The sequence below is a fragment of the Phyllostomus discolor genome, chromosome 6 (genome assembly GCF_004126475.2).
Source record: "Phyllostomus discolor isolate MPI-MPIP mPhyDis1 chromosome 6, mPhyDis1.pri.v3, whole genome shotgun sequence".
Taxonomy (NCBI): Eukaryota; Metazoa; Chordata; class Mammalia; order Chiroptera; family Phyllostomidae; genus Phyllostomus; species Phyllostomus discolor.
Window position 1 is genome coordinate 71,278,076 of NC_040908.2, and position 144,179 is coordinate 71,422,254.

Sequence of the window (144,179 nt, forward strand, 5' to 3'; positions counted from 1 at the left end):
CAAATGATTTCTGGATGCCATGCCCTCTTCCAACCATGTTTTTTGACAAGGTCTGAATGTGGAAAGAGGGAATTCAAGGAATCCATCTTCCTGGAAGAGAGCGTGGCATACAAAGGGGGAGCGGTAATTTTCCTGGGGATTGCTCTTAATAATTTCCTTGCTAATATTGATCATGGTCTTACTTTGTACCCTGATTCCCATAAGAACAGGCCATGAGAAGAAAGAGGCTTGAAGAGAGTCAATGATTGATTTTGAGGGAAATTCTGAAGGGACAACTAGTTCTCCCTAGACTATTGAATCATTCCCAAATTGTTTTAAACAAGTTGTTTATAAACCTGAGTAAGAAATTATCCCCGATTGTTCCCATAAAAGAATTCATCAATCAGTTACAACAGGCTAAATTATTGGCGGACTTTCCCACGCCTGTTCCTTACCCATAGATACAAAAAGTCTTTCAAGAAAACAAGAAAAAAACTATATAGACCCCTACCCACAGCCCAGAGATACCCCTGGGTAGCATATTAGATTATTGGCAAATTATGGTATCCCCCAAAAGGAGCTAATAGTCTCCAGAGGGTTCCAGATCCCCCATTGCCTTATACAGGAGCATATAATGAGAGTGGCATTAGAATGGTCAATGAGGATGGAGTCCAAGTGCCTTATAATAGTCTAAATTTCATGGAAAGGCTAGCTCGAAGCAGACCTCCCTGGTGTTTATTAACTAAGGAATAAAAAGGGTTTACTGTAGCTGAATTTCCTGTTTATCTCTCCTTACACGTTTGTTTTGGTGATTAAAAGGTGGTGGGATTGTTAGATACCTGTATTTCAGGTTTATTGATTTGCATAATTCCAATGAAGTTGTATAAAATAATTTCTTTATCATAGAATAAAATCCCCTCTAAGGAAATAGCCCCTGAATGTCTAAAAGTTGTTGGAGTAACAGCCCCACCTTTACCTTGAATAGGAATATATATCAAGTAGAATTAGACAGGCAAAGAAATAAGAAAAGCTGGTTAGTTATTACAAATTAAGCATGTAGAAACAGTTACCAGGGAGTCAAATGACAAATTCTGAGAATTTTAATAAACAATAAGACATTCAAATTCTGTATGTCCAGCTATTTCTAATTGTCTAATTTATGGCTCTCCTGGTCAAAATAATCTTTGTTTAATATAATTGAATCTATGGGAATTTTTGTACTTTTCCTGGTTACCTTTGTATTAATTTTTTTCTGCTTTACCTAACCGCAAATGTTAATCACTGCTAAAAATGAAAGTATAAAAACCTGCTTGTACTTGCAATAAACGGAACAGGGCATCACTGTCCTCTGAGGCGTGTTGTTGTCTGTCTCCCATTGCCGATGCCTTACCCACCTTTCAGGAACCCCTGGACCCAGCTGCGGCCAGACCACGGCATCTGGATATATATTTCATATTATGCTATTTTACTCAATTAATTTATCACTTCCAGTACTTTTCTGGAGGAATCTTTAAGTTTCTCTATGTAAAGAATCATGTCATCTGCAAATAATGATAGTTTTACTTCTTTTATTCCAATTTGGATGCATTTTATTTATTTTCCTTGTCTGATTCCTGTGGCTTGGATTTCCAGTACTCTGTCGAATAAAAGTAGTGAAAGCAAACATCCCTGTCTTGTTTCCAGTCTTAAGGAGAAAGCTTGTAGTTCTTACCCATTTAGTGTAATGTTGCCGGTGGATTTGTTATATGTGGCCTTTATTATTTTGAGGTATGTTTCCTCCATTCACACTTTGCTGAGAGTTTCTATCATAAATGGGTGCTGAATTTTATCAATGCTTTTTCTGCATCTATTGATATGATCATGTGGTTTTTATCCTTCATTTTGTTTGTGATGTATCACATTTATTGATTTGTGAATACTGTACCAGCCTTGCATCCTCAGAATAAATCTCACTTGATCATGGTGTATGATTTTTTGATGTATTGTTGTATTCAGTCTGTTAATATTTTGTGGAGGATTTTAGCATCTATGTTCATCATGTGTATTGGTCTATATTTTTTTTGTAATGTCTTTATCTAGTTTTGGAATTAGGATCATGCTGGCCTTGTAAAATAAGTTTGGAGTTTTCCCTCCTCTTGAATTTTTTGATTAGTTGAATGTTTGATAAAATTTCCCCTGTGAAGCCATCTGATCCAGGGCTTTTGTTTGTTGGGAGCTTTTTGATTGCTGCTATAATTTTACTAGTTGTAATGTGTCTATTCAGATACTCTGGTTCTTTCCAACTTAATTTTGGAAGATTGTATGTTTTCAGGAATTTATCTATTTTGTTTGATTGTCCTATTTGTTGGCATATAACTGTTCATAATAGTTTCTTACAATCCTTGGTATTTCTTTGGAGTCAGTTGTTACCTCTTCTCTTTCATTTCTGATTTTATTTATATGGGTCCTCTTATTTCTTGATGAATCTGGTTAAAGATTTGTTAATTTTATCTTTTCAAAGAACAAGCTATTGGATTCATTGAGGTTTTGTATTTTTTAGACTCTATTTCATTTATTTCAGGTCTGATTTTTGTGTCCTTTCTTCTCTCACTTTGGGCTTTGTTTTTCTTCTTTTTCGAGGTCCTTTAAGTGTAAAGTTGGACTGTTTATTTGAGCTTTTCCTTGTTTTTTTGAGATAGGTCTATAATGCTATGAATTATCCTCTTAGGGTTGCTTTCCTTGTGTCCTACAGATTTTGGGTTGTTCTGTTCTCAATTTTCACTTGTTTCAAGGTATTTTTTTTTATAAACAGGCTTAATTCACTTTATTTTTCTTTTATGAAATTATGTAGATGCCACAGCTGGAGCTCCAGTTCTCTGCACAGAAACTCTGGGGAAAGTCTTTATAAGATGGTCAGTGAGTTCCTGATAGGGATGACTGGTGAACATGGTCTCCAGAGGTCAGAGGTGAGATAGTTGTAGGTCTTAGAGGTGGCATCTAAGGTGGCCTTGGTGAAGTGGCCCAGAGTGGCAGCGCAGCCCCTGGCTGAAGTGTAGCAGTTGTCCATCAGCAGCTTCTGGGCCACAGGGGCTGAGACAATGCCAGTGGCCCTGGAGTAGGGATGAGGTACACCAGCATGGAACCACTGTACCCTTTTACCTTGCAAGTCATGATGTTGGGGTTGCTGATCTTGTTCCTCTACTAGCCTCCCTGCACAGGAACAATAGAGGCTTGGCCAGGATGATTGACCCCACAGCCATTTTTCAAGCACTTAGCACCCAGACCAACATATCCATTGTAGTCCCCAATGGTGACAAATGCATTGAACCAGGTCTACTGTCCTGCACATGTCTGCTTTTTCAGAGGCATAATCTTTAAAACCTCATCCTTGAGGGATGCTCCCAAGAAAAAGTCAATGATCTCAGATTCCTTGATGGACAGAGAAAAGAGAGATCTTTTCCAGAAAGGTAATTTTCATGTCCTTGACCAGGTGTCCCAGGCTGGTGATGGGGATCCACTCCTTGTCCTCAGCTTTCCTCAGTAAGCTCTGTAGCCTTGACCCCGACTGTGCCTGTGACCTCAGCCCTTAGGCTGTTGTCAAATCCTCCACCAAAGCCACCACGGCCTCCCATTTCAGGGCTCCCTGGGTCCTCAGGGCCCTCCCACAGCACCAGAGTTATCTGCCATTTTGTGTTTCCTGGTAAAAGAAGCTGTTTCAAGGTATCTTTTGATTTGTTCCTTGATCTCATTGTTAACCCATTCAATGTTTAATAACATATTATTTTGCTTCCATGTCTTTGTGTATTTTTCAGTTTTATTCTTGTGGTTGATTTCTAGTTTCATACCATTATGGTCAGAGAACAACTTGATTCGATTTCAAACTTCTTAAATTTTTTGAGACTTGTTTTGTGTAGAAAATGTTTCATGTGCACTTGAAAAAAATGTATATTGTGCTGCTTTGGGGTGAAATGCTCTAAAGGTATCAATTAAATTCATTTGATCTAGCGTGTGATTTAAGAACACCGTCTCCTTGTTGCTTTTCTGTCTAATGGATCTATACATTGAAGTAAGTGGGGTGTTATAATCCCCTATGATGACTTTATTTTTGTCAGTCTCTTCCTTTATGTCCATCAAGTTTTGCTTTACATATTTAGGTGCTCCTATGCTACATGCATAGATGTTTACTAGGGTAATATTCTCTTGTTAGATTCTTCCCCATATCATTATGTAGGGCCCTTCTTTATCTATTACTATAGTTTTTCTTAAGGTCTGTTTTTTTTTTTTTGGATGTAAATATTGCTACCCCAGCTTTCTTTTCTTTCCATCTGCATCACATATCTGTTTTCATCCCTTTACTTTTTATCTGTATGTATCTTTCATTCTGAGGTGGGTCTCTAGTAGGCAGCATATATGTAGCTCTTGTTTTCTTATCCATTCAACTACTCTCTGTCTTTTGAATGGAACATTTAAGCCATTTAAATGAATGGAACATTAAATGGAACATTTAAAGTGATTGTTGACAGATATATATTTATTGACATTTATTTTACTTTTTAACATTTTCCTTTGGTTTTATTTTTCTTTTTAAAGCAAGCCCTTTAACACTTGTTGCAACAGTGGTTTCATGGTAACAAATTCTTTTTTATTGTCTGGGAAGCTCTTTATTTCTCCTTCAAATTTACATGATAGCCTTGCTGGGTAAAATAGCCTTGGTTGTAGGTCCTTGCTTTTCATCACTTTAAAATTTCATGCCAATCCCTTCTGGCCTGAAATGTTTCTGTTGAGAAATCAGATAACAGTCTTATGGGAGCTTCCTTGTAATTAACTAACAGCTTTTTTTTTTTTTGGTGGCTTTTAATATTCTCTCATTGTAGTTAAGCTTTGCCATGTTAATTAAGATATATCTTGGTGTAGATCTCTTTAGGTTCATCTCATTTGGGACTCTCTGCACTTCCTGGACTCGTGTGTCTTTTTTCTTCACCAGGTTAAGGAAGTTTTCAGTCATTATTTCTTCAAATAGGTTCTCGATCCTCTCTCTTCTCCTTCTGGTATCCTTGTGATGCAGATATTGTTACACTTCATGTTCTCCCCAAAATCCCTGAGTCTATCCTTACTTTTTAAAAAATTCTTTTTCTTTTCACTGCTCTGATTGAATGTTTTTTCTATCTTGTCTTCCCAATCAATGATTCAATCCTCTGCTTCATCTTACCTACTATTTATTCCTTCCCGTGTATTTTTTTTATTTCAAATATTGCATTCTTTATTTCTAACTGGCCCATCTTTATTGCTTCTATGTATTTTTTCATAGAACTCTATATATTTGATAAATGCCTCCATTTCATTTATCTTTTTTCTGGAGAATTCTCTAGTTCTTTCATTTGGGCCTGTTTGTTTGCTCATTTTGACTGCCTCTTTGTTTTGTTTCTATGTACTAGGTGGATCTACAGACTCTAGTTCAGACCTATGTCAGGCCCTGGGCCACCTGTTTGGAGCTATCAGTGACCAACAGCCTGTGGCTCCCTTGACTGGGTCTATGTGCATGCTAAAAAGACTAAGCTACACACCAAGGCAGGATTTTACTAGCAAGGGCCTTGGGGAGGACCAGCTAAAATCTCAAAGCACCCAGAGATCTGTCTCTGGCTGTAAGCTGTCTGTTAGGCTTAGTTACTGAAAATGCCTCCAGCAGTAGTCAGTAGGGTTTAAGCTGTACATGGTAGGGAGAGAGGGATTCATTTGGGTGGGGCTATTGCTTCCCTCCAGGCTGATGCCTCATGGAGGGGACTGCTCTGTCTGGAAAAGATGGCTTCTGCAGTACGGGAAATGAGGGATCCCGGTGACTGACTCTTCAGGTCTCTCCCCAGTGCCACCAGCCTCACACTCTCCTCATGCAACTGTAGTCCACTCTACCTTCTCTCTTCCAGAGCCCAGTGTAAGTGGCTGCAAATGAAATTTTGTGCATTGGCTCTTTCAGAGGATGTCTGTATCTCTAGTTGTCTCTCCCTGGTAGACAGAAACCCTGCTGCTTTTCACAGCCTGTGTTATGTGGATTCCTTTCTCATTTCTGGTGTTCTAGGCTGGGGAACCTGGTTTAGGGTTCAGACCCCACACTTTTCAGGAGGAACCCCCCTTCCGCTAATATACCCCTCCAGAAATTCAGCTGCCACCCATGGGAGCACAGGAGGACCATTTGTGTTTTCACACTTCCTACCAGTCTAAATGTGGTAGTGTGGTTTCTTCTGTAAGTCCTTTGGTGTAAGGCTTCTCTTCAGCTCATCTTCAGTTGGTTATTCAGGATGGTTTTTTTCTATGATTTAGTTGAATTCCAGTTTGGACCTCAGAAAAGTTTAGTGTAGCTTCCATCTACTCTACCACCATTCTGGGTCTCCACTCTATGTGAGTTTTAAGAATTCTTAGTCATTATCTACTTTTTCACATGCATTTTCTATTCTGTTTGTTTTCCTTTCTTCTTCTCGCACTCCTAATATCAGCATGTTGACCTTTTATTACCTCTTGGTGATTCCTTCACCCAATCTTCTTCTCATGAAGGCTTTTTTCAGTGGAATACACTGTGAGATTTATGCCATCACTCTGTTTTTTAATGTCAGCAGTTACAGATTTCAATAATTATTTTCACTTGGTTTTTGTTTTAAAGTAATTACTTGTTATTAAATGACATTTATTATTCCATTTTCTAAAATGAAAGAAATATGAAGGACATCATAGAATGAAAGAATTAAAAATGTTCAAAGGTAAGTAATAAAATCCTACATGTAAGTACAGGACAGTAAAATTAAAGAATCTTAAAGACAAAGAGAAAATTTACATACCAATTCAACTATACATATTTAAATTTTTGTTTTCTATAAATTAATTTGGTAGAATTTTATGTATTTTTGTCTTTTACTCTCAAATGAGAGTATATAGTCTGTAGATAGCAGTCATCTTTAACTTATTTTTTTAATGATGACCTTGTGGGTGATTTGTGAAAGCTTGATGTTGGCTATTGCTTACATATTCTTTATCATGTCCAAGAGATAGCATTCTATCTTTGGTTTTCTAAGAGTTTTTATTTTTTTAATTATAGTTGTGTATTAATTTTTAATCATATACTTTATAAAACACATGAAACCTGCACATAACAGACTATTTGTAAGTACTGCTGGTACTGATTGCTTGCCATGAGCAACTTCTAATTCACACTCTTCAATTTATTAGTGAATAAATAAATATCTTGAATTCTCTTGTAGGAAAGAGCAAAAACTCTTAGTCTGACTTTTTACCTTTAAACCCAATTGAAATTTGATGGTTCTCCCAATTATTTCTTAAAAGCAATGCAAATATTGGGGTGTCCAAAAAGTCCATTTAGTTTTTTCCATAAAATAAAAGACACATTTTATTAGTGAAAAAAGTTATTTTCACTAATAACTTTATTGATTTGGATATGTTGAGTATGTCAGCTATCTCCCACTATTGACTTCTAGTAGTTAGAGGCCAGGAGTGCTACTGAACATCTTCCAATTCATAAGACAGCCCTACAGCAAAAAATCCCTTGGCCAAAATGTCAATAGTACAAAAAAACTTTGCAAACCACTTTTGACACAATTGATCAGTCACAGCACCTTCTCCATATATTGCACAAAACTTTTTTTGCATTTCAGTTGGGTCTTTACCTTTCTTGAAATAATAAAACATAATACACCAAAAATGTTGTATATCTTCTTCCATCTACAATATTAAAATGGCTGCACAAAAATTAAATTTTAATGATTTTTTAAAAATGCATGCTGGAGCCCTGGCAGGCATAGCTCAGTGGATTGAGCATGGGCTGCGAACCAAAGTGTCGCGGGTTCGATTCCCAGCCAGAGTACATTCCTGGGTTGCAGGCTATAACCCGTAGCAACTGCACATTGATATTTCTCTCTCTCTCTATCTCCCTCCCTTCCCACTCTAAAAATAAATAAAATCTTTTTTAAAAATTCTTAAAAAATGCATGCTGGCATGATAGCTGTCACAATACATAACAAAATTGTTTCAAATGAAATTAAAGTCAACTAAGCACTACTAGAGCCATTTTACAGAAAATACTAAATGAACTTTTTTTAAAGATTTTATTTATTTATTTTTAGAGAGAGGAGGGAAGGAGAAAGAGAGAGAGAAACATCAATGTGTGGTTGCTGGGGGCTGTGGCCTGCAACCCAGGCATGTGCCCTAACTGGGAATTGAACCTGCGATGCTTTGGTTCGCAGCCCGTGCTCAATCCACTGAGCTATGCCAGCCAGGGCCTAAATGAGCTTTTTAGCCAACTCTGAAGTAAGATTACTTCAACTCTATTATCCTTAGTCTAATATAATATATAAGCGTTCATTTAGACCATCTGCATGTTTAGTGTGGGCAAAATTCTCTAGTCTTTCTGTGTGTTTATCCCTATTTCTCTCTAGAAATGCTGCCACAGGCTCATCTATCCACCTCTCAAACATTACCCTATACTGTGACTCCCATCCTTTGTTGTATAACAATGGCTTAATGATGAGAGTTCTCCCAGGGCATCTGCAACCTTGTGCTTAGAAAAGAGCCTATTTGACTTTGAACTTCTGCTTGTAGGGTTCAGTGTTCAATCTGTATAAAATAATACAGTTTCATTAATTATACCTGTGGGGGGAGGCTCCACCCACAGGACCCCCTCAGCCACCACAGATGAGAATAAATCTACCAAGACATGATTTGCTTGGGGAGGAAAGGTGGCTGATCTTTCAAAGAAGAAGGAACAGAAGCCTGTTCCTCAATGGGCTTCTATTGGGTTCATTTGCACAGGAATACAGATAAAGCTCATTAATCATTGTCAGACAGTAAGGATCAAACAATAGATAACAAAGAACTCTAAGGGGCTATTTTGAGTCAGGGTCAGATAGCTAAAGATCTGTAAAACTTTGAGGAACAAACTTACTTCTTGCTTGGACCCTTATCATTTAATTGAGAGCATTCTAAACAAAGCAGGTTTCACAGGATTTTACATACTCTTTCTTAGGCCCGATGCCCCAGGAACCCACCCTTTCCAGCACAGGGATGCACCACCCTCTGTAATTGTTTCAGGCTTAAGTCAGGCAGGGGAAGTGAGGCAGCCAAGAGATTAGGAGACATCTTGCAGACAGAATGAGGACTCCGTCTTGTCAAAGCCGAAGGGCGAGGGTCCATTACCTCCTTTTGCTGTACCCTCCAAAGTCCTTCCTTGAAGGCCTTCCATGTGATCCTGCTTGTCTTAGGTCATTACCCCCTTGGGGAATCTTACCCATCATTAGCTAACCGACCAAGCATTGGGGGCCAGTTATGGATGAAGTAAAAGGAGCAGAAGCAGCACTCCTGCCAGGGAGATAAGCTTTGTCTCCTTAGTGGCTTACAGTCCAAAGATCGCTCCTTCAGCGTTAGCCTTGGGGTGTTAAAGCTTCTGAAACCAGGCAGGGCAGTTCCTAACATATATCATTCAAGCATTCACATCTTAGAAACTTTCTTTTATACTTTCTCTTTTTTTCTCTCTGTACTTCATTTTATACCATTTCTTTGGTTCTACTTTCCAGGCAACTCATTCTTTCTTCAGCTATGTTCATCTGGTCTGCTGCTAAATAAATCAATTGGATATAGTTGTTGTATTTTTCATGTTTGAAATTATGCTTGGTTTTATTCTCTCTTAAGAACATCAAATATAATTATACTACATATTGGGTTTTTAATTTAATATTTAAAGCAATGGTTTCTAAACTTGGGTATGCATCAGAATTACCTGAGAACTTGTTAAAACATAGATTGTTGGACCAGACCCCTACAGTTTCAGTAGGTTTGGGGTGGACTTTAGGAATTTAGCATATAAAACATATATATACAGTAAAAAATATATTAGCATATATATGCTAATATATATTTTTGGACTATATTCTGGTGTAATTAACTATTCATCTATTCTTGATATAACATACAACTTTAATTATAATTGTTTTAAGGACATTTTAATCATAACATATATCTACCTCATTATTCTGTTTTCAACCCCTTCTTGACAATTACTTTTTAAAATATATTTTATTAATTATGCTATTACAGTTTTCCATTTTTTCTCCCCTTTATTCCCATACACCCAGTACCCGCCCTTCCCGCCAGAATTTCCCCACCTTAGTTCATCTCCATGGGCTATAAATATAAGTCCTTGGGCTTCCCCATTTCATATATTATTCTTAACCTCCACCTATTTTCTACCTACCACTTATGCTTCTTATTCCTTGTAACTTTTCCCCCATTCTCCTCCCTCCCTCTCCCCACTGATGACCCACCATGTGATCTCTTTCTGTGAATCTGTTCCTATTCTAGTTGTTTGCTTAGTTTGTTTTAGTTTTCATTTTTTTAGGATCAGTTGTTGATAGTTGTGAGTTTGTTGTCATGTTACTGTCCATAGTTTTGATCTTTCTTCTTAGATAAGTCCCTTCAACATTTTATACAACAAGGGCTTGGTGATGATGCACTCCTTTAACTTGACCTTATCTGGGAAGCATTTTATCTGCCCTTCCATTCTAAATGATAGCTTTGCTGGATAGAGTAATCTTGGATGCAAGTTCTTGCTTTTCATGACTTCAAATACTTCTTTTCAGCCCCTTCTTGACTGAAAGTTTCTTTTGAGAAACCAACTGACAGTCTTATGGGAACTCCTTTGTAGGTAACTGTCTCCTTTTCTCTTGCTGCTTTCAAGAATCCCTTCTTATCTTTAATCTTGGGTAATGTAAGTTTGATGTGCCTTGGTTTGTGCTTCCTTGGGTCCAACTTCTTTGGGACTCTCTGAACTTTGTGGACTTCCTGGAAGTCTATTTCCTTTGCCAGATTGGGGAAGTTCTCCTTCATTATTTTTTCAAATAAATTTTCAATTTCTTGCTCTTCCTCTTCTCTTTCTGGCACCCCTAAGATTCAGATATTGGAACATTTAAAGTTGTCCCAGAGGTTCCTAAGCCTCTCTTCATTTTTTTTTTTTTTTTAATTCTGGCTTCTTTATTCTGTTCTGGCTGAGTGTTTATTTCTTCCTTCTGCTCCAAATCATTGATTTGAGTCCCAGTTTTCTTCCCTTCAAGTTGGTTCTCCGCACATTTTCCTTTATTTCACTTTTCATAGCCTTCACTTCTTCCTCAATTTTGTGACCATATTCAACCAATTCTGTGAGCATGCCAATTCCGTGTTTTGAACTCTGCATCTGAGAAGTTGGCTATCTCTTCATTGCTTAGTTATATTTGTCCTGGAGCTTTGATCTGTTCCTTCATTTGGGCCGTTTTTTTTGTTTGTTTTGGCACACCTGTTAACACAGTAAGAGGTGGAGCCTTAGGTATTTGCCAGGGTGGGGCAACACACTTTGCTGTGTTGTGGCACCATATGTGGGGGAGGGGTCCAAGAGGGAACAATGCTACTTGCTCAGCTCTCAGTTGGCTTTCAGTCACTTCCTCTGCTGGGCCCTTCTGGTGCTGATTCCCCAGGTGGTTGGTTTGTGTATATTCTAGGACCCTGTGGGTCTCTCCAATAAACTCTTTTGTGAGACTGGGAGTTTCTCCTTCCACCACAACCCTCACAGGTTTTTCAGTCAGAGGTTTTGATGCCTTATTTCCCCACACTGGAACCCTGGGTTGTGCAATCTATTTCACTACCTAGTTGTTCCTTCTGGTTTTATCCATATAGAAATATGGGACTGTCCACTCACCCAACCACTGCCTTGGAGTCCTCTTCACCCCCGCTTCCTGTCTCTGCCCCTCCTACCAGTCTAGATAAGTATTTCTTTTTTAACTCCTTGGTTGTCGTACTTCCATATGTTACAGAACACACAACAAGGGGGGCCTGGGATGATATACTACTATTGAAAGAAAGGCCCCGGGTCCGTTATGTCCGCCGCCCTAGGAAAGACGTCTCTCAATGCCAGAGATTCGTGAAAAGGAAAGGAAACGTTTATTTAATGCTATACAAACTTAAAGTAGTGACCTAATGTCTTCACCAAAATCCTAAAGTCCCTTAAAACACACACAAACACACAGTCCTTCCTTCCTTCCCCCTTTGCCCAGTCCAGAGTACTGTATCTCAAGAAAGGAAATAGAAGTCCATGGCTTAGGTAGTCCTCTGGTTCTTCCCAGTTAGTACTCGATCTCGGCTGGGAGACCTCTCTGGGTTCCCGGCACCCTCGGCTGAGTCACCGGGATCTCTGCTAAAACCAGGTGGTGGTTACCCCTTCTAAAGCTGTGGGGGGGCCCCACTCTGCCAGGCCGCATGGTTCTCTCCTCAGGGCTGCCGCGTGGCTCTCTTCTCAGGGCTGCAGGAGTCTACACTCCGTCAAGTCCGCGTGCTTCTCCTCCTCTAAGGGCTGCACATGGTTCTTCTCCTCAATGGCCGTCAAGTCCGGGTTTTAAATCCCCGCGGCCAATCTTCCTCTGCAGCCTCATTTCCGACTCTTCCCACACTCGGCTTCACATGCCAGAACTCATATCCTTCCAGCTTTACTGGGCTGCCATCATGAGTCTGGGCAGGTGTGGCCCCATGTCCTGGAGCCAATTGTCTCTGAGCTCCCACGTAGGTGCTGTAACTCAGGGGACCTGCCCCCCCCAGTTACATCTGGGTGGGGAAGTTACTTCTGGGTGGGGAAGTTACTTCCATTCCCCTGGCTTAGAGCTGATCACAGCTACTTAACCTATCTATGCAACCAGCCAAAGGCTATAGATATGTTAAATGACCAACCCAGAGGTTAGCTGCATGGCTGTTGCTATGCTAAACAGCTCTCAATGGCCCTGCTCCATTTGTCCCTTCCCCCAACCCACACCCTGGGGTGGGGGATGGAGATATCTTAAAATCTCCTGGACACCTTAAGTTCTGGACCCCATTTCAAATGCCTGTTTGGGGCCCCCCTCTTGGCTGCACCCTATAACACATACAGTTTGATTTTCTGGAAGTTCTGGTTATTTTTTGTTTTAAAATTTGTTGTTGTCTTTCTTTTGGTTGTATGAGGTTGCACAATGTATCTATTTATGCCTCCATTTTGGCTGGTAGTCTGACAATTATTACATAAATATTGTTCCAGATAAAATTTAGAATCAATTTACTACGTTCTTCAAAATTACTTTGATATTCTGATAGAAAGAGCATTATGTTTATACTGTGTATTTTTTTTGGAAGAGTGACATCTTACACTATCTGAATCCTCCTATTCAGGAATATAGTATGTTTTCCCATTCAATTGTGGCCTCATTTTATGTTTCTCAGTAAATTTGTATTCTTTCTTTTATATGTTTATATGCTTTTCTTGTTGAATTTTTGTTTAGTTGCCATTTTTGTGAAAGATTTTATTTTTTACTTCATTTCTAAGTAGTTATGGCTAATTGGGAGCAAAGATATTAACTTGTAAATATGTATTTTTTAAAAATTGAGGTATAATCGATGTATACCATTATATTAGTTTTTTAAAGGTTATATCTCTTGGATTTTTATATGAAAGAATCATATCTCATGTAAGTATTGCCTCGTCTTCATTTTTGCCTCTTATTTTTTTTCTAGATTATCCCATCAACTAGACTGTCCAAAGTAAAATTGAATAGTACAGATAATGAGAACACTTGTCTTGTTCCTGGCATTAGAATGCCTTTACATTTTCAGAATTGCTTACTATTGATTTCTGATAAATACTGTTTAAAGTAATTAGGACATCTTTCTTATTTTATTAAACATTTAAATAAATAGATACAGAATTTTACTAAATATTTTGTGTCTATTGAAAAAAAATAAAATCACCACTGGTTATTTAGCTTTTATTTTTGGTTTATTAATGTAACAGTTTTAGTGTTATAATACCAAAGCATATAACAATTCAAAAAAGAATCTTAGTTATTTTTATTTTATTTCAAAATATATTGCTTGACTCCATTTGCTAATGTTTTTCTAAGAATTTTGATTTTTTATTCTTATGATATTTTCTCATAAAGGACATAGTATGTGTCTGCATGTATCTTATTTGAATTTCATTTAGCATTGTTGCTCACCATTGAATGAGATGAGCTCTCCCTAGACAAGTTATATTTTAGAAAGGAGGTAGAGTCATGCCTCAGGCTGGCAAGTGTTCCTTTAACAGAGCTTATGTGGGTGTTCTGTTAGTTGTGACTGTTCCCTGGACCATGGACATCAGCACAGCAGTCAGTTCATAAGGCCAAACCTCCTTTATCCCCTACCACTGCACCAATTGTGAGCTATGTGATGGTGTATCCAGCATCACCCTCCCTGCTTCTGGAAGCTTCAAACTGAGGTCAGGGACATTCCATCAACCAGTCCTCAGGAGTTATTAGTTTTGTCCTTCACAGTCTATTACTCAGGGTCCAGTGGGCAAACAGAATTTCCCCAGTTATTTTAACAGAGTGAATTTAATGTAAGAACTTGATTAAACAGATTCTGGAAGATAGAAAATGGAAAAAGGGACCACACACTTAACCTAGAGATAGTAGCTGCAGGAGGCAGCCACAACACCTAGTCAGGAACAGCTTGGGATTGGTTATTCCAAGTTAGAAGCTTGGTGGGGTGGGAGACAGACCTCTGAGGAGAAGTGTCAGCCAGTGGTTACTGATATTCCAGAGGAGATGAGGCTGATGTTCTGCAAATATTAAAAAAAAAAAAAATCCTGGAAACTGGAATCAATTGTTTTGGAGCCAGTTGCCACCACTGGGATGAACTGCGGCCCTTGACATTTTCTTTTTCATTCTGGTTTCTTCTAGCACCCCCTACTGGCAGAATCTATCAGAAGAAATGTGATTTGCAGAGTCCCAGCATCGTAAAGCATAAGAAGAGCATTTGCGCTTGAGGCTGAGAGGGGCTTCATGACCTGCTTGTGCCCCTCTGTGTTCTGCATTGGGGGCTTCCTTCCTCAGCATTTCTGCACTTCTGTTTGACCTCTTTTTTTCCCCAGCCTTTCCTAGTACATTGTGGTTGAAGGTTACAGATGTCTTCTAGTTTCATTGAAAATCAATATGTAACCTGTTTCTTATAGTTTTAATACTCTTATATGTACTTATTCTCTTAGTATTCCAGGATGCTATTTGAGGACAGTAAGGGTAATCATCTTCTTGTACACCATCATTTAAAAACTCAAAGTTATTGATGTGCTATTGGCTCTGTAATATCTTTTAATACTTTCTTGTCTCTCCCAGCTTTCTTTTTTAAAAATATATTTTATTGATTATGCTATTACAGTTGTCCCATTCCCCCCTCCACTCCACTCCACCCTGCGCACCTTCTCCAACTCTCATTTCCCCCTTTAGTTCATGTCCATGTGTCATACATATAAGTTCTTCAGTTTCTACATTTCCCATACTATTCTTAACCTCCCACTCTCTATTTCTACCTACCATCTATGCTACTTATTCTCTGTACCTTTTACCCCTCTCTCCTTCTCCCACTTCCCTGCCCCAATCCTCCATGTGATCTCCATTTCTGTGGTTCTGTTCCTGTTCTAGCTGTTTGCTTAGTTTTTTGTTTTTTTGTTTTTTGTTTTATTTTAGGTGTGGTTGTTAATAGTTGTGAATTTGCTATCATTTTACTGTTCATATTTTTTATCTTCTTTTTCTTAGGTAAGTCCCTTTAACATTTCATATAATAAGGGCTTGGTGACGATGAGCTCCTTTAACTTGACCTTATCTGAGAAGCACTTTATCTGCCCTTCCATTCTAAATGATAGCTTTGCTGGATAGAGCAATCTTGGACGTAGGTCCTTGGCTTTCATGACTTGGAATACTTCTTTCCAGCCCCTTCTTCCCTGGAAGCTCTCTTTTGAGAAATCAGCTGACAGTCTGATGGGAACTCCTTTGTAGGTAACTGTCTCCTTTTCTCTTGCTGCTTCTAGGATTCTCTCCATTTTAATCTTGAGTAATGTACTTATGATGTGCCCTGGTGTGTTCCTCCTTGGGTCCAACTTCTTTGGGACTCTCTGAGCTTCCTGGACTTCCTGAAAGTCTATTTCCTTTGCCAGATTGGGGAAGTTCTCCTTTATTATTTGTTCAAATAACTTTTCCACTTGTTGCCCTTTTTCTTCCCCTTCTGGTACCCCTATAATTCAGATGTTGGAATGTTTAAAGATGTCCTGGAGGTCCCTAAGCCTCTCCTCATTTTTTGAATTCTTCTTTCTTCATTCTTCTCTGTTTGGTTGTTTCTTTCTTCCTTCTGGTCCACACCATTGATTTGAGTCCCAGTTTCCTTCTGATCATTATTGGTTCCCTGTACATTTGCCTTTATTTCACTTAGTGTAGCCTTCATTTTTTTCATCTAATTTGCAACCAAATTCAACCAATTCTGTGAGCATCCTGATCTCCTGTGCTTTGAACTGTGCATCTGATAGGTTGGTGATCTCTTCGTCACCGAGTTGTATTTTTTCTGGAGTTTTGATCTGTTCTCTCATTTGGGCGATTGTTTTTTCTCTTGATGTGCCTGTTACATAGTGAGGGGGAGGAGCCTTAGGTGTTCATGGGAGCAGGGTAACCCATGTCCCTCGGTTGTGATGCTGTATGTGGGGGAGGAGACTGAGAGGGAATAATGGCACTTGCTCCTCTCTCTGCTGGCTTTCAGTCACTTCCCCCACTTCCCCTAAGATAACTGGGCCCTTCTGGTGCTGATTCCCATGTGGGTCAGTTTGTGTCAATTCTAGGACCCTGTGGGTCTCTCTGATGAACTATCCTGTGAGACTGGAAGTCTCTCCCGGCACCTCAACCCCCACAGGTATTTTCAATTGGTGTTTTGAGGCTTCATTTCCCTGCTCTGGAACTCTGCGTTGCGTGGTCTGTCTTGGTTTCCAGTTTCACCTGGTTTATCTGTGCACAAATGTGGGACCACCTGGTTTGCCAGCCGCCTTGTGCACCGCCCCTCTCCACAATCTACCACCTTGCTGGGTCTGCCTGCTGCAGTCTTGCTTGTCCGGGGTCCACCAGCCACTGCTTTTTTTGCCACGACCTCTCTCTGCTTGGCTGCCCAACTCTGCCTCTCCTACCAGTCTGGATGAATGTGTCTACTTTAACTCCTTGGTTGTTGGACTTCCACACAGTTCAATTTTCTGTCAGTACTTGTTGTGTTTTTGTTTCTAAATTTTTGTTGTCCTTATTTTGGTTGTGCCAGGAGGCACAGCGTGTCTACCTATGCCTCCACCTTGGCCAAAAGTCCTCTCCCAGCTTTCTTTTTATCTTGGTATAGCATTTTATTATAGCTTTTTCCCCTGGTATCATTGAGAACATGGTTGTTTTCACCCTAATAAAGATGTCCAACTGTTACTTAAACTTTCTTCTGATTTCTGTACTTAGTCATTTTCAGAAATGGATTCTAAGTTTTCATAATGATGCTCTATAACCCCTGAAGAGCAATAAAAAAGTATGTATGGACATATATACACCCCCTCCTAAAATGAGAAAGAATATGTCTAAGAGTAGGTTTCTGGCAATTAACAAGCCAGAATTCCCCTAGGCCCCAAGCATTAATCCTTTTTATTTCACTAGACCCTCATTCTCATATATATATTTTAGAGTTTAGATAAAAACTTATTGCACAACCCAAATTCCAAATGTTTGGCTGCTACTAGTTAATGTCACTATAAGGTATGAAGATGGTGGAAGGATAGGGTGAACTTCTAGTTGTGTGGCCTTTCCTCTAGCTTCCTCCAGGGATCCAGAGATTTTGACTCTCAATTGAACACCCTTTCCAATACTAACATAAGGGTCTATTAGGAGGAGATCTATAAGAGATTTAAGATACATGAAAATTGAGCCCAGGTCTATGTACAAGGACTAGCATCTGTCCTCATTGTTGAGATTACTGAGTAGTGAGTCACCAGTTCTGATGAAATGAAGCTGCACTGGAGAATAAGAGCCACATGTTGAACAAACGAAAGGCTTCCATGAGTTCATACCCACTCAGCATCATCTCTTGTGATCCATCCTGAATGAATGACAGGTATATGGGAACATATGCCTGGGAATTGTGAGACCTCTTCTTTGCTGTTCCTGTGTGTGCTATTACCCATTTTGTACCCTTTTTTGTTTGCGTTTATTTTAAAATAATTATAGATTCATAGAAAGTTGTAGAAATATTTACTTGGAGGTCCCATATAAACTTTATACAGTTTCTGTCAATGGTAACATCTTGGGTAACTGTAGTACAATGTCACATCAGGAAATCAACAGTCTACAGAGCTAAATGAGATTTTTACCAGGTTGGCATGCACTTGTGTGTGTGTGCACACACATGTGTGGTTGTTAATATCCAAAGTTACCTCCTTTGTAAATACACGTAACCACTGCCACAGTCAAGATACAGAACAATTCTAGAATCACAAACACTGTTTCATGCCATTTCTTTATAACCTCTCCTCCTGCCCTCAAACCTCTGGCAATCACTAAATTATTTTGTCATTATAATTTGGTTATTTTAAGAATATTCTATTACAAATGGTAAAATGACAACAAACTCACAACTATCAACAACTGAACCTAAAAAAATAATAAAAACAAATGAAGTAAACAGTTAGAATAGGAACAGATTCACAGAAATAGAGATTACATGGAGGGTTATCAGTGGAGAGAAGGAGGATGAGAATGGGGGGAAAAGTACAGGGAATAAGAAGTATAAGTGGTAGGTAGAAAATAGACAGAGGGAAGTTAAGAATAGTACATACACAGAATGGAGAAGCCCAAGAACTTATATGTTCGACCCATGGACATGAACTAAGGTGAGGGAATGTGGGTGGGAAGGGGATTACAGGGTGGGGGAATAAAGAGGAGAAAACATGAGACACCTCATGTTTTAGCATAATCAATAGATTATGCTAATCAATAAAACACATTTAAAAAGAATTTAAAAAGAATATTGTGTAAATGGAAAGATGCAATAGGTATCATTGTGATTTTTTTTTATTTTAAAATTTACTCAGCATAATTCTCTGGAGATTTATCTAGGTTGCCCTGTAGACAAGGTATTTGTTCCTTGTAATTGCTGGGTAGTACACCATGATGTGTATATACTAAAGGTTGTTCACCATCTACCCATTTAAGGTCATCTGGGCTTTTTTATTTTTTAGCAAATCAAACTTTATTGTATTTTTTCCATTACCATGTATCCCTCCTATACCTCCTCCACCTCCATCCAGCCCTCTTCCCACCCCCTGCAATAACCATACTGTTGTCCATGTCCTTGAGTTCTTTTTTTTCTTTTTTGCTTAATCCTTCTACCCTCAAACTTCCCATTGTTGCTGTCCTGCTTTATAAATCTGTCTTTATCTTGCTTATTAGTTCAGTTTATTCATTAGATGCCACATATGAGTGAAATCATATAGTGTTGTCTTTCTCAGACTAGCTTGTTTCACTGAACATAATTTTTCCAGGCCCATCCATGCTTTTGTTACCCGTTTTCAGATATTCTGAATAAAATTGCTAGAACATTTCTGTATAAGGTTTTGTGGACACAGTTTTTTTATCTTTTAATTAAAAAATTAAATAAAAATTTATTGATTATGTTATTACAGTTGTGCCATTTCTCCCCTTAGCCCTCCTACTCCTGGTACCCCTATTCCTTCCAGTAATCCCCTCCCACCCACGTCCATGGATCACGTCCATGGACGCGTTAGTTCATGTCCATGGGTCATACATATAAGTTCTTTGACTTCTCTATTTCACATATTATTCTTAACCTCCCCCTGTCTCTTAAGTACCCACCAACTATGATTCTTATTCCCTGTTCCTTTTCCCCAATCTCCTCCGTCCCCCTCTCTGCTGACAACCATCCATGTGATCTTCATCTCTACGACTCTGCTCTTGTTCTAGTTGTTTGCCCAGTTCATTTGCTTTTTTAAATGCCATTGTTGATAGTTGTGAGTTTGTTGTAATTTTACTGTTCATAGTTTTGATCTTTTTCTTAGATAAGTTCCTTCAACTTTTCATACAAGGGCTTGGTGATGATGAACTCCTTTAACTTGACCTTATCTGGGAAGTGCTTTATCTGCCCTTCCATTCTAAATGATAGCTCTGCTGGATAGAGTAATCTTGGACGTAGGTCCTCTCTTTTCATCTCTTTGAATACTTCTTGCCAGTCCTTTCTTACCTGCAAAGTTTCTTTTGAGAAATCAGCTGATAGTCTGAGGGGAACTCCTTTGTAGGTAGCTCTCTTCTTTTCTCTTGCTGCTTTTAAGATTCTCTATCTTTAAACTTTGGCATTTTAATTATGGTGTGTCTTGGTGTGGCCCTCTTTGGGTCCAACTTGTTAGGGACACTCCTAGTTTCCTAGACCTGTGTATCTATTTTCTTCACTAAATTGGGGAAGTTTTCTTTCATTATGATTTCAACTAAGTTTTCAATTTCTTGTTCTTTGTCTTCTCCTTCTGTCATCCATATGATTCAGATATTGGTACATTTAAAATTGTCCCAGAGCTTCCTGAGCCTCTTCTCATTTTTTGGAATTCTTGCTTCTTCATTCTGTTCTGGTTGACTATTTATGTCTTCCTTGTCTTCCAAATCATTGATTTGAATCCTGGCTTCCTTCCCTTCACTGTTGGTTCCCTATATATGTTTCTTTTTTATTCCATTTTGTATAGCCTTCATGTCTTCCTTCATTTTGTGGCTACACTCAATCATTTCTCTGAACATCCTGATAATCAGTGCCTTGAACTTTGCACATGATAAGTTGACTATCTCCATGCCACTTAGTTCTTTTTCTGGAATTTTGATTTGTTCCTTCATTTGGGCCCTATCTCCCTTTCTCTACATTTTGGCAGCCTCTCTGTGTTTCTGTGTGTTAGGAGTAGGGCTGCTCTGATTCCCATGGTTGGCTCAACTCTTACATTATAAGGGGTGGAGCCCTAGGTATTTCCCAGATGGGGCAGCCCACTGCTTTCTGGTGCTATAGGTGGCAGAGAGATCAGAGAGGGAACAATGCTGCTTGCTCAGCTGTTGCACTTGTCTCCAGTCACTTGTCTCGCTTCCCATAATATCTGGCACCATTCTAGTTCCCAGTTGCTGATTCTTTATTTTTTTTTTTTTTTTACTTTTTTAAAAAATATACTTTACTGATTATGCTATTACAGTTGTCCCATTTCTCCCACTTCATTCCCCTCTTCCCTGCACACCCTTTTCCACCTGTATTCCCTCCTCCTTAGGTCATGTCCATGGATTACACGTAGAAGTCCTTTGGCTTCTACATTTCCTATACTATTCTTAACCTCCTCTTGTCTATTTTCTACCTACCATCTATGCTACTTACTCACTGTATCCTTTCCCCCATTCCCCACCCCTGCTGATAACCCTCCAGGTGATCTCCATTTCTGTGATTCTGTTCCTGTTCTAGTTGTTCATTTAGTTCATTTTTTTTAGGTTCATTTGTTGATAGTTGTGAGTTTGTTGTCGTGTTACTGTCCATAGTTTGTGATCTTCAATTTCTTAGATAAGTCCCTTTAACATTTCATATAATAATGGCTGGGTGATGATGAGCTCCTTTAACTTGACCTTATCTGGGAAGTATTTTATCTGCCCTTCCATTCTAAATGATAGCTTTGCTGGATAGAGTAATCTTGGATGCAAGTTCTTGCTTTTCATGACTTCAAATACTTCTTTCCAGCCCCTTCTTGACTGAAAAGTTTCTTTTGAGAAACCAGCTGAGTTTTATGGGAACTCCTTTGTAGGGAACTGTCTCCTTTTCTCTTGCTGCTTTTAAGATTCATTTCTTATATTTAATCTTGGGTAATGTAAATTTGATGTGCCTTGGTTTGTGCTTCCTTGGGTCCAACTTCTTTGGGATTCTCTGAGTTTCCTGGACTTTCTGGAAGCCTATTTCCTTTGCTGGATTAGGGAAGTTCTCCTTCATTATTTTTTCAAATAAATTTTCAATTTCTTGCTCTTCCTCTTCTCTTCCTGGCATCCTTATGATTCAGATGTTGGGACATATCAAGTTTTCCTGGAGGTTCCTAAGCCTCTCTTCTTCTTCTTTTTTTAATTCTGGCTTCTTCATTCTGTTCTGGCTGAATGTTTACTTCTTCCTTATGCTCCAAATCATTGATTTGAGTCTCAGTTTCCTTCCCTTCAAGTTGGTTCTCTGTACATTTTCCTTTATTTCACTTTTCATAGCCTTCACTTCTTCCTCAATTTTGTGACCATATTCAACCAATTCTGTGAGTATGCTGATTCCCAGTGTTTTGAACTCTGCATCTGAGAAGTTGGCTATCTCTTCATTGCTTAGTTGTATTTTTTTCTGGAGATTGATCTGTTCTTTAATTTGGACCAATTTTTCTGGCATTACTGGTTGTTTTTTGCTTTTAAATTTATTGTTGTCCTTCCTTTGGTTGTGTGACTAGGCACAGTGTATCTAGCTATGCCTCCATCTTGGCCAGTCTGATTATCAGAGTGGATAGGTTTGTGGATATTCTAGGACCCCGTGGACCCTTTATACAGACTATCCAGAGACACTGGCATTTTCTTCTGCTGCACCAACCCCCACTGGTTTACAGGCAGAGGTTATGAGGCTTTATTCTCCTGTCACTGGAACCCTGCGGTCTAGCCTGGGACTAGGATTACTCACTCCCCAGTTGTCCCTCCTGGTTTTTATCTGTCACATGTTAATGTGAAACTGCCCATGCCTTACTGTTGCTGCCTGCCACCAGGTCGCTGTGCCACAGTACATTCTCTTCAGCCCTCCTGCCCATCTGGATAAATGTTTCTTCTTAACTCCTTCTAACTTAAAGCCTCTGACTTTCATACAGTTTGATTTTCTGGCAGTTCTTGTTTCTTGATTTTATATTGGCTGTTATCCTTTTTTATGATTGTGCAAGGAGGTGAAGCAAGTCTACCTATACCTCCATCTTAGCTGGAGTTGTGTACACAAATTTTTATTTTTTGGGGATAATACTCAGGTGTGTGATTACTGGTGGTATGGCTGTTGCAAGTTTAATTTCATAAGAAAGTGCCAAATTGGGACTTCCAACTTCTGGGCAAGATGGAGGTGTAGGTAGACACACAGTGCCTCCTCACGCAACCAAAAGAAGGACAACAATAATTTAAAAATAGAAAACAACCAGAACTGACAGAAAATCCAACTGTATGGAAGTCCAACAATCAAGGAGTTAAAGAAGACATACTCATCCAGACAGGTAGGAGGGGCAAAGTCAGGCAGCTGGGGTGGAGAGGACTCCTGGCAAGGTGGTGGCTGGCAGACCAGGGCACGCAAGACCGCTGTTGGCGGACCCCACTGAGGTGGTGGATTGTGGAATAGGGCTCGGAGCACAAGGTGGCTAGTGGACAGGGAAGTCCCAATTCTGCATGCAGATAAACCAGGTGAAACTGAGTAGTAGGACAGACCACACAACCCAGAGGGGGGAAATAAAGCCTCAAAACACCAATTGAAAATACCTGTGGGGGTTGAGGTGCCGGGAGAGACTTCCAGTCTCACAGGATAGTTCATCAGAGAGACCCACAGGGTCCTAGAATTGACACAAACTGACCCACATGGGAATCAGCACCAGAAGGGCCCAGTTATCTTAGGGGAAGTGGGGGAAGTGACTGAAAGCCAGCAGAGAGAGGAGCAAGTGCCATTATTCCCTCTCAGTCTCCTCCCCCACATACAGCATCACAACCGAGGGACATGGGTTACCCTGCTCCCATGAACACCTAAGGCTCCTCCCCCTCACTATGTAACAGGCACATCAAGAGAAAAAACAATCGCCCAAATGAGAGAACAGATCAAAACTCCAGAAAAAATACAACTCGGTGACGAAGAGATCACCAACCTATCAGATGCACAGTTCAAAGCACAGGAGATCAGGATGCTCACAGAATTGGTTGAATTTGGTTGCAAATTAGATGAAAAAAATGAAGGCTACACTAAGTGAAATAAAGGCAAATGTACAGGGAACCAATAATGATCAGAAGGAAACTGGGACTCAAATCAATGGTGTGGACCAGAAGGAAGAAAGAAACAACCAAACAGAGAAGAATGAAGAAAGAAGAATTCAAAAAATGAGGAGAGGCTTAGGGACCTCCAGGACATCTTTAAACATTCCAACATCTGAATTATAGGGGTACCAGAAGGGGAAGAAAAAGGGCAACAAGTGGAAAAGTTATTTGAACAAATAATAAAGGAGAACTTCCCCAATCTGGCAAAGGAAATAGACTTTCAGGAAGTCCAGGAAGCTCAGAGAGTCCCAAAGAAGTTGGACCCAAGGAGGAACACACCAGGGCACATCATAAGTACATTACTCAAGATTAAAATGGAGAGAATCCTAGAAGCAGCAAGAGAAAAGGAGACAGTTACCTACAAAGGAGTTCCCATCAGACTGTCAGCTGATTTCTCAAAAGAGAGCTTCCAGGGAAGAAGGGGCTGGAAAGAAGTATTCCAAGTCATGAAAGCCAAGGACCTACGTCCAAGATTGCTCTATCCAGCAAAGCTATCATTTAGAATGGAAGGGCAGATAAAGTGCTTCTCAGATAAGGTCAAGTTAAAGGAGCTCATCGTCACCAAGCCCTTATTATATGAAATGTTAAAGGGACTTACCTAAGAAAAAGAAGATAAAAAATATGAACAGTAAAATGATAGCAAATTCACAACTATTAACAACCACACCTAAAATAAAACAAAAAACAAAAAAACAAAAAACTAAGCAAACAGCTAGAACAGGAACAGAACCACAGAAATGGAGATCACATGGAGGATTGGGGCAGGGAAGTGGGAGAAGGAGAGAGGGGTAAAAGGTACAGAGAATAAGTAGCATAGATGGTAGGTAGAAATAGAGAGTGGGAGGTTAAGAATAGTATGGGAAATGTAGAAACTGAAGAACTTATATGTATGACACATGGACATGAACTAAAGTGGGGGGGTAAGTGTGGGAGGGGGTGTGCAAGGTAAAGGGGAGTGAGGAGGGAAAAATGGGACAACTGCAATAGCATAAGCAATACAATGTATTAATAAAAAAAGAAAGTGCCAAACTTTCACAGACAGAGCAGTTGTGCCATTTTTCATTCCCACCATCAGTGTGTGAGTGACATAGTTTCCCAGCTTTCTCACTGGAATTTGGCGTTAACACAATATGTTTTTCAATTTTTTTATCCAATAAGATGTGTAATGGTATTTTGTTGTAATTTTAATTTGCATATTTTGATGACTAATGATATTGAATGGTTTTTCACGTGCTTATTTGCCATGTGTATAGACACTTCAGTAAAATGTTTGCTCACGTATTTCACCCATTTTTAATAGGAACCTTTTACTGATGAGCTTTGAGATTCCTTTAAGTATTCCAGATATAAATCTTTTTTGGGGTATGTGGTTTTCCAATATTTTCTCCTATTTTGTAGCTTGTCTTTTCATTTTCTTTTATACAGCAAATGTTTTTAGTTTTCCTGAGCTCTAATGTATTGATATCACATGTTTGTTTTGTAGATCACACTTTTCATGCCAAGTATAAAAACTTGAAGATTTTGTTCTATGTTATTTTTTTCTCACAGTTTTATATTTTATATTTAACTCTGTGATCCATTTGTATCTGTTTTCAAAGGTAAATAAATTTGGTGCTAAGGGAAGCCTATTGTATCTCATAAGTTATATTATCAGTACCAGCACATGACTATTACCAAAGATAGAACATTTTGGTTGTCTTCCATAATATTATCTTCTTTCTCTTACTGCCTAGTTCTCTGACATGTGGGACTGATGGGATAAACATTTTAGAAATTACTGAGCTCAGAAATAATTTGCCATGTCTGAGCCAGGTGATTCTTTGGTTCTTTTTAAATTGCACATTTAGGACACCAAAAGGAAAAGTAAGTCCAAGAAAAACAGTAGTTTTTCTCCCTGCTCTTTTGAATGCAATACCAAAACAGTATCTAGTTATCATCTACACTAATTCTGGTCCTCTACTGGAAAGGAAAGGTGTGGCTTCAAGCTAAGGATTAGGCCATCTGAGGTGTTGCCTTATCTACAATAATTATCTTTAATTAAGTAAAACTTGAATTATTTAAAAACTGCTCCCACACCCAGCTGGTGCTTTCTATAGGGAGGCTAAGGAAATGGAGCAGGATCCTTTCTCTCTCCTCTCAGCTCAGTTTCCCATTTTCTTGTCAATGCAGAGTGGAGGAAAAGCAGCAGAGTGGTAAGTGGGGAGAGCAGTCTTACTGGTACTTTCCTTGGACCGTGTTGTACTCTCTGATTCAGGGAGAGTTGTAAAACTTAGTCTTTATTTAGTGGGGGTTTTCTTTTTTAAAAAAAGATTTTATTTATTTATTTTTAGAAAGAGGGGAAGGAAGGGAGAAAGAGAGGGGAAGAAACATTGGATGCCTTTCATACACCCCCCCTACTGGGGACCTTGCCCGCAACCCAGACATATGCTCTGACCAGGAATCAAATTGTCAGGCTTTCAGTTCCAGGGCTGGCACTCCATCCACTGAGTCACACTAGCTAAAGCTATTTTGTAAGACATTTCTGTTGATTCTTCAGAGAGTCTTTTACCTGGACACCATTAATTTGTAGTCTTATGAACAGAATACTTGATTTGATGTGTGCAGTAGACCAGAGTTAATTTTTTGTTGTTGGCCAGCGTAACATATCTAAAGAAACCTTTTGAATTTCACCAGTAAACTTATCTCCTTACAGCAGATAAAGCAGTTGCTGATATAATGACCTGTGGCAGATAGGGATCTATTAAAAACAGTTTTCCTTCTACAGGGAGGAGAATCTTATAATTTTACTCAAAGTTAATGTCCAAAATATATAAAGAGCTCATAGAACTCAACAACAACAACAACAACAACAACAACAGAAAATCCTATTAGAAATGGACAGAGGACCTGAACACTTTTCCCAAGAAGACATATAGGTAGCCAACAGTTATATGAAAAGATGCTCAACTTCACTAGCTATAGGGGAAATACAAATCAAAACCACAATGAGATACCTTCACACCTGTTAGAATGGCTATTAAAAATAATACAAGAAATAACAAACATTGGAGAGATTGTTGAGAAAAGGAATGCCTTGTCACTGTTGGTGAGAATGTAAATTGTTTCGGCCTCTATGGAAAACAGTATGGACATTACTAAAAAAATTAAGTATGGAGCTACCATATGATCCAGCAATCCCACTTCTGGGTATCTACCCCCCAGATTTGGAGACACTCATTTGTAAAGATCATATATATAAACAGACACACATATATATTGAATTATAATCTATAGAATTATATATATAATCTTTATATATTTATATTCTCTCTATATAGAATACACACACACATACATATATCCTTATGTTCATTGCAGTGTATATTAATCACAATAGCCAAGACACAGAAACAACCTAGGTGTTTTATGGTGAATGATTGCATAGATATGAAGTGGTACATATATAATAGAATACTAGTTAGTCATAAAAAGTGATAAATTATTGCCATTTGAAACAACATGGGTGGATGCTGAGAGTATCATGCTAGGTGAATCAAGACAAAAGAGAACAAGAAGCTTATAATTTCACTCAAAGCAACAAACTAGCAAATAAAACAAATACACTCATAGTCAGTATGCTGGCTATCACAGGGGAAGAAGACCAGACTTTTGAGGGGTGAGCATACAATGCAGTATGCAGATAATGTATTAAATAATTGTATACCTGAAACTTATATGTTATTAACTAATTATACCAGTAAATTTATTTTCCTAAAATGAAAATCTCCCTTCAAAGGAAAGAAAAGATGAGATGGAATCATAAGAGGGCTGGAATGAAGCATAGACAGCACTTGTAACAGTTACCTGTTGCTGTGTAATAAACTATTCCAAACTTAGGCAATTTGGACTGAACTCATTGGGGTGCATTTCCTGTCTATTCCCACCTTGCGTTTTCTTGACTAGGCTTACTCATATGTCTGGGGCCTCAGTTGGGAAGTCTGGGACAGCTGTGATGCTAGGACCTCTCTTCAGGTGATTATATATTGGCTATGTGCCTAAATGCACCTACAATTTAAATACATATCATGTTAAATAGTGTCATTGTGCAAAAGCAGGCTTCAGCAGGCCAGTGTAGCCTTGTCTACATGGTGGTAAAATGGATCCCAGAAGCAAGAAGAGAAGCAGCAGGGCCTCTTGACACCTGGGCTTGAAATGCATACATTTCCACTGCATTCTATTGTTCAAAGCGGTCACAAACATTCCAAACTTAAGAGGTAGAGAATAGACTCTGCTTTTGACAAGTGGAGTTACAAATAATTTGTGGCTACATTTAGTAACCTACCACAATGTCTTCAGGCCTATATGCCTTCTTCTCAACTCCTCAAAGAGAATAAGACAAGTAACAGTAAATAGGAGACCAGTAGTAACCAAGCCAGTGTATAAGAAAGGTCACTGACATCACTTCTTTGACCATTTAAAATGCTCCTAAGAATGCCCAGTTAATGAGACAATATTGCTTTGGGCCAAGGGAGTGTGGATAGAACGATGATGCCACTTATATTAAGGACACTTATATCTCTTTTCTTTTTGGTCCATGTTATCGAATAAATGGACCTTTTGTTATCTTTTAAGTACCATATTCTAAGGCTGCTTAATTGGGGCTCAGGAGAATTGAAATAGGCTTTATGTACACAGTCCGACCTATTACCAAGGCTATTCTGTAATGAAATTCAACTTCAATTACTGTTACTATATGCAGATGCTATGTAATGCTCCATATTTGTCTGACACTCTGTATGGGTAGAGAAGGTATACATAGGATGATTACCAGCCATGTTTTCAGTTATTCTTTTATTGCCATAAATTCACTGTGCTTGAGTTTAAAAAGATATTTAAGTTTTTCCTGACCTTGTATCTATAGCAAATGATTTTTTTGAAAAGACAAGTTCCAAATGTACTAAAATGATCTTAATTTAATTTTTATGTGTACAAGTGATGGTTCAAGACAAAAATGACAAACATTTCAGCCTATTAGCCTAACTATTTAGGGCTATCTATTTTGAAATATTTTCAGGTTTTAATAATAGAAACATATCTCCTGGAAATGGTATATTTCTACTGATTTCCATCCACACACTGAGATGGAAAAGCCAGTATATTTTTATAACTTAAAAAAGTCAGTTAATTTCCCAGACAAATGCATGGGCAGAATTTTCAAGGCATTTTCCAACATTACACCTGTGTACTGGAGAACAGAATAAGCTTCTTTGTGTCTTGAGAAGAGAGAAAACATCAACTACTGCATACCTCTTGGCTTTTGCACAATGACACTATTTAACATGATATGTATTTAAATTGTAGGTGCATTTAGGCACATAGCCAATATATAATCACTGACATTGTTGAAATGGCAATATAATGTGCATATTATATGCACAGTATATATATGTGCAGGAAAGTCGCATTCACCATGGCGACTTTCTAGCTGTTTAGTTAAAAACCTTGAGCCTCTGTCTCTGCTTCTGCATAATAGGACTGTAGTACCAGCTATGCAGATTGTTGCTAATAATTAACAACAAGATATGTACATTTCTTAGAAGAGAGTATGTATGTTATGAATAGTAGATATTATTATCATTGTACTTTGTGTGGCTAGAACATGGCTGTGTTTATGCTTGTAGGTCATCTTTTAGTTATGTACTTTGAATTTGTCTTTTACAATAGAAAATATTTAGCTTATGTGTTGAACTAGCTCTCACAGTGATAATGGCTTAATCAGCAGCACCTACATTTGACACTGAAGTGTGTTCAGTGGGGACTGAGCTCTGCAGCATGGTTGGCTGTGTTGTCTTCTCTTTATTGGGGGTCATGGAAAAGTGCTGCTTTCAGAGGCAGGACACTTGGACTTTTGTTTTTGATGTTATAACTCTAGTTGATAATATTTACCCTGACTAGCCCACAGAACAGTGTATGATAGAATATAACACTTAAAAATATTACTCTAAATGCTCTTAAATTATTTAAAAATGTTTTAAATTTTTTAAAAATTATATTTTAATGTTACTGTTTTAGATACCTCACAAAAGTGGAATTATGTAGTATTTGTCTTTGTAACTGGCTTTTTTCACTTAGTATAATGTCCTCAAGTTTCATCCATATTGTTGCATTTGGTAGGATTTCCTTCTTTTTAGGGCTGAATAGTATTTCACTCTATGTATAGATGACATTTTCTTTATCCATTCATCTGTTGATGCCACTTAGGTTGTTTCTACAGCTTGCTTTTTGTGAATAGTGTTGCAATGAATATAAGAATGCTAATCTCTTTGAGATATGATTTAAAATATTTTTGGGATACATACCCAAGGTCAGATTGTTAGATCATACAGTAGTTCAATTTAATTATTTTAGAAACCTCCATAGTGTTTTTTGTGGTGGCTGCAGCAATTTACATTCTCACCAACAGTGTACGAGGGTTCCAGTTTCTCCACATCCTCACCAACACTTCTTATCTTTTTTTTTTATAGTAGCTACACTCATAGAAACAGAGTGAAATGGTGGTTTCAAGGAGGGACCAAGAGGGAATGGGAAGTTGTGCAACGGATATAAAGTTTCAGTTACACAAAATGATTAAGTTACAGAGTTCTACTGTACAACATTGTGCATATAGTTAACAATATTATATTGTGCATTTAAAAATTCGTTAAGAGGGTAGATCTCATGTTAAGTGTCCTTACACAATAAAAAAGGTATTACCACATCAATTTATTTTAAATTATTTTAAATGTTAGTACATTTGTCAAAAACCCATGGAATGTACAATACCAAGAGTGAACCCTAATGTAAACTATGGACTTTGGTGTCATTGAAGGTTCATAGGTTGTAACAAAGGAGTGTGCCACATGGTGCAACATGGTAATAGTGGAGAGGCTGAGCATGTGTGTGGGTAAGGAGCATGTGGGAAATCCTGTACTTTCTTCTCAATTTTGTTGTGAACCTAAAACTATTCTAAAAAATAAAATATAAATTTAAAAATGTTATTAGTACATCAATTCCTGTTCATAATAACCTGTGCCAGAGTATCATATTGAACTCTAAGTACTCAAGGAGACTTAATGGAGGCAATATTATATGTACAATCCCCTTCCATGGTACCACTTCCCTTTGAGCTACTGTGCCATTTTTCTGTTCTCTTTCATGGTATAATTTGTCTAATGCTGTTCTCCTGTCCTGTCATAAACCCATTCTACTGGCAAGGCCAACAGTGATTTCCACTTGGCTAAATGCATTATTGATTTTTTGTGGTTATCTTCTTTGTTGCAAGTAGTAGCATCTATCACAGCTGATTTATCCATTCTCAACATTCTCTCTTTACTTGGTTTCCAGCTCACTGGAAGTGCCAGATGTCCTCCTCCTTTTACCAATTTTTCCTCATTTCCCTGCTTCTTTATAGTGGAGCACTCCGAGCACAGTCCTGGGACTAACACAATTTTCCTTCTTTCTTTCTTTTTTTGAAATTTTGTATTTTGTTTGTTTGTTTGTTTTATTTTTGTTATGCATGGCTAAAGAAAATACCAACATGATTTTCAACCTGCCCTCTCCTCCCTTGATAATCTCATGCAATTGTATGGCTTTAAATTTCAATCTCCAGTTTTGAACACCCCTCTGAAATATAGACAGGGAAATCCAACTCCACACTTAGTCTCTCCACTTAGATGTCCAGTAGACACCTCTAACTCACTATATCTCCAAGTGAGCTGATGATCTGTGCCCCTCCTCTAGCCCTGTTCCAACTCCACTCTTTTCTGCCTTTCCAGCATTCAGTCCAAAAACCTGGAGTCATCCTTGATTTCTCCTTGACTCATGCCCCACATCCAACCCACCAGGAAATCTTGTTGAATCTGCCTTTAAAATATATCTAGAATTGACTCATTTCTCACCTCCTACACTGTTTCTAACTTGGTCCAAGCCACTCTCTCATTTCATCTAGCTTTTGCAATAACCTCTAAGTGACTTCCTTACTTCTACTCCTATTGTCTTGACATGTCAGCAAGATCACATCATTCCTTTAATCAAAACCTCCCCATGGCTTGTGTCTTACCCAGAGTAAAGGGAAAGTCTTTACAGTGATCTACAAAGGCTCTAAAGGATCTGCCCTGTCTCTACTACACTGCATTTGCTTCTCTAACCTCATCTTCTACTGGGTCCTCCTTGCTCATCCTGCTCCAGCCACACTCTCTTTTTTGCTATTTGTCAAATATGCCAAATATGCTCCCACATAGGGCTTTTCTCCTTGCTCCTCTCTCTTGCTGTAGATTTTCATGCCTTGTCCCAGGTATCCATGTAACCTCATTCCTTCCTCAAGAGTGTTTTCTAATGTCCTTTTCTTAGTGAGACTTTTCTTGACTACATTATTTAAAGTGCAGGCCCCAGCTCTTATCCCCTTCCACTTCATTTTTTCCAAAGCACTTATCACTTTTTTATTATATGCTTATTCTTGCCCCAGCTAGAATGTGTGGTATGAGACTTGTAAATGTACATTTTCCCCCTCACTGTGATATCCTGAATGCCTGGAACACACAGTAGGCCCTCAATTCATATATGAATGAATGGATTGGTGAATGAAAGCATACATTTCCTTTTACTGAAGTGATCCCTTTCATTATGCAAATAAGAGATAAATATGTAATTGTGTTCTTGAAAATGTTTTTAATGCTAAAAAAATTTAAGTCAAAATTTCCAGAATGATTATTGTTATAAATATAACCAACATATTATGCTACACTATGAAATGAAAAGTAAACATTATTTTCATCAGAAAGAAAGGTAGTTATTTGCATTAAATTCTTGCTCAGTTCAGTGCTAAAGGGTAATTAAAAGGGCATGTGCAATGTGTCTATAGAAACTGAAAGGCAAGGTAAGTCTTATTTTTCAGTCTATGGCTTGATTTTACCAATTTGTTAACCTACTTTTATTACTCACTGAATAAAAAAATGAGCTGAAACATTTCCTACAACCATTTCTTGAATTTAAGAACTATTTTAATTTAGTAAGAAATGTGTCAGTGGATTGAGTGCGGGCTGCGAACCAAAGTGTCGCAGGTTCGATTCCCAGTCAGGGTAAATGCCTGGCCTGCAGGCCATGACCCCCAGCAACCGCACATTGATGTTTCTCTCTCTCTCTTTCTCCCTCCCTTCCCTCTCTAAAAATAAATAAATAAAATCTTTTTTTAAAAAAGAAATGTGTCTTAATTTTTCAAAGCTCTCCATAAGTATAGAATTCTTAATTTTATGTTAATTTGAGTTGAAAATGGAATTTCAATGATGCTATTAGGGTTGGAGGATATGTGTTCTGGTGGAAAGGAATTTTTGTTTGTTTGGTTTGATTTTTCTCCCCCTTCTGCCTTTGCCAATAATTTGCTCTGAGATTTCAAGGAATTCCCATCACTTTTCTGTTTTCAGGCTGCAAAATATGAAGAAAAATTACTACTCTTTTATAAGAATGTTGTCATGATATATGAAGTAATGTTGGGAAAGGTAAAAATACTTTAAAATCAGAGGGAGAAATTTACAAGTGCATGTAAAGTGCTATTATGTATCCTACACGTAAATGGAGAGGTAGTCTTTAGGATTAATAGTGTGAGCACAGTGATTAAAGGCTTCTGCAGGGAACAGCACCACAATATACTATCCTTGTCTACAAGGAAGCCTGTTATTGTACCCACTAAGAACTTTGTTATACTAATACAAGGCATTATGTTATTAAATTTAATTAGTTATTCTTTTAAATATAAAACTCTTTTAAAAAAATTTATTTGTTTTGGGATCCAAGCAGGAAGATGGCAATGAGTTAGGTGGGAGTGGAGCCTACTTCCCCCTGCACGCAGGTGGAACACCTAGCCAATTCTCTGAGGAACAGAGTGAATGGCTAATGGTATCCCAGCATATATGAAGGTTGGAGGCCAAAACTGTAGAGGACATTGAAAAACAGATGGTAAGAAGATTGCTTTGGGACAGCAAGGTCCCTGGGACCAGCTTGGGGACCAGGGCTGCTGCAGCCCCCAGCCTGGCACCTGCCACAGGGTTCTTGGGAGAAAGCCAAATCAACAGCTCCCTCCTCTACCAAACCAGGCACCAGAGTGGCACCAGGATGGACCTGGATGCTTGAAGTCCCCAGGGGGAATAAAGATGAAGTGGGAGATGCACAAGTGATTACCCGCCGAGACTGTGGATGCCAGTTGGATCATTTCCAGAGAAATTGGGGAGCTGGGTGATGCCTGGAGAAGGGAGAAGAGTTGTGCTGTGATGGGCCTTGACCCGGATAGTCTCTGGTCTGGTTGAAAAGTTGGGTTGTGTAAAAAGCCAGGAGCTTGTTTGGAGTGGCAGGCTTGAACAGGAAGATTTTGTTCAAAAGTCTCTTGGTGGTTTTTTGAGGAACTCTCCTACAGCAGCCACCCTCACTGTTCCAGCCACACCCCCACAGCCTCAGCCAAAATGTTGGTCACTGCCCTAGCCTCGGCACATACCCCTCATCACCACCAAAGCCACAGTAGTGTTCCCACTCCTGCATGACCAGGCTGGTTTGCTAAGAGGAAGGAGGAGGAGGCGCCCCCCCGCCCCACCCTGCAGAGGAGAGCAGCAGGGCTTAGCAAGTTAGCAGTCCCCAGAAAGACTTAACTCAGCAGGGAACTGAACTACCTTGAAGAGACTTTGAGAGTGCCTAGCACCTAGGAGAGCAAAGAGCAAGAAGGTGGTGTGCTCGTTGTCCCTAATTAAAACACCTCAAGGACAGCACAACTCATGGATTGAAGGTGTTGCCCTGGTGCAGATGGGCAGTGGGGGCCTGGCAGTGAACCAAGGAACTGGGCTGGAGGCTGGCAACTGTAAAGATTGCAGCCCACACGTGGCCTCCATCCTCACAAAACCATAGGAAGGGAGAAAAGAGAAAGTACAACCCCTGTCAGCCTGTGGCAGCCAGGAAAACCAGAAGAACTTGCTTGGCTGGCTTAAAGTCAGCAGGAGGTTTTTCTTTTTTTTTCCTCAAGTGAGACATTAAAACCTAGAGCTGTGGAAGGACCAGAGTCAGACCCAAAGAGGGATCACAAGGCTAATCCCAACAACTGACAAACTAAGACAAATTTCACTCTGCTATTCCAGAGAACTTCCATGTTATTGTTTATTTCTATTATTATTTTTTATTATTTTATTTTTACTTTTTAAATTTTATTAGCATTTTTTAAAATTTCTCTTCATTCTGTTTAGTTTTCTTCATTTTATTTGTTTGTTTAATTGCATTGTTTTACTGGTTTTCCTTGTTCTTTCTTTCATAGTGTATTTTAATTTTCATTCTTTCACTTCACTTGTATTCCCATAGCATACTTCTCTTGGTTGTGTACTTCCTATTCTTGTTATTCAGATCATCTAGTTTCTATCATATGATTGTTGTTTCAATATTATTGTAAATAATTGTCGGTCCATACAATTGAAAATACCACATAGCGCTCCTCCCGGATCTTGGCCCATTTCACTAGCTTCTGGAACTTTATTACTGTTGTGGTTAACTCTGTTCTCTCACACTCTATGCCTGTTTTATGTCCTTTACTCTCACTATATCTCATAATCTGACCTTCCTCTGCTCTCTGTTTTCTGGATTCAACTCACAATCCTTTCCCTCTCTAACAAGAACTATGTCTCTTTTCCACCCTTTCTAAAAAGTGGCTAGTTGGGTGAAATGTCACAGTTAGCATTACACTTATCCAGAGGATCTCCTATCTCTTCTCTATGTGTTGGTACTTTAAATCCCATAGAATATAGTCCTCCTGTCTTAATCGATTTTGTCTTCCCACTCCAACTGATCACATACAAGAGTAGGTGGGAACACCAATATACTTGCTGGAAGAGAGAACCCACCAACCAAGGAACAACCAACAGATAATAAAGGAAGTTGGCAGAGGAGTGAGTGAAAGGCACGTTAACTTCCACCCAGGGCCAATCGGAATTACAACTAAACAGTGGAGAAATTACCCAGAACAAACAATTGAACAACAGCAAGAGAGAAGCCTCATAACCTCACACATACAGAAAAACCAGCTTTATCACAACCTGTCTGCACCTGCACAAGAGAATACAAGACGTGGTGGGAAGAATGAGCCTCAATTAACCAACTGGAGGGAAGGACCCACCAAAGAAAGACCCAACAACAATAAAAATCCAAAGACACATAGAGAGCCAACATAAATGACAGCCTAAGAGTAGCAAGTTCTGGAGAACAAGGAGACTGCACCACTGAATCTAACGGGTATCCTACCTGTTAGAAGAAATCCTACCTGATAGAAGTTCACACCACAAACCCAGAAGGTCAGAACAAATCAATTTAAGAAGCAGAAGCTAACAAGAAGAGTCTCACAAATAATGGGAAAACAAAGAAACAATCCCCAAATGAAAGGAAAAGAGGAAGCTTCAGAAAGAATGCTAAATGAAATAGAGGCAAGTCAACTATCAGATATTGAGTTGAAAGCAATGGATATAAGAAAGCTCAATGAACTCACAATGAATTGCCCAAAACTGCAGGGAAACAATGATGAACTCACTACCAATTACATCAACATGAAACAGGAAATAGAAACTATCAACAAGGGTCAAGAAGAAATGAAGAATACAATTTCTGAACTCAAGAACACAGTAGAAGGAATTAAAAGCAGGCTAGATGAAGCAGAGTATTGAATCAGCAAGCTGGAGGTCAAAGTAAAAAAAAAAAACACCCAGAAAGAGCAAGAAGTTTGGTCTTTCCAAAAGGAAAAAAAAAGACTCAGAAAGAATGAAGAGGTGTTAAGGGAAATGCAGGACAACACGCGATGTAATAATATCCATATAATAGGGATACCAGAAGGAGAAGGAGAGCAAGGGGTAGAAAAAGTGTTTGAAAAAGTAATGATGGAAAACTTCCTTAATTTCATGAGAGAAAAAGTCACACTAATCCAGGAAAAACAGAGTCCCAAACAAGAGGAACCCAAGGAGGCCCACTTCAAGACATACCATAATTAAAATGGTAAAATTCCAACACAAAGAAAGAATCTTAAATGTAGCAAGGGAAAAACAGGAAGTAACATACAAGGGAGCTGAGATAAAACTAGCAGCGGACTTCTCAATTGAAATGCTCCAAGCCAGAAGGGATTGGCAAGGAATATTCTAAGTAATGAAAAACAAAGGCCTGCAACCAGGGCTATTCTATCCAGCAAGGCTCTCGATTAAAATGGATGGTGAAGTAATGAGCTTCCACACAAAAGAAGCCTCCAAGAATACACTCCTCCAAACCAGCACTGCAAGAGATGCTAAAGGGGCTACTTTAAAAAAAGGGAAAAAAGAGTGAGAGAGAAAGAAACACAGGTACAAAGGGGGTAAAATGGCAATGAATAAGTACCTATCAATAATAATCTTAAACATAAATGGAATAAATGCCCCAATCAAAAGACATAAAGTAGCCAAATGGATAAGAAATCATGACCCACATATATGCTGCCTACAAGAGACCCACCTCAGAACAAAAGGCCTATACAGACTGAAAGTCAAGGAATGGAAAAAAAATATTCCAAGTAAATGGACAGTGAAAAAAACCAAGGTAGCAATAATCATATCAGACAAAATAGACTTCAAAAAAAGGGCCATAAAAAGAGATGTAGAAGGTCATTTCATAATACTCAAGGGAAGAATCCACCAAGAAGACATAAACATTGTAAATATATATACATCCAACATAGAAGCACCCAAATACATAAAGAAAATCTTAAAGGACTTCAAGAAAGATATTGACAGCAACACAATTATAATAGGAAATTTCAACATCACACTGTCAAAAATGAATAGGTCTTCCAAACAAAATATCAAAAAGGATATTGCAGCATTGAACAATACCCTAGATCAAATGGACTTAACTGATTTATACACACACATGCATACACACACACACATACACACACAAAACCTTTCATCCCAAAGAAGCAAAATACACATTCTCTTCAAATGCACATGGAACATTTTCAAATATAGACATGATAGGACACAAAACAAACCTCAACAAATTCAAGAAAATTTGAAATCATATCAAACATTTTCTCCAACCACAAGGGACTGAAACTAGGAACCAACCTCAAGGAAAAAACTCAAAAAACATGCAAACTCATGGAGATTGAATAGCATGATATTAAACAATGAATGGGTCAAGAATTAGATCAAGGAGGAAATAAAAAAAATTCTGGAAACAAATTAAAATGAACTCACAACAACCTAAAACTTATAGGACATCGTGAAGGCAGTCCTGAGAGGGAAGTTCATAGTGATACAGGCCTACCTAAAAAAACATAGGAACATTTGAAATAAACAACCTAACCCTACACCTGCAAGAAGTCAAGGAACAACAATGAAGACAGCCCAGAGCAAGTAGAAGGAAGGAAATAACCAAGATCAGAGCAGAATGAAACAACATAGAGACTAAAAGCACAATTTTAAAGATCAATAAATCCAGGAGCCAGTTCTTTGAAAAGATAAACAAAATCAACAAGCCTTTAAGCAGACACACCAAGAAAAAAAGAGAAAGGACCCAAATAAACACAATCAGACATGAAAGAGAAGACATCACAACTGATACCACAGAAATACAAAGGATTGTAAAAAATTACTATTTGAAGGACTATATGCCAAGAAATTTGAAAACCTAGGTGAAATGGACAAATTTCTAGAAAAATATAATCTCCCAAAACTTAATGAAGAAAAATCAGAAAGCCAGAATAGACCAATAACAACTGACAAAATTGAAGCTGTAATAAAAAAAACTCCCAGCATGTAAAAATACTGGACCAAATGGATTCACAGAGGAATTCTACAAAGCATTTAAGGAATAACTAACTTCTATCCTTCAAAGACTGTTAAAAAAAACCCAAGAAGACAGAAGACTCCCAAACTCTTTTTATGAAGCCAGCATTAGCCTAATCCCAATACCAAATAAAGACTCAACAAAGTATGAAAACTACAGGAAAATACCACTGATGAACATAGATGCTAAAATCCTCAACAAAATATTGGCAAAGCACATCTAGTAATACATTAAAAAAGATGATACACCATGATCAAGTGAGATTCATCCTGGGGATGAAAGGATGGTACAAATATTCTCAAATCAGTAAATGTAATACACCACATAAACAAAAGGAAAGGCAAAATTCACTTGATTATATCCATAGATGCAGAAAAAGCATTTGAAAAGGCACACCACCCATTTATGATAAAAACACTCAGCAAAGTGGGAATAAAGGTAGCATACCTCAACATGATAAAGGCCATATATGAGAGACATACAGCCAACATCATACTCAATGGGTGAAAACTAAAAGCTTTCCCGCTAAGATGAAGAACAAGACAAGGATATCAGCTATCACCACTGCTATTCAACATAGTATTGGAAGCTCTAGCCACAGCAATCAGACAAGAAAAAGAAAGTCATCTAAAGCAGAAAGGAGGAACTAAAACTGTCATTGTTTGCTGGTGACATGATAGTGTACATAGAAAATCCTATAGACTCCAGGAAAAATGTCCTTGAACTAATGAGTGAATTTGGCAAAATGGCAGGGTACAAAGTCAATATTCAGAAGTCAAAGGCATTTTTTTATGCTAACAATGAAATATCAGAAACAGAAATGAGGGAAAAAATCCCATTTGATATAGCAACAAGAAAAATAAAATACCTAGGAATAAACCTAACCAAGGAGGTAAAAGATCTGTATTCAGAAAAACTACACAACACTGAAGAGAGAAATCAAGGAAGACACAAAGAAATGGAAACATATACAATGTTCATGGATTGGAAGAATTAACATCATCACAATGGCCATACTACCCAAAGCAATTTATAGATTCAATGCAATTAAAGTACCAATGACATATTTCACAGATATAGAACAAACATTTCAAAAATTTATATGGAACCATAAATGACTTCAAATAGCTGTAGCAATTTTGAGAATGAAGAACAAAAGTAGCAGGATCACAATACCATATATCAAACTATTACAAGGGCACCGTAATCAAAACAGCCTGGTACTGGCATAAGAACAGACATATAGACCAATGGAACAGAATAGAGAGCCCAGAAATAAATTCAAGTCTCTACGGTCAATTAATGTTTGAAAAAGGGGCCATAGCATAAAATGGAGTAAAAACAGCCTCTTCAACAAATGGTGTTGGGAGACCTGGACAGCTACATGCAAAAAATGAAACTTGATCACCAACTTACACCATACACAAACAGACACTTCTCCAAGGAGGACATATGGGGGACCCACAGACATATGAAAAGATGCCCAGCATCACTAGCCATAAGAGAGATGCAAATTAAAACCACAATGAGTTATCACTTCACCTCAGTGAGAATGGCCATCATAACCAAATCAACAAACAAGTGTTGGAGAGGATGTGGAAAAAAGGGAACCCTAGTGTACTGTTGGTGGGAATGCAGACTGGTGCCGCCACTGTGGAAAATGGTATGGAATTTCCTCAAGAAAGTAAAAATGGAACTACTTTTTGACCCAGCAATTCCACTGCTGCGATTAATCTTAGGAACCCTGAAACACCAATCCATAAGAACCTGTGTACTCCAATGTTCACAGCAGCACAATTTATAATAGCCAAGCACTTGAAGTAACTTAAGTGCCCATCTGTAAATGAATGGATCAAAAACCTATTGTACATTTACATGATAGAATATTATGCAGCAGAAAGAAAGAAAGAGCTCCTACCCTTTGTGACAACATGGATAGAGGTGGAGAGCATTATGCTAAGTGAAATAAGCCAAGCAGTGAAAGACAAATACCATGTGATCTCACCCTTAAGTGGAACCTTATCAACAAAACAAACAAGCGAGCAAAATATAACCAGAAACATTGAAATTAAGAACAATCTGACAGAAACCAGAGGGGAGGTGGAAGGGAATATTGGGGGGAAAAGGAGGAGGATTTTCAGAAACAACTATAAAGGACACATGGACAAAACCAAGGGGGTGCTGGAATCAGGGGAGGGAGGTGGAGATGGCAGGGTGGCGGGGAGTGGTGGGGGGAAAATACAGACAACTGTACTTGAACAATAATAAAATAAATTAAATAAATACAATTTAAAAATTAAATAAATTAAAAATAAATTTATTTATTTTTAGAGAGAGGGGAAGGGATAGAGGGAGAGAAAGATCAATGTATGGTTGCTTCTCACCTGCCCCCTACTGGGGACCTGGACCACAACCCAAGTATGTACCCTGACTTGAAATTGAACTGGTGACCCTTTGCTTTGCAGGCCAGCACTCAATCCACTGAGTTACACCAGCCAGGGCTGGACATATTTTAGAAGGTAGAAAATTAAATTGTCAATAGAGGGAGCTTACTGACAAAAGTATTCTCAAGTGACCTTTTTAAATTGAGTAAAATGGCTAAATTAAACTGGTGGTTTCTGAATAATATAGACATGTTTTATATTTACCATCAGTAGGTTTTTTAATATCTCATATTCTTTCTTATTCTCTCTCTTCTCTCTCTCAGTTTTTCTTTTACTTATTCTCCCTTTTTTCTCATTTACAGACTAATCAGAAATAAACTGATATTGATAAAATTTGCTGCTTATTTCTTTTCTTTGATCAGACATGTTCTGTCATGATCACTGAGTCTTGAGTTTGTAGCTCAAAGGCCCTTTTCCCATTCTAAAATTTGTAGAATATTCTAAATGTTTAGTATGTTCTAAATGCTTCACTCTCCCATGTGTAGGCCAAGATGTGGGTATTACTTAAGTTTATATTGGCTGAGAAGTACCTATTATTTCAATTTGAAAGAAAAACAGTTGATTTCTTCTGCAGTACCTCTTTAAATCAAGAAGACCACTTATTAAAAAAATCTTTTAAAAATTATCTTAAGTTGCAGAACATGGAATTAACCAGCCTCTATATACCAGTTGGGATTCTCCTGGGTTCCCTGAAAGCTATGGAATTGGGGAAGGCAGGTGCAGTGAAGAGTAGCCAAGGTGTTTGCTTAAAGGTGGGAAGCCATGGTCCTGCCTCCAACTCCGCTGATAACCAGGTGACCTGGGAAGAATCACTGGCTTTCTCTCTGCTCACACTTCCTACACAGAGCTTAACACAACATACAGAGAGTGAAAAGCTTTGAAAGAAAGGTGCTTATGAAAATTCCAAGTATCTTTTTCTTCTTTGAACTTAAAAAGTCTCCACCAAATTACTTATAGTGGTCACAGTGAAAACTCCCAGGCTTTTTTGATGCTGTACCAAACATTTCCATTTTACAATACTTTTAAAATTTTCTTTAAAAAAGATTTTGTTTATTTATTTTTAGAGAGAGGGGAAGGGAAGGAGAAAGAGTGAGAGAGGAACATCAGTGTGTGGTTGCCTTTTGTGTGCCCCCTACTGAGGACCTGACCTGCATCCCAGGCATGTGTCCTGACTGGGAATTGAATCAGCGATGCTTTGGTTCACAATCTGACACTCAGTCCCCTGAGCCACACCAACAAGGGCTCCATTTTATAGTGCTTTAGAAAGAATGGCATATTGTTTCTTTGTTTTAAGTCTGGTGACTTCTGTCATTGTTCTTGCTGCATTTAGGATCCAGGACACAGCAATTACAGCAGCAAATTTCTCATGGAGGGGCATGATCACAACACTGTGGCATGGGACTGCATTCCACTGGAGATGCTACAATCAGACTGTAGTCAGCAGAGCAAAGTACATCTGATACTGTATGAAGGGAGGGACATGATCCAATCTGAGTTTCTGAAAGCTCACTGTGGCTGCTTCATGGAGAATAATTGAAAGGAGGATGCAATATGTAAGGACAAGGAAACAATAGACTGAGTGGTGGCAATGGAGACAGAGGGAAGCGTTAGAAGTATGCATATGGTCTGCATTACTGACTAGAAGCAAATCAGAAGAGTTGTCCCACAGCTTCTAACTTTCCGCAGCATCTCCACTGAAGATCTGAGGAGGTATGATAACCACTGTGGTGATTAGAGGACAACAGGCATTATTAGACCAGTCATCTGAATGGGAGTGAGTAAGCACAGTTTTCTTCCTTTTTTAATGAACCACTGCCCACAGGGACTCCTACCCTGGTGACCATGTAGTTTTTTGAATAGGTGCACACAGAGATTGCCTTTTCTTTGGTTGGTATTTCCATTTCCATGTGGCACTGTTTGAGCTGCTCTGCTGGTTGACACTTTTTCCCTCAGTACCTCTTCAGGAACCATCCACCTTTGACTATCACTTTCCAGGCTAGCATGTGTTGCAGGGTTTCCCAGCATCTGAGAAGCCGGACCCCTCCCTTCCCATCATGTATCAGGGTTTCCTTACCATGTCAGTCCAGAAAAGTCCCCAAAATCCCAGGTAATAATGTGGAGTTGGAGGCAGAGAGAAGACAGAGTGAGACTGTGAAAACACTGGGCTTGTAGTAGAAGAAATGTAAATGGAAAACACCAAGAGATGCCTTTTATGGCATCTATATTATTATAGTAACAGAAGTAAATTGTATTTTGATTGTGACCAGTTGAAAACCACATCCTACATGTTTGAGGTATATAATCAGCTTAATCAGTTGCTGATCCCAGAACAATTTTGTCCCAGTGTATTAGGAGAGTACAAATAACATAGAGTTTATTCCATTCTTCTTAGTAATTTAAATGTCACTTTGTTAAATGAACTTGAAGACAGATTTGCAGTACTTGAATGTAGGCTTTCCAATAATAATGTAGCACTTTTTTCTTTTTCAGTACCAAGGCAATGGCTTAATATAAAAAAAACAAGTGGTTAAATTCAAAACATTTTCCCAAATGAGTGTCTTTTAATGGTATGATTTGGAGGGGAGGGATTCTGATGTCAACTTTATTTTCAAAGTCTTGTTAAATGTGCCATTATTAAGCTATTATCTCCCAACCCACTCCTCCCAAGCCCACTCGCACATTGTTTTATGATTTTAGGGCTAGGACTCTGCAAACCAGACTTTTGCTTTGCCAACATCTTTACTGATAGACTCTACCAATAGTGGGTGCGAGGAAGGTATTGTGCTTTGAAGGTGGGAGTGGCTGCTGGTTCCTCCCTGTTTGCTTCCTGTTCCTGTAGTGTCATCCCAGCCTCATCTTTTCACTCACACAGCAGCAGTTTACTCAGGTATTAACAGTTGAATCTAGTTTGTAGTTCTCTGAACACCTACAGAACCATCTTTCTCTCACCCTGGCAATGATGGCAGCCCTATGGAAAGGCTCTGAGACTATGTGGAGGAGAGAGGTCAGCCACTCCATTGTCCCAGAGAAGCATTTAGATGACTTCTACCCTAGCTACTTACTGACTCAACTCCATCATGAGACCCCAGTGAGAGCAGCAGAACTTCTTGGCGGAGCTCAGTTAGACTGTAGAAGAAGATGCAAAAGTCTTGACCAAAGCAGCAGAGGACTGGCCAGCATCTCTCTCTCTCTGTTTCTCTCTCTCTCTCTCTTTCTCTCCCTCTCTCATCATAAATTCAGGGCCACATTTATTCTCTCCAGGTGGGCTACTTCAGCCTTCCTTTTTGTATATAGTCAGCTTCCAAAAGCAAGCAACCTAAGGGACAAGAAGTAGAAGCTGCCAGTTCCTTAAGGCTTGAGAACTGGCACAGTGTCACTTCCATGGTTTTCCATATCAGTCAAGCAGTCACAGAGCCCAGGTCCAATGGCAGGAGAATTCTCTCTTAATAGGAAAATTCTCAAAGGATCTAGGGGCCATGTTTACAAACTGTTGTAAAATATAATGTAAATGAAACCACTTTCAAATGGAGCCAGAGCTGCCATCCCAGAGAAACTGCTTTGCACATCCTATGCCTTTGAAATGTTAAAATAGGGAAAAGTAACCTGTGGAGGACTGGGCTGAAAGCAATGTTGTGTCTCGAAGAATTGAAAAAATAATAAAAATGCAGTTATTATGACTACTGGACTGAAAATTGAAGACATTGTTTAGAATTGGCATCACTACGTTATGTTACCTGCACCAATAGAAGTGTCTTCCTTATACTGATGGGATTGTTTCCCTTCCCTTTCTTGCAAATGCCCATTGCCTCTGTCTCCTAATCAGAACACTCTTTGGGCTTGTGCCTCAATCAATGCTTCCCAAATAGTTTATTCTTTTTTATCTCAAATAAATGCTTATTGCCTCTCACTTTGAAAAGTCTATCATTTTTAGGTTAACACTGCCACAGTCTGATTTCTGGCCACAGATTATTTATATTTCTCCCGTGTGCAATACACAGTCCCTGCTCCCACTCTTGCACACACTCCTGCCATTGCAAGAATCACATTGTTTTAATTAATTGTTTACATGTTTGCCTGACCTTTGAACTTCCTTCAAGACAGGTAGGGTAGGTCTAATTCATCTTTGGATCCCTCATAGCTGATATTCTTATTACCCAGAATATAATGTATATCCAGTAAATGTTGAACCACCATAAATCACACTGCACACACATACAGTAAATGGATTATAATCAACATAAATGGAGAAATGAGAATATCAGCTAATGGTTAGGTTAAATATTGTATTTAATTACATGTTTTCCAAACAGATAGCTCAGTCATTTCATTAGGATTATTTTGAAAATAAATAAATTTGAAAAACTTTAGAAGTAGAAATGAAACCAGCAGAGACCTGCTCTTAAGTCTTGTTAGGGGAGCACGTTATTATATTATTATTCAATATCCTGTCTTACCTGATCACATTCATTTTATAAATAATGGCTGAGCTGGAATCAGAAAGTTCCAACCTCTGATGCAACCTTACTTGGTAGGCAGGTAATGCACCAGCTCCTTCAGTCTTCTTTATCTCTCATAGAAAGCACTTCTACCTAACATGTAGGAAATAAAACCAAGGCAGTAGTCAGTCTTGGCTCAGGCCCATGACGAAAGGGAGAGGAATACGCAGAGCATAAAGAGGGGGGGACTTTGACTTAGATTTAAAATGTGAAGAACAAAACAAACCCCAGGAGGCATTCCCATTGGCACTGGGGTTTTTCTAAGTTGGCAGCAAAGGCAAAAAGTTTTGAACTTTGCATGTTGTGATGTTAACCCTACATTTGCAGTCTGGAAGGGAACCTGTTTCTGCCTCAATCATTGAATTCTGGACCTGGTGCAGGATTGAACCTCCAGGAGAATGCTCTTGGAGGGGGGTAAGGGTTCAGTGATGAAAGGCCTATGGAGAGTCAAGAGAAAGAAAGCCTTACTCATTCATCCATTTTCTCATGAGCTAGTATTTATATACAGTCTATTCTGTGTGAAGCACTGAACCAGGCCCTAGGAATTGGATGGAGCACAAGACAGCCAGGGTTTCTATTGCTGGGGACCTGGAGTCCAGTGAACAAGGTACGTGGTAAATGTTAAGTTAAAAATCTATACACTGCTTGTTTTGGTGAGTTCAATAAAGGAGATCAAAATGGGGCTATTGAAAAGAGTAGGTGGAGGGGGCAGTATTTTAGGTAAGGTGGTCAAGGAAAACCCTTGTGAGTAGAAAACATTTTAGTGAATACATGAAGTATAAGAAGATGTCAGCCACATAAAGCTCTGAGAGAAGAAGACACCGTCCAGAGGCCCTCAAGCTAGGAAGAGCCCCAAAGGTTCTAGGAACTGATGAAGGTGGGCAGGGCCAGATACTGCAGCCCTCATACAACAAGTTGAAGAATGTGAGTTTTATTTTAAATGCAATGGGAAATAATTAAATGTTTTTAAGCCAAGGAGTAAAATAATTATGCTTTAAAAATATCAGCCTGACTGTGCAAGTGGGGCTGGCTGAACAGGAAACTGAGACTCAGAGCTGACTGTGGACTATGGCAGGGGTTGCCTCAGTGGGAGAAATTCACAGTCTCACATAAGAGTTTATTGGAAAGTGGGGCTAGAGCCCAGCAAGTCAGCTGCATTGATCCCTTTCTGACCCCTCCCCCACAGATAGTACCAAAATGCAGCAAAGAGGGTTGCCCTGCCCTGGAGAATACCTAAGGCCCCCCCCACCTTACAACTTAACAGGTGCAAAGAAACATGGCCCGAATGAAAGAGCACAGCAAAACTCCAGAGAAAGAGCTAAGCAATGAGGAGGTAGCCAACCTATCTGATGTGAAATTCAAAGCACTGGTAAGCAAGATGCTGACAGAACTGATTGAGCTCAGTCACAAAATGAAAGAACAAATGAAGGCTACCCTAAGTGAAATAAAGCAAAATATACAGGAAAACAGTGACAAGAAGGAAACCAGGACTCAAATCAATGATTTGGAACAAAAGGAAGAAATAAACATTCAACTGGAGCAGAATGAAGAAACAAAATTTAAAAAAAAATGAAGAGAGGCTTAGGAAACTCTGGGATAACTTTAAGTGTTCCAGTATGTAAATTATAGGGGTGCCAGAAGGAGAACAACAGCAAGAAATTGAAAACTAATTTCAATGAATAATGAAGGAAAACTTCCCCAATCTGGCAAAGGAAATAGACTTCCAAAAAGTCCAGGAAGCCCAGAGAGTCCCAAAGAAGTTGGACCCCAAGAGGAACACATCAAGGCACATCATCACTAACTTACCCAAGATTAAAGACAAAGAGAGAATTTTAAAAGTAGCAAAGAGGAAAGGAGAGAGTTACCTACAAAGGAGTGCCCATCAGACTATTTGTGGATTTCTTGAAAGAAATCTTACAGGCAAGAAGGGGCTGAAAATAAGTATTAGAAATCATGAAAGGCAAGAACCTACATCCAAGATTACTCTATCCAGCAAAGCTTTCATTTAGAATGGAAGGGCAGATAAAGTGCTTCCCAGATAAGGTCAAGTTGAAGGAGTTCCTCATCACCAAGCCATTATTATATGAAACATTAAAGGGACTTATCTAAGAAATTGAAGAAGATTAGAAACTATGAACAGTAAAATGACAACAAACTCACAACTATCAACAACTAAAGCTGAAAAAATGAAAAAAAAAAAAAGCTAAGCAAACAACTAGAACACAGAAATGGACATCACATGGAGAGTTTTCAGTGGGAAGAAGGAGGGGAAAAATGGGGGGTGGAAGGTATAGGGAATAAGAAGCATAATTGGTAGGCATAAAATAGATGGGGACAGGTTAAGAATGGTATAAGAAACAGAGAAGTCAAATAACTTATATGTACAATCCATGAACATGAACTAAAGGAAGGAATTCTGGATGGTTGAGGGTGCAGGGCAGAGGAGGGATTAAGGGGGGAGATTGGGAAAACTATAATAGCATAATTTATAAAATATACTTAATAACAAAAATATTTAAAGATTATAAGATAAGCTTAAGATATGATTTTAATAACATTGATATAACACTTTTAACTTAAAAATCACAAAATGGTGAAATTTTGTGGAAAAACTACCAAGAGGATATAAGGGATTACTATGAAATTACTATTATATTACCATTAAAGGAGTTTGAAATAAAACAGAAAAAGGGAAGAACCATTGCTTGGTACGATCTCCACCAAATGCCCCCTGTTTGAATGTCCTTGTTTTACCCTTCCAGGTCTTTTCTTCATGTCTGAAGATCTTTGCTTGCCAATGGATTAACAGCTGCTTCCTGGAGCTAGCTCTCTGGATTCTTAATGCTGAACAGGAAGCCTGTCCTCAGAGGTTCAGGGAAGGATGTAGGATGCACCTGGGACTCTGATGCTCTGCTTGGCGTTTTGGTGAGTATGCTTTGCACCCTGATCAGCCCAAAGGTCAGGAAGGACCATCAGGATGCAAAATAGAATGACTTTCTATGTTGATTAACAGTAACTCCCCAAATGAATCAATATATTTTTCCAAAATGATTAAAGTGACATCAGTGGAAAGACTAGTGAGATGTGAATGAAATTTATAGTTTCATGTGCTCCTTAAAATTTCTAGTTTTGACAAGTGTGCTGAAGTAACATAAGATGTAAACATTAGGGGAAGGTAGGTGAAAGGAATACAGGGGTCTCTGTAGTACCCTTCTATAAATCTAAAATTCTTTTAAAATATGAGATTACAAAGTAAGTTAAGTGCTGAAAATATTGTTTTTACAAGGAGTGCTAGAGGAGTTGGTCTGAGAGATTTTGATGCCACATGGAGAATGTCTGCCCAGCTCAAATATGGTGCCTAGACTGAGAAAATATTTTGTAGAGATGGGCCTTGAACCATGCATATCCGATGCTGAGTGCACACAGTTGATTTTCTGGCAGATCAGTTTGAGATGCCTATTGTAGTCTGTTTGCACCTGGAGTTGGGAGGCAGAGCTCTGCTCTGTCTCTTTTATGTCCTAATAATGCTCCCTTTCCAGCCACCCATTGAATTGGGTCCCTACTGCATTTCACACTTGGATTAACTCAATCATGCAAATTATGTCAAGCCTAAAAGAAATCAGGCTGTGGGCAAATAAGAAATGCTAATAAAAACAAAAATACAGCCAGTTGCTGCTCATGGTCCTTAGGTTCATGGTTCACATGCCCTTGCTGAGTGAGGAAGGGAGGGGTAAACAAGTTTGGGTCATAAACATAAATAAAAACCACAGGGTTAATTAGAATCCCAAATCTTGATTCACCTCTTTTGGTGGAATGAACTGGTTCCAACAAGATTAACAGGACAGAGTTTCCCACACAACGCATTCCTTGAAATATTTTTGTTTGTTCTTACCAAGGAGAGATTTTCATCAGATACTTTATAGGCTTCTTAATCTTCTTCCTCTGTAAACACCATGACTCCTTATCTCCATGCCTCTGCCCTGTTAGTCCTTGCACGTGGCAGGGCCATCTTGTAGGTACCTCTATCACACTTGCTCAAATCTCATTGTTACCTTGCAAGGCACAGTTAAAACAAAATCTTTGAACTCAGAAAGCTTCCTGATGACTTTCAAGATAGGCTTACTCTCTGCCCTGAATTCTGTCATGTTTTCCTGGCTCTTCATGGGTGTCACTAACATTTACAGTTTGATGTCATACTCTTTTGTGTACATGAAGCTTCTTTCTGCCTGGAACATAGGCTCCCTGATGGAGAGGGCATGCCACCTGGGTCTCTCCTTACAGATCTGGCATGGCATCATGGTTTATATTCACTATCTTGGGTATTCAGTGACTATTTTTGGAAGAATTTACTTGGAGTTTAGGCAGTAGATGAAAAAATGACCAAAATGGTAAAGTTTATCAGAATTTCTAACTTCTGTGGTAGTCCCCCCTTATCCCCAGTTTCACTTGCTAAGAGGTTTCAGTTATCTCAGGTTAAGTGCAGTCCTGAAATAGTAAGTGGAAAATTTCAGAAATGAATAGTTCATAAGTTTTACATTGCATGCCATTATCAGTAGTGTGATGAAATCTTAAGTTGTCCCTCTGTCCTGCTTGGGTGTGAATCAAGCTGCCTGCCTGTTAGGCACTTATAGACAACTAGGTTATCAGATCAGTTGTTGCTGTATTACAGTACTTGATGTTCAAGTCACCCTTATTTTATTTACCAATGGCCCTGATGTGCAAGAGTTGTGATGCTGGCAATTTGGATAAGTCACACAGAAGCTGTAAGAGATTCTTTTAAGTAAAAAGGTGTGTATGTGTTTGTAGGTATAAGGTTTGGTATTATCTGCATTTACTGAAAGTCTTGGAACGTATGTTCCATGGATAAGGGGAAACTACTGTATCTCAGACTTGCTCCACGCTCAGACAATTTGGTTTCAATTATCCATGGGTAAAGAACAGTAGGCAAAGAAAGGAACCCACTGTGTATGTATTAAACAAAAACCAAATTATAAAGAACCAGAAATACACAGAAAATGCTGGGCCCTACTGGAAATCCTCGAGGGTGTGATTCCAGCTGATCCTTATCTCCTAAGGGGTGAACCTGAATGTGTAGCAGGCATCAAGTTGGATCCCACTCCCTCTTCAATCCTCACTCTATTCAGCCCTGGTCTCCTTTCAGGAGCTTAGCCTACTTTGCTCTAAAGCTATTGACTTAGGATTCCTATACAGAAAACTTTCTGCATTCACAAACATGGATTAGATTTGAGTTTACTGAATCTGGAAACTACATTTAAAACTTCTCTGTAACATTCACAGCACCTATGACATTCATAGCCTGGAAGAGAATTAGGATTATTAGCTGAACAATCGCACTGACCAGTAGAATAAGTTGACTTCACAGGAACTTTCTCTGACCTCACCCATACTTCAGCTCACATGCTCCTGGAATGCTGCTTGAGAATGCAATGTGGGGAGAGCACAGCTTAGAGCAAACAGTGCTATCCATAATAATTATGATGGCAATGTCACCAATAATAATTTCTAGAATGACTTTCATTGAGTGCTTCCTATGGCCAGGTGCTATTATGCACATTATCTCATTTAATCCTTATGAAATCCTCAGGGGTAGATGCTACCTTATTGTCCTTATTGACCTTTTACACACAAGAAATCTCAGGCTTTTGGAGATTCAGAAATCAGAAGGAAAAACAGCATTTCTCCTGGTCCTGTGGTCTTTCTCAGCTGTAAGGATGAGTCAGGCATAGAGTGGAAGCTTTGAGACATGCATTTGGTTACAGATGATGGTTGTTCCCAACAGAGGGACTAGAGTATCGCTGGTTCTTTCCTCTGGGTTCACTTAAACCATCTGGATTGACCAGAGTCTCATTCTATCTCCAGGGAGGAGATTGATGCCTGAGATTATTCATTATTGGTCTGTACTTCAGTGTGCAGATATAAGGAGTTCCCCTGAGGCTTTACTCCCAGAGCTATGCTTTTCATAAAATAGTCATAATTGTGGACTTTGTTTTACTTTCATCTTTATCTTTCTCCTTCTTATGAAGAAAGCTTTTTGACAAATATTGGCAATAAAATTCTTCACCAAAATCATTTTTATATTTAACCAACTCACTTATATTTAATATCCTCCAAGTAGGTAGGCTAAAAATAACTTCCTACTCTCTCCACTTCTAGGTGATTGCCACCTTTTTTTTCCATTCAAAATGACAGAAAATACCAGAGCTCAGCAGCAATGTTACTTCTAGAGGCTTGTTGGAACTCCACACACATGTACCCCTGACAGATACAATAGGGATTAATGAGCCATGACTAGAAGTTTGATTTTTCTGTCAAGTGTTCCCATCCGTTTTTAATAAACAGAAGAACAACATAAACTCCATTGTCTGCTCTCCTCAGTTTCAACCCAGCCAGTTGCTCCTGGTACCAAGAGTGCTGAGTTGAGTTATGATTCTAAACTGCTAACAAATGCTTTTACGAGCCCCTTTCCTTGGCTACTCTGGTGACTGACTTTGCTTCCCTCAGTTCCATTTCTTTGCCTCTATTCAATATGGGCCACTCGGTGCTTTGCCAGGGAAAACCATCAAGTGTAGTATCACATTTACAACAAAATGGCTTCAATTTATTGTCACTGGTGTAAAAATGCAAAACACCCACTGTTTTCCCGGTAAGTCATGCTGTGTACTCTTTTGCAAAGGGCTGTCTCCTGTGATGACTAGACATTGAGCCAAGGTACAGGGAACTTAACAGTAGCAGATGGTGAGAAGCAGGTATGATCACAGAGCAATGCCTGATATCATGACACTCATCCTCAGTTTTGATAAAGTCATCTTTTGTTTTCATGAAATACTTATTCTTACCCAAAATATTCCTTTTGTCTATATTCACTGAGAAACTGTGTGACTTGGGAAAGGAGATGTTCACACTGTAAAAATGATTAGGATTAAGAATATTTTTCTTTTTTTCTTTGGTTTTGCAAAACACACTAGAATTTATGTGGGACATTTCTTTATTTCCTGAGATAGTTGTTCAAAAAGACCAGCTGCCTAAACCAAACTGACCACAGGATGTCACTAGTGTTCCATGAAAATTCCATGCAAAGGGCATTTACCTGGTAATGCAAAACTTGTTTCTTAAAGAAGAAAGGTCAAAGCACGTATGTAGAGCCACACTTACAATTTCAAATGGAATCTGATTTTGCAGAGACAGCCTCTGCTTCATCACATAAAATCACAACAGATATGAACAGAGGTTGTCCTTGAAGAAGTGCCACATACCAGTATAGCCACTAAACTTAACAGCCCAGAGCTGCTATTTAATTGCCCCTGAAGGGAAGTCACCCTGAGGTGAAGGTAATAACCAATACCAGATCTAGTATTTTTTACTTTAATTTTCTTTGAAAGCTTCATGCTCAAGCAATGGGGTGACCAATATATAACAGAATTATATGCTGCTCAAATACCTTCTTAGGACTAGGTATTCAGTAAATCTCCAAAAATAAGAGTCTAAAAGAGCCCAGGAGAGAAACATTTGAAAGGGACATGAATAGACATTTAACTTTATTAAGCAAAGAATTTAAAAAACAGGGATCAGTTAAATAATGAGCCCAATCCTCTCTTGCACTAAGGCAGGGGTAACACAGAAATGGTGCAAAAAGGTAGTCAGAGGTAAGGTGGTGGGGGGACAGATCACAGAAGACAACATGGTGGGAAGCCCAGTACCCATCAGTCACTGACTATTACAGAGGCAGAGTGTGAGACTCTGTTTGCAATACATTTCTTGTCTCTTCATGAATTCATAGGTCACGAAATTCTCCATGAAACACATAGTGACTGGGTCAAGCCAGCCAAAAACCAATGCAGCCTATCTGTTCTTTTCTGGCCTAGATGCACCTGGTTCCAGAGGATTCCTGTTGGCTTCTGCTATCAAAGCTTTGTGAATTGAGTGAAGAAGTAGATTACTACCCTTATCAGTTCCACTGGTGTTATCATAGTCTTCACCTTTGCCAGATGGTAGTATGGCCACAGTTTGGGAGAGTTTACTCTTTATGAGGAAATAGCCCACGGAGCTTTGTTTTAGGAATGGTGTATCAAGACTTTTCATGGAGACTGTTTTCTTGTTCTTTCCTTTGTCTATCTGTGTGTACAAATTTGAACTTCTGTTATTTTAAAAAACTTAATGTAAGCAATGCTTTTATTGGTATGGAGGCTATGTCCCAAATTATGTCCCCCCACTCTCTGCAAAATTTATGTGTTGAATTTCTAACCCCAAGTACCTCAGAATGTGACTGTATTTAGAGATAAAGTCTTTTAATTAAATTAAAATGAGGTCAAATGGGTGGGCGCTCATCGAATGTGACTTGTGTGTTTATAAAAAGATTAGGACACAGATACACACACAGGGGGAGACTGCTACCTACAACCTAAGAACAGTGGCCTAGGAAGAAACTATCCTGCTGACAGTTTGCTCTCAGACTTCCAGCCTCTACATTTGTGAAGAAATAAATTCCTGTTGTAAAGAAGGTGAAGGATTTAGTCAAAGAACACATATGAAGTATCCATGGACATGGACAATGGTGTGGGGATTGACTATGGAAGTGGGAGAGTGGGCTGGGTCGGGGGGCAAAGGGGGAAAAACTGGGGCAACTGTAATAGCATAAATAATAAAATATTTTTTAAAAACACAAAATAACTAAATAATAAAAAAAGACCCCAGTCTGTGGTAATTTGCTGTAACAGCTCTAACACACTAATATAGAGGCTAAGGTATCTCAGCTTGATAATAACTAGTTATGTAGTACCAAGCACATGTTCTTTAATTAAATGCAGTTCCTATCTTAATAATAGTGGCTGTCACCAACTGAGAACTTGGTCAGTGCTGTGCAGTTTGTGGGAGACTTACATATATCAATTAGCACATGCAGCTGTCGGGGTTGTTATTCCCTCTTTTCAGATGAGAAAACTGAGCTGACAAACCCACCCTGTCAGACTCCATGGTCCAGACTCAATCACGAGAAAGAGTGAGGCATCTTGCAAACCAAGGGGAGGGAGGATCACAAAAAGGGGGGCTTGGTTGAAAAGAGGTTGTGGCACTTTCTTCACAGTCCTGTTTTATCCATGAATTTCAGACAAAATATTTGAAGCTTGTGTTGGTAAATTTTGAACAGGATCTACCTGCCATGAGGAATACATTGGTTACCCAGAATCAAGCTGGAGGTCCACTTTTTTAATCAGAGAATCACCTTTTTCTCTCTTTTTTTGGACACATTCATACCTACAGGTGGAACCTTCTGGATCACCAAACATCACCAATTCCCTGTGGATTGCATTGAAAAAACCAGACTGAACAGGAGTGAACAGGGCAGAGTCAGTATTTGGTGAGTGGAGTCAGTGCCTGGAGCACTCGCCTGGATGCTGGTGAATCCATGATTCACATGAAATCAGAGAACTGTGGTACTGGATGGACCTTATAAATCCTCTGGTCCCCTTAATTTATGGCTCCATTATAGCACTTATTTCAGTCTGGACCAATTTAGCGTGTGCTGTGGTGTGGGTATGAGCTTGCCCCCCCCCCACCCCCAGAAAGGGTTCCCCATTATGCCCTTGGGTCTCACTCTACACAGCAAATACTAGAGTCCCTGAGAAGCCAAGTGTGGTGTTCTCCTCCTCAGGCTGTGGTGGAAACTGGGGCTTTGCCCCCGAGTTTGAAACTTGCCTGAGTTTACATAGTTAGTGGTTGGACCAGCCTACAGGCTGGCTTGTCTCACAGCCCAAATGTTTTTTCTACTACAACACACAGCCTTATACAAATATCTGAATTTATTTATAAAAAAAGATAAGCTCATAGACAATTATTCTAAATACAAAAGATGTTGCTACTCTAAGAATGGATTCACTGTGACAGCTCCTTTAAATAGGAGGCTCCCCTGTGTATTAGAAATATGATTGGCTTTACAGAAATTCAGTTTATAACTCTTTACAGCTCACATATTTTGTAAAGTGATTCAGAACATACCAAGTGGGTTAAATAGTCACACTCCAGAGAGTTGTCTCAGGTCAGCATCAAGGGTCCATGAGGAAGGGCTGGACTTCATTTCTCTCAGATTTGAGGGTGCTTCATTTACAGTAAGCACTGTGCTCAGTGCCCATGGGCATTGTGCCTTATCGCAGTCTGGGGAGGTAAGAACCAAGATCTAGCAGGGTTATGTAATGTGCTCGAGGTCAGGTGCCTCACTGATGCAGGCACTGTGAGCTTCACAAGAAAACAGGGGCATTAGCTTGAATATGAACTTGAAATTAAAAAATAAAAAAAATAGCAGCTAGATATTTATTGACTTACAACAGAGAAAACATATGGACCTATGGAATTGTTTAATAATTGGGAGCTACTTTCATATTTGAGTTTGGCATGGTTTTGAGGGGTCAGTCAATAGGAAAACAGGCTTATTTTCAAGTCAGCTGCTGTGTTTACAAGGCGATGCCATCATTCTGTTGTGAGAAGAAGCAGATAAAATAGGTGCAATTTAAACATTTTAGAACTAATTTATGTATAAAGTGAAATGTTAAAAAGTCCATACAGTTTCGATAATTGTTGGGTACTAAAAACATCCCATTTTAGAGATTAGAAAAATATTCAGGTCATTATTCATTCAACTCAACCATTTAATTACATAAATGTCTTTTTCAAGGTACTCTATATAGTCTCAGAGGAAATGTGTGAGTGCTCTATGCCGTGTCTTCTTTATAATAATAATAAGGAAAAAGTAAATACGATTTGGTGTTTAAATAAGTTTTCCTCTTTTCCTAAACCACCTGGGCCTTCATTTTGCTTAATTAATCTGTTCATTGCCAGTGAGTGTCACCTCTCTGAAATGCTTTGGGATACTTAGATTTCCTGGCGTACAAAAGAATGGTCTGTGTGGTATGATCCTGGATTGTATGAAAGAGATTTGATGAGCTCTTGGGGCGTCTGCCTGTTGTAAGCATCCACAGTGTATTACTTTCTGTGGCTGGATTCACCAGCACACGATTTATAAAATCACAAAGCACAGTGCAATGTTGCCCATTGGATGTGTGGCTCTTTTTTGCGGTGGCCTACTCTTGTGTTGGGTATTAACTTCTGTAACTGAATATTTAAGTCTAGTAACTTGCTTGGTTTTTCATGTTCTTCTTACTGCACAGAGCAGCTTCTACTCAGTAAGTCCTTCCTCTCTTCCTTCGGCTGTGTGTGTGTGTGTGTGTGTGTGTGTGTATCTGCCCATGGTTCCCTCCATAGATGCCATCCCTGGTAGGAGAAGCCTGAAGCCAGGGTGGGTTGGAAGATGAAATCAGGGGCGAAAGGTGTGGGTGAAAGCAGGGGCGACTGCCTTCCTTTGATGCCTTTCCTAGTAAGATGCTCTGACTAATGAAGAGAGGGGCTGGGTGTCTCCTTTTCAGAGACTGAGCCCATTACCCTCGTGGTTCCCACTAGCTTGTGGGCACCCAGCCTGCTTCCCAAATGGATGACTTCTGGCTCACTGAGTCACACCATCCTGGTGCCAGTGGCCAGGAATAACCTTGCTTTTGTGTATATTTATTTTATTTTGAATTTCTCTACCCTGGTTCTTTCCACCTCCAAACCCTAGCCCCTGCTCACCAGCCCCATGTGGTGTTGTTTCTTGAAACGTTAGATTCTTTCTTCCTGTGTACCCCTCCAGTTCTGGAAGCATTTTGTTTCTGTACTGCTTTGTGAAGCTGGTGCTGAGTCCGGATCCTTAGGGCTCTAAAGGAGAATTAATTATTAAACAGGAAGGGAGCAGTACTTTCAGCAGGCGCCAAGTAACTATACTTAAACTGCGACCTGGCACTGTTTTTCCCACCCTTGTGCTGCGGTTTGCTGAAGGCAACTGGAGATTTTTATTCTAGTTTTAATCAAACATTTCTGTAAGTTTTCAGACAGTTTAGATTTGGCAGCAAGGGGCTGAGCAGTCAGTCTTCATCACCTCCTGACCATTTGGGCCAAAAAAAAAAAATTAAAATCAGAAGTTCTTTCCCAGCTCATAAATCAGTGTGAAAGTGCCCACTCCCAAGTGTCTCTTTTCCTGAGAAGAGGTTGGGATTTTTCTCTCAAATATATTTATGTATGTATATGTAATATACTTTATCAATTAGTTCCTATTTGTGGAGGATGGTGCTTTTCAAATAAAATCATAAGAACATTGTCTTTTTTGCCTTATGATTGTTAAAATTGTTGCTTTAATTTAGGGGCTACGCTGAAGATATCAAACCTTGTATTGAAAAATACTAATGAAGACACACTGCAAAAATTCTTAATTTCCTGAGTCTAGGCATTGATTCTTTTCAGGCATTCACAACTCACAGGAATTGCTGGGTCCACTGGGTCTGGACGTACTCTCAGAGCTGCTTGAATGAGACAGTGGCAGTGTTTTCTAGAGAAACCCAAGCCTATATCAAAGGTATCAAAGTAATAGCCTGAAAGAGCCAGCTGCCCCCATGCGGGGCTCCCCATTTGATTTCCATTGGGCCTTTCCCAGTCTCAGCTGACTGGCTTTCCACAGGAAGCTTGATAGGAAGTGTGCTCAGCTCCATTAAGTCTCAGCCTGTGGCTGAACGGCAGTGTAGGCCTTGGGGGTGGGAGGGAGGGAGGTCTATCTGGGTGCAGCTGGGTGCGTAGGCAGAAGCATGAAGCCTCTTCAAGAGGAAAGAGAACAAAGATTTGGTTAAAAATTTAGATTCATGCATATAAATTCAGATCAGGGAAAAAAATAGTGAGCCCAACACATGCAACTGTCTTGCAGTCCTCCCAGTTGGCTTATGAAGCACTGTGCGTATAAGAATGCTTCAGGACTGAGCACATACAGCCCTTTGCAATGTGTTTGCCGTATACATCCTTTCTATTCTCAGAACTTTGTTAAAAAAAAACCAGGGGATGTTCTGTGAGCCTTGCTATACAAATATTATTTCTAAATTCTTTCCCTTTAGAGATTCAAAAAATGTTTTTGAGCTCAAAATTCTTTTTAAAAATATATATAATTTTTACTTTATGTGTATTACCTACATCTTAACTGTATGATTTCATTCAGCCAATTAGTTTAATTACAATAAACAAAAATGTGAGACCCATTGGTTTATTTAAAATGATTAGGTAGAGGAAGCCTGATAAATGTACACTTCTAAGAATTTAACTAAACTCAAAACTTCAACATCTCCCATATTTTCCCTAAATCACCAACTTTTTCAGTGGCTTGTGTTTTCTCACTGTATCACCTCCTCACCTCCGCATGGAGGCTGTTGTGGGTCTCCCATTCTCAGGATGTCATGCTGGTCATATTATTTAAGATTCAATAATGGCCAGTCTGTAATCATTATTCTTCTCACTATAATAAATAACTTAAAACCCAGATTAAAAGTAACATTCATCATCACCAATATTTGGAAAGAGTGTTTATTATTAAATGGATAACTTGTGTACATTTTGATTCATTCTTCATGTCCCATTTTCTTTCCAGAAACTATATTACGAGCTGATTTTAAAATTAAGTGATATGGTTTCTGGTTTTTGACAAAGCAAAGATTCTAGCTCTTTTTTTTGAAAATAGATGAATACTCCTATCTCTCATCCATGGAAAGTTTGTAATACAAACTTCACAAAAATACTTCATTTAAAATAAGTTCTCAGAAGCTGGCTTATGTCTTCTATATTTAGATATTAAAGCACACTGGAAAAGTGCTTTCACTGACTTGGAAAGTATAAGTAGCCAAGAAAAATAACAGCATGTAAACAGAAAAATAAAATGAATACGGAGCATGTCAGATATACATGTATTGCTTTTTCAATACCTTTTATTCCCTCTAGCTTTAAGGATGACTCTAAAAATATTGTGTATATAAACTAACAGTTTCCTGAGTATTTTCTACCTTTGGCCACCAGAAAGAAAGTTAGGAGATATATATTTTGGTATAATTTATGTCAAATATGAGAAATATTTACTTAATATGTCATCACCCGAGCATTTAGTTGTCACCTTTTGTTACTTGATATTCCAAACCACCAGTGCCCGGCAGTGCTTCTCCATCTCAGGAATGGCTCCGATTCTTGGGAGAGCCCAGCCGGCCTGCCAAGCCATCCACCATCTCTGCAGGTGTATGGGCTGCAGCCCTAGGCAAGACTGTTCCTGCCTTCCACAAAGGTCTCAGAGCCCTGGCTCAGCACAGATGGTTCCAATTTGAGGCCTACACTCAGCGCTGGAGTTGTATTGAGTTTCTTCCCTGAAACCAACAAAACCTGCTTCAGCATTTTGCTTGGATTAAAATATTTGTCCCTTTTTTCACAGGGCAGAAGGAGGACTCCTGAAGCCTCCGAAGGAAGGAAATCATTACAGGGCCTACAGAAGTAGGTCATGTGCGACAGCTGCTCATCGTTTAAGAGGAAGAAACACGGGACCTCAAACCTGGAACACAGCTCTTTCAAAATGCTGTGAGCAGCCCAAGAAAAACATCCTCCCGAGGCTTATCTAATAACCATGATCTGTAATCGTCTCAATGTGTGCTCATGTTTCCTTCGCCGTTTGCACCTATTTTCCTGAGCTAACGAGATACTGAAACAGAACACAAAGAAATTTAATGAAGGGGATTTAATAGTTTGTGTTAAAGCTAATATGGTCCATTAGAAGCTGTCATTTTTTATAAACAATATGATATGTTTCCCTCTTTTTTGATGTAAAGTCATTCCGTGCAGGACCTGGAAACACTCAGTAATGATCTGTAGAACATGCATGAAAGACAGTTAAAGTGCCACTTAAAAAGTCTGTTTTCCTCACATATTTGGTTTCTTGTTAAATAAACTTATAAGGATAATACATGTGTAAGCATATGCTATATTATAAAAAATAACACATGTTTGTATTTCATTAAAAAATCAAAGAACAGACATCTTATAAGTGTTTGGGGCTTTTATAAGCTTGGGGAATATCAGAAGTGATTAGTTAAATTAGGACCACACTTTCTGTCCTTTAGTTCATACTATATAGTAATAGGAAAACCACTATTTTGTGGTAGAGAACATAAAATTAATAGTTCACAGTGCCATTAAAGGCACAATGACAAACTTTAAAAGCTGTAAATAGAAAATAGTATGTTCTGCTCTGATTCAGGTATTTTTAGGAATTTATTTTTTTATTGGCAGCAGGCACTAGGCAGAGACAAAGCTTGGGGACTTATATACCTTTTAAAATGAACTGAATATACTTGAGAAAATAAAATCTGCTTGACTCTGACTTTGTAACATTTCCTCTGTGCACTGAGGGAAACGGGTGGGGAGGGATACAGATTAAAATTATTCTAGTTATTCTTGTAGACTTGAAAGCTTCTGTGAGAGTTTTGAGGAGTAGCCTCAGGCAGAACTTGCTATCAATGAAGGCCAGGAACAAAAAACATTTAAAAGCAGATTACAAATCCTTCCTAACAAAGCAAAATCAAATCACAGATCGATAAGTGCAGCTGGGTTTAAATTGTTTCCTTAAAAGGGCTTTAAAAACTTTTTTGAATGATAGGCTGGAGGCTGAACCTTTTATGCTTTGGAGCAAGCTTGTTCTGGAAAAGTCTTTCCCCCCTCATTCAGGGGGTCTCTCTTGGGATGAGTCAGAGTTGCTCTCTTCTTGCTTAACATGGGCTCCATGGCTGGAAAAGGCTGGCAATGTGATATCCAAGAAAGGGAAAGATGTTCTTTGATGTATGTCAAGCGCTCTAAGATATTTTAGCTACTAGTCCCAATAGCATAGCTGAGTTCCTGTGGTCAACTGTGAGCTCTTTGTGAAATGCCCAAGCTAGGGTGGATATTATTGCTCTAAAATCAACTTGGAAATTATAGAAAATCCTCAATAAAGAAATACCCCAGACACTAGGTCATTTAAGCTCAATGACAGAAATGTGCAGGGTAGACTGTGGCTTGCTATCTAGATGAAGGCCATGCCCAGGCTGAGGAGGCATACCTCCCAGCATCATACTGAACTCAGATGCCTAGCTCTTTAGTGACTCAATTCAAATTTGGGTTTTAAAAACAAGGGGAGAAAGAAAAGAAAGAAAACCAATGAGACAGTGGTGTTCAATTTATTCACATATGTTCCAAATGGCACACAGTTAAGCAAAAAGGATTCTGGTACATTTTAAATTATTTCATTATCACCAGACAAAAATTGAAAGATTGTCCAGATGCTATTGGTAAGATAGAAAAATAAGATTAATTTTAGGAAATAATACCACAAATGATTGCCTATGCCTATATACAGCCAAGACTGACCTAGGCGATCTTTTGAAGTTAGGATTATTTTCAAATCAGCTTATAAAAAAGAAAGGTTGAGATTAGGTAGAAAAATTTGATGTTGGCCTGGCTCCCTGCATCTGTCAACATCACTTGACTGGGGTGGATCATAATTTTAGCAGAAGAAGAAGTGGGCAAGAAGGTAAAGGGAGGCTCTGGTAGCCCAAATTTCACCATTCTGAGCAGTGGGGTTGGCTGCCTAGCCAGTGCCACTCTGGCAGACCGCGTCACACACACAAGCGTGTATGGAGAATGGGGAAGCCATCATGCTTGGGTCACAGATCGACTCCCTCCCTTCTCCTGGACTCCTCCTCCCCCACAACATTCACTTTGAAGCCAGGCATCCTGCCCTATTGCAAGTGCCCTGGACATTCTCATCTGAAGAAAGCTTTCTTTTTTCTGAGAGCTCCTCTGTTGCTCTTGTGGAAATGTACCTCTTGCCGAAAAAGCTGCTTTACCATCTGTTTGTGGATGTATGTGTGTCATGCTTCTAAGAAGATGGTAAGCTCCCTGAAGGTCAAGACTATAAAGTCTTTATATTTCTGCTTGAGGCTATAATGTCCCATTGCTCTGTAAAAATCAGTCTATTGTTAGATGGTTAATAAGGAAGCTGAAAATAGATGCCATTAACAAGCTCCAAAAAGGCATAGGACAGGTGAATGCTTACAGAAGAACTCAGCCTGTTTTGTGATATAACTTTTGCAGGTATCACTCAAAGCAGCCTCTACCTATGAAATAATAGAAGCAAAAAGCCTGTTCAGAAAAACCAATGTCCCCTTTACAGCACCACAGATCCCTACACAACTTCCTCCAGAAATCCATGGTAAGGGTGAACTCTCACTCCTCTTTCCAGGAAAAGCTCTCTGTCATGCCATCCCTTTCCTCTAGTAGGTTAAGACCTTCCACTATTTGGCAAAAGAAGTAACTCTCATTTCCCTGTAAGTATTTGAGTTTTATATGCAGGCTGGATAATTTTCATTGACTTTTGGTATGACAGTTACTTTCAGCTCCTCAACATTTATTTGTTCTTCATGATAAATGCTAAAAGACACATTAGTTTCTTGTCCAATGTATTATCTGACCTACCTTGTAACCCTGGGATACAGTGTTTTCAACAACCCCAGCTTCTTTTTGTGCTGCACTTGCTCATTCTGGCCTAGAAACTTTTTCTTGTGTCTCTCTGGAATCTCTCCAACCTGTAACATTTTACCTCTTCCAAAACCAATTTTTTTGTTTCATTTAAGTAAAAACTATAGTAAAATACTGGTACTCATCAGTTAAATAATCCTTCTGAAACAAAAATTGTTTAATCAAATTTAAGACTACTTTATTTGATGACAAGCTATATTATTCATTTCACTGTATTTCTAGAAGCTCTCCAAATAAAGTTGAATATAAATCTGATTTCTCAACTTTCAGAGGTCTTCTTGGTTCTCAAATGTCCAGTTCTTCAGTTTTACCATATTCATCTACTTATCTGGAACCAGAGCTGTGTGTGAGTGTGTGTATGTTCATGGCACATGTGTACACAATTTAATTTGTGGACCGTGAACTCCTGTAGGAGGATAAGAATATGTCCTTTATCATCATCACCTTTGTTATTGTTTTGTTTATCACGGATCCTAGTCTCACTGAATACCTATGTAGATCACAGAAGTCCTTCATTCAATATTGTCAAATTACTGTTAATTTTTTAAATTCCTTTTTGGAAAGATTTTATTTATTTACTTTTAGAGAGAGGGAGAAGGAAAGGGAAAGAGAGGGGTGAAACATGAATGTGAGAGAGATACCCCAATCAGTTGCCTCTTCCATGCCGCCAATCAGAGAACCTGTCTGGCACCCAGGTTTGTGGCCTGAATGGGAATTGAACCAGCAGCCTTTCAGTTTGCAGGCCAGCACTTAATCCACTGAGTCACATCAGTCAGAGCTAATTTCTTCTTTTATTTAAGTGAAATTCTCATAACACCAATAAAAACTTTACCTGGGGAAGGAAGAAAAAATAGAACATGTCCACAAAAGCACTCCAGTTCTGAATAGTTCAACTGCATAGTATGCACATTTAATAAGAAAGCCTATTTTTTTAAAAAAAGAATTAATGAAGAAATGAGTTTTTTAATTTAATTTTAGATTTTATAGGAGCCATATTGAAAAAAAACATATGAACTAATATTAAGAATACATTTTAATTAACGTGAGCAGAAATATTTCAAAATGTAATCAATGTAAAATATTATTAATTAAATATTCTGCATATTGGGGAGTCTTCAAAATCTTGTATGTTTTATACTTAACCAATTCAGACTAACCTCTCAATTCAGACTAACCACACGTGGCTGTACCTAACTGTAATGGATAGTGGAATCCAATAATATATTTTTTTTATTTTAATCATTGTTCAAGTAGTTTTCTCCCCCCTACTCCCATTCCAGCCCACCCACCCAACCCTCTCCCCTTCCCCCCATTACCCCCTACCCCTAGTTTTTGTCCATGTGTCCTCCAAATTTGTTCCTGTAAACCCTACCCATTCCCCCCTGAAATTCCCTCTTCTCTCCCCTCTGGCCACTGTCAGACTATCCCTTATTTCAGTGTCTTTGGTTATATTTTGCTAGTTTTTTTTTGTTTTGTTGTTTAGATTCCTGTTAAAGGTGATATCATGTGGTATTTGTTGTTCACTGCCTGGCTTGTTTCGCTTAGCATAATGCATTCCAGCTCCATCCATGCTGTTGCAAAGGGTATGAGCTCCTTCTTTCTTTCTGCTGCATAGAGTTCCATTGTGTAAATGTACCATAGGTTTTTTTTTTATTTCAATCATTGTTCAAGTACAGTTTTCTCCCCCTACTCCCGTTCCAGCCAACCCACCCAACCCTCCCCCCTTCCCCCCATTACCCCCCACCCCTAGTTTTTGTCCATGTGTCCTCCAAATTTGTTCCTGTAATCCCTACCCATTCCCCCCTGAAATTCCCTCTTCTCTCCCCTCTGGCCACTGTCAGACTGTCCCCTATTTCAGTGTCTTTGGTTATATTTTGCTAGTTTTTTGTTTTGTTTTGTTTTGTTGTTTAGATTCCTGTTAAAGGTGATATCATGTGGTATTTGTCTTTCACTGCCTGGCTTGTTTCACTTAGCATAATGCTTTCCAGCTCCATCCATGCTGTTGCAAAGGGTATGAGCTCCTTCTTTCTTTCTGCTGCATAGAATTCCATTGTGTAAATGTACCATAGTTTTTTGATCCATTCATTTACTGATGGGCATCTAGGTTGCTTCCAGCACTTAGCTATTGTAAATTGTGCTGCTATGAACATTGGGTGCAAAGGTTCTTTTGTATTGGTGTTTCAGTGTTTTTAGGATATAGTCCCAGCAGTGGAATTGCTGGGTCAAAAGGCAGATCCATTTTTACTTTTCTGAGGAAATTCCAAACTGCTTTCCATAGTGGTTGTGCCAGTCTGCAGTCCCACCAACAGTGCACTAGGGACCCCCTTTCTCCACAGCCTCTCCAACACTTGTTGTTTGTTGCTTTGTTTATGATGGCCATTCTGACTGGTGTGAAGTGGTATCTCATTGTGGCTTTAATCTGCAACTCTCTGATGGCTAGCGATATTGAGCATTCTTTCATGTGTCTTTGGATTTTCTGTATGTCCTCCTTAGAGAAGTGTCTGTTCAAGTCCTTTGCCCATTTTTTAATTGGGTTATTTGTCTTCTTAGAGTGGAGTCGTGTAAGTTCTTTATATATTTTGGAGATTAAACCCTTGTCTGAGGTATCATTGGCAAATATGTTTTCCCATACAGTTGGTTCTCTTTTTATTTTGATACTGTTTTCTTTAGCTGTGCAAAAGCTTCTAATTTTGATGAGGTCCCATTTGTTTATTCTTTCCTTTATGTCCCTTGCTCTAGGGGGCATGTCAGTAAAAAAGTTTCTGTGTGAAATATCTGAGATTTTCCTACCTACGTTCTCCTCTAGGACTTTAATGGTGTCACACTTTATATTTAAGGCTTTTATCCACCTTGACTCTATTTTTGTATAAGGTGTAAGTTGGTGCTCGAGTTTCATTTTTTTGCACGTAACTGTCCAGTTCTCCCAACACCATTTGTTGAAGAGGCTATTTTTATTCCATTTTATGTTGCTGCTTCCTTTGTCAAATATTAATTGACCGTAGAGGCCTGGGTTTATTTCTGGGCTCTCTGTTCTGTTCCATTGGTCCATGTGCCTGTTTTTATGCCAGTACCAGGCTGTTTTGATTACAGTGGCCTTGTAGTATAGTTTAGTGTCAAGTATTGTGATCCCTCCTACTTTCTCAAAATTGCAGCAGCTATTCGGGGTCGTTTATGGTTCCATATAAATTGTTGAAGTGTTTGTTCTATGTCTGTGAAATATGCCATTGGTACTTTAATAGGTATTGCATTGAATGTGTAAATTGCTTTTGGTAGTATGGACATTTTGATGATATTAATTCTTCCAATCCATGAACACGGTATATGTTTCCATTTGTTTGTGTCTTCCTTGATTTCTCTCCTCAGTGTTATGTAGTTTTCTGAATACAGGTCTTTTACCTCTTTCATTAGGTTTATTCCTAGGTATTTTATTTTTCTTTTTGCTATTTCAAATGGGATTTTTTTTCTTGATTTCTGCTTCTGCTGTTTCATTGTTGGTGTACAGAAATGCCTTTGATTTCTGGATATTGACTTTGTATCCTGCTGTTTTGCCAAATTTACTTATTAGGTCAAGCAGTTTTTTGGTATCCTGCTGTTTTGCCAGATTTATTTATTAGGCGAAGCAGTTTTTTGGTGGAGTCTATAGGATTTTCTATGTACACTATCATGTCATCTGCAAACAGTGACAGTTTTGTTTCCTCCTTTCCAATTTGGATTCCTTTTAATTCTTTTTCTTGTCTGATTGCTAGAACTTCCAGTACTATATTGAATAGAAGTGGTGAAAGTGGACATCCTTGTCTTGTTCCTGTTCTTAGTGGAAAGGATTTTAATTTTTGCCCATTGAGTATAATGTTGGCTGTAGGTTTCTCATATATGGACTTTATTATGTTGAAGAATGCTCCCTCTATTCCCACTTTACTGATTGTTTTTATCATAATTGGGTGCTGTACCTTATCAAATGCTTTTTCTGCATCTATTGATATGATCATGTGGTTTTTGTCTTTGCTTTTGTTTATATGATGTATTACATTTACTGATTTGCAAATATTGTACCATCCTTGCATACCTGGAATGAATCCCACTTGGTCATGTTGTATGATCTTCTTAATGTACCGTTGGATGCGGTTTGCCAGTATCTTTTTGAGGATTTTAGTGTCAATGTTCATCAGCAATATTGGCCTGTAGTTTTCTTTCTTTGTGGTGTGTTTATCTGTTTTTGGAATTAAGATGATGTTGGCCTCATAAAAAGAGTTTGAGAGTCTTCCATCTTTTTGGATTTTTTGAAATAGTCTGTGAAGGATAGGTGTTAGTTCTTCCTTAAATGCTTTGCAGAATTCTCCTGTGAAACCATCTGGTCCAGGGGTTTTGTGTGTTGGGAGTTTTTTGATTACTGCTTCAATTTCTTATGCTGTTATTGGTTTGTTCAGGCTTTCTCCTTCTTTTTCATTGAGTCTGGAAGATTATATTTTTCTAGAAATTTGTCCATTTCATCTAGGTTTTCAAATTTCTTGGGATACAGTTCTTCATAGTAATTTCTTACAATCCTTTGTATTTCTATGGTATCTGTTGTAATCTCTCCTCTTTCGTTTCTGACTGTTTATTTGGATCTTGTCTCTTTTTTTCTTGATGAATCTGCTTAAAGGCTTGTCAATTTTGTTTATCTTTTCAAAGAACCAGCTGTTGGATTCATTGATCCTTAGTATTGTGCTTTTAGTCTCTATGTCATTTAATTCTGCTCTGATCTTGGTTATTTCCTTCCTTCTACATGCTCTGGACTGTCTTTGTTGTTGTTCCTCAAGTTCTTGTAGATGTAGGGTTAGGTTGTTTGTTTGAAACGTTTCTAACTTTTTTAGGTGGGCCTGTATCGCTGTAAACTTCCCTCTCAGGACTGCCTTGGCTGTGTCCCATAAGTTTTGGGTTGTTGTGAGTTCATTTTCATTTGTTTCCAAAAACCGTTTGATTTCTTCCCTAATATCATTCTTGACCCATTCATTGTTTAATAGCATGCTGTTTAATCTCCATGAATTTGAGTGTTTTGGGTTTTTTTCCTTGGGGCTGGTTTCTAGTTTCAGTCCCTTGTGATCTGAGAAATTGCTTGGTATGATTTCAATTTTTTTGAACTTGTTGAGGCTCCTTTTGTGTCCTATCATGTGGTCAATCTTTGAAAATGTTCCATGTACATTTGAAAAAATGTGTATTTAGCTACTTTGGGGTGGAGGGTTCTGTATATATCAGTAAAGCCCATTTCATCTAGGGTATTGTTCGATGCCACAATATCTTTGTTGATATTTTGTTTGGAAGATCTGTCCAGTTTTGACAGTGGGGTGTTAAAATCCCCCACAATAATTGTGTTGCTGTCAATATCTTTCTTGAAGTCCTCTAAGATTTTCCTTATGTATTTGGGTGCTCCTATGTTAGGTGCATATATATTTACAATATTTATGTCTTCTTGGTGGATTCTTCCCTTGAGTATTAAGAAATGACCTTCTGGGTCTCTCTTTATGGTCCTTTTTTGGAAGTCTATTTTGTGTGATATGAGTGTTGCTACACGGGCTTTTTTTTCCTGTCCATTTGCTTGGAAAATTTGTTTCCAGCCCTTCACTTTCATCCTGTGCAGATCTTTTATCCTGAGGTGGGTCTCTTGTAGGCAGCATATGTGTGAGTCATGTTTTCTTACCCATTCAGGTATTCTATGTCTTTTCATTGGAGCATTTAATCTATTTACATTTAAGGTTATTATTGGTAGGTACCTATTCATTGCCTTTTATGTACGTGTGTTTGTCTCTCACTCTCTCTTTTCCTTTCTTTCCTTAAAGCAGTCCCTTTAGCATCTCTTGCAGAGCTGGTTAAGTGGAGGTGTATTCTTTTACACTTCTTTTGTCTGAGAAGCATCTTATTTGGCCTTCTATCTTAATTGAGAGCCTTGCTGGGTAAAGTAGTCGTGGTTGCTGGCCTCTGGTTCTCATTACTTGGAATATTTCTTGCCATTCTCTTCTGGCTTGGAGTGTTTCCATTGAGAAGTCAGTTGTTAGCCTTATTGGGGCCCCCTTGTATGTTACTTCCTGTTTCTCCCTTGCTGCCTTTAAGATTCTCTCTTTGTCTTGAAATGTTGCCATTTTAATTATGATGTGTCTTGAGGTGGGCCTCTTTGGATTCCTCTTGATTGGGACTCTCTGTGTTTCCTGGATTTGTGTGACTTTTTGTCTCATCAAATTAGGGAAGTTTTCCATCATCACTTGTTCAACTAGGTTTTCTATCCCTTGTTCTTCTTCTTCTCCTTCTGGTATCCCTATTATACGGATATTATTACATTTCATATTGTCTTGCATTTCTCTTAATCCCTCTTCATTTTTTCTGAGCCTCTTTTCCTTTTCTTGCTCTTTCTGGGTGTTTTCTTCTACTTTGTCCTCTAGCTCGCTGATCCGATCTTCTGCTTCATCGATCCTGCTTTTCATTCCTTCTACTGTGTTCTTCAGTTCAGAAATTGTATTCTTCATTTCCTCTTGGCCCTTGTTGAGAGTTTCTATTTCCTTTTTTATGCTGATGTAGTTTTCATTGAGTTCATTGTAGCTTCCCTGTAGTTTCTCGTAGCTCATTGTGAGCTCATTGAGCTTCCTGACAATCACTGCTTTGAATTCAATATCTGATAGTTGAATTCCCTCTATTTCATTTAGCATTCTTTTTGAGGCTTCCTCCTTTCCTTTCATTTGGGGATTATTTCTTTGTCTTCCCATTGTTTGTGAGACTCTTCTTGTTCGCCTCAGCTTCTTATATTGATCTGTTCTGGCTCCCTGGGTTTATGTTGTGAACTTCTTTAGTAGAATAGCAGTGAGTTTCAGTGGTGCTGTTTCCTTGATCTCCCAAGCTCACTGGTCTTGGGCTGTCATTTAAGTTGGCTTTGTTTTTGCCTTTGGGTTTTGATTGTTGTTGAGTCTTTCTTTGGTGGTTCCTTCCTGACAGCTGGTTAAATGTGGGTCACTCTGTCCACCACCTTCTGTATTTTGTTGTGCTGGTGAGGGCAGGTTGTGTTGAAGCTGGTTCTTCTGTGTGTACAAGGTTTAAAGAAATCTTGTTCAGTTGTTTGTATTGGGTACTGTCTCTACTGTTTAGTTGTATTTCCAGGTAAGTCCTGGATTGAGGTTTGTGTGGTTACTATTCCCTCCTTCACCTTCTTCTGCTGTTATCTGTTAGTGGTTCCTTTGTTGTTGGGTTTCCTCTTCCAGTGGGTATCCTGGTGTTCACCTCCTCCACCTATTCTTTTTTGTCATCAGTTGGAGGGGGAAGGCAAAATGGTTTAAGACAGCAACAGAGAATTCTATGCTATTTACAGTAGTAGCAAGTAGGGAAGATATAGGAGATCCTTTCACTATGTATAGTGTTAACCGTGGTCTTCCACCCAGCTAGCTGATTTTTAGAAAGGATGGAAAGAAGATAAGACTCTTGTTGGGGGAGGAAGGATTGTGAGTTGGATCTATAAAGCAGGGAGGTTGTGGGTGGTCAGATTCTGGGGTAAGGTGAGAGTAAAGGATAGTAAATAGGTGTAGTGTGTGAGAGAATAGAGTTAACCACTACAGTAATAGAGTTCAGGAAACTTTGAAATGGGCTAAGATCTGGGGCGGGGGGTGTTGTGAAGTAATTACAATTGCATGGAACAGCAGTTATTTACAATAATATTATGGCAACATTCATATGGCAGAGTCTATGAGATCTAGGTAACAAGAATAGGGAGTACAGAACATCGAGTAGTGTGCTGATGGGACACAGGTGAGTTAAAGGACAGTAGATTAGTAATACAGTATAGAAAGAGATATCAGGGGAAAGCTGTCAGGTCATACAATAAAACCAGCCTAGCAAAGCAGGCTATACAAAAAGAAGAGGGATGTAAAAATACTGTTAAAAAAAGATGTAGGAACACTGGAAAAATAATAATAATACAAATATGCAATAACTTGCAGGTTCTCTGTAATAGCAGAGTGACATTTATCTCACTGTCCCAGCTGTTGTGATGCCCCTTCTTTGGGTTCAACTTTGGTCTTTTCACAGATCCAGGATTTTGTCTCACTTGTAGGTATTTAGGAAAAAATTTAAAAAAGTAAAAAATAGAAAAGGCAGATGAACGAAGGAAGAAGAGATAAAATTGGAGGACAGGAAGGAGGAAGGAATAAAACAAGAAATCAGGTAAGAGAGGAAAAAGAAATCAAAAGAGAATAAAAACAATAAAACTTAAAAAATTAAAAATTGTTAAAAAAAATAGAATCAAGTTAAAAACTCTCTTGATTTCAAAGTGGCCAAACCGGTTTTTCTGCTCTTGCTTGTTGAGGCAGGCTGAAGGATGATTTGTTTGGCTTTTCTTCCTTGGCCAGAGGAGTTCGCACTGGCTCCTGAGCTTTGGGCCCTGGGTGTGGGAATCAGGTCTTTCCCCAGGGTTTCTGCTGTGGGTTGGTATGCGGGGATGCTCTCCTTGCAGGCGCGCCCCGGCACCCGTGCTCCCGTGCGCGGCTGCGGCCTGTCCGCTGGTGGGCTGGTGTGCAGGTGTGCCGGTGCCTGCGAGCTCACAGCTGGGGAGAAGACAGGCTGGCGCCACTGATCACTTTAGGAGAATTCCCCAAACAGTGTCTGTGTATATTCAGTCCTTCCTCTTGAGAAATTCTTCCCGTTCAAGCCCGCCGCTCCCCACAGTGGCCTGGCTTCTCTCACCGCCAAAGCTCCAGCCAGACCGGTGACCTTGGGAGTCCGCGTCCGCTGCTCCACTCGGCTCCTCCGGTGTCCACCGCCTCCAAAGCTGCTCACCACCCCCCGTGTGTTTGCCAGCACCTGGATTCCTCCCAGAGCCGCTCAGACCTTGCCCGGCTGGGGAGGGAGCAGTTGACCTGGCTCTCTCCCAAGAACCCTATGGTAAACCCAGCAGTGGCCCCGGGCCTGGGGCTGCAGCCCCGGGACCACACGCTTGTCCTGGGACCCTACCTTGTTGCAGCACTCCCGTTAGGATCTGTTCTTTGTTCTTTCAGTTCTGCCACAATCCTTGGTCCTCTGTTTTCAAAAATGCTGCAATATGTTGGTTGCTTGCCTTTCTACTCCATAGATCGGTCAGGATTTTCTCCCCTGAGCAGAGGAAAGCCGAATCTGCTCCTTCCTACTCAGACGCCATCTTAAATCCCCATGAGTAGTTTTAAATGTTAATTTTGTTCAATGTTTTGAGTTCTGGGCCAAGATGGAAGCATAGGTAGAAACCATTCACTTTCTTGCACAACCAAAAAGAGGATAACAACGAATCTAAAGTCAATAAGCAACTACAAGTGCCAGAAAATCAAACTGCATGGAACTCCCACCACCAAGAAATTAAAGAAAAAGTCAACCAGAACAATGAGACTAGTAGGTGAGGCAGGAGACAGAGCAGGCAGGGATGGCTGAAGGCAAAACTAAGAGTCAGAGTTGATTGTGGACTACAGCAACCACTGTGGTGGGAGAAACTCCCAGTCTCACACAAGAGTGCCTTGGAAAGTGCACTAGAGAGAAGCAGGTGCATTGTTCCCCTCTGGCTTCTCCCCCACAGGCAGCACCAGTGCAGCACAGAGGGTTGCCCTGCCCTGGTGAATACCTAAGGCCCTGCCCCCTTACTACATATCAGCTGTGCCTATACAAAGAAATATGGCTCAAATGAAAAATCCTATGAGAATCCTAAAAGAAGCAAGAGGAAAGGAGAGAGTTACCAACAAAGGAGTGTCTATTAGGCTATGAGCTGACTTCAGAGCAAAACTTCAGAAAGAGAACTAAGCAATGAGGAGACAGTCAGTTTATCTGATGGAGAATTTAAAGCCCTGGTAACCAAAATGCTCAAAGACATGATTGAGCTTAGTCAAAAAATGAAAAAACAAATGAAAGATACTCAAAATGATATAAAGCAAAATACTCAGGGAACAAACAGTGACAGGAAGGAAATGAGGACTCAAAGCAATGATTTGGAACAAAACAGAAAAATTAATATCCAACCAGAACAGAATGAAGAAACAAGAATTTGAAAAAGTGAAGAGGCTTATGAACCTCTGAGACAGCCTGAAACATTCCAACATCTGAATTATAAGGGTGCCAGAAGGAGAAGAACAACAGCAAGAAATTGAAAGCCTATTTGAACAAATAATGAAGGAAACCTTCCCCAATCTGGTAAAGGAAATAGACTTCCAGGAAGTTCAGGAAGCCCAGAGAGTCCCAAAGTAGTTGGACCCAAAGAGGAACACATCAAGACACATCATCAGTAACTTACCCAAGATTAAATATAAAGAGAGAATCCTAAAAGAAGCAAGAGGAAAGGAGAGAGTTACCTACAAAGGAGTGTCCATTAGGCTATGAGCTGATTTCTTGAAAGAAATCTTACAGGCAAGAAGGGGCTGAAAAGAAGTATTTGAAATCATGAAGGGCAAGGACCTACATTCAAGACTATTCTATGCAGCAAAGCTTTCATTTAGAATGGAAGGGCAGATAAAGTGCTTCCCAGATAAGGTCAAGTTAAAGGAGTTCCTCATCACCTAGCCATTATTATATGAAACATTAAAGGGACTTATCTAAGAAATTGAAGAAGATTAGAAACTATGAACAGTAAAATGACAACAAACTCACAACTATCAACAAGTGAGGCTGAAAAAATGAAAAAAAAAAGCTAAGCAAACAACTAGAACAAGAACAGAATCAAAATGGACATCACATGGAGGGATTTTAGTGGGGAGGAGGAAGGGAAGAATGGGGGGAGGAAGGTACAGGGAAGAAGAAGCATATTAGTAGGCATAAAATAGACAGGGAGAGATAAAAATGGTATAGGAAACAGAGGACTTGAAGAACTTATATGTACAACCCATGGATATGAACTAATGGGGGGATGCTGGAGGGTTTGGGGGTACAGGGTAGAGTGGGGATAAAGAGTGAAAATTGGGAAAACTATAATAGCATAATCAATAAAAGCTAATTAAAATAATTTTGTTCAATATTTCTAATTTAAAAAGGTTTTGAAGTGGATAATGGTATAGTTTGTCATCAGATAATGTAGTCTCAAGTTTAATTAAAGCATTTTTTTGTGCCATGTTACATAAGGGTTATTTGAGCACTGTTTATCAAAGACATCAATCAAGTTTTTTATTTTTTGTAAGTATAGACAGAATTAACTTAATTCTTTTATTTAAACTCCCTAGGAATTGGACTAACACACACACAAAATTAGAAAAAATAAAGGGCATCACCATTTGTCTCACATTCAAGGAAACTCACCTTCTTCAGGAAATAAAGAAGTTTTCTTTGTTTTAGTAAACTGGAGATTTCTAACATCTCCAATTCTTCTTTTAAAGATTTTATTTATTTATTTTTGGAGGGGGAAGGGAGGAAGAAAGAGAGAGAGAGAGAGAAACATCAATGTGCGGTTGCTGGGAGCAGTGGCCTGCAACCCAGGCATGTGCCCTGACTGGGAATCGAACTTGCAATGCTTTGGTTCACAGCCCACATTCAATCCACTGAGCTATGCCAGCCAGGGCAGGAAATAAAGAATTTCTGCATGTCTGGATAAGATATCAGAAAAGAAAATGTAATCATACACAGGGATGAGGGGGAGCTAATGTGCTCCCACCAGATATCCTGGAAAGGCTTTTGATTTTGATTTTTGAAATTTACTTAGATATACGAAGGTCCAGAAAAAAAGTGTACTAGCTTTTAGTGATCCAGGCAACAGTTCTAGTGCCTAATTTGGAAGGAAAGGAAGGTACAATTTCTGAATGAAATCAGGAATGGGCTCCTATTAATCTACCAAAAGATACCTGGAGGGGAATTTCTTTAAGTTTCAGCTGACTATAACAAGATTGCAAATACAGTTCTGGGGGCACACCTAGTAAAATTCTTAATTAACTAGTAACAAACCCAGCTCCTTGTACATCTAATGCCATTGTATTTACCTAGTAATTAACAAAAGAAGAAAACAATGTACTATTATTTTCCTAAGTAAAAGGAATGAATAAAAACCTGAATCACTCAAACTGTGTCTTAAAAAGGCACACTTTGATAGAAAGTAACAGTGGAAACTGCCTAGTTTGTTGTCTGAATGAAATATAAATTTACACACGCAAATGACTAAAATAATAAAAGTGATAGATTAGTGTATTGATGCGTAATCACAGTCTAGGATGCAGAACTTACGAGCAGCTTGACTTTGAGAACAATTACTTGTAATTAAAGCTGTTCTGGTTACCCCCCCCCCCAATAAAAATAGAGAAGTCCTTTGTGTATAACCGCAATTAATTACTTTTTTCCGTAAGAATAGCTCTTAAATATCCATGCTGCTATTTATATCTGACCACATTCAGGAATGAAATGAAATATGTGTGCTTAGCAGCATTCTTAGAATGTGATTTGTGACTCACAGTTTTCAGTCAGTTCTTAAACACATTAAAAGCTAAAACATCTGTAAGACTCTAATGTAACAAGGCTATTAAGATTACTGTTCTCTTTATAATTAATAACAACAAATACCTAGACCTCGCTAAGCAGTTTGTCAATCAATTTCTCTAGCTATTTCCCCTGTCTTAATAGTGGTTAAATTAGAAATAGTGACACTCACGAGTAGCAGTTATTCCTTTCCTTATAGGGATCCAAGTATGACTGTATTTTGTTTAGCCTCACAGCAGTCCTGTGGCTGTGTGCCAATTTAACATGAAAGATAATGGCTGTTGGCATCCATGTCACCCAGGCCCTCTTCATTGCTTTTTGGTAATATGCAGGGCCCAGCTGTCATGGTGCAGAAGGGGTTCCATCACTGGCACTCAGCTGATTTGCAGACTTCCAAGGCTACCTACTGCCTTCTCATCCACACTCACTATTTTGGAACCCCGTCTAGGACCACCCTTATGGGAAGACCACATGCCATCACCCATTTCCCCCTCTACTTTAGTTACAGAGCAAATTCTGGATTGTCTAGAATAGTTCTTGTTTCAGATGAGCTCATGATTTGTTGTATAACCAACAGCAACTGCATTTCTTTCCTACTGTAAACCTTCTGTGTAAATACACTCACAAGTCAGGTAATTAAATCAATTGTGAGGTTCTGTGTATAGATTTGGAGTTCAGAAAAGAAAGTCACAAGGAAACAGGTAAAAATGAATAAAATGGAGGTTCCAGCCAAGATGGAAGCATAGGTAGAAACCCTTCACTTCCTTCCACAACCAAAAGGAGGATAACAACCAATCTAAAACCGATAAACAAGCACCAGAAAATCAAATTGAGTGGAACTCTGACAACCAAGGAATTAAAGAAAAAATCAACCAGAACAACCAGACCAGTAAGGTGGCGGACCATGTAGCACAGCTCAGAAAAACCAAGGCCAGGTGGCAAACCATGGGGGGCAGGGGGCGGGCAGGGGGAAGTTGGCTGAGGCCATGTGGGGCTGACTTAAGGGAAAACTGAGATTCAGAGTTGATTGTGGACTACAGCAACCACTGTGGTGGGAGAAACTCCCAGTCTCACACAAGAGTGCCTTGGAAAGTGCACTAGAGAGAAGCAGGTGCATTGTTCCCCTCTGGCTTCTCCCCCACAGGCAGCACCAGTGCAGCACAGAGGGTTGCCCTGCCCTGGTGAATACCTAAGGCCCTGCCCCCTTACTACATATCAGCTGTGCCTATACAAAGAAATATGGCTCAAATGAAAAATCCTATGAGAATCCTAAAAGAAGCAAGAGGAAAGGAGAGAGTTACCAACAAAGGAGTGTCTATTAGGCTATGAGCTGACTTCAGAGCAAAACTTCAGAAAGAGAACTAAGCAATGAGGAGACAGTCAGTTTATCTGATGGAGAATTTAAAGCCCTGGTAACCAAAATGCTCAAAGACATGATTGAGCTTAGTCAAAAAATGAAAAAACAAATGAAAGATACTCAAAATGATATAAAGCAAAATACTCAGGGAACAAACAGTGACAGGAAGGAAATGAGGACTCAAAGCAATGATTTGGAACAAAACAGAAAAATTAATACCCAACCAGAACAGAATGAAGAAACAAGAATTTGAAAAAGTGAAGAGGCTTATGAACCTCTGAGACAGCCTGAAACATTCCAACATCTGAATTATAAGGGTGCCAGAAGGAGAAGAACAACAGCAAGAAATTGAAAACCTATTTGAACAAATAATGAAGGAAACCTTCCCCAATCTGGTAAAGGAAATAGACTTCCAGGAAGTTCAGGAAGCCCAGAGAGTCCCAAAGTAGTTGGACCCAAAGAGGAACACATCAAGGCACATCATCAGTAACTTACCCAAGATTAAATATAAAGAGAGACCTGGGTGGCGTAGCTCAGTGGATTGAGCGTGGGCTGTGAACCAAAGTTTCACAGGTTCGATTCCCAGTCAGGGCACATGCCTGGGTTGCAGGCCCCAGCCCCCAGCAACCACACATTGATGTTTCTCTCTCTCTCTTTCTCCCTCCCTTCCCTCTCTAAAAATAAATAAATAAAATCTTAAAAAGGAGTCAAAAGATGGCCTCTTTGTTGCAGGGATCATGATCCCCTTCCTCTGTGCCAGGGAGAGAAACTCACAGATCAGCAGAGGAACAGAGCAAAGGGCCTAGGTTAGCAAAATCTTTATGAAAACAGTACATCAAAAATTATAGGGGACATTGAAAACCAGACAGTAAGGAGACTGCTTCAGGACAACAGGGACTCAGGAATCAGCTCAGGGACCAGGGGGGTTGCAGCCCTCAGGCCCGGTGCTCCCAGGTCTGCCTCAGGGCACCTGGGAGAGCAGAGTCACTACTTCCTCCCCAGACAACTGGGGGTTGAGCAACACCAGGGGAGGCCTCGTTGCTTGAAGGCACAGTGAGGGGAGTTGGGCTGGGAGACAATCACACAGGGGCTGCAGGCACCTGCGCATCACCGGGGGGGGGGGGGGGGGGGGGGGGGGGGCCCCCAGCCTTCTTGACCAGGGGCGGCCTGGATGCGTGCCTGAGCCCCCAGCCTGGTGGGAGTGTGGATCTGTGGAAAATCCAAACCTCGCAGCCCTGAACAAGGAAAGAACGAGGGAGTTCACGGGTTTCTGGAGCCTGTGGTGGTGAACTCGAGGGAGTGGACACCACTTCAGGATCTCAGACTCTTGCGCTGTGAACCCGGAAGGGACTTCGGGGGTTCCTGGAGCCCGCAGTGGGAAAATTGGTGGAAGTGCACGCCACTTCACGATCCCCGGAGCTTGCACTCTGAATCCAGAAAAGACATGGGTGCTTCCCGAGAACATAGAGCCCATCACAGTGAAATTTGGGAGAAGGGTGCGTCTCCTTGCGATCTCCAGAGCTTGCACCGTGAACATGGAAAAGACGCAGGAGCTCTGCGGTGCCTGGGAGCCCGGGAGACTGCTGCAGTGAATTCCAGAGAGTGTGCTCTGGAGCGCCTGTACCCACATACAGGGTCCTGCAGAGGGATGACAGATTGGCTCTGGGGAGAGCACCCTGCTGGCCCTGGAGACAGTACCAAGAGACTGACAGAGTTTTGACAGGGAAGAGTGATAGGCACTCCAAATGCCCCTCAGCCTGCTAAAGCCAGCAAGACCAGAAAAACTGGTCTGGCCAGTTAAAAAGCAACAAGAGGCTTTTTTTTTTTTTTTTGGCTGGTGGTGTTGTTTGATTGTTTGATTTTATCTTGTTTTTTTTTAAAGTAACTTTTAATTTTTAAAATTCTTATTTTTATATCTCTCAATTCCTTATGTTTATCTTCCTTTCATCCTAGTATTATTCCTTCTACTCCAAATTTATCTCTCCTGCATTCCACCTTCTGCTATTTTTCCCTTTTTTTTAGAGCTTGCAAGTTACTGCAAATTTGTATTATCATTTCTCACTTTTTTGACATTTTTTATTTTAATAGATTTTGGTATTCTTTTTCTTTCTGTATAATCTTCTTTGCTTGGCTGGTTATACTGTCATTTGATAGGTTCCCCCTGTTACCTCAGTCACAGTGTGTTGATAATTTACTGTCCTTCATTTGTGTTCCATTAGTACACCTCTCAAGGTTCTATACTCCTTATTCTTGTTATCTAGATCTCATAGATTATGACACATAATTGTTGCTTTAATATTACTGTAAATAAGACCTAGTTAATACAATTGTAAATACTACTCAACACCCCTCCCTGATCTCAGACCATTTCACAATTCCCTGCACTATATTATTGTGGGGGTTGTCTCTATTCTTTTACACACTACTCCTATTTACTAATCTTTATTCCCACCCTACCCCAGAATCTGACCTCTCACAACCTCACAGCTTTCTAGATCCAACTAACAATCCTTTTGTCCCCAATAAGAGTCTTATCTTCTTTCCATTCTTTCTAAAACGTGGATAGTGGGGTAGAAGATCACAATTAACACTATAAGTAGTGAAAGGATATCTCATCTCTTCTCTACTGGCTGCCAATGTAAATATCATAGAATACTGTCTTACTGTCTTAAATCATATTGCCTTATTCCTCCAACTGATCACAAAAGAGAGTAGGGGGAAGCTATGAACATCAGGGTACACAAAGAAGACTGTACCACTGAATCTCACAGGTATTCTACCACAGAAGTTCACACCATAATCACAAGGAACCAGAACACATCAATTTAAGAAACAGAGGCTAACAAGAAGAGTCTCACAAACAATGAGAACACAAAGTAACAATCCCCAAATGAAGGGAAAGGAGGAAGGCTCAGAAAGAATGCTCAATGAAATAGAGGCAACTCAACTATCAGATATTGAGTTCAAAACAATGATTACCAGGAAGCTCAATGAACTCACAATGAGCTACCAGAAACTACAGGGAAGCTACAACAAACCCACTGCAAACTATATCAACATGAAAAAAGAAATAGAAACTATCAACAAAGGCCAAGAGAAAATGAAGAATATGATTTCTGAACTAAGGAACACAGTAGAAGGAATGAAAAGCAGGATTGATGAAGCAGAAGACCAGATTAGCGAATTGGAGGACAAAGTAGAAAAGAACACCCAGAAAGAGCAAGAAAAGGAAAAGAGGCTCAGAAAGAATGAAGAGGGATTAAGAGAAATGCAAGACAATATGAAACATAATAATATCCGTATAGTAGGAAAATCAGAAGGAGAAGAAGAAGAGGAAGGGATAGAAAATGTATTTGAAAAAGTAATGATAAAAAACTTCCCTAATTTGATGAGACAAAAAGTCACACAAATCCAGGAAACACAGAGAGTCCCAAACAAGAGGAACCCAAAGAGGCCCACCTCAAGATACATCATAATTAAAACGGCAACATTTCAAGACAAAGAGAGAATCTTAAAGGCAGCAAGGGAGAAACAGGAAGTAACATACAAGGGAGCCCCAAGAAGGCTAACAACTGACTTCTCAATGGAAACACTCCAAGCCAGAAGAGAATGGCAAGAAATATTCCAAGTAATGAGAACCAGAGGTCTACAACCAAGGCTACTTTACCCAGCAAGGCTCTCAATCAAGATAGAAGGCCAAATAAGAAGCTTCCCAGACAAAACAAGTCTAAAAGAATACACCTCCACCAAACCAGCTCTGCAAGAGAAGCTAAAGGGACTGCTTTAAGGAAAGAAAGGAAAAGAGAAATAGAGAGAGGAACACACATACGTAAAAGGCAATGAATAAGTACCTTAAACGTAATGGATTAAATGCTCCAATCAAAAGATATAGAATAGCTGATTGGATAAGAAAACATGACTCACACATATGCTTCCTACAAGAGACCCACCTCAGGATAAAAGATCTGCACAGGCTGAAAGTGAAGGGCTGGAAACAAATATTCTAAGCAAATGGACAGGGGAATAAAGCCAGTGTAGCAATACTCATATCACACAAAATAGACTTCCAAAAAAGGGCCATAAAGAGAGACTCAGAAGGTCACTTCATAATACTCTAGGGAAAAATCCACCAAGAAGATATAAACATTGTAAATATATATGGACCCAACATACGAGTGCCCAAATACATAAAGAACATCTTAGAGGACTTCAAGAAGGATATTGACAGCAACACAATTATTGTGGAGGATTTTCACACCCTACTATCAAAAATAGACAAATCTTCCAAACAAAATATCAACAAAGATATTGTGGCATTGAACAATACCCTAGATGAAATGGACTTATATAAAGCCCTCCATCCCAAAGAAGTTAAATATACATTCTTTTCAAATGTACACAGAAGACTTTCAAAGATAGACCACATGATAGGACACAAAACAAGCCTCAACAAGTTCAAAAAAATTGAAATCATACCAAGCATTTTCCAGGATCACAAGGGACTGAAGCTAGAAACCAACCCCAAGGAAAAAAACTAAAAACACTCAAAATGGTGGAGATTAAATAGCATTCTATTAAACAATGAATGGGTCAAGAATGATATTAGGGAAGAAATCAAATGAAAACGAACTCACAACAACCCAAAACTTATTGGACATAGCCAAGGCAGTCCAGAGAGGGAAGTTTACAGCGATACAGGCCCACCTAAAAAAGTTAGAAACGTTTCAAACAAACAACCTAACCCTACATCTACAAGAACTTGAGGAACAACAACAAAGACAGTCCAGAGCATGTAGAAGGAAGGAAATAACCAAGATCAGAGCAGAATTAAATGACATAGAGACTAAAAGCACAATACTAAGGATCAATGAATCCAACAGCTGGTTCTTTGAAAAGATAAACAAAATTGACAAGCCTTTAAGCAGACTCATCAAGAAAAAAAGAGACAAGATCCAAATAAACAGTCAGAAACGAAAGAGGAGAGATTACAACAGATACCACAGAAATACAAAGGATTGTAAGAAATTACTATGAAGAACTGTATGACAAGAAATTTGAAAAACCTAGATGAAATGGACAAATTTCTAGAAAAATATAATCTTCCAGACTCAATGAAAAAGAAGGAGAAAGCCTGAACAAACCAATAACAGCATAAGAAATTGAAGCAGTAATCAAAAAGCTTCTGACACACTAAACCCCTGGACCAGATGGTTTCACAGGAGAATTCTACAAAGCATTTAAGGAAGAGCTAAACTCTATCCTTCAAAGACTATTCCAAAAAATCCAAAAAGATGGAAGACTCCCAAACTCTTTTTATGAGGCTAACATCATCCTAATTCCAAAACCAGATAAAGACAAAACAAAGAAAGAAAACTTAAGGCCAATATTCCTAATGAACATTGCCGCTAAAATCCTCAACAAAGTACTAGCAAACCACATTGAACACTACATTAAAAAGATCATACACCATGACCAAATGGGATTCATTCCAGGGATGCAAGGATGGTACAATATTCTCAAATCAGTAAATGATTTGACACCACATAAACAAAAGCAAAGACAAAAACCACATGATCATATCAATAGATGCAGAAAAAGCATTTGATAAGGTACAGCACCCATTTATGATAAAAACACTCAGCAAAGTTGGAATAGAGGGAGCATTCCTCAACATAATAAAGGCCATATATGAGAAACCTACAGCCAACATTATACTCAATGGGCAAAAATTAAAATCTTTTCCACTAAGATCAGGAACAAGACAAGGCTGTCTACTTTCACCACTTCTATTCAATAAAGTACTGGAAGTTTTAGCCACAGTGATCAGGCAAGAAAAGGAAATAAAAGGCATCCAAACCAGAAAGGACGAAACAAAACTGTCACTGTTTGCAGATGACATGATAGTGTACATAGAAAATCCCATAGACTCCACCAAAAAACTGCTTGACCAAATGAATGAATTTGGCAAAACATCAGGATACAAAGTCAATACCCAGAAATCAAAGGCATTTCTGTACACCAACAATGAAACAGCAGAAGTAGAAACCAAGAAAAACATCCCATTTTATATAGCAAAAAAATATTAAATACCTAGGAATAAACCTAATGAAAGAGGTAAAAGACCTGTATTCAGAAAACTACATAACACTGAAGAAAGAAATCAAGGAAGACACAAACAAATGGAAACATAAACCGTGTTCATGGATTGGAAGAATTAATATCATCAAAATGTCCATACTACCCAAAGCAATTTACACATTCAATGCAATACCTATTAAAGTACCAATGGCTTATTTCACAGACATAGAACAAACTCTTCAAAAATTTATATGGAATCATAAACAACCCCGAATACCTGCTGCAATTTTGAGAAAGAAGACTAAAGTAGGAGGGATCACAATACCTGACACTAAACTATACTACAGGGCCACTGTAATCAAAACAGCCAGGTACTGGCATAAAAACAGGCACATGGACCAATGGAACAGAACAGAGAGCTCAGAAATAAATCCAAGTCTCTACAGTTAATTAAAATTTGACAAAGGAGGCAGCAACATAAAATAGAGTAAATATAGCCTCTTGAAAAAATGGTGTTGGGAGAACTGGACAGCTACGTGCAAAAAAAAATGAAACTTGAACACCAACTTACACCTTATACAAAAATAAATTCAAAGTAGATAAAAGACTTAAATATAAACTGTGACACCATTAAAGTCCTAGAGGAGAACGTAGGTAGGAAAATCTCAGATATTTCACACAGAAACTTTTTTACTGACATGCCCCCTAGAGCAAGGGACATAAAGGAAAGATTAAACAAATGGGACCTCATCAAAATCAAAAGCTTCTGCACAGCTAAAGAAAACAGTATCAAAATAAAAAGAGAACCAACTGTATGGGAAAACATATTTGCCAATGATACCTCAGACAAGGGTTTAATCTCCAAAATATGTAAAGAACTTACATGACTACACTCTAAAAAGACAAGCAACCCAATTAAAAAATGGGCAAAGAACTTGAACAGGCACTTCTCCAAGGAGGGCATATGAAGATCCAAAAGACACATGAAAAGATGATTAATATCACTAGCTATCAGAAAGATGCAAATTAAAACCACAGTGCAATACCACTTCACACCAGTCAGAATGGCCATCATAAACAAAGCAACAAACAACAAGGCTGGAGAGGTTGTGGAGAAAAGGGGACCCTAGTGCACTTTTGGTGGGAAGGCAGACTGGTACAACCACTATGGAAAACATTATGGAACTTCCTCAGAAAACTAAAAATGGAACTGCCTTTTGACCCAGCAATTGCACTGCTGGGATTATATCCTAAACACCAATCCAAAAGAACCTATGCACCCCAATGTTCATAGCAGCACAATTTACAATAGTCATGTGCTGGAAGCAACCTGTGTGCTTATCAGTAAATGAATGGATCAAAAAACTATGGTACATTTACACAATGGAATGCTATGCAGCATAGAGAAAGAAGGAGCTCCTACCCTTTGCAACAGCATGGATGCAACTGGAAAGCATTATGCTAAGTGAAATAAGCCAGGCAGCGAAAGACAAATACTATATGATCTCACCTTTAACAGGAACCTAAACAACAAAACAAAGAAACAAGCTAAATATTGTCAAAGACACTGAAATAGAGGACAGGATGACAGTTACCAGAAGGGGGAAGGGAGGGATTTCAGGGGAGACTGGGAAGGGTTTACAGGAACAAATATAAAGAACACATAGACAAAAACTAGGGGCAGGTGGAAATTGGAGGGAGGTGGGAGGGCTGGGGGGCTGGTCTGGAATGGGAATAAAGGATAGAAAACTGTACTTGAACAATGATTAAAATAAAATTTTAAAATATACAAAAAAAATCATATTCCATGGTCAAGTGGGGTTCATCCCAGGGATGTAAGAGTGGTACAATATTTGGAAATCAATAAATGTAATACATCACATAAAGAAAATGAAAGACAAAAATCAAATCACATGATCATATCAATAGATGCAGAAAAAGCATTCATTTATGATAAAAACAATCAGCAAAGTGCGAATAGAGGGAGCATTCCTTAACATAATGAAGGCCATATATGAATGACCTACAGCCAAAATCATATTCAATGGGCAAAAACTAAAAACTTTCCCACTAAGATCAGGAACAAGACAATGTTGTCCACTTTCACTACTTCTTTTCAACATAAGTCCAAGTACTGGAAGTCCAAGTCACAGCAATCAGACAAGAAAAGGAAATAAAAGGCATCCAAATTGGAAAAGAGGAAACAAAATTGTCATTGTTTGCAGATGTCATGATTGTGTACATAGAAAATTCTATAGACTCCACCAAAAAAACTGCTTGACCTAATAGATGAATTTGGCAAAACAGTCGGATACATTGTTAATACTTGGAAATCAAAGGCATTTTCATATACCACCAATGAAACATCAGAAACAAATCAGGAAAAAAAATTCCCATTTGATAAAGCAACAAGAAAAATAAAACACCTAGGAATAAACCTAAGCAAGGATGTAAAGGACCTGTACTCACAAAACTACACAACACTGAAGAAAGAAGTTAAGGAAGACACAAACAAATGGAAACGTATACCATGTTCATGGATTGGAAGAATTAACATCATCATAATGGCCATAGTACCCAAAGCAATTTATAGGTTCAACACAATATCTATTAAAGTACCAATGACATATTTCACAGATACAGGACAAACTCTTCAAAAATTTATATGGAACCATAAATGACCTCGAATAGCTGCAGCAATTTTGAGAAAGAAGACTAAAGTAGGAGGGATTACAATACCTGATACTCAACTGTATTACAAGGTCACTGTAGTCAGACAGCCTGGTATTAGCATAAGAACAGACACACAGACCAATGGAACAGAACAGAGAGCCCAGAAATAAACCCAAGTCTCTACCGTCAATTTATATTCGACAAAGGAGGCAAGAGCATACAATGGAGTGAAGATAATCTTTTCAATAAATGGTGTTGGGAGAACTGGACAAATACATGCAAAAAAATGAAACTGAAGCACCAACTTACCACATACACAAAAATAAATTCAAGGTGGATAAAAGATTTAAATATAAGTTGTGATACCATTAAAGTCCTAGAGGAGAACATAGGCAGGAAAATCTCAGATATTCCACTCAGCAATATTTTCACTGATATGTTCCCTAGAGCAAGGGACATAAAGGAAAGAGTAAACAAATGGGACCTTATCAAAATGAAAAGCTTCTGCACAGCTAAAGGAAACAGCATTAAAATGAAAAGGGAACCAACTGTATGGGAAAACATATTTGCCAATGACACCTCAGACAAGGGTTTGATGTCCCAAATATGTAAATAACCCACACAACTCCACTCTAAGAAGACAAGCATCCCAATTAAAAAATGGGCAAAGGACTTGAACAGGCAATTCTCCAAGGAGGACATACAGAGACATATGTCCAGAGACATATGAAAAGATGCTCAGTATTGCCAGTCGTCAGAGAGATGAAAATTAAAGCCATAATGAGATACTACCTCACACCAGTCAGAATGGCCATCATAACCAAATCAACAAACAAGTGTTGGAGAGGTTGTGGAGAAAAGGGGATCCTAGTGCACTGTTGGTGGGATTGCAGACTGGTACAACTACTATGGAAAACAGTATTTAATTTCCTCAGAAAACTAAAAATGGAACTGCCTTTTGACCTGGCAATTCCACTGCTAGCATTATATCTTAAAAACACTGAAACACCAATCCAAAAGAACCTATGCACCCCAATGTTCATAGCAGCACAATTTATAATAGCCAAGTGCTGGAAGTAACTTAAGTGCCCATCAGTAAATGAATGGATCAAAAAACTATGGAATATTTACCAAATGGAATTCTATGCAGCAGAAAGAAAGAAGGAGCTCTTACCCTTTGCAATATCATGGATGGAACTGGAGAGCATTATGCTAAGTGAAATAAGCCAGGTGGTGTGTCATTTGTAATGACAAATACAATATGATGTCACTATTAACCTAATCAACAAAATGAACAAGCAAGCAAAATATAACCAAAGACATTGAAATTGAGAACGGGTTGACAGTGACCAGAGGAGAGAGGGGAGGGAATAATGGGGGAAAAGGGTGAAGGGTTTACAGGAACAATTATAAAGGACATATGGACAATAACGGGTGGGGTGGTTGGGAACAGGGGACAGAGGAGGGGAGAGCTGGAGTGGTGGGGAGGAAGAGTGAGGGGAAAAGGCAGAAACTGTACTTGAACAACAATAAAATAAATAAATAAATTGAAAATAATTTTCCGTATTTTACCCAGACACAGGATTACCCAGAATGATTACCACAATACAGGTAGTTAATACATTCATCACTTCACATGGTTACATTTTTTATTGGTGAAAACATTTAAGACCTATTCTCTCAGCAAATTTTAGTTATTTAATACAGTGCTAGTGTTACAGAACACACAACAAGGGGGGCCTGGGATGATAAAGAAGGCCCCGGGTCCGTTATGTCCACCGCCAGAGGAAAGACGTCTCTCAATGCCAGAGATTTGTGAAAAGGAAAGGAAACGTTTATTTAATGCTATATACAAACTTAAAGTAGTGACCTAATGTCTTCACCAAAATCCCAAAGTCCCTTAAAACACCCACAAACACACAGTCCTTCCTTCCTTCCCCCTTTGCCCAGTCCAGAGTACCGTATCTCAGGGAAGGAAATACAAGTCCATGGCTTAGGTAGTCCTCTGGTTCTTCTCAGTTAGTACTCCCTCTCGACTGGGAGACCTCTCTGGGTTCCCGGCACCCTCGGCTGAGTCACCGGGATCTCTGCTAAAACCAGGTGGTGGTTCCCCCTTCTAAAGCTGTGGGGGCCCCACTCTGCCAGGCCGCGTGGTTCTCTTCTCAGGGCTGCAGGAGTCTACACTCCGTCAAGTCCGCGTGCTTCTCCTTCTCCTCTCAGGGCCAAGGGAGTCTTCACTCTGCCAAAACTGTGGGGTTCTCTCTTGCAGGGCTGCGCATGACCCTCCCCCTGCAATGGCTGCTGCGTCTCAGTTTAAATCCCGGCGCCAATCTTCCTCTGAAGCCCCATTTCCGGCTCCTCTCACAATTGGCTACAGCTGCCAGATTCTGGGCAGGTGTGGCCCTGTGGTGTGGAGCCAATTATCTCCAGGCTCTTCTGGATCTTATTACAGATCCCTATTTGAGGCTACCCTCTTGGCTGCACCCTGTTACACTAGTAATTATAGTCACCATGGTATACATTAGATCTCCATAATTTGTTTTTAAACAAAACTTTGTACCCTTTGACCAACACCTACTATTTCCCCTACCCCCAGTCCCTGGTAAGCGCCAATAGACTCTCAGTTTCTAGAAATACATTTTTTTAGATTCTATCCATATTAGTGAGATCATGTCATATTGTCTTTCTTTGACTTATCTTACTTAGCATAATTCCCTCAGGGTTCATCCATGTTATCACAAATGGTAGGACTTCTTTCTTTTTATTGCTGAATAATATTGCATTCTCTTTCTTTCTTTCTGTGTGTGTGTGTGTGTGTGTGATCTAAGCAATGCAAGTTAGAAAGAATGCTGCTAAAAGTTTCTTCTGGAATGCAGGGTTGTGAGGCTTGCACTTGCTAAGTAATAAAGATTTCTTAGAGAAAATTTCCATAAACACACACACACACACACACACACACCCTCTCTTCTTCCAGCCTCTCTTGCAGCTGGGTGTGGCTATGTAACTAAATTATGAACAGCATGTAACTGCTAGGTCATATCCTGAAAAGGAGAGGTGTGTTCTTCTTTCTGCTCTCACCCCCTTCCCCACACTTGCTGCTTAAGACACCAATGTGGGTCTGGCCATCATGGATTCTGAGAATTGGGGCCATACACCCAGAAGTGAGGAACAAGACAGAAGAGGCCCAGCTTCTTGGACATGGACACCACTATTACTTAAATCCTGGACTGTTTATTCATGTAGTTTTCCAAAAGAAAAAACATTCTATGCTACCCAGAGTCAAGTGCACAGTTTTATGAAAACACTGATCTTCCCTTAGTTTCTTAAAGAGCTAGGTTTCCTCCTACTGTGGATCCTTTGCACAGACTATATACCCTTTCCTCTTCCTTTTTGACACCCTCTTCCCTAACTCTCACTCACTCCCAAATTTCATTCAAGTATCACTTCTTCAAAGAAACTTTCTTATTTACTCTCCAGGCTTGTTTAGGCTCCTGTTGAATATACTGTTATAACATCCTGTGCCTCTCCTTTTATATCAAGTAAATCAATTCTAACTAAATGTAAGTGTAACTATAAGTGAATAATTTGAGTAATAATTGGTTTGAATAGTAATTGTCTCTGTGGTCATACTGTAAACCCCAGAAGGAAGGGTGATGTATGATTTGCTCTGCTGGGCAGCTTCTGGGATGGTTCTAATGATCTTTTCCCTACCTGAAACTCATGTTCTTGTGGAAACCTTCCCCCTTGAGTGTGTGCTGACTTATGGGCTACCTTTAACAGAAAATGATACAAGGAATCAGAGATCATCTCTGAGATTATGTAATAGGGAGGCTGAGTCTTTCTTAGATCATTCCTTCTGAGGAGGCCACCACCATGTTGTAAGGCAACTCTGTGGAGAGAAGCCCATGGGAGTGAACTTAAAAGTGGGTCATTTAGTTTCATTTGTGATTTGAGTGACTTCAGCCTCCACTGACAGTTTGAGTGCACCTCATGAGAGATTTTGAACCCAGGGCACCCAGGTAAGCTCTGCCTAGATTCCTGAACCACAAGAATTGGGAGGAAACCTATGTTTGTTGTAATAAGCTCTAAGTCTTAAATTCAATTATTACCCAGTGATAAGTCAATAATACACTTGCTCACTGCAACATTCCCAGCACCTGCTAAATACTATTTAAATGAATGATGCATAAATTCAAGGATTCTCTAATCAGAAGCTTGTGTAAAGCACTCAAGTTCTCTAAATCTTGTGTTCTTCATTATTAAAACAAGGTATTCATCTTAAAATGAGGATTAAATAGTCTTATGCGTGAGTGTCTTATAACTACAAGCAATGACACACATATTGGATTTATTTAATTATTTGTGGGTTTTGTATGTTCTAAAAGTGATCTAGGTGCCTAATGACTTTATTTGATGTGAAGGGCCATCCTTGCTGCAGGAGCTTACTTTCTCATATGGCATATCATATTGCCTATGCAGTAATTCAAATACTTCACTATCAGCCACAGGATGTACATGAGTACATTTGCTTTACATAAAACACTGATGAGTGGCTACTTAGCATTTGAAAGTTCCTAATCAGAAATCTATATAATAGGGACGGTTTGTTATAACGTAGAAGTCTTTCACCAGGAACCCACACTCCAGAGACAAATGTTTTAAATCTCATTCAAATCTGGTCTTGAGGGTAGGGCAATCAGCATGATTGATGTTAAACACAGCTTTTCATTGGTTGTTTCTAATGAGCAGCATTTAAATTTATGACTGACCTGGAGGATTTGGGGGGTCCTTACCACTCTTATGTCAGTAAGGTCTGGGCCCTGGTTTTCCCTAAAGCAAGATTCTGCTGAGCTGACTCTGAGATAGCAGGGCTGCTGTGAATACCAAGTGTGGGCCATAGAATGAATTTCTTACTCAGAGCTGGGGAGAGAGAGCAGGACTTCCCTAAGCTTAGCAGAATGGGCCTTTATGATTTTTTAATCCTACTTTTTAATGAAAGTTTCAATGGCATAATTTTGTCTTAAACTTGCTTTCTGTGTAACCAAGTATTATGGTGTAGGAGACAAATAGCTTTTATTTAACTTTAATCATTGGCCACTACTCAGATTCACTAAAAGGACCTTACATTGTAGTGAACCACTAAATTGTCTCTGGTTAGTTCACAAGGATGAGCATCACTATGACCTTCCTGAACTGCAACTGTCACCTGAGCCACACAGTCTGCTACCTGAACAAGGTACTCTATCAAAACCTATAAATACTAAATTTTGGAAAATGAACAAATTATTATTTAACTCACCTTGCCCTAGGTTTTCTTAGGTGGTGAATTCTGGTAGGACTTTATTTGCTAGAAATAAATCAGATTTTCATGACTCTTGCCTCTGCCTTTATACAAGATCTTAGCTTGCTGCAAATTGTCCATCTACAGCCATTTACATCTTGTGTTACCTTGCAGCTCATCTACATCCACCACACACCTTACATCCACCAGCCACCGCCAATGTCTGCTGCCCCCTGTGGGCACAGGTTATATGGGTGTCTCCTATTCCTGAGGCACTCAGGGCACCACAGAGAGGTTACCAGGATGTCCTTTCCCCCAATTCTGTGTCATCCTCTGTCACCTGAACCTTGAAATAACACTGTTTTGTCATAGTCTTGGGGAATCTCTCCCTGTTTATAGCTTGTGTTGATAGCAAAACTCCCATCAGAGGTCAGAACTCATCCTTGGGTGGGAGAAAAGGCAGGGGACAGACACTTTCCCATCCCCTTCTCCAGGGAAATTTCACTAAAACCATCTCCCCCTCCAACTACTGCCAGGTACACATGCAGTTGGATTCTGGTTCAACCTGTCTTCCTTCCAATCACCAAACATATCCAGATACACCTGAATCCTTGCCGTAGATACAGCTCAGGCTCAAGCTGAAATCTCTGCTCTTTAATTATTGTGATTTAATAGACAATACTTTACAATCATCAGGCCCATGACAGACACTTCTCTCAAGAAGACATATGGCCTACAGGTATATGAAAAGATGTTCAACTTCACTAGCTATAAGGGCAATGCAAATCAAAACCACAATGAGATAGCACCTCACACTTGTTAGAAAGTCTGTTATCAATAAGAAGAAATAACAAGTGTTGGACAGGTTTTGGAAAAGAAACACTCATATGTTGCTGGTGGAAATGTAAATTGGTGAAGCCACTGTGGAAAACAGTATGGAGGTTCCTAAATATTTTAAGAATTAGAGTTGCCATATGACCCAGAAATCCGTCTTCTAGGTACCTACCTGAAAAATTGGAAAACATTTATTCATAAAGACATATGTACTGTTATGTTCATTGTAGCATTATTCACAGTGGCTAAGATGTGAAACCAACTTAAATGTCCTTCAGTGGATAATTAAATAAAGAGGATGTGGTACATATACAATGAACTGCTACTCAGCCATAAGAAAAGATGAAATACTGCCACTTGCAACTACATAACGACATGGGTGGATCTTAAGAATATCATGCTAAGTGAAATAAGTGAGATGGAAAAAACCCCATATGATCTAACTCATGTGGGATATAAAACAGAAAGCAACAAATGAACAAATAAAGGGAAAAAAAACCCAACAAATTCATAAATACAGACAACAGGATGGTGGTCACAAGAGGAGGAGGAGGGAAGTAGAAGAGGGTAAAGGGAGTCAAATATATGGTGATGAAAAGAGATTTGACTTATGATGGTGGGGAACACACAATGCAATATATAGATGATGTATCATAGAATTGTACACTTGAAATATATCATCTTATTAACCAATGTCACCCCAATAAATTTAACAGAAAATTTAAAAAGGGGAAAAAATAAAAATTAAATAATCAGATTCAGAAGGGTCCTTGGTTATGCAAAGATAGAAATATTTTGCCCTAGTTTTTCTTCATAAAAAGTTTCACTCCTCAGTTGCTTCTTCTGTCAACTTTTAAGGAATAGGCTTTTGAAACTGAGGTAGAAATTATCAGCTCTTATCATAATTAAACCTAACAGAGAAGTTAGCATATGGAGTAGAAGAAGTTTCCTCAGAAACATAAACACTGTACAGAAAAGTGGTGCTGAGATTTGACATCAATAATTAGCCCTCTGTTAACAACTGGGTTGCTACCATTGATAAAAAGTATGAACCCAAGAATGTGTTGGAAAACAGCCTTTCCAAGATATATTGGGACAGGCCTGTAATAACAGATTAACAAATTCTGGCCAAAGATCAGATATTCTGTTGTTTGACAAAATAAAACAGAGATGCTCATCACTATTGCTTTCCTACTAAATAGAAACATCACAAGAACATATGCAGAGAGGATAAATAAGTATGTGGCTTTGACAGAGGAGTTGAAATGAAAGCAGAATGTGAGAAACAATAGAAAATCTAGCTATCATTTGTGTACTTAATATGGGTTTCCCAGCTTAAAAAACTGGACATTTATTCACCCATTATGAATGAGCCCCCATTCAAAGACTAAGGTCTCTCTCTCTCTCTCTCTCTCTCTCTCTCTCTCTCTATATATATATATATATATATATATATATATATACACACACACACACACACACACACACACATACATATACACACATATATATATAATTTTAATGATGGATAATAAAATATGCATACCTTCTGCTTATTTTAGAAGTATATAGATTTATTACTTAAAATAACAAATAAAATAATGATGAGAAAACCGAGGATAAATATGTATGTATATGTTTTCTGTATGTATATTATACTTCAATGGAAGATTTTTAAAATAACGATGCTGAAGATCATAGCTCTCATTCAGGTCTTGGAAAACCAACATTATTCACACACATTTTAATAGAATTCTCCTGCCAGTACTGCATCCTGCAGCAGAGTTCTAATTGTTTAATTCCTAGGCCAAGAGACTATGTTAGAACTGGCAGCTTAAATGTTCTGATAGTATGTGATTTCCAAACTCTAATAGGCACGGGGAAAAGTGATAGTAACTATAGTGGCAGCTGGGGACTCTACCCTTTTAAAAAACCCAACAAGCCCACCAATGTTTTGCTTGTTACAATTGTGAAACTCTCCCTCTGGCCTGTGGGCCAAACAAGGAAGCTAAATAAAGCTTCACATGAACTGCATGGCACCTGGGTTGTTTGAATTCCCTTGCAAGGTCACTCATGAAACCCTACAACCCTTTTTTTCCTCCATTAGGTAGAGGAAAATAAGTAAATATTAAGTAAAATAAAATAATAAGTAAAAAAAGCCATGAATCTTGTGAATAATAATGTGTGTTAAAACTTCTTATGTGAAGTATAATCTCACTTATATGTGGAATCTAAAAAAAAAACAAACCCAAAATAAATGAATAAGCAAAACAAAACAAAACACAAACAGGCCCATAGATGTAGAGAACAAGCTGGTGGTTGCCAAAGGGTGGGAGCGATGAGAATAAGAAAAAAAAATGCTTATTGAACACATACACACACACACAGAGTTATCATAATTAAAAAAATTTATTGGGTAAAAAAAAGAAGATGAGCAATGTTTGGACACAGTCCAGAATCTTCTGTCCAAAGCAAATCCAGATGAGGCAGCAAGGTGATGATGGCCTTGACACAACCCCTTGTCACACCCCTCAGAATTAGAAGGGATGGTGACATCATTGCACTTTCTTCTTGTGGGTCAGCAGGATGATTACTTGCTGTGCTGTGTACTCCTCTTGTGTGGTAAACATTGTCCTCACTACACTGGGTGGCTTCTCATTTATGTCCAATCCTGGTATATTGTAGATTTGATCCAGGCTGCAGTTCAGTGTTCAGGCCTGGAGTGCTTTTACACCAAAATAAATATAATAATAAAATAAATAAAATACATACCTTTAGTTTCCTTTTGAAATCCCAAATAATGGGGAGAAAATGATGTTTTGGGAGAAAGAGGAAGAGTGGTCAAGCTCCCATGTGCTTGATTTGAACAGAGGATTATTCTCCACCTATTAGTTACTGCTGCGAGGATCATCCACCCCACCTGGTGTTTTCAATTATCTTTTTTTAAAATGTAAGAATATTTGATTTACAATCTGATATTTGTTTATATTAATTTCAGGTGCACAATATAGTAACTTGACATTTTTACTTCCTACAATGTGATAACCCCACTTATTCAGTAATCATCTGTTACCACACAAATTTATCACAATATTTTTTACTATATTTTCCTTTTCCTTCTCCTTTTCCTCCATTCCCCCACCCCACCCCATTACTTCTGGTAACCACCCCTTTGGCCTTTGTTTCTGTGAGTCTGTTTTGGTTTTGTTTTCTTTTTAGATTCCATATATAAATGAAACTATACAGTATTTGTCTTTATCTACTAAGTTATTTCAGTTATCCTAATGCCCTTTAAATCTACCCATATTGTTACAAGTGGTAAAATTTCATTCTATTTATGGACATCTAGTCAAGATGGACATGTAGGTAAATATGCTTTGCCTCTTTGCACAACTACAGCAAAAATTACAGCTAGACTACAAAACAAATATCACACAGAACTGCCAGAAAATCAAGCTGTATAGAAATCCAACAACCAAGAATTTAAAGAAGCCACATTCATCCAGATGGGCAGCAGGGCCAAAGATGCAGAGGTGCGTGGAAAGATGGAGAGGCACAAAGATGTGGAGTGGTGTGGAGAAGCAAGGAGACACAAAATGAGTGGTCCCACATCCATGTGTGGTAGATAAAAATTGGGAGAAATACCTCAGAAGTGAGGGATCCCAGGCCCAGACCAGACCACTCAGTCCAGGGTTCCAGCACCAGGAAGAAAAGCCCCCATAACTTTTGGTTGTAACACCTAGTAAGGGTTGGGGCAGTAGGAGACACTGGGGTTCTCAGAAAACTCCTCTTAAAGGGTCCACAAGGAACTTAGGACTTAGACTCACCCTTCTGGAATTCAGAACAGGGCTACAGCTGGAAGGGCACCAAAAGCATACAGGGAGAAACTGAAGTGACTGGCAAGAAGGCAAGTTACAGGAGACAACAACGTTCTGGACAAAACCCCAGAGGCCAGGCAGTGGCATCGCCTCCTCTCAGAGCCCTTCCTCACACAGAGCCACAGAGCAGTGATATGGGTTTCCCCACCCTGGAAATTACTTAAGGCACTCTCCCCATACAACTTACAGGTGTGCTTTTCTACAATAGGCCATGCTACTAGGACAGGGAGTCAAAGCAGCTCTATCTAATACACAGAAACAAACACAAGGAGGCTGCCAAAATGAGGAGACAAAGAAATATGGCCCAAGTGAAAGAACAGAACAAAACTCCAGAAAAAGAACTAAATGAAATGGAGATAAACAACCTATAAGAAACATAGTTCAAAACACTGGTTATTAGGATGCTCAAGGAACTCATTGGGTACTTCAACAGCATAAAAAAAAAATACCCAGGCAGAAATGAAGGTTACATTAAGTGAAAAAGAAAAATCTACAGGGAACCAGAAGCAGAGGGGATGAAGCCAAGAATCAAATTGACAATTTGGAACATAAAAAGGAAAAAAAGCATTCAATCAGAATAGAAAGAAGAAAAAAGAATTTTAAAAAAGTGAGGAGAGGCTATGGAACATCTGGGACATCTCCAAATGTACAAACATCCGAATCATACAGATGTCAGAAAGAGGAGAGAAAGAGCAAGTAATTGAAACCTTATTTGAAATAATAATGAAAGAAAACTTCCCCAATTTGGTGAAGGAAAGAGATATACAAGTACAGAAAGACAGATAGTCCTAAACAAGATGGACCCAAAGAGGACCACACCAAGACATGTGATAATTAAAATGTCAAAAATTAAAGACAAAATCTTATATGTGGCAACAGAAAAGCAGATAAATATCTACAAAAGAGTTCCTATAAGACTGTCAGCAGATTTCTCAAAAGAAACCTTGTAGGCTAGAAGGGAAAGAAGTATTGAAAGTGGTGAAAAGAAAGGACCTACACCTAAGATTACTCTATCCAGCAAAGCTATCTTTTAGAATCGAAGGGCAGATAAAGCACTTCCCAGACAAAGTAAAACTAAAGTTCATCTTCCCCAAGCCATTATTATATGAAACATTAAAGGAAATTATATAAGATAAAGAAGGTCAAAACTATGAACATTAAAATGGCAATAAATTTACAACTATCAACAACTGAACCTAAAAAACAAACTAAATAAACAAGCTGAACAGGAACAGAATCATAGATATGGAGGTCATTTAGAGGGTTATCAGTTGGGAGGGGGGAGGGGAGAATGGGGGAAAAGGTGGGATTAATAAATACAAGTTGGTAGGTACAGAATGTACAGAGGCATGTTAAGAACAGAATGGGGAGGGAAGATTGTGGCAAGATAGGTGGGAGGGGAGTCCACTTCCCCTCCACATGGGTGAAACACCTAGCTGATCTTCTGAGGAACAGAAGGATCAGCCAACAGTACCCTAGCATATATGAAGATTGGAGACCAAAAATTGTAGAGGACATTGAAAAATTAGACAAGTAGGTAGAAGCTATGGACACCAAGATACCTGCTGGAAGAGGAAACCCACAAACAAAGAAACCACCAACAGATAACAACAGAAGCAGGTGAAGGAGGGAGTGGAAGCCCCACTAACTCAACCCATGACCTATCTGGAAATACAACTAAATGGTGGAGAAATTACTCAGAACAAACAACTGAACAAAAACAAGAGAGAATCCTCAAAACCTTGTACATAGCAGAACCAGCTTCAACACAACCTGCCCACACCTGCACAACAATACAAAAAGTGGTGGATTGAGTGACCCTCAGTAAACTAGCTGGAGGGAAGGACTAGCCAAAGAAAAACCCAACAATCAAAATCCAAAGACATACAGAGAGCCAACATAAATGACCCAAGACCAGTGAGCTCAGCAGATCAAGGAGACTGCACCAATGAATCTCACAGGTATTCTACCATAGAAGTTCATATCATAAACCCAGGGAGTCAGAACAGATCAATTTAAGAAGCAGAGGCTGACAAGAAGAGTCTCACAAACAATGGGAAAACAAAGAAACAATCTCCAAATGAAAGAAAAGAAGGAAGCCTCAGAAAGAATGCTAAATGAAATAGAGGCAAGTCAATTATCTGATATTGAGTTGAAAGCAATGGATATAAGGAAGCTCAAAGGACTCACAATAAATTACCAAAAAACTACAGGGAAACAATGATGAACTCACTACCAATTACATCAACATGAAACAGGAACTAGAAACTATCAACAAGGGTCAAGAAGAAATGAAGAATACAATTTCTGAACTCAAGTACACAGTAGAAGGAATTAAAAGTAGGCTCAATGAAGCAAAGGATTGGATCAGTGAGCTAGGGGACAAGGTAGAAAAAAACACCTAGAATGAGCAAGAAAAGGAAAAGAGGCTCAGAAAGAATGAAGAGGTGTTAAGGGAGATGCAGAATAATATGAGACACAATAATATCCATATAATAAGAATACCAGAAGGAGAAGAACAAGGGATAGAAAACTTTTTTGAAAAAGTAATGATGGAAAACTTTCCTAATTTGATGAGAGAAAAAGTCACATAAATCCAGGAAACACAGAGTCCCAATCAAGAGGAACCCAAAGAGGCTCACTTCAAGATACATCATAATGAAAATGGCAAAATTCCAAGATAAAGAGAGAATCTTAAAGACAGCAAGGGAGAAACAGGAAGTAACATGCAAGGGAGCCCTGATAAGACTAGCAGCTGACTTCTCAATGGAAACGCTCCAAGCCAGAAGGGATTGACAAGGAATATTCCAAGTAATGAGAAGCAGTGGCCTGCAACAAGGACTACCCAGCAAGGCTCTCAATTAAAATGGAAGGCCAAAAAAGGATCTTCCCAGACAAAAGAAGCCTCAAACAATATACCTCCCCCAAATCAGCTCTGCAAGAGATGCTAAGGCTTTTCTTTAAGAACAGGAAGAAAAACAGTGAAAGAGAGAGAAACACAAGTATGAAAAAAGCAATGAATAAGTACCTATCAATAAAAACCTTAAATGTAAATGGATTAAATGTCCCAATCAAAAGACACAGAATAGCAGAATGGATAACAAAAACATGACCCATACATATGCTGCCTACAAGAGACCCACCTCAGAACAAAAAACCAACACAGACTGAAAGTCAAGGGCTAGAAACAAATACTACAAGAAAATGGACAGGAAAAAAAAGCTGGGGTAGCAATAATCATATCAGAAAAAATAGACTTCAAAAAAAGGGCCATAAAAAGTGACCCAGAAGGTCACTTCATAATACTTAAGGCAAGAACCATCAAGAAGACATAAACATTGTAAATATATATGCACCCAACATAGGAGCAAATATATATGCACCCAACAGAGGAGCACCCAAATACACAAAGAAAATCTTGGAGGACTTCAAGAAAGATATTGACAGCAACACAATTATAGTAGGGGGTTTTAACACCTCACTGTCAACAATGGATAGATCTCCCAAACAAAATATCAAAAAATACATTGTGGCACTGAACATTGCCCTAGGTGAAACGGACTTAACTGATACACATACAGCCTTTCTTCTCAAAGAAGCAAAATACACATTCTTTTCAAATGCACATGAAACATTTTCAAAGATAGACCACATGATAGGACACAAAACAAACCTCAACAAATTCAAGAAAATTGAAATCATATCAAGCATTTTCTCTGATGTCAAGGGACTGAAACTAGAAACCAACTTCAATGAAACAACCCCAAAACACTCAAACTCATGGAGATTGAATAGCATGCTATTAAACAGTAAATGGGTCAAGAATGAGGTTAAGGAAGAAATAAAAAAGTTGTTGGAAACAAAATAAAATGAGCTCACAATAACCCAAAACTTATGGGACACAGTGAAGGCACTCCTAAGAGCAAAGTTCATAGCAATACAGGCCTACCTAAAAAAGATAGAAAACATTTCAAATAAACAACCTAACCCTACACCTACAAGAACTTGAGAAAATACAACAAAGACAGTCCAGAGGAAGTAGAAGGACAGAAATGACCAAGAACAGAGCAGAATTAAACAACACAGAACTTAAAAGCACAGTTCTAAGGCTCGATGAATTCAGGAGCTGGTTCTTTGAAAAGATAAACAAAATTGACAAGCTTTTAAGCACACTCATCAAGAAACAAAGAGAGAGGACCCAAATAAACACAATTGGAAATGAAAGAGGAGGTATCACAACTGATACCACAGAAATACAAAGGATTTTAAGAAATCACTATGAAAACCTTTATGCCAAGAAATTTGAAAAACTAGGTGAAATGGACAGGTTTCTAGAAAATATAATCTCCCAAAACTCAGTGAAGAAACAGAAAGCCAGAACAGACAATAACAGCTGATGAAATTGAAGCAGTAATCAAAAAGCTTCTAACACACAAAAGCCCTGGACCAGATGGTTTCACAGGAGAATTTTACAAAGCATTTAAGGGAGAACTAACCCCCATCCTCTACAGATTATTCAAAAAAAATCCAAAATGATGGAAGACTCCCAAACTCTTTTTATGAAGCCAGCATCATCCTAATCCCAAAACCAGATAAAGACATAACAAAGAAAGAAAACTTCAGGCCAATATCGCTGATGAACATAGATGCTAAAATGCTCAACAAAATATTGGCGAACTGCATCCAGCAATATGTTAAAAAGATCATACACCATGACCAAATGGGATTCATCCCATGGATGCAGGGATGGTACAATATTTGCAAATCAATAAACATAATACATCACATAAACAAAAGCAAAGACAAAAATCACATGATCATATCAATAGATGCAGAAAAAGCACATGATAAGGTACCCATTTATGATAAAAAACACTCATCAAAGTGGAAGTACAGTGAGCATTCCTCAACATAATAAGGGCCATATATGAGAGAACTACAGCCAACATCATACTCAATGGACGAAAACTTAGAGCTTTCCCACTATGATCAGGAACAAGACGAGGATGCCCACTTTCAGCATTCCTATTCAACATAGTATTGGAAGTCCTAGCCACAGCAATCAAACAAGAAAAAGAAATAAAAGGGATCCAAATTGGAAAGGAAGAAGTAAAACTGTCATGTTTGCAGATCACATGATCATATACATAGAAAATCCTATAGACTCCACCAAAAAAATTCCTTGGCCCAATAAATTAATTTGCCAAAACAGCCAGATAAAAAGTCAATATTCAGAAATCAAAGGCATTTTTATATACCAACAATGAAACATCAGAAACAGAAATCAGGAAAAAAAATCCCATTTGATATAGCAACAAGTAAAATAAAATACCTAGGAATAAACCTAACCAAAGATGTAAAAGACCTGTACTTGGAAAACTACACAATGCTGAAGAAAGAAATTAAGGAAGACACAAATAAGTGAAAACATATACCGTGTTTATAGATTGGAAGAATTAACATCATGAAAATGTCCATACTACCCAAAGCAATTTACTCATTCAATGCAATACCTATTAAAGTACCAATGACATATTTCACAGGTATAGAACAAACATTTCTGAAATTTATATGGAACCATAAACGACCCTGATTAACCGCAACAATTTTAAGAAACAGCAAACAGGAGGGATCACAATACTTAATATCAAATTGTATTACAAGGTCACTGTAATCAAAACAGCCTGGTACTGGAATAAAAACAGGCACATAGATCAATGGAACAGATCAGAGAGCCCAGAAATAAACCCAAGTCTCCATGGTCAATTAGTATTTGACAAAAGGAAAAGAAGCATAAACTAGAGTAAAAATAACTTCTTCAACAAATGGTGTTGGGAGATATGGACAGCTACATGCAAAAAAATGAAACTCGAGCACCAACTTACACCATACACAAAAATAAATTCAAGGTGGATAAAAGACTTAAATATAAGTTGTGACACCCTAAAAGTCCTAGAGGAAAACATTGTCAGGAAAATCTCAGACATTCCATGCAGCAACGTCTTCACTGATATGTCCCCTAAAGCAAGGGACATAAGGGAAAGAATAAACAAACGGGATCTCATCAAAGTAAAAAACTTCCACATGGCTAAAGAGATCAGTATTAAAATGAAAAGAGAACCAACTATATGGGAAAACATATTTGCCAATGATACCTTGGACAAGGGTTTAATCTCCAGAATATAAAACTTACAGGGCTCCACTCCAGGAAGACAAAAAAACCCAATTAAAAATGGGTAAAGGACTTGAACAGACACTTCTCCAAGGAGGACATACAGAGGGCCCAGAGACATATGAAAAGATGCTCAGGATCACTAGCCATCAGAGAGATGCAAATTAAAACCACAATGAGATATCACCTCACACCAGTCCTAATAGCTATCATATACAAATCAACAAACAAGTGTTGGAGAAGATGTGGAGAAAAGGGAACCCTAGTGCACTGTTGATGGGAATGCAGATTGGTGCGGTCACTGTTGAAAACAATATGGAACTTCTTCATAAAACTAAAAATGGATCTGCCTTTTGACCCAGCAATTCCACTGCTGGGATTATACCCTAAGAGCCCTGAAACACCAATCCAAAAGAACCTATGCACTCCAATGTTCATAGCAGCACAATTTACAATAGCCAAGTGGTGGAAGCAACCTAAATGCCCATCAGCAAATGAGTGGATCAAAAAACTATGGTACATTTACACAATGGAATTCTATGCAGTAGAGAGAATGAAGGAGCTCGTATCCTTTACAACAGCATGGATGGAACTGGAGAGCATTATGCTAAGTGAAATAATCCAGGTGGTGAGGGACAAATACTATATGATCTCACCTTTAACTGGGACATAATCCATAAAAGAAAAATGCAAACAAAATATAACCAGAAACATTAAAATTAAGAATAATTTAACAGTAGCCATAGGGGAGTTGGGAGGAGACAGAGGGGAGAAGGATTTTCAGGAACTACTATAAAGGACATATGGACAAAACCAAGGGGGAGGGTGAAAGCAAGGGAGGGAGGGAGGTTTTGCTGTGGTGGGAGGAGGTGGTTGGGGGAGAAAATGCAGACAACTGTAATTGAATAACAATAAAGTAATTTTAAAAAAAAGAACAGTATGGGAAATGGAGAAGTCAAAGAACTTATATGCATGACCCATAGACATGAATAAGTGGGGGGATTGCTGGCGGGAATGGAGGCACCAGGTGTGAGAGGAGCAAAGGGGAAAATTGGGACAACTGTAATAGCATAATCAATAAAATATATTAAAAATTTCATCCTATTTTTGTTCATATATATATATATCACATCTTCTTTATTCATTTATCTATCAATGGACACCTAGGTTGTCCCATATTTTGGCTATTATAAATAATGCTAGAGTGAACATAGGGTGCATATATATTTTCAAAATTGTGGTTTTTGTTTTCTTTAGATATATGTCCAGAAGTGGAATTTCTGGGTCATATGGTATATCCATTTTTCATTTTTTGAGGACTCTTCATACTGTTTTCCATAGGGGCTGCTAACAAAAAAGCTTCAGCACAGCAAATGAAACCATCAACAAAAAAGGACAACCCACTGAATGGGAGAATGCATTCACAAATGATATATGCAACAAAGGGTTAATATCCAAAATATATAAGAAACTCACACAACTCATAACAAAAAATTTGGTAAAAAGTGGGCAAAGGATATGAAAAGTCATTTCACTAAAGAAGACTGACTTCCTTCCTTCCTTCCTTCATCAAAAGTGGAAGAGATCTTATGCCCCAAATCTAATGATTGAGCACTGCTTCTTGGCATTTCTGATGAGGTTTGGTTTTCCAAATCAGCTTTTCACACATCATAGCTTGGAGTAGTTCCTCTCCCTCTAGTTGTCCTCTCCCTTCTTTTCCACCTTTTTTTCCTCCACTGCCCTCCTAACTTTTGTTTAACCAGACTGGAAACACTTAGGGATAAGCTGGGGTTTCCAAGTCACCAGAGCTAGCCACAAACCTGTTGGGAAATGCTCTTCTCACATACTTTCAGGACATGGGTCCCACTGTACTCCCCATCCAAAGGCCCCAGCTTCACACATCCACTCTGACCCTCTTCCACTACCTGCACTACTGTGTAGTTCAGGTGGTACCTGCCCCCTTCATGGGCTATCACAAGTAGGCACTCCCATTCACTGCATCCCTTGAAATTTTTTCTGACTCTGTGAGTGACCTTTCTGTGCATTTTAAACATGTACAGTTGTACCCTTTCTTAAGTCAACTGGAGCCATTTTGCATGGTAAACCAACTTTTGCTAAATTATGAATAAATTCAAAGTCATTCTTTCATTTGGAGAGTTTTATAGTCTTCTTTACATGCAATAATAATATTAGCTAACATTTTGGGAATACTGACTATATTTTTAGCAGTCTAATAAGAGCACTTGCCTGTTGAAATAGTTGATAATATCTCATTTAATTCTTACAGTAGTCCTATGAGGTAGCTACTATAAGTTTAAGAATGAGTGAAATAAGACCCAGAAATGTTAAGTGACTTGCCTAAGTCATATGGCAAACGAAGATGCCAAGCAAGGACCTGTTGAGAAGAAGAAAAGGGAACTTTGAAAATATATTTCCTTTTCACCCTCTTCATTTATATTGTAAAAAAGGGACCTCTTATAGAGGGAGAGCTAGAACAATCACATTTGCCAGATTTGACCTTGACTTAACCCCCAAAGAAAGATGAGCAGCCCAAGGAAGACAAGAGTTTCAACCCCCATAAAGAACCTCCTAGTCTCTCAATAACAGCAAGTTTTTGGCCTTTAATTATATCATAATATTATGATACTATTTTCCTCAGATACTATATTGTTACTAAAACCAGTTTTTTGTTGCTAGTAATGTTATTTTTAGATCATTTATGCAATAACAAAAATGAGTTGTAAAAAAATACAGTTAAGCATTTGGTTGGGCCTTTTTTTGTTTGTTTGCATAGTGTCAAAGTAAAATTTAATTTTACAGAATGATTTGGGCCCAAGTTCTTCCATAAAAGATTTTCAGGGAAAATGGGAAGTTGACAATTTCTCTAAGAATTTTATATAAAGAAGTACTCTTTTCTACTTGAATAATGGCATACATTAAACACTCCTGTATTCTTTCTTTTGCCCTTTGTTAAAAACTAGAATATATAATTGATTTAAAATTAAATAAAATTCTCATAAGCATCATTCATGTCTTCATTTTAAGTTAAAAGTGCTTTGAAAATATGGTTTTTTATTTAAATGATTTCATATTCAAATGGGTGCTGACCATGGCTGCTGGGGTCTCAGCTGAGAAGTGGCCTGACCTGGCTCAGCCTGCGGCCAGGGGGGCCCACACAGGTAGTGGTCCCAAGGAATGGTCTCATGCAGCAGCAATGGTATGCATCCAGGTGGTACCAGTGGCCACAGAGCAAGCAGAGATATAGAGGGCAATTCCAACAGAACCAGGAGAGAGGGTCAACCATTCAGCTAACTCTTAGGTCAAGAGTTCCTGAGAGATTTCATCTCATGACACCTGGCTCCTTGAAATGATGCACAAAGTGCTCAGCTAGCCTACCTTTTGTATGTATTCCAGGCTGGCATCTGGGGGTCATCTTACTTCCAGGCTCCTATTCATATTTTCAGTAGATTATCTGGACACTTGGAACTATGGACATAGTTTGCTCCTTACCAGGCAGTTTGGGAATTCTTTCTCCAGTGGAAGGCAAGAGGCTGTGTTCAGACGAGGGCTCTGGAGTAATCATGTTAAGAGATTTTTGCTTTGTGATTCATTAGTGTGTTGAAAATGTGAGAAAACATTACATGATTATTTCTTTTCTAATTCAGATGTTGTTTTTAAAATGTGACAGATTTCAGAATAATTAAATAATTTCTAGTGTCACTTTTTTCTCCCATTATTAGTACCACATGTGAAACCTGGTATTTTGAGACTTTCCATCATCCATCTGGTTCTCTGGGAATCTTTAAAAGGTGCAGGTACTTAAAACAGAATGAGAAAGAAAAGAAAGAATGTTTTAAAGGATATGTCTATGTCCATTCTGCCAAACATTCTAGTTTGATCAGCAGGCCATAATGAACTAAACGTCACTATCTAGTCTTAACAACTTATGGAATAAGCTAAATAAATTTTAGCACACTTGATGTTCCCATGAGTTGCTTAGATTACAAATTGATTCTTGCATTCTTTGCTGTACATCCTTGGAAACTGTTTAGTGAAATTACATTTAAGCTGGATTTAAGTAAGCCTAAGTGTTGGCACTGCTGGGTGAAAAGGAAATCCTCCTCATTCTTGCTTGATTACAGTCATTCTTGGCTTCTACTCTGGCACCACTATTAACTCATAGAAGATCATGTGGTCACAGTGGAGCCAGATGATCACTGGGGACAACTATACCAGGGGGAGATTCCTTGACTGCTCCTTTCTCCTCAGACAGCATGCCTTTGAAAGTTTACTCCAGCCCTCTTCTATAGTTCTGTACTTTTCACTGTTAAAGACTGATTGTTCCTTTTCATCTTCTGACCCAGAGCCATGATCTGAATGAACAGTAGCTAATTCTGCAGGGTATTTTATCAGCTGTGATTGAGTTTTAGGTATTTCTACAAATTATCAAATTTTTACCATATTATAAATTTGTGTGATATGAATTTTACATCCTGTTCTTTTTCCTTTTCTATCTCAACTTCACTTCTAGAAATGTTATTATTGCAAAATATATTCATCAGTGACAGTCCTGAACAGTGAAGCATATGTGACTAACCATCTAAAATACAATTGGTACTCATGCATGTTGCTTCAAAGATCCTGCATAAAGTATTTGCAAATAGAAATGGCAGCATGTTTTTTAAAAAGATCAAGTGGTGTTCACTACAGAATGCAATAATAGTTCAATATTAAGAAATCTATTAATATAATTCACCACTTTAATAATTTAATCATCAATCCCTTGTTGATCTGAATAAATGCTAAAACATGTCTTAAGGATAATATTCCATTCTGATTTTTTAAAAAGAAAACCTTCCTAGATCTGGAGCCATACCTCATTAACATGATAAAAGTACACACACATATTCACTCCAGTATTAGTATCATAGTATCATGTTTTGTGGTAAAACCCTAAAACAGGATTGTTCCTATTAAAGCCAAAGGGTCTCTGTTATTACTAGTATCATCTAAAATTGTTTCAGAAATACTAGTCAAAGGAATTAAATTCACAAAATAAGAGGTGTAAATAGTGCAGCTAAAGAAGAGGCAGCAATTTTATTATTTACTGTTTACATGATATGATTGTATACCTGGATACCCCCATGAGAATTACAAATAAAATCTTATTTAAAAGCAAAAGAAATAGATGGCCACTTATTAAAAAAATTAATAGCTTTTAAACATACAAACATAAAATAAAAGAAAAAAGGGGAGACAGTATTCTATTTCTTTATTCAACACATTTTTTTTGAGAGATTCTTTTGTGCCTAGCATTGGGAACACAGCTATATTAAGATAGAGTCCTTGTTGTCTCTCACAATTAGAGGAGATAAACAATCCATAAACAGCAAATACATAAATGAGCAAATAAGACTTTTCAGGCAGTGGTCAGTGCTGTGAAGGAATTCGGGAGAATAATGTGAAGGGATAATGGAATTAGACCAGGGGCAAGTTGCAGGGCGAGGGGCATGGGCGAGGAGGGAGTGCTACATTAGCCTTGGGAAGGCTTCTTTTAGGGGATGGAATATGAGCTGAGACCTGAAGGATGAGAGGTAGCAGGCCATGCAAAGAGCAAAGAGCTAAGCAGAGGAAATAAAGGGAACAAGAGCAGAGGCAGGGGAGGGAAAGTGGTGTAAGAAAGGAGCTCAGCATGTCAGAGACAGGCAAAAGCCAGCACGACTGGGAAGGGGCTGAAGCAGCATCACACTGGACCACACAGCATTGCGTAGGGCACGTATGGGAGACTGGGACTCATTTTATTCTAAGTGCAATACAAGGCCATTTATGAGCCTAGCTTTAAAGGCCTAGCATTGATATAGTTTCATGCACCCTTGGGAAAGTTAACTCAGGAAGCTACATAGAGAATGGATGGAAGGAAATACGGGTAGAAAGAACCAACTTTGAAATAAGAGGAGCTGGGAGTGGGGTGTGACAGAAGAATATGTGTATGTTGACAGATAAGTAAAATGCAGAAAGACCTGCCAGCACTTGCCAGCAGGATGATGTGGTGGAGAATGAGTAGGAGGAGAAATCACGATTTAATTCAAAGATCCCATTCACTATAGAAAACAAACAAACAAACAAAAACGTGAAATGTCTAAAAATACATTAGACAAGAAATATCTGAAACCTAGGTGAAGAAAACTATACAAAACCTAAGGGCCTATTGAGAAAAGGGGCAAAGGACACTCACGTAATGGAGAGACGACTTTGCTTTAACAGGAAAAAATAAAAACAAACAAAAAGACACAACCTCGACATTTAAAGAACTCGATGCAGTCCCAAACAAACTATTTTTTAACATGACAAAATGATATCAAAGTTCATCTCAAGAAATAAGTACTTATTTGGGAATAGCCAGGACAATGTGACAGAAAAAAAAATGTTCAACAACAGAAGAGTCTCTACCAGCTACAAAATGTAAAATAAAGCTGCAGTCATGAAAACAGAGAAATGAATGAGAACTGCACAGATATAGATATGGACAAGCAGGTGAAAGGACCAAATGAATAGTCAGGACCCATGTATATTCACACATTTTTTTATGTTTTAAAAGTGCCACACCCACATAGAAAAGTTGGGTTATTAAAGAGTTGACTAGCCCTTTGGAAAATCAAACAAACCAAAATGCTGGATCACTGTTTAGCTGCTCACAAAATCAACTCAAATGGATCAAAGACATAAAGAAAAAATGAATATTTTTGTAATCCTGTAGTAAGGAAGATCTTTCTAGGCATAATACAAAATTTTAAACCATGGGAGGAAGGGTTGCCAACTCAAGCTACATAGATACAAAAAATTGTTTGTTTGCCAAAGAAGTAAGCAAGCAAACAAACCCTTAAAGTTAATTGAACTCATTCAGTTCTGTGGGTTTAAATCCTATTTTGTCATGACTTTCAAAAGAAATCTCCAGCCCAATGACTTCACATTGCCATGGCTTGAATTGTGTCCCTCTGAAAGATGTGTTCAAGTCCTAATCTCAGATAACTATGAATGTAACCTTATTTGGAAGTAGGGTCTTTGCAGAGATAATCAAGTTAAGATGAGGTCATACTGAATTAGGGTAAGCAATTCAGTGACTGGTGTACTCATAAGAAGAGGAAAATGTAGACACAAACACACACAAAGGGGTGACAGCCAGTGAAGACCGAAGTGGAAATCAGAATGAGGAGGCTAAGGAATGCCAAGGACTGCTGAAAGTGACCAGAAACTAGATAGAAGAGAGATATGGAACAAATTCTTCCCCGGAGCCTCAGAGGGTGCATGACCCTAGTGACACCTTGATTTTGAATGTCTGGCCTCCAAAACTAAGAGAATAAATTTCTGTTGTTTTAAGCCACCTAGTTTGTGGTAATTTGTTACAGCAGCCCAAGGAAACTCATATACACATTACTATCTGATATTAGGGCTTATGAAACTTGACTTTGTTAATACAAAACTCTTTGTCAGTTACACATTAACACACATATAAATAAAAAATCTGAAATAATATCAAACAACAACAGTAGTTAATTCTGGAGGGTGAGAATAAAGAAGACTTTCGCTTTATATGCATTTGTATAATCTGACTATTTTACAGGCTGTATGTCTTGTTTTTATAACAGGATGCAATTTTAAAAGAGAAAATATACCAAAGCCTGCCATAATGCTATGAGTGGAATGCAAAAAATTCAATTGTGTAAAATGAAAGGTCATGTTATTGGGGGATTAACTGACCAAAATGAAAACAAGCAGCTAGCCAGCTAAGACTTCCAGGTGTTCGACTGCTCTTTTCCAAACCCATCTTGGACACAGCTAGTCCTTGTTGCCAATGATGGTGGCTGTCTGTGCTGGTTAAATATCCAGGGAGTGGATGCTAAGTCCTGGAGCTGGCTAGAATTCCTGGGATAATGGCTGTATTCCTGGAATCTCCCAGTTATTTGGCAACTGTTTCATGGGACCAGCTAGGGAGGCTGGGCCTGAGGAATTCTGCCCACACAAGGACCCCGCCTTCACTTCTCTCCTCCCCAACCTGTCTTGCCTACCATTGTCCATCTGCTTGACTCCCCAGTCCATCCACACCCATCTCTCTCACTGTGGTAGTACAGCCTCAAGAACTTCAGCCTACCCACTTTGGGAACTTGAAATGCATAAAAGAGAGGAATCAGTAGCCAATCTTTGTTTATATCTGAGTATGCATTTCTACAGGGTGTACTAAGGAAGTGCATACACTGTGTTATATATTGTACCATGACTTGAATACAGAGTAATAGAAAAAAGTAAATCACTGCATCCTACATGATTCTAAGCCCAGTCCTATTACACTCATGTTTAGTATTCTTGTTTTAGACTCATTTTCAATAAATTATTGATTATTAACTGGATTAATTCTACTGTATTGCCATTTGCCATATATGTTCATTAATGTTTTACCATTGGATTCTTTAGTAATTTTCTGTATATAAATACAAACTCATGTTCTAAAATTTTTTGATTCATCTATTTTAATTCTACTTTATATATACCTTACATTGGGCCTGTCAATGGCATCTGATAGACTATAGTAGGGTCAGATAATTATTTAATCAATGATAATTAGCCCCAAGTAACTGACCCTCCAACAGCCCTTTAGTGCAGCAGAATAAAGAATATTCCTTCCATGTGCCATTTTGGGCTACCTAAAACATGGAGAATTCCAATTGTTGGAAATGCATCCTTCTTCTGACAGAAATATCAGAGTTTCAAAGCTTTGTCAATGCTTTATTGTCAGTTTCACATCACATCCTATTTCATACACCAGGTCCTCTGAATCCCCTCATTCTCAGGAAGCTAAGGTTATTTGTGATGGTTAATTTTATGTGCTAACCTGACTGGGCCATAGGATGACCACATGGATGGTAAAACATTATTTCTGGGGGTGAGGGTGTTTCTGGATGAGATTAGTATTTGAATCAGTGGACTGAAAAAAGTAGATGTCTTTCCCTATGTGGGTGGATATCATCCAATCCATTGACGACCTGGTTGGAACCAAAAGGTGGAGGAAGTGAGAATTCATGCTTTCTCTCTCTCTGCCTGAGAGCTTGAGCTGCAACACTAGTCTTCTCTGCCTTTGGATTGGAACTGCACCATTGGCTCTCTTGGGTCTCTAGCTTACAGGTGGCAGGTCGTGGGACTTCTCAGCATCCATAATTGCAGGAGCAGATTCCTTCTAATTAATAATATATTTATTGCTATGAGGCTGAATCCTCCCTTGGACTTTCAATCATTCTGATTCACCTCAGCCTTTCTACATAGTCTTTGAATAAGAGAGATCCAGAAATATTGGTTTCACTGTGCATCACACCAACTGAGTATCAGAGGAAAATCAGAATCATCTTAATGTGGCTGATCAACATGCATGCAAACAAAGGAAAGAAAAGCTCATCCTGCCTCAAGAACCCACAGAAGTACCCACAGACACCATTGTTCTAACAGAGAGGTTATAGAAAGGAGACACTGAATTTATTAACTGTCTTCTTGGCCCACTGCTGCCTGACTTCCTTAGGGCTCATCAGACATTGTTTAGGTGCCAGACACATATGGATGCTGCCATTTTTGTCTGTATTACAGTTGACTTAATTAAGAGAGTTTACCTCAAATAAATGCTTAAGTGAATTCTGATAGTAGTGTAAGATTTTTTGTACTGCCCATTGCTGTGCCTTGTGGCTGAAAAAGGACAGGACATACAAACTGTGCAACTGTGATGAAGCCATGTTTACATGCATTGATGTGCAGTAGGAAAAGAAAATGGGACTAGGGTCAAGTGAACTCCTGTAGAATAAATAAAGATAAATAATTCAGGTTCTCATTATAATAGAGGCATATAGCTCCAGTGCAAGGGAGCACTCTGCCTTTGTGCACATTGGTATGCAGTGGCTGTTCAGAAAGCATAGCATGTAATCTAGCATTAATATTAACACAAATCAGAGGTAAGAATTAGCAATGATTCTAAAGTCTTATAGTGTAACTGAATTCATGCTATATTGTTTAGTCCTCCTGGGTATTTTAGTAATCACGTAATAGAAATGTTGAGGTAGTTGAGATATTCTGTATATTACTCTATGAAAGGATCTTTAACACAATGTCTTTAGTAGACAGTTTTGATAGAATGAACTGAACAAAAAGAAATATGCCTATTTTGGTAATACGGTATGTTTCATTAGCTCAGCCTGCAGCGATATGACATTACCTTCTAAAAGGAATACAATTAATAACAATGAGAGATTTTTAGCTCTCAGAATGTAGCTGGAGGAACTGAGCACAGTGTCAGGGCAATTAAGCAGAGGCACTGCATTACCTTTGTCTGCACACCCTTAACATCACCCTGTCTCAATGTGTTGAATAGTTATTTCTTTAGCATAGAATTTGTAATTTATTTTGATGTTTCCCATAATTCAGGCCATCATTATAACAAATGTTTTTTTTCCTCTCTTTTTTCTATTTAGGTAAGAAAAAATCTTTCACAATAACTAGCTAGTAGAAATAAACATTTATTTTGCATTGGCATGGCTTCCACTTTTCTATAAGAGAATAAGTGACAACAAAGGAGATGCACACAGTAAATGTTGAGGACTAACCCAAATAAAACTACCCCACAAGTGCTGCAGGAGTATATATTTACATACAGTCCATGCCTTATAATGGCAATCTAGGGGGAAAGCTGCATTTGAGACTATTAAAATAATCAGCCAGTGTATTATTTTATTCAGTGGTAACCTTTATGTTTTATGTTAAATGACAGTGAAGATTCTGGAACATGGTGATCCCCCAGAGTCTCAGTAGCCAAGATTTCTTTTATCTATACAGAGGTTTCATTTAGTTCACTCTGCAGTGCTGAAATGGCTCTTGGCTCCCTTTGCTGGTCAGTTCTAACAGCCATAAACAAAAGAGAAAATGGCTTGAAACATAAAAAACTTTGGTGTTTAAAAACATAGAATAAAGAGTCTGGTTTAAAATCTTGTTTCTGTGTGCCTGGTCTGCTTCAAGCTTTTGGAGTCGTGGTTGTGTTTGGGCAAAGGGGAGACTGCCAGTAGTATGTGGTGAAGAGAGGGTAAGGGGAGAGAAAGACAGAGACAGACAGACAGACAGATAGACAGACAGAGGCTGAGACCCCTGCCAACTATTCCTGCTGCCCCAAATTTATCCTGACAGACTTTCCTTGGTGAACACCTACAGCCCGTAAGCAGGTGTCTAGAAATGCTGCCACGGAGTCTAGGCCTTGGGGGGAATAATATGCAATTCCACTTCCACTTATAAGTAATGTATTAAAATTTTGTAGCTCATAAATTCTTAATCTGAGAGGCTCCAGGTTATTTCTTACTTACATAGCTACTTGGTTAATGTAACACTGACCTGGCCATCACTCTGGCCTCCTGTTATTTTCTGTGCTGTTTTCCCAAGGCTTCCAAACACAATTGGCTGGACTGCCAACTCCCTCTTCCTGTGACCACTGCTTAGTTCTTGCATAAATGCAGAAGCACACACCTCTTCAGACAATTAAATCACACCAAACTGCTTGGGGACTGTAGACCTGTGAGGGTTATGTGAGCAGCCCCCTCCCCTGCTAAGTATTATTGACAAATCCATCAAGGGCAGTGATGCATTGGTTTCCACCTTACCTAGAAGGACACTAGGGCAACAGTGACATGCTGTCACCGTGGTAACTGAGGCTGAAGTGAACAGCCTGTTAGGATAGGTGACCTCTGTTGGCGGTGTGCCTGGAGATGTTGCCCTGGCTAGGCTGCCATATTATGGGGACCCCAAGGAGCAGCCCAGTGTCCTCAAATTGATTCATTAGACCCTAAACATATCGATCACTCTAATTTGCAGGAATTTATTATATTGATATTGGACTGATTAACATTTTGTGCCAGACTGGTTCGATATGTGCTTGTAACAGCTTTTAATGATTAATTGACTTTTATGATTCCATCCCAGGGCTGTCAGTGAGCTGTGAACTGTGGGCAGGCTTCTTCTGGGCTGTCCCTCAAGTAGCACAGGGCAATGATTGAATACCTCGGAAATTAGTGTCCTTGCTGTCTCATTTTATGAAAGATAAATGCTATGACATTTAATGCAGACCTTAATTTAGAATAGAACTGAGCAGATCATTCTGCAATTTAATCATAAACAAGTAAATATCAAAACTTGTTTAGCATTTCACAAGTTAAGCACACAGAAAACGGAGGCAAAGTGGAGCAAGCAGCAGGGGAACTGGCAAAAGGCAGAATAAAATAATATGGGCTGGAATGGTGCATCATTGTAATCATCACATAATTTATTAAGGCCAACATCTGAGCCAATTTTTCAGCCCAGAATATACTGCTCTCATTCACTGGGTGGAGGGTTCAGGGTGTGCCTTTTCACACAAGTTGAAAAGTTAGCTTTTACCTCCCCGGCTGTAGGCAGCCCGGCAATATTGCCTGGTGAGTTGAGGAAAATGCATTGACTGATTTTCCACAAAAGTATAAAGAGTAAGGCTCTAGCTAAATATGTGCCCCCATTATGTAATAAGGGGAATATCACATCGAGCATGGTTTATGTGTTACCTAAAACAATCATAAACATTATGAAAGACAGCGTGCAAAGATGAGATTTTATTGTGCTCCCTAACAACAGAGGGAGAGAAGCAGGCAGGCTGGGGGCTGCCAGCTCACACCTTCTCGCATTCATATTTAAAGCACATTTCCTTCCTTTCATTTTAATTAAAAGACTTAGGTTAGGGAGAAACTGTCTAAACATCATGTCAAATTATTCATGTTTGTACATATAAAGAATAAAATGAAACGGTTCTCCTGCGCACGATTCTTCTTTCTTCTTTACCCATTCCATATTTTTCTATCAAGGTGTGCAGAGTAAGGACACCTTTATTTGATGTGCAGTTGTCAGTTGCTAATGTGTAGCCTAACACATGCAGTATACATATTTTATGGCTTAACCTGAGATATGCTCACACCATAGCATTTTTATTTTATACAGCCTTCCATTGCTAAAAAGAACAGGAGGTACCATAAACACTAGAAACTCCATCTTGCAGCTCTGCTCATTCCTGACAAAGGCCTAGGCCGCCCCTCTCCTTTAGCTTGCATGTAGACTACCCAACGTCATTTCTACGTCCATGTAGACCTGTGCCTTTGTTTTTCATAATTCTTTTATTGGTTGGAAAGCAGAGCTAAATTGGGTGTCTTGGTATGTGTGTATCTACACAAACACACAAGTGGGCAATCTTGGAATATATGAATTTCACCTGTGTGGTCTAGAGCACATTTACCTCCTTATCTGTCCCAAATTCCGACCTCGGTTTGGTATTGGTGGTCATTGGTACTGTGTAGTGTTGTGATCTCCTGTTCAGATTATCAAGTGCAGTAATGACAAGAGCACTAGGAACCCTCAGAGTGCCTTTCTACTGTTTGAAAATTGAGGAGGCAGAAACATAATTGCTTTTGTTGGATCACAATCCTGAATAACACAAGACATTTTAGACACCTGCCCTCCCTTTGATTGGCTTTACATCTTCTCTCTCTTAGGCTTCTGTCCATTATTTTGCATTATCTTCATTATCAAGAAATCTTTTCCATGCCAATATTTTTGTCTGCTGAAGGGCCACTTGGATTCAGGTAGGTAATTGGATCTAGCCCCCTGCAAAGCCATAATAGATGATGGTACACTACATACAGGTAAGTTCTACAGCAACAGATGTGTTTTATGCTTAAGAATCTGATTTTTTCCTTTGTGCCACAGATGCCATATCCCCAGGCACAGAGTGGCGAATGGGTCTCTTTCCAGTGTCTCCTTTGTTGGGAACCGCCCAGCCTGGTATCAGAAGCTGTAACCCCCGCCAAGGCTAAGGCTGAGGGAATGACCTTGGAACTGTAAGCCACCAAGGAGACAGCTTATCTCTCTGGCAGGAGCACTGCTTCTGCTACTTCATCCATAACTGGCCCCCAATGCTTGGGTAGGTTAGCCAATGATGGGTAAGATTCCCCAAGGGGGGAACAACCTTAGACAGGCATGATCACATGGGAGGCCCCCAAGAAAGGACTTTGGGGGCTACAGCAAAAGGGGGTGATGGACCCTTGCCCCTCAGCTTTGACATAGCCTGAGTCCTCATTGTCTGTGAGAAAATCTCCTAATTTCTAGGCTGCCTTAGTTCCCTTGCTCCATCTAAGCTTGAAACAATGACAGGGTGGTGCCATCCTGTGCTGGAAAGGGTGGGTTCCCTGGGTGATCAGGCCTAAGAAAGAATATGTAAAATCCTGTGAAACCTGCTTTGTTTAGAATGCTCTTAACTGAATGATAAGGGTCCAAGGAAGAAGTAAGTTTTTTCCTTAAAGTTTTTTACAGCTCTTTGACCCTGACTGAAAATAGGCCCTGAGACTTCCTTGTTACCTATTGTTCGATCCTTATATCTTGGCAATGAGTAATGAGCTTTACCTGAATTCTTATGCAAATGAACCCAATAAAAGCCTGATCAAGTGGGAGAATGGGGCGCTCTCCCTTAGGGATGCTCTTCCCTAGGGAGGGTGGCCATGGCGCTCCCCACTAGAGAGAGTGGCTCTTCCGTTTCTATTTCCCCACAGGACCTGGTTGTCTCTGTGTATGTTTTTCTCGTGTTTTGACAAGCCATCCGCAGCGTTCCACAGTCACTGCAGGCCAGTGGCCATGACACTTCTTTTATTGGAAAGAGGAAAGGGAAGAATCTGGAGCCATCCTGCATCTCTGCTCAGGGTTCATACTACTGTGCCACAGCAGCAGTTTTTTTCATGAGTGTGTGCATGTATGTGTGTGTGTAAACAAAGTACTATAGACTGGGGACTTATAAACAGTAAATGCACACACAACTTCAGGCACACACACTGAAGTACATACAACAGTATGTCTGATCCATTGATTGTGTATTGGTTCTGCCAATTCTCCATCAGAGAGGGGTTTATCTTCTTGGTGTTTCAGCAGCATATGCTCATGATGCTTCTCAAATTATAACTCAGATTTCCTGACTTGGCCAAAATCCACTGGTTTCACCTTACCTGTATTTGCTCTGCCGGGAGGATTTTCAGGAATGGCTGAATCATCTGTTGCCTCTTTTCTTCCAATCACTAATCAAATAATTTTCTGTATCTATTTTATCTTCTGATTCTGCTGATTCTTACTATTAGCAGGAATTCCATGAAAAATTTAACAGGAAAAAAAATGTTGATTCCTCTAAGTGGACAACTGTAATACATTCTCTCCATATCCTGTGATTATTAACTTTAAAATGCTTACCTTTTAGGGAGCAGTTTAACTCAGGCAGAAGAAGTACAAAAAGTGTGGGAACAGGTCTTATTCTAAATCTAACACCTAAGGAAAAAATATTCAAGAGTTCAAGTAGAAAAAATTCAAAGTTTTCTGTTTTTTTTAAATATTTTTTTCTCTGTCCATTTTACTAGTAAGATGTACAAGAGGACCATTATGGTATGTTTTCTTTCATAGTCATAAAATATACAAACAATCTGTATTAGACTATTCACATGTAATAGAAATTCTAGTGCCAAATACTTTACATGTTTGATATGAGAATTACTCTTACATATTGAAATTTTACTTAACATCACTGTGTCTCAATGTTATTGCCTTTAAAATTGATGGCATAATCCATCACAATGATATGAAGATTTATTATTTTATATTATTTTATAATCATATTTGCATGCCTCTAATCTAAAAAATATTATCCCCAGGATGAGGTACATAAGTGAAGACACATATATCTTCACTTAGTGCCTTAGTCAGTCTGAGCTGCTATAACCAAATACCATAGACCAGGAGGCTTACAAACAACAGAAATTCATTTCTCACAATTCTGGAGGCTAGAAATCTGTGATCAGGATGCCAGTATGGTCAGGTTCTGGTGAGGGCTCTTTTCTGGGTTGCAGATAGCCAACTCCTTGTTGTGTCCTCACAGGGTGGAAAAACAGTGAGCTAGTTCTCTGTTCTCTTCCTACTAGTGTACTAATCCCATTCAGGAAGGCCCCTCCCTCATGACCTAATTCCCTCCTAAAGACACGCCTCCAAAAATCACACTGGACATTAGATTTCAGTATAGAATTTGGGCAGGTGATGGGGGTGCATAGAGAACACAAACAATCGTAACACGTAAGAAAAAACTTTTTTTCCCTCAGATATTTCAGTAGCTACATAAGTTGGAATTTTAAATCTAGGCAAATTTATCCTCTATCTATCTTCACAAGGCCAGAGGAAAGTCTTTATTAGCCTCTATGTTCTGGTTTTTGAAGGGATAGTGGAATGTCAGCACATGTCTAGTGTTTCCGAATATCTAAACATTGGTTGAAATGCATACAAAACTTCTGGTTCTAGATGATGTTTCACTTTTTATGTAAATGTTTTGGCAGTATGCAGACAAAAAGACCAACTTCTGAGTCATCACAGGTTAAGGCTCTATTCTTTTTAGCACCAATACTTTTTTTGTCTGAGGCCACAAGAATATCTGCCTTACTTCCTTGTTAACAGGGCCAGGCCTCCCAGCTGGGGGTAAGTTCTGGACATTCAGGAGTTTACCACCAAGTGGGTTTATGGATTGACAGGTAGGGCTCTGGGATTGGTTTGGTGGCCATGTCTGTGGCTTGCTTGCCTCAGATTCCCCCCATCTCTTCCTGTTCCAGGTGGGGAAGTAGAAATGAGTGAGCAAAGGGAGAGTTGAGAAGCTCCTTTTTTTTTTTTTAACTCTCCTAGGTGTGGCTTTACCAAAATGAATAATTCCTTAACACCTGCCAGGTATTAGGAGCAGAGACACAGGTCCCCAGTTCTGGGTGGAGGAGCTCCTGGCAGCTTCTGTAGCAAGAAAGACTCACTATCACAGAAGTTCTAGGTTTTCATTCTGACTTTCACTAACAACCTCACCTTGGGCAGCTCATTTTCTATTGCTGTCTTCCTTTGCCTCGGGCATAAAGAGAAATGCTTTTACTCTAAAACACTCTGGTAGCCTATTGCCCACTCCTGCTGTGGTAGTTAACCCCACTCCTAGCTCCATTTTAGTGTTAGCTCAAGTTTCTGACACAGGTGTGTTAAGATTGTAATAGCAACTTGTAAGAAGAAAGAAGGAAATAAGGACTTCAGGGCAAGGACTCAAAAGTCCAGTGGCCTAAAAACAGAGTTCAAGATACCCTGATGCTTCTAAGACCACTCCGTGTTTGTGCCCTGGTGAGTCAGGCCAGGAACCTGGAGTTCATGGGCAAAGGCAGTGACTGTAATTTGGTGTGAGACCATCATAATTTCACCCAGGTCCATCTTAGTTGAAACAGGCCTCCTTCCAAGAGGCTCATACAGATGCATGAATAACTTCCGCACCTATCTCCATGGAGGCAGTGAGGTGGAGAATGGGAAAGGGAGAACACAGGACCAAGAGGAAACTGATCAGAGGGGCTGGGGAGGAAACTAACTCTGAATCCATTTGACTGTAAGCTAAGCTTGGTGCCAGGTAAGTCACTGACATAATCTCAGTGTTTCCTAAGGTGTGCTTCTCAAGTCACTCACGGATGAGGTTGTGAGGTCATTAAAAATATTAAGTAAACTATAGTAAATGCCAAGGTAAGGGGAAAATAATGTAGCTGTTATGTAATTGACTGAACTTTGAGAGACAGTGTATTATGGCATGAAATCTTCATCAAAGCTGCTGGCATCTCAGGGTCTGTGACATAGAATCACACAGGGCTCTTTGGTCCAGTTGGAATTGCACTCAGTCTGGACTGTGTCACTCAGCCTGGGCAAAACCCAAGACAGGGAAGAACATGGAAGTGTGGCATGTATAACACAGGAGCCCCAAACCAGGAAGCTGCTTACTCACTTTACAGGTTACTCGCATTACAGGGGAGTGCACCAATGGTGGGAGGTCAGTGAGAGAAAGACCGCACCTCCTCCAGTCTGAGGCTCATTATAAGGGGTCCCAGACAAAGGATGCACATGTCCAGGATGCACAAACCTACCTGTGGCCTGGAGCTACATTATATCAGTGAGCATGTGCAGGAGGAAAAGGTCAAGCAGTCACAGGATAAGAAGGTACTCCCAAAAGGAGATAAGGAGAGAGTTACAATCTATTTCCAAAACAATACACATTCCTTCTGGCCCTCATCACAGGTAGTGGGAAAGCCATATATTGACCCCCCACTAGGCATGCTGGTAACGGGCACCAGCATTCCCACTGGACACAGAGCTGAGGCAGCAGGATCCATTTAGGGACCTGACCCAGCCAGGTTGTGTCTAACCTGCATGAGGATTCAGGAGAACTGAAGCCACCTGCAGGGGGAATATCCTAAGCCCTTAGGTCACTGATGTCCTGCCTGCCTCCCTGGCATAGCCCCTTTATTCTGCTTTATTCTTGGACACTATCTTTGGCCTCTGCTTTCCAGTTCCTTACCCCTGCAGCCCAGACTTGCCAATGCTGACTGTCCATCTACCAAGACACTCTGTGCCAAAGCCAGTCTCCCTGATACCTGCCTGCCAGATTATATTAGGCTGCCCACCTGCAGGTCAGAGCTGGCCCCAAAAGACTCTTCTAGAAGCTTGCCAGAGAGGCATTCATAGTCCCCAGAACCACCTGGACTTCAGCCCCTTGTCCTGGGTCAGATGCTGCATTGCCTAGGAGTGCCCATTTCTGATACAACAAATCCTTTGTGGTTATGAAAATGATCAAATCTCCCAAATACACAAGCTTTCCTTCCAATGTGTTTATCTAATGGACCCAACATTGATCTCTGAAGATAAATAGAAAATTGGGGCGTAGGAAGTGGAAAGTAACCTACATAGTGGCAAGAGTACAATGGCAGAAATTCTCATTTGAGTTTCTCTTGTGGCTCTGCTGTTTTCCCGAGTGTTTGGGTATCTGGAAATAAATTCCTCAAATTGCATGTTAATTACCTCATTTGTGGCTTATGTAGCATTAGACATTTTCAGGAAATATTACAGTTATAATTTTCAGATTAATAAAACTGGAGACAAAGTTGACCCAGTGGACATAATTTATTGTACTTTTCAGAAAGCTTCTGGTAAGGCCCCTCATAAAAAGGCTATTAAAAAAAATAAACAACCACAAAGTAGAAAGTAAAGTTCTATAAATTATAGAATGTGAAAGTACTGAACCAAGTGAAGAGATTCACAGTGACCTGGTTACATTGGTTTGTTTACCTAAAATACATGGGCAATTGGTGGTGAAGAAGTTTTTTAAAATAATAACCCTTGAGTTTCTATCAAGTCTGATTGGGTTTGAAATTGTCAGATTGTCTAGAGAAATAAACAGGACCTGTCCTAAGATGTCTCAGTACCAAGAGGTGGGGCTGCTTGTGCAGTGAAGAAGACAGGGCCAGTAGGCAAATGCACTCACAGTGGCAAGGCCACAGTGTGGGCTGGTAGGTCTAATTTATTAGGATATTTTTTGGTCAAGCTCAAGATAAAGCCACTCCTGTAAATAGCATTTTTAGGAAAAAAGATGAGTACACACACAGAAAAAGAAAAATTCAGGCCCACAGACAAACCAAGCAGTCTTGGGGGAGACCTGGGAAACCCCTATGCTGCTGATCTTTTCACACATAGGGGAGGGGTGGGAAGAGCACTGAGGCCCAGCATCTAGGACAACACAGGGTAGAGACATGTTCCCTCCACCTGTCTGCCATTGGGGCCACTCGGGATGATGTCTCCACAAATGTTTTAGACAGTCTGCTTTTTACTGAAATGGCCAGATGCTCTCCTTGAAGGAACTCTCACTGTCTGTCTGTGTTTGTTAATTCCACCCAGAACCCAGCCAGCAGCTTGAGGTGCCTGTATCAGGAGGTGAAGGAATGACAAAACTAAACTAACACCCTTTCCTTGCCCTGTGGTGGATGCAGATCCAGCAAGTGCCAGTGCAGAGTGTAGCGGAGAAGGACACCTGCCACCATGAACTATGTGACCAGAGAACTCACCAGAACTCATGGTCATATTTTTTTTGCTTAAAAGTGTAAACTCTTGGCTCATGTTTCTTTCAGGAACTAGGGGAAAAGATTAACTAATGCTTTCACAGAAGGACCTGAAAGCAGTTTTAAAAGTTAGATCATTAGATTAACAATCTAATGTGACAGTATGGTAAGTACAGAGAAGGGTGATTGTATGTAGAATTACTAATTTAATAATAATGCCTAACATGATTAAATGCTTGGTGTGTGCTAGGTACTGTTCATGTGCTATGCATATCTGATCCCATTTAATCCCCAAAGAAACCTTCACTAAGCCCCATTGTGCACACAGTGGTTATGAGGCATAGAGAGGCTGAGGGTGTGCAGTTAATTGGCAGAACCAGAATCTCAACTCTGACAGTCAGATCCTGGAGCCCACCAGGAGATGCACTTTTACAATAAGCATTTAGCATAATCATTATGCTAATACTTCTATCTGTATAGCTCCATATATAATAATATGTAACTATGTCATAGGAGCTAACCTGTTTTAAGCATTACGAATGTATATACTTGGTGGAAATTCCTTTCCATGTACTACATCTTTCAATCCTCATTCAATTTAGTGATGCCAGTGCATTTACCTTTATTGAAAGCTATATGGTTATTCTGGTCCGAGACTTTTCTTTTCCATCAGTAGGCCAGCCATTGTCCTCTGCAGATTACCCAGTGATTCTTCAATTTCCCTGAACAGCTAAACCCCACCAGTTCTCTTCTGGGTTGGTTCTGTTTTCTCTACAGTCCAAAGAGCTGATCTACGTAAAATCGGGTTTTTTCAAGGTAAAATCTAGACCCAGAGTGAGTGCAAGGGCAAGTCATCCCCCAATGATGGAAATGTCATTGGGGAGCTTAACTATTTTAGGAGTATTTCTAACTTTTCTGTGCCAACTTGTATTTATTTCATTTTCATAAAGTGAGTATAAGCACAGCACATTATTGAGTGACTCAGAGGGTCCTGAAATTCAAGCCTTATGCTAGTACATATGCATGTAGTATAAAGTATTCATCACCCACTGTCTATAAAACTATTTTTTAAGATTTTACTTATTTACTTTTAGAGAGAGGAGAAGGGAGGGAGAAAGAAAGGGAGGGACATCAATGTGCAAGAGATACATCTATCATCCATCGATCAGTTGCTTCTCACATGTTCCCAACTGGGGACCTGGCCCACAACCCAGGCTTGTGTCCTGACTGGGAATCAAACTGGTGACCCTTTGTTTTGCAGGTCAGTGCTCAATTCACTGAGCCACACCAGTCAGGGCACATAAAACTTAATTCTTTGGCCTTGGCTAGTGTGGCTCAGTGGATCGAGTGACGACCTGCAAATCAAAGGGTCACTGGTTCAATTCCCTGTCCAGGGCATGTGCCTAGGTTGTAGACTAGGTCCCCAGTGAGGGGGGAGGATGCATGACAGGCAACCACACATTGATGTTTCTCTCCCTGTCTTTAAAACAACAACAAGAAAATTTAATTCTTTTTTAAATTTTTATTTTAATTGTTGTTCAAGTACAGTTTTCTGTCTTTTACTCCCATCCCAGCCCACCCCTCCAGCCCTCCCCACCTCCCACCCATTTCCACTCCCTCCTAGTTTTTGTCCATGTGTCTTTTATACTTGTTCCTGTAAACCCTTCCCCTTTTCCCCTGAAATTCCTTCCCTTCTCCCTTCTGGTCACTGTCAGCTTGTTCTCTATTTCAGTGTTTTTGGTTATATTTTGCTTATTTGTTTGTTTTGTTGTTTAGGTTCATGAAATAAGCCAGGCAGTGAAAGACAAATACCATATGAAAACGTAATGCTTTGGAGTGACCCTTCCCTTACACATGGGAGATTTTCTGTGAGGAAGCATACAATTTTAATTTAATGAAATAACATTAATGTCAATGACCAATTCCTGAATCTAATCACATAGTAAAAATTATATGCACAGGTTAGCTCAAAGAAACCTGTCCTCTTCCATTTTTATTATTCATCTTCCACCATAAGAACCTGAAGCATGAATCTCTTAAATGGCCAAGTGTTCACCACTTGTTTTATGTATTTGCTCATTTGTTTATTTTTGCTTAAGATCATTTGGGTAGGCTATTTTTTGATTTGCTATTAGAAAGCCCTTGAATAATTATTGGTATGAAACTTGATCCAGTTCCCCAATACCCATCAATAGGACCACTTTTTTTGTGTGTTGCTCCTGTCTTCATTGGTCTATCTAGCTCTCTGCATGTGTCTTTTCCTGTATCTTTCTATGTATCTCTCATTCCAATTCTCTCTCTCTCTGTTTTCTCTTGCTTCCTTTAGGAAGCATTAACAAGCTAATGCTAAGACTTTTCATTGTCATAAAATAAGAAGAAGGATATCATCTATTAACCAAAAAGATAATATGTTTCTGTGCTGATTTGAGTGATTTTATTGTTACACTTTTTCTATTTTTACTGACCACTCTACTCATTCTGTTTTTTATAGATAGAAGGCTTTTGGGTCTGAGAAGGAAATAATTTTGTTAGCTAGGTTTATAAAACTACCAAGGTTATTAAATGCTAGAATGACTTCAAATGCTCAAAAGGCAAAGCCACTGACTAAATTTATACACCTGGGGAAGCCTTCTTGGGTGGGATGCTGTTGGCTGTTCTTGTCCCACACTGAGGTGAAGACATTCCTAAGTTTTTGCCTTCCCAGTGTGGCCATCTTTGTCAGGGAACCTGATTACAAAATCAGAGACAGAATGTTAGAAAATATGGCTCACACCATCCAATCTGCCATTCGATACATGAAGAGACCATGGCCCAGAAAACATGCAAAAGTTTCAGGGCTCACTGGGGCTTCCAACCCAGGCCTCCATCTTGGACCTTTAGAGTCCAGGCTCACCTCAGCAGGTTTGATATGGACACAGATGTGTACTTTAGTCTCCTGATGGGAACATTTTGCTAGTGATATTCCTCTATTTATACCTCAGGAAAACTGTGCTCTTCAGTGAGCTATGTGCATAATATGCTTTAGGCTATGTCTAAATGATATATTTCTCCAACCCAAAACTGACAAATTCAGATGGTCCGTTCCATGTTCCATATTTTTATATATTTAGAAACAGCTGGTTGATTGACTGAGTTTTAAAGTTTTCACAGAAATATTTGATGTTGGGGAGATTGGACCTTCAAAGTTCTCTGAGGGGAAACAAGATTTATTTGAAAGTTTCTTTCTCCATAAATATTTTATGTTTCACTAAATGACTATGAGAGGAAACTACACAATTAATGAGACAACCCCCTTTTCCCCACACACCAACCAAAGGTTTGCTTTCCAGCCACAGCCACCCACTCCCACTTTGGGAATCTGTCCCAAAACCCTCTTCAGAACTCAGCTGTCATTAAACCCTTCTATCACATCTTAAAATTGGTTTGCTGCTACCATAATTTTGAATAAAAAGCCTGAACTCTGTCAAAATGCTTGTCACTTGACTTGCAAAAAGCAGGTCATTACTGATCTTTACACCCTGTGCATAATAGATACTTGATATATACATTAGACATATACTCAATATTATATATTCATTAATTTTTAATATACTAAAATATCAACATATGATTTGTGTTGTATAGCAATATACAGTCACATAAATTAACATATAATTAATAATGTAAACTGTACTAAATTGAGTCTGGTGATATACCTTAGGGCAAACACATATAGATAAGGAAAATGACTCAGAGCTACAAGAATGAAAAGGAGCTGATATTTACTGAATATGTAGTAGGTACTAGTTGTAGTGCTAAATGCTTAATAAATTATTTCATTTAAACTTCCCAGAATCCTAGGGGGTAGAGGCTACTTTCTCCAGTTTACTAAGGGGGGATTTCAAGGTTCAGAGAGGTGAAGAATCTTCCTCAAGACCACATAGCTAGTACCTGAGGTAGCCTTAAAGTTACTGCAGGCCAGCCTAGTTCCAAAGCCCATGCCTTTATCTTCTGTGCTCCCTTGATCTAACTCTTTCCTAGGTCTCCAGTTGCAATTTCCACACTGCTCTAGAAGTTGTACCATTAGGTTTACTTGCTGAATCAAAACCCAGCTCTCAGCCTTGGTGTCCAGCAGGCCATGATACACATAAACCCACGTAGCCAGCCAATGGTTGAAACAGGTGGGACAGGAATCCCTCTGACTGTCATGCCCCAGGTGTGGAGGAACATATCAGATGGCCCAGTTTTCCCTTCACACCCTTGCAGGGGCCAGTAGATTAGAAATGATGCAATCACAACTTCTCAGAGTTGAAAACATGCTGAATCAGAAGGGGTCAAGAGACCCAATAAAGCCAAAGAAGAAAAAGTAAACATCTAAGTGTTTGACATCAAACATTTAGGAACTTAGAAATATTATGGGAGTGGCACTTTTTCTTTTTCATAGGGATTCTTGGGGCCCCTTCCCCTGTCTCATCAGGCCATTTCTCAGACTGGTAGCTGAGCTTATGAGTCCCCTCCTTTCGGATACTTTACTGTGGGCATGAGAAGAGAGAGGAAGAATGAAGAAAGAATGTTGGGATTCGAGAGTCCTGCAAGAGTCAGCCACAAGTATAACGTGTAAGGGGGAATCCCTCAGAAACCTAGAGGGTATACTACATAGGTCAGCAAGAAAGGGCATGTCACACCTAGACAGGCCACCAAGGTCCCATTTGTTACCTCTCACCCACAGAATCTCTTTGAACAAAATTCAAAACTCCACAAGAAAAAACGATTTAATAATATATTTGCTATATATTAGTAGCATCTATTAATTAGAACTGCCAAACTTTTTCATTTCTTACTAGTTTTTGTAAAAGTTGTAAACTAAGTCAATTAAACAAGCATTTATCTGACACTTGCTATGTGGCCTCCTGCATGGTAGAAATACCAAAGTGAGGAGGACAAGTTGCCTGCTGGGCAATTTAACTATGATGGTGCTCCTTTCAATATGGGTCTCAGGTTCAGAATTCTGGACCATCTTAAAGGCAAGGCCCCAATCAAAGGAGAGGAGTTCATATGCGAGAAAAGGTCCAGGCTTCAACAATGTGGGTTCAAATGCCTTGCTATGGGGCCTAAGCTGAGTTACTTAACTCCTCTGATCTTCCATTTTTTCATTTATTTTTGTATGTACAGTGGAGGATTCAATGAGATCACGAGTGGAAAACAATTAGTAGCACAGTCTCTGGCTCCTAGACAGTGCTTTTGCTATTATATCAGCCAAATGGGTAGTGCCTTAATACACTAAGTTCCACTGGAGTCAAACTGAGCAAGGCCGCAACATATGTATTAAAAACTAGGTTCAGCTTATTTTAAAAAGCATTATCAAAATTAGATTAAAGGTTAATGACTAGAATGATTGAAAACAAACATTGTAGACCTTTGCTGTATTAAAGCAAAAAGGTTCCCCTCTCTCTTCACTGGCATAATTTGGGAAGCACTGACTCAAAGTATTTGGATCAGTGAGAGGGAGGATGGTGGCAAGGAGAAAAGAGGGAGTTCTCTTAGACAAGATTTGCAGGTGTTAAATATAAACCCCAAATTAGTTACTGTGACTCTTCTGAGATTGGGGAAGGAAGTGCGTGGGTAGATGGGTGGGTAAGGAGTAGGAAAACCAGGCTGGAAAACACAGACTCCAACTGATGAATCAACAGATATTCCTTTCATGTTTCCTCCTTTCTCATGGGGGTGGGATTTACAGAAGCATTTTCTTGAGTCCAGACAACAAAACCATTCCTTGAAAGACATTTCACTTGTTCTGCTCATAATCAAGGCCAGCACCTTCCAAGATGCAGAAATACTTGATCAATAACAACAAAGCATGTACTCACGATGTTTGAAAGCCTTCCAAATCACTATGCAGTGACGAACAAGGAGATGGCAAACCTGCCTGCCAGCCTGGCATCTCAGCTGCACTTTTATCCAGGCACGTTTGTAGCTATATATGTGACACTTCACACATGGCCTATCCAAAACCCACATGAGCTTCTTGATTTTTTTGCACAAGAGGAAGAAATCTGTTAGACCTTCCTAATAAACCTTCACCCTTTGAAAAGTATTTAATGTTTGCCCATAAGAGCCTGTAAAAATATGCCCATTTCACACATATAGCAAGGCTGCCCACAGAAAGATGAAGGGGTGTGTGTGTGTCAGATGAAAGGTGTCTTTTTCAAGCGCAGCACAAATACTGAAGGCATATTATATCTGAAATGGATGCACTTTCATTGGATAATGAATAATAACACTTCCTTGTTGTCAGTACCCACTCTCCGCTCTTATGAAAGAGCTTCTTATGAAGCCCTGTATAGCATTTACAATCCTTCAAAACGCAAATTTTAAATGATTTAAATACTTAACTGCTCCTAATTGTTATTCAGAATGAAAGGTTGTACTTGTTGAGTGTTCTCTTTTTTAACAGTTTTTAGTATCTCCAATTAAAGCCTCAAAATGCTTTTGCTTGTGAACACAGAGCTACAACGTATATATGAGGAACATATTACTGGGAAAGGCCTTGGTGGGTCAGTCACTGCAGCCCACATTTCCCGATTACTGGGCACCCGTTATGTCAGGGGTGTCAAACTCATTCTCACCAGGGTCCACATCAACCTTGTGGTTGCCTTCAAAGAGCCAGATGTAATTTCAACTCCTTAACAGTTAAGGAGTAGTTACATTTATACAGTACTAAAATTATTTCAGCCCTTTGAAAGCAACCACAAGGATGATATGGCCCCTGGTTAAAATGAGTTTGACACCCCTGCATTATGTGCTGGCATGCTTCAAGGCTCAGTAAGAGGTACAGTTTGAGAAACTTGAAGTTTCATTGCCAAGATATGATGGAACTATTCCACTTGGTTGTCTAAGCTAATCTAGTCTTGTGACACCAAGAAATTTCATATCTAAAATGAACCCATACTGCCCTGACTGGGTAGTGCAATTGGACTGAGCATCACCCCATACATCAAAAGTTTGCAAGTTCGATTTCCTGTCAGAGCACATACCTAAAGTGTGGGTTTGACCCATGGTAGGGTTGTGTATGGGAGGCAAACAATAGATGTTTCTCTCTCACTTCAATGTTTCTCTCTCTTTATCTCTCTCTCTCTCTTTCTCTCCCTTCCTCTTTTTCTAAAATCAATAAAACATAATTCTCAGGTGAGGATTAAAAATACATACATGCATACATGCATACATACATACATAAAATGGCTCCACACTGATGACTCCAGCCTATGCTTTGTCTCTGGGGATGGAAGTTTTCAGAGATTCTTTCACACTTATGTGACTCTTCCTGTTGCTTTATGTATGCAGCTCTGCCCTGAGCTGAAAAAAGGAAAACCAGCTGAGCGTATTCTTTCATTCAGGGTAGTATCACAAAAAGTGGATGGATCAATAACACTTTGAGAATATTCTATCATTAGGTCAATGCATAGACATTTTTCAGTAATGTAGGTAAACATGGCTCACCTCCTCTCACAACCACATAAAAATTACAACTAAAATATAAAACAATCATCATTCAGAACTGTCAGAAATTGAATTGAATGAAAGTGTGACAACTATGGAATTAAATAAATCATATCCATCCAGACTGATAGGAGGGGTGGAGACAGGGCATGGGCTAGTCTCACACTCACATGTGGTGGATAAAAATTCAGGAGGGATATCTTGGGATCAAGGAGTCCCAGCCCCACATGAGGTACCCCAGCCCAGGGTTCCAGTGCTGGGAAGATAAGTCCCCATAACTTCTGACTGCAAAAACCAGTGGGGACTGAGTTGGTGGAAGAAGCTTCTGGAGTCCCAAGCAGCTCCCCTTAAGAACCCACACATGGAATTACTTAGAGTCACTCCCTCTACTACTATGGTGGCAGTTTGAAAAGCACCAGTGGCATACAGGGAGGAACTGAAGTGTCTGGCCATCAAGGCAGGAGTTGGGAGACAATTTTCTCCCAGACCGAAAGATGAGCAAAAGCATTATTGTCCCTTTTCTGAGCCTTCTCCCCACAGAGCCATAGAGCCTGCAGGCAGATGCCATATCTGAGATTCCATCAACCTGCCTAGCACTATTTGCCCTGCCCTGGGGATCCCCTGAAACTTTGTCTCACCCAACTTACTGGCTCACCCAAACTGTTAACCATGACTTTTCCATATGAATGGCTGGTCTGTACTCATGCTTCACAGTGTCCTACATCCTATGAAACAAGCAACAACTAGTCTCAGTGAGCCCCACCCTGTACCTTTTGTTAAGTGGCCCCAGGCCTGACATTAGTAGAAGCCAGCCTAGATTCACAGCTTGCCTTTGCCTGGGAATCTCCAAGCCCAGCACAAGAAGCAGCCATCTGATTGTTTTATAGTTCATACAGGGTGACCCCAGGGAGAACTGATGGCTGACCATGAGTTCATGACCATGGCTGACCTTGGCCTGCACCACCCAGGAAACCACAGAGCCTGTGCACCCAGTGGACAGCTCCAGACTACCCTGCCTCTAAGCAGCTGATACTCCACAGATGGCAAAGGTTGGTGGTCAGTGGTCACAGCTGGTCCTTGATGCTGACTGGCCTGGTAAATCCCTCCCATTGACTGACCAGGAACAATCAGGCTCAACTGCTCACCTCACATGTACGGTGCACCTCAAGTACCTAGCTTGGGTGTTAGGGGAGGCTGTACCACTGGACCCTACCAGGACACCTACTACATTAGCCCATGCTATCAAGACAGGGAGTCATAACAGCTCTACCAAATACATAGAAACAAGCACAGAGAGGCTGCCAAACTGAGACAAAGAAACATGGCCATAATGAAAAAACAGATGAAAACTTCAGAAAAAGAACCAAACAAAATGGAGATAAGCAGTCTATCAGATGCAGAGTTCAAAACACTGTTTATTTCTTATTCCCTCTGATAACCCTCCATGTGATCACTATTTCTGTGAAACTGTTCCTATTCTAGTTGTTGCTTAGTTCATTTTGTTTTTTTTTTTTTGTTTTAATTAAGTTTGGTTGTTGATTGTTGCAAGTTTGTTGTCATTTTACTGTTCATATTTTTGATCTTCTTCTTTGCCTTAGATAAGTCCCTTTAATATTTCATTTAATAAGGGCTTGGTAATGATGAACCTTTTTAAATAGACCTTGTCTGGGAAGCACTTTATCTGTCCTTCCATTCTAAATGACAGCTTTGTTGGAGAGAATAATCTTGGATGTAGGTCCTTGCCTTTCATGACTTCAAATACATCTTTCTAGCCCCTTCTTTCCTGCAAGGTCTCCTTTGAGAAATCATTTGACAGTCTGATGGGAACTCCTTTGTAGGTAACTGTCTCCTTTACTCTTGCTGCTTTTAAGATTCTCTCCTTATCTTTAATCTTGGGTAATATAATTATGATGTGCCTTGGTGTGTGTGCTTCATTGGGTTCAATTTTTTGGATTATCCGAGCTTCTTGGACTTCCTGGAAGTCTATTTTCTTTGTGAGATTAGGGAAGTTCTCCTTTATTATGTTTCCAAATGGAGAAGCCAGAGCACTTATATGTATGACCTATGGATATGAACTAAGGTGGGGGAATGATGGTGAGGGGTGATGGGGTAGAGGAGAATAAAGGGGAGAAAAAAATGGGACAACTGTAACAGCATGATCAATAAAACATATTTAAAAAACATTGGTTATAAGGATGCTTAAGTAACTTAATGAGGACTTCAGCTGCATAAAAAAATCCAGTCAGAAATGAAGAATAGACTAATTAAAATAGAGAACAACTTATAGGGAAACAACAGTAAAGTAGATGAAGCAAAGAATCAAATCAATGATTTGGAAAATAAGTAAATAAAAAAACAACCGATCAGAACAACTAGGGGAAAAAAAAGAATCCTTCCCTCACCAAAAAAAAAAAAAATGAAGATAGTGTAACAAGTCTCTGGGACAACTTGAAGCATTCCAACATTCACATCATAAAGGGTGCTCGAATGAGAAGAGAAATAGCAAGAAATTGGAAATCTATTTGAAAAAATAATGAAAGAAAACTTCCCTAATTTGGTGAAGGACATAGGCATGGAAGTCCAAGAAGCATAGACAGTCCCAAACCAGATGGCTACAAAGAGGTCCACTCCAAGACACATCATAATTAAAGTGCTAAAGGTTAAAGATACAGAGAAAATCTTAAAAGCAGCAAGAGAAAATCAGTTAGTTACCTACAGGGGACTTCCCATAAGACTGTCAGCTAATTTCTCAAAAGAAATTTTTCAGGTTACAAGGGATTGGCAAGAAATACTGAAAGTCATCAAAAGCAGGGATCTGCAGCCAATATTGCTTTACCTAGCAAGGCTATCATTTAGAATAAAAGGACAAATAAAGAGCTTCCCAGACAAGAAAAAACTAAAGGAGTTCATCATCACCAAACCATTATTATATGAAATGTTAAAGGTACTTATTTAAGAAAAAGAAAATCAAAACTATGAATAATAAAATGGCAATAAATAAATACGTATCTATCAACAATTGAATCTAAAAAACAAACTAAGCAAAGAAGAACAGAGAGAGAATCTTGGATATGAAGAACATTTTTATGGTTGCCAAATGAAAGGGAGGTTTTAGGGAATGGGTAAAAAGGTAAGGGGATTAAGAAGCACAAATGGGTAGTTACAGAATAGCCATGGGGATATGAATTACAGTGTAGGAAATGGAGTAGCCAAAGAACTTATATGCATGACCCATGGACATGAACGATGGTGTGGGGATTGCCTGAGGGAGTAGAGAGTAGGGGGTGCTGGTTGGAAGAGGGCAAAAGGGGAAAAAATTTGGACAACTGTAATGGTAGCATAATCAATAAAATATAATTTTTTAAGTGAAGAAAATAAACGTTTAGATTAAAAAATCCCTTATGCTTATTGCTTATGCCGGTTTGCCCCCTTTTACTCTAAGTAAGGAAGGAAATCACATTTTATTGTACAACAGCAGGGATGTGCATTCTATATTCTGTATATTTTGTATCTGCATTGCTGCCCTCCTATGCCTCAACCATACTTGTACTTCTCTGATGTTCTAAGCACTTAAAAGTGCTATATATGCCTTGAACTGCTCTGTTTTCAATGATCTCTAGCTTCCCTGTTTTACATCAAACAACCTCCTTTTTATTTTATTACCCTTATTGTTCCTTAAAATGCCTTTATGTTTTACCTATCTTTCTTGCAAAGGAAGTCCCTCCACAACAAGGGAATAAGGAACTTAGTACAAGAAACCCTTTTTTAACACATCTAAGAATGGGTCTTGGTCCTTCTGCCACAATACAAGACTGTGTGGTCATCTCCTGTTAGCCCTTTTGAGTCAGAGAGGAGCTCCTTATTAGATTATGACGCCAAACCCTTGTGAAGTTTTATAGGGATAGAGCATTTTGCCTAATTCAGCCAAGATATGTGTGCCTTTTAAATGCCCCCATTAGTCACTTGTTGGATATGCTGAAGCGGTAGTGTCTTCTGACTTTCTCGGCGAACAGGTTTCCAGTATTCTGCATGAGTTGATTTTAGGCTCACAGAGAAGCTTTTATTCAGTGGATGCACAGTCATTAGTGGGATGCTTAAAGAACAGTAGAGTGAGTCCCTGGGGTGTCAAGATGAGATCTTTTTAGAGAATCAGAACAGGGTAGAGAAAGGGGCTCCTCTTCTTGCCACTTAAACTGCAGAGTGTCCCTGCATGCGGTTCCAAGGTCCAGGAGCATTGAATTCTACAATGTCTGATGCAGTCACTCTCTACTGTTGGTTTTTCCATCCTCTGGTATTACCCTGAATTTGTTCTCTGGATTTATTTTGACATCATCTTCAAAGGAATGTGTTTGGATTTTCACCACTGTTCCAAACTAATTTTGAGTTTAATTGTACCATCCTTTCTACTCATGCTCTTTCCTGTCATCTCTTTCCCAATGTTCTCTCTACCAATTATACCAGATTGGTGTCATCTTCAAGAACATGCTCCCTAGTCTAACCAGTCCTTACAGGTAAAAGCAATTCTACATCATTGTAGCAATTTGAACATTTGAACATTGAGGAGTCCACTAGGAAGCAAGGGTTGCAGAAAATGTGCTTTTGAATGCTTTCCCCACTCTCTGCCCTTACTCTAGTTTTGTCCATAAACTGCTGGCAAGCTTAACAGTTCTGAGAAAGGATCTCTATAGGAACAGAGCTCACACAGTCCCAAGTATATTCTGACTTCCTATTAATGAAGAGGCAAACATCCCAACGACCCTTCCAACAGTCAGAGTCCTAATGATATTCATTCTTAAGCGTTTATGACATGGCCAGACAACATGCTGATTTTCAGACATCAAACATAGATTGGTATGGGATGGTCCTGAAAATGTATCCCCCCACCCCATATAGAAAGTAGAGAATTGCATTTGTTAGTCTTCCAGATGCTAAAGGAAGCGAACTGGGCTGATATTCTGGAGCTGGACAGAATCCAGAGCACCTGTGTAATCTTTCTGGCTCTGTAGCGCCCCATCTTTTGCAAGTGATAGCACATTGCACAAAACTTCCACTGAGGGAAGACCACTCGTTCCAGCCCTCCCTGATGACAAACTAATGTGCCTTCATGCCCAATTTTAAGGAAAAATATCAGACCTCTCAGTGTTCAGTTTCTATGGTCTAAAGCTTATGCAGAGCCTTAAACTGCTGCAAAAAGTCCCAAGGCTGAGGCTATGACAGGCCTGGGGCAGGGAGGCTGCATGGCTGGTGGATTATACACAGGGGATCCGCCCCTCTAATGGCCTCTGCTACTTGGGGTGGGCCTTACTGACCACAGGTCAAAAAACCTAGGCTCTTTTTCTCCAGTACTACCCCTTAATCCATGTAAGGGTAATCTGTAATTCTCTATAAGAAAGACCTGCTTTCCACAAAGCCAAACTGGCTATCCCCTCCTCTCTGTGAGTGCCTTGCCTGGAAAAGAGATGTGGAAATAATGTTCCCCCTAAGACTTATCCAGGTACAGAATTACATATGGATGGCTATTAACTTCTGATAGTAAATATGCTTGCTTACTACTACCTGTCATTTTTGCCTGTTGTTTTGGTATTCAATTCTTGTCACTTTGTAAAGCTTTTACCTTATTCTGCAATGTTTCTTCTTGGTTCTTTCCTAGGGCAAGATAGTTAAATTACAATTTATAAAGAGGAGAAAAGAATCACATGAGAAGATATGTACAACTCTCAAATCACGTAGAATGGGAATTTGTTTCTGAGCTCAGATTTTGAGTGTTTTAGTCACACAATGTCAGATGAAGATGGTGAAATTCACTGGATTTTTCAGACCATCTATGTGTGGGATCTTAAAGTTGGAACGAATATCATTTTCATTCCAATATTCACTCTTTGGAGAGAATAGGCAAGGCCAAAGAAAGAAAAGAGTAAATAAAAACATCTATGTCTTCTTTCCAACCAGAAAGATTGCACTTATCAATATCTGAAATTTATAAACTCAGATAAGACTTAAAAATATGCAAACAACTTTTCCCTTTGAATCACTGTATATTTCTTAGAAACCCATTTCCTAACAGTGTATTTTAATCTGCTCTCATCATCTTTTAGTGAGCCAATAACTCTACCAACTAGATAATAAGCAAGATATCAACTTGCTCAGTATTTTTCTTGTAAATGTGGATTTTATTTCTTTTTTTTACCATTTTTTGGATATGTTTATTGATTTTAGGGAGAGAGGAATGGGGAGAGAGAGGGAAAGGCATCGACGTGCGAGAGAAACACTGATTTGTTGCCACCCACGTGCACTGCAACTGGGGATCAATCCTGCAACCTAGGTATGTTCCGTGACTGGGGATCAACCGTGCAACCTTTTGGTATATATAACAATGATCCAACCAACTGAACCACCTGACCAGGGCCTTATTCTCCCATTTTCAAAGCAGAAAGGAAAGAAGAACAGTCTTGAGATGCTGTGGAATGGCAGAAGCAATGATAACGGAATGACAGATGTCCCAGGACTGCACATGTCAGGGGTGCACACTAAGAACCATGCAGGATCTCCCATGTGAACTTTCTCAAAAAATCACTACAGTTTAAAACTTAAATCAAAATTATTTTACTGCATCCAGGCAAATTTATTGGTTTTTATAGACATACCTAATGCTATGTCAGAAGAAATTCAAAGCAACCAGTTGAAGAGCCATTTTGAAAAAATATGTATTATATTATACAATATTATATTTCTACAGATTGCATTCTGATATATATGTATCACCTAATACATATATGTGTGTGTGTGTGTGTGTGTGTGTGGAGAGACAGAGACAAAGACAGAGACAAAAAGCCACATGGAATTTTTGTGTAGCAATTGTGTATAAAAAGGGTCAGATATAAATAAGATTTTAAGTGAAATAAACTGGATATGCAATAAACTAGATGTGAAATGAAAAGATTATATATGAAATAAACTATCTGTCCTTTGTCATTGAAGAGTCTAAAGGCTATAAGAAAGAATATGTTTACCATATTAATGTAATAAGTTGTTTTCACCAAATTGACTTTTTTAGAGCATTTAAATGATAAACTGAGTCTAATTCCACAACCTCTGCTCAACATAAAGGGCAGCCTAGTACTGGCTGCCCTAGTAGTGGAACAGCACAAAACCCATTCATGAACAGAAAAGATAAACCCTGTCCCAAGCCCTTGGCCAAAAGAAGAGGTGGGTGCTGTGCCCACAGTCATTACTGTAGAGCATAGTGATGGCCACAAAGTTTGCAGAGGACTAGCCAAACATACTCTGTTCTTTGGGAGGAAAGAGGAAAGCAGAGTGGTGAGGTTTCCTTTCTTTTCTGGGCTCTGGCACCATTACCTGGTATGGAGAGACCAGCAGATAAGGATGGATTTGATGGTACTTCCTGAAGGAACAAGAGTGAACACTTCTTGAACACTTGAACACTTTCCTTGAGCACTTTCAGGAAAGAAACCAATGGCATCAGCAACAAATACAAATGTGGCACTGTATCTCAGTGGGGAGCTTGGCCAGGCACAGAGCATGCCTAGGACCAAGCAGGCAATGTGAAGGTGCTGGAGACCCCTTGGCTATTACTCCTAGAACAACCGGTCTCTCTTGGGTGTCTGTGGTCTCCGTTCAGCTAGTCCCACTGAGTTCATTATTGTGCAGGCTGCACTTCATCCAAGCACAGAACCTGAAAGTGGAGCCAAGGGAAGGCTTTCTTATCCTGAATGCTGGGGTGGGCATTACTGTGGACTAGGAAGGATGAAAGAAAGAATCTGACAGGGGGAAGCTTTTCCATCCTGGCTGCAGAGTGAACAGGTGGCCCCAAATCTGCCTATGTGGTGTGAAGAGGCTGAATCTGAAAATATGATGTCCTGAAACTTAAATATCAACCACATAAAGGAGGGGAAATATGCTCTAAGGTAGCAGTCTCACAATTTTCTACCAAAATGTCACTGTCAGAAGAAACTGCCTGTGCTTGGGCCAGAAGAAGAAGAAGGTATTGGTCCAAAACAACTATGTCCAGTCACAAAATTCACTGAAGTCTTGGTTTTGGTTTTTAAATTATATGGTAATTTTGTATGCTACTATGTAATAGATACATGTTGGTTTTAACATAAATGTATAGTTTGAAATTATTAGTTAAATCCCTTAACTTGTCCGCCAAAGAATCATGTGGTAAACTGTTACTTCAGGATGACACATTGTGCTCTTCCTGTGACTCATTTTCTGTGACCTGGATGCTTCACCTGCACCCCTCAGTAGGTATGGGTTTAAGGAGAGCAGCCATATAATGGGATTTCTGCTATGCAAACAAAGCACAGAGGTCACAGTGACAGGAGGAGTCTCCACAGTGAGAAGGAGGACCCATTGTCCTCCCCAGGGGGTTCCTCACTTCATGATTGCTGCCCCATTCTGCTCGCCAAAGGACTAAGCAGCTACCTTTTAATGTTCTGGCCCAAGTGTGGGGGAATCTTGCTTCTGGATATTTCTATTGGCCTAGCTGAGACAGGTAATTTTTTTTTTCAAAAAGACTCGAAAAAATAAGGAGAAAACAAATAGCAAATTAACAAGAAACAAAAAAAATCATCTTTCTTGTCTCTTTCAGTTGCTCTCACCTGAGATACAAAATTTTACCTCATGCAAGCTCATGTGGCCCTCTAGGACCTGATGTTCTGGATACCCAGAGGAGATAGAACTGTGGTTAGGGCCCCAGTGTGAATCAAGACACACACAAATCTTGGGACACAGTGTAGTGAATCTTGACATTAGTATGCAAGTCTATCTTTGCAGAGTGGAGAGGTTTTCTTTCTCTTTTGGGCTCTGACATCCATTGCTTGGTATGCAGAGATCAACAGATCAGAACAAATTTGATGGTACCACCTAAGAAACAAGACTGGACTTACATGAACACTGACAGGGGCAAAATCAATGGCACCAGCAATAAGTACAAATGCAGCACCAGCACCTAGAACCCTTCCTCAGTACTGGGATCTGAGTGGTCTACATTTCACTGGGAGATGGCAAGGATGGGGTTACTGGCAGATTGAATACTCCCAACCCTTAGATGAGATGCCAACTCCTACACACAAGATCTGTTTCAGTCCTGTATTCTATCAAATGTAAAATAATACTAGATTTATACAGTGAACACAACACTTGCATATGAATTCTAACTGTGGAATAGTAAGGGGGCAGCCTTATCACAAAGGCATAGCATGGAGCAAAAACACCAAGCAGCCATTGAGAATGTGGAGGAGGTTGAAAATAGTTTATTTCTTTATGGCCTATCATATGATTTATGCAGGTAGACAATATTTATAGAAAAATATCAATGACATATCTTAGGCTTCCCGATATATCACTGTTAAGGAGCTGGCAGAGAGGAAAAAGAGTCCACCTTAGTTGAAAATAATTCATCCTTATTTCCAGGCCAAATCCTACAATTGAATTCAGTCTCTGAAATTGGGTAAATCACATGACTTTGTTTCCACTCTGACCTTTGGAATCCAGCCGATGAAGGCTGGATCTGCAAGTGTAGCCAGTCTGTCCCTACACTAAATTGATCTATTAGAACCCAGACAGTTCAGCCAGGCAAATCAGCTACTAATCAGCTGCTATCTGGTTCATCTTTACTGGCAGCTTAGAAGTTGCCAGATTTTTCAGCTGCCTGCATCCAGGTATATGAAGGAACCTCTTCCTTTCATCCTTGTCCTGTCCCAAAAGGGCAGGAAGGACAGTTTTCTGTGGGAAGAGTCACTGTGTAATTTAGAAAAGATTTGGTGACAACTGAACCCCAGGCTGAAGAATCCCAGCCAAGCCATGTGCAGAGTATGCAACACAGGCCTACCTCTGCCACAGCTGGATTCTACCTTCCCCTTTGCACTGTAAATGGACTGAAACCATTTAAATAAGGGTGGCATTAGTATTATCACACTGTATCATCAGTGGAGATCCTCATTACAGACTATGAAAAGAAAACACCAGAATTAAGCATGAGCCTGTCTTTGGTCTCTGGGTTTGCAGGAAGGACATTTTGCAGGGTAACTGCCTCTTAAGGATACACTTTGGCTGTCTCCCATGGCAGGGTCGGTTGGAGGTAGAGCTAATCACTCAATAAACAGAGAAAAGAGAGATGCTTATAGTTAATAAGCCATTGCAAATGGAAAGAACAAGCTCCCACCCAACATCATTCCTTCTAGAAACAAATGGCTTGGATCCAAACACTATGAAGTCCTTTTAAAATGCTGAGAGGTCTCCTGGCCCCAGTGCCTCCAAAATGTAATCCTTCTGCATCTTCTTTCATATGGAAGGAGCTTTACCAAGGGAAGAGGAAATGATTGTGTATGCCTCTGTGCCACAGTAGTGCTTTTTTCTTGTCTTAAGTTACAGAGCTCCTTATGTGCAGTCTATCCTTCTCTCTGGGGAACAGATGCGGCAATTAAAGGGGAGGGCCAGCTAGTGCTGGAGCTCAGGTGCTGGGAACTGCCTGCACAAAACCCCTCCCAAAGGGGGTTCCCAGTCCCCTTCCTCTGTACTCCTGAACCACAGAAGAATGAAACACCTCTGAGTTTCAGTGGTTCAGCAAGTGGCAAAATTGGCCTCATGGCAGAAGGAAGGTTGAAGTCTCTGCCAAGGCTTGCTGCTCTGGTTTCTCCCATCTCTGTCCTGTGCCAACCCTCCTGTCAGATGAAAGAAACAGTGTGGTTCAGTGGGCCAAGGAATATCTCAGGCATGGAGCCTCAGCCATGACCCTGTCACCACAGTCCTTTCCATTTATTATCTTGTTCCCACTCTGGATATTTTCACTTAAAATGTGGGAAAAAAAGAAAACTAACCTGTTTCCCAGGCTGGGATATAAAAAAGAAGAACGGATATTAGAGTACTTGCTAAATACAGTACACATAAAGGCCAAATAAGGCCGTTTAAAGAAGTAGAATGACATGGTGAGATAGCTCCCAAAACAGGGGACTCCAGGGGTAGTGTGGCAGCCTTCCCGTTTATACACTTGCTATTTCTCAGCCCCTTTCTAGAAAAAAAAGCTTTAAAAATTTGCACCATTCCACATGGCCCATGTCTGGGATAGTAGCTTACCTTTCAATTGGAATAAACCAAACAATCCAGGAAAAAGACAAGCACAAATTCTCTCTCTCCCCTCTAAAGAGAAGTTGACTTTCTGGTCTCCCTCTAGACATAAAGAAAGGAATAGGGCTCACTTATATGACAGCTCCTCTATTTTCCAGCTTGCAATTAGAAAGGGAGGCTAAAATATGATCATCATATAGTGTTAGCTCAGAGTGCCCCTCTACCTTGGCCACTTCTCCTTTTTCCTTCTCTCTAGAACTGAACTCAAAAATTAAAGATCAGAAATTTGAAGTAATTGTCAGGTATTTCCACTCTGCTAAAACCTGTGGCTAATTTGCCTTGTTAGTATTATTTCATTATGTTTGTATATTTACACTTAAAAAAACTATTTCAAAACCACAATTGGGTATCACTTTATATGCATTAGGCTATTATTTAAAAAGAAACAAAATGGAAAATAACAAGTGTTGATGAGAATGTGAAGAACCCTTGTGCACTGCTGGTGGGAATGTAAAATGGTGCAGCCACTGTGGAAAATGGTATGGAAGTTTCTCAAAAAATGAAATGCAGATTCACCATATGACCCAGCAATCCTACTTCTGGCCATATTTCCAAAAGAATTAAAAATAGGACCTCAAAAAGATGTGTGTATATCACTTTCATAGCAGCATCATTAACAGTAGCCTTAAGGTAGACACAACCCATGTGCCCATCAACGAATGAATGAATAAATACAATGTGGCATATACATGCAATGGAATATTATTAGGCCTTGAAAAGGAGTGATATTCTGACATATGCAATAACATGATGAACTTAACAGGCTGACAAAGTGAAAGGAGTCAGACACAAAATGACAAATACTGTAGGATTCCACTTACATGAGGTACCAAGAATAGACAAACTTATAGAGAAAGAAAGTAGGATGGTGGTTGCCAGGAGCTGTCGAGGTGGGAATGGGGAGTTGGTATTTAATAGGTACAGAGTTTCAGTTTTGGGAGACAAAAATATTCTGTGGATGGATGGTGGTGATGGCTGTACAGCATTGGGAATGTACATAATGCCACTGAACTATACACTTAAAAATGGTTAAAATGGTAAGTTTTATGTTTTTTATGACAATAAATTAATGTGTGTATCTGCTTTCATGTAGACCTCAGAACATACTTGAGGGAGGAACAGGTAATCTAATCTCCATTCAACAAACCCAGGAAGGATCTCAGTCCTTCAACAACTCTCGGCCTAGACTGGTGGGATCCACTGCTTTCCCCTGGGATCTAGACTCCAAGCCTAGGCACCTCTAGTGGCATCACGAGGGCCAACCACTGAATGCCTAGGGAGCTGCTCACCAGCTTTTTCTGCCTTTGGCCTTTAGTCTGGAGGCATGGAGATAGGTCACCCACTTGTTAACAAGCAATACAGATGGCAGGTATTGGGCTCTGAGAAGTGGGTGGTTTAGGCCTGACTGGCATATGTCCTCCCTTTTCACTTTTGTTTCCCAGTTAGTTAGAGACACCAGACCTTCTGCTAACTTCCCAGAATCTGCAGAAATGACTATGGGGATTAAATCTCCCATGACTACTGGACCTCACAGTGGCCTGGAACCTTTAGGAACGTCCTGGGTCTCATCAAAAGCCAGTCCACTTTCTGGGTAGGTCGATCCACTTCTTCCATCCAGGGGCCACTCCAAGGTTACCATTTGTCAGGCTTCTCCAAATATCAACTCCCAATTTCCAGGACAGCTCCTCAGAACCCAATCCCTCCTTCCCAGGAGGCACTGAGGCTTCCTGAAGCCACTGCAGGACCGAATCTTCCAGTTGGGCCCATCATCTTCTGCAAGGATTTTTGGCTCCAGACCTCTTCATTAGGTAACTGCTCCTTTCGGAAAACAAGCGGCCTCATCCGGTGCTCTTTGGGCCTTTCCATTACAGGCTAAGAGGAACAAGAGAGAGCTTGGACAACGCCAGGGCCCTATTAAGGCAGGTGCAAGACAAGTCGGTTCTCCTCTTTGGTGGCCTGGGGGAACGTGGAAGAGAGGAAAGGGCAGGGGCGAAGGTGTCAGTCCCTGGCTGGCAGGTGGGCACCGCTCCTCGCCCTTGGGAAGGTGGACTTTGGGGAACTCGGAAGTGTCCCAGAGAGTGTGTGTTCTGTGTTGGGGGTTGGTGACTAGCCTGGGAGTGAGAGGAGGGTGGAGGAGAGGTCCCTCCACGATGCCCCCACCGGTCTTAACCTCCACTCTGCGCCAACTTAGTGCTGCTCCCGTTAGATGGCGCCCAAGACTTTCTAACCATTTGTGAAAGTGCTCTTAGCCCGGAACAAAAAGAACCTCGAGTGTGAGTGTGTTTGTGACTGTGAGGTTGCGGCATCGCGCTGACACCACGCGTGGCCGCCTCACTGGTCGGTGAGCGCTGGTGAGGACTCGCTCTCGGGCAGGCCTCCGCACCGCCGACCAGCCCAGAACTTTCGTCTTTGCCCTCCCATTTCCCACTCCTGCTAGCCAAGATCCCTGGCGGTGCTCCTCCAGGAGAAGCCCGGTGCCGGCTTGGCCTGGAAAAGCGGACTCCCGCTGCCGGTGACTGCGGGGCCTCAGGGCATGGGGAGGAACTGCTCTGGGACCCGCCGAGGAAAGAACTGGGGCAAAGACAATGTGCACACCGCAGTCCCTTTTTCCGCCCTGACTTACCGCCGCAAATGGGGCTCACTTTTCAAGAGCAGGGGCCAGGTGCGGGTGTGATTGTTGCTTTCACTATTCAAATGACACTGCTGTTCAGGGTAAGGTTTGCTAAACTTCGTGAGTGGCTTCAAACAACACAGGCCAACTTTCTTGCTGTCCCCAGTGCCGGTGGAACATCAAACAGACTCTTATTTTAACACACACGCACACACACGCACACACACACAACTCCTGGGGACCCTAAGGCCTTTGATATGACAGCTAGTATGAAAATAGCTATTTAGGGATGGGGGAGCGAGCAGATTCGACAGCTAGTTTGAAAAGAACTGTTTAGGGATCAAGGAGTGAGCTTTCTCTCCTTTACCAAGTTCATCGCTCCTTCCATGCCCTCCAAGAAAAGTGACGAAGCTAAAGTGATCCGGTCCCCAAGTCCTCTCCTTAATGTCGGTCCGAGCGGGCACTGCACGGGGAGGGGTTGCTTCTCCCAGGCCTCGAGATCAAGCAGGAGAGGAGACCTTCCCTTTGTGCGTCCCCTTGGCTGTGAACTTTCCCGCGCGGTAGGTTCTCCTTTAAGAAAGTAGCGATGTCTATGAATATTTAATACTGAGTGCGGCCGGCCGGAGGGGAGCCCACCAGCTCGGTCCCCGCGCACCGCGGCCCCAGCGCAGAGAGCGCGCGGCAACACTGCTGGCTACGGCGAGAACCGAGAACCGGGGCCGGCTGGGTGGGGTCGGGGCCAGCAGGCCAGACTACGGGTGAGCGACCGTGGACGTCATTTCTAAAAGAAAACTGAGGTCGCGGTTGGCTAGAGGATTTGTCGCCCTTACTGCCCCCTCTCCCCGGTTTTCTGCAAGAAGCGGGCTTGGTTGCTGAGAACCCGACAAGTGCGCTCTTGGCTTTGACGGTATTGATAAAGGGTGGTTTCAAATGGTGCCTCAAAGGAGGCCTGTTTCCTGTCCGTGTATGGAGTGGAAGGACCTCGCTGGGTGAGTCCAGAGCGCCGGGGGGCCAGTAGGAAGAGCAGGGGTCAAGGAGGGGGGGGGGGGCGCGAAAACAGGAGCTCAGGTCACCCTGGCAGAGGAAGTT

At 39.6% G+C, this 144,179-nt stretch overlaps 1 pseudogene; it reads right to left on the reverse strand.

The window, feature by feature from the left end:
• Positions 1–2,801: 2,801 nt before the first annotated feature.
• LOC114501031 lies at positions 2,802–78,563 on the reverse strand (annotated as a pseudogene).
• Positions 78,564–144,179: the final 65,616 nt, after the last annotated feature.